The sequence below is a fragment of the Squalius cephalus genome, assembly GCF_949319135.1.
Source record: "Squalius cephalus genome assembly, chromosome: 19".
Lineage (NCBI taxonomy): Eukaryota > Metazoa > Chordata > Actinopteri > Cypriniformes > Leuciscidae > Squalius > Squalius cephalus.
The window spans coordinates 34334250-34454857 of record NC_137140.1 but is presented as its reverse complement, the minus strand read 5'-3'; the positions used below and the strand labels follow the sequence as shown (position 1 = coordinate 34454857).

At 38.5% G+C, this 120608-nt stretch overlaps 4 protein-coding genes and 2 long non-coding RNA genes across 6 annotated transcripts; all 6 read left to right on the top strand.

The window, feature by feature from the left end:
* Positions 1-4602: 4602 nt before the first annotated feature.
* Positions 4603-89555, top strand: LOC307146823 (alpha-tectorin-like). Its single transcript, XM_079851125.1, has 24 exons — positions 4603-4665; positions 74113-74255; positions 74439-74717; positions 74842-74937; positions 75022-75175; positions 75337-75590; positions 75681-75827; positions 75914-76493; positions 76620-77203; positions 77302-77866; positions 77976-78580; positions 78659-79214; positions 79387-79592; positions 79867-80076; positions 82591-82779; positions 82868-83157; positions 83948-84219; positions 84682-84801; positions 84963-85147; positions 85681-85841; positions 86066-86311; positions 86505-86667; positions 88339-88441; positions 88547-89555. Exons 1-24 carry the CDS (start codon positions 4650-4652, stop codon positions 88648-88650), a joined length of 6228 nt encoding a protein of 2075 aa, XP_079707251.1. The 5' UTR covers positions 4603-4649; the 3' UTR covers positions 88651-89555.
* Positions 5050-9810, top strand: LOC307147408 (pancreatic secretory granule membrane major glycoprotein GP2-like; the record flags this gene model as incomplete). Its single annotated transcript, XM_079852142.1, has 8 exons — positions 5050-5130; positions 5244-5414; positions 7282-7442; positions 7648-7893; positions 8087-8249; positions 8781-8883; positions 8966-8991; positions 9763-9810. 8 exons carry the CDS (start codon positions 5050-5052, stop codon positions 9808-9810), a joined length of 999 nt encoding a protein of 332 aa, XP_079708268.1.
* LOC307146855 lies at positions 14998-15483 on the top strand. Its single transcript, XR_013819174.1, has 3 exons — positions 14998-15076; positions 15312-15375; positions 15460-15483. It is a non-coding gene; the product is annotated as an uncharacterized lncRNA (long non-coding RNA).
* Positions 34892-64849, top strand: LOC307147407 (uncharacterized protein; the record flags this gene model as incomplete). The annotated part of the gene is made up of 4 exons (XM_079852141.1): positions 34892-34944; positions 35026-35052; positions 63456-63875; positions 64431-64849. The coding sequence occupies exons 1-4, from the start codon at positions 34896-34898 to the stop codon at positions 64847-64849; spliced, it is 915 nt and encodes a 304-aa protein (XP_079708267.1). The 5' UTR covers positions 34892-34895.
* Positions 89556-106376: 16821 nt separating the features above from the next.
* On the top strand, positions 106377-113161 carry LOC307146849. The gene is made up of 4 exons (XR_013819168.1): positions 106377-106433; positions 106716-106782; positions 106924-106947; positions 112861-113161. It is a non-coding gene; the product is annotated as an uncharacterized lncRNA (long non-coding RNA).
* A 1551-nt stretch (positions 113162-114712) lies between these two features.
* LOC307146699 (uncharacterized protein) lies at positions 114713-120081 on the top strand (the record flags this gene model as incomplete). The annotated part of the gene is made up of 6 exons (XM_079850909.1): positions 114713-115019; positions 115105-115191; positions 115605-115688; positions 115911-117836; positions 118692-119806; positions 119971-120081. The coding sequence occupies exons 1-6, from the start codon at positions 114722-114724 to the stop codon at positions 120079-120081; spliced, it is 3621 nt and encodes a 1206-aa protein (XP_079707035.1). The 5' UTR covers positions 114713-114721.
* Between the last annotated feature and the right edge of the window lie 527 nt (positions 120082-120608).

Below are 120608 nucleotides of genomic sequence, written 5' to 3'. Positions count from 1 at the left end.
AAAAAGCAATACAGCTCACAAGTGATTATGCAATTCAAACTCTATATATTTTAATGTAAACAGAATGCATTTTTAGATAAAGTGAAGTACTGAAACTTTGTTAATAGTGAAAACTAAACCACCAGTGTTTCTCAAACTCAGTTCAAAACCCCCGTTTGCATACCCCACCATTAGAAAGAGGAAAATTACTGCATGTACAGACAGATATATATAGATATATATATATGAAGAGTTCAGATGCAAAAGCCTCTAAGGGCCCTATTTTAACGATCTGAAACGCAAGTGTCAAGCGCAAAGCGCAAGTAACTTTGTGGGCGGGTCTTGGGCGCTGTTGCTATTTTCCCGGCGGGATAAATGACTCTTGCGCCCGGTGCAAATCTAAAAGGGGTTGGTCTGAAGTAGCTTCATTATTCATAGGTGTGGTTTGGGCGTAACGTGAAATAAACCAATCAGAGAGTCATGTCACATTCCCTTTAAGAGCAGACGTGCTTTTTCCATAGCGGATTGCTATTGTAACGGCGGATTTGCCAGGCGCGTGCCAGGACCGGTTCACAGCCGAGGAGACCGACGTTCTCGTCAGGGCCATAAAAGAGAGAGAAGTTCCATTGAAATGGAGAAACCCACCCAAATTAACTTCGGTTAAACAGGCGTATGATAATTTGGGTAAATGTGTAAGCTTCCGGTTTGCGCCGGAACACGCCTCCTCTTTGCGCTGAACTGCCCCCGGGAGCGCAAGTGTATTTCTTAGTTAACCGACGTGCGTCTGTGGAGGGAAAAGTCCGCTTTGCGCGGGTGCAAAATAGGAATGATACATACGTCGGTGTACAAAGTCAATTGCGCTGGGTGCAAGATAGGGCCCTAAGTGTCACGAAACTGCTCCGAGACTCGAAGGTGAGATCCAGTAGCAGCTTTATTAAGGGGCAATCCAGACACGTAATCCAATAAACAGGCAATGGGTCAAAACACAGGTAGACAGTCCAAACAAACAAAACAACAACAAGACAGGCAGGGGTCAGAGGCAAGAGAGTAATCCAAGGAACAGGCAAGAAATCCGAAAACCAAGAAACAAGAAAACCAGGAAAACGCTCAGAGTTGCAGTGTGACACTAAACAAAACTTCACAATGATTGAATGAACAAGGAATAAATAGGCTGAAACTAACATGGTGATGAGATACAGGTGAATGAGATACAGGTGAATGAGATACAGGTGAATGAGATACAGGTGAATGAGATACAGGTGAATACAATCAGTGATGATGAGTCCGGGCAGTGAGTTATGGGAAATGTAGTCTGAGTGAACAAGATAGTCTGGTGTGGAGTGCCCTCTGGTGGCTCTCATGGGCACTCCAGCTGGTGACCGTTACATAGCCCCCCCTCAAAGGAGCGGCTTCCAGATGCTAAAAAATAGTCTAGGAGGGAGGTGGAGCGGAGGTGGAGCAGAGGCGGACTCGGGGACGGGATGGAGGGCCAGGCCCATGGAGCGGAAGGACTGGAGACTGCAGCAGGATGGGAGGCCAGGGTAGATCAGGGTGTGCAGGCAACCAGGGCGGAACAGGCTGTGCAGGCGACCAAGTTGGAGTAGGCGACCAGGGCGGAGCAGGCTGTGCAGACGACCAGGGCGGAGACGACCCTTCAGGAGGCTATGGCACAGGGAAAAAAAAAACAGGAACAGACACATGCTCAGAAACAGGAAAAGACACATGCTCAGAAACCGACAACGGCTCAGGAATAGGAACAGACACCGGCTCAGACACCGGTTCAGGAACAGGAACAGACACCGGCTCAGGAACAGACACCGGCTCAGGCGTCCATGGCTCAGGAACAGGAACGGACACCGTGGCAGTGGCTATCTCTGCTGAGGGCTCAGGCGACGTGGCGGCGGCCATCTTGTCCGGAGACACTGGCTCGGCGGCGGCCATCTTGTTCGGAGACACTGGCTCGGCGGCGGCCATCTTGTCCGGAGACACTGGCTCGGCGGCGGCCATCTTGTACGGAGACACTGGCTCGGCGGCGGCCATCTTGTACGGAGACACTGGCTCGGCGGCAGCCATCTTGTACGGAGACACTGGCTCCGTGGCAGACGTGGCATGAAGAGACTCAGACTTGGCAGGCATGACGTGGAGAGATGTGACGTGAAGCTCCGGCAGGACTGACGTGAAGCTCTGGCTCGGCAGGACTGACGTGAAGCTCTGGCTCGGCAGGACTGACGTGAAGCTCTGGCTCGGCAGGACTGACGTGAAGCTCTGGCTCGGCAGGACTGACGTGAAGCTCTGGCTCGGCAGGACTGACGTGAAGCTCTGGCTCGGCAGGACTGACGTGAAGCTCTGGCTCGGCAGGACTGACGTGAAGCTCTGGCTCGGCAGACGTGACGTGAACAGTCTCTGGCTCGGCAGAAGTGACAGGACGAGGTTGTGGAATGAGGGCTAATGTGGGAGTACCACGTTTCTCCTCTGTGATCTCCACAGCATAGACAGAACCACTCAGTTGCAGGGCCAAATAAATATAAAATCCTAAAGTCCATTGGGGATTGTGCAGTGGCATAGCTGACCCGAGTGGCTCTGATAGTCCCCCTCTAAAAAAAATCATGAGACACAGAGAGTCCATACAAGTGACATTTGCCAGATTGATAAAGTCTCTTACGTACTCCTCGATAGGTCAATCTCCTTGACGGAGACACATTGTCTGTGCTGCTGGATTCATGGTTGGTCTCGCTACTGGATCTTGATGAGGCGAAGTTTTCTGTCACGAAACTGCTCCAAGACTCGAAGGTGAGATCCAATAGCAGCTTTATTAAGGGGCAATCCAGACACGTAATCCAATAAACAGGCAATGGGTCAAAACACAGGTAGACAGTCCAAACAAACAAAACAAAACAAAACAAAACAAAAACAAGACAGGCAGGGGTCAGAGGCAAGAGAGTAATCCAAGGAACAGGCAAGAAATCTGAAAACCAAGAAACAAGAAAACCAGGAAAACACTCAGTTGTGACACTAAACAAAACTTCGCAATGATTGAATGAATGAACAAGGAATAAATAGGTTGAAACTAACAAGGTGATGAGATACAGGTGAATGAGATACAGGTGAATACAATCAGTGATGATGAGTCCGAGCAGTGAGTTATGGGAAATGTAGTCTGTGAGTGAACAAGATAGTCTGGTGTGGAGTGCCCTCTGGTGGCTCTCATGGGCACTCCAGCTGGTGACCGTTACATAAAGTGCCATCTGAAATTTTCTTCTAGAATGATCATTTTTATAAAGCTTGTATATTTAAGTTTAGTAATTTCACTTACATGACAATTAATAGGTCATTTGCATTGCCATTTAAGTGAAATTATTGAACTTAAATACGAGCTTGATAAAAATGATCATTCTAGAAGAAAATTTCAGATGGCACTTAGAGGCTTTTGCATCTGAACTCTTCATATATATATAAATGTCTAAAATAACCAAAAAACATAGTAAATGATATTGATGCAAAGAACAACAATATACTGTAAAACTGTATCAATGTATAAAAGGCTATCAAATATATATATTATAAATTATATATATATATATATATATATATATATATGTAATAAGCCATGAAATTAAATCAAAAGCAGAGATCTAGGAACAATATATTTTTGCAGATTAGTTAAAAAACAAAACAAAAAAAACAACAACATTTGAAATGGAATTGAGTCAGTTCTAAAGTAAAGACGTTTTAAAGTTGAAAGAACAAAATTCTCCTTTTCAATCAAGATGTCTGTGCAGACCATCACCACGTGAGAATAATGTTTTTGCAATTAAGTGGAAAAGAGTGTTTTGAAAACACTGACTTCTTGAAGACCATTTGCTTGTAATACTTGTGCTCAATTGCAAAGGGACTCAGATTTGGCTGTTTTTATCTCATTTTGTCAGCTGAAAGAAGTTGTTCTGAAAGATCAAGACAAATTGTCTTCAGCTTCAGCTTAAATGCAAATGAAACAGTGAGCTTAAGTAAAGAGAGTAAACTGTTTCATAACATAACCACTACAAAAAATACACATAAAAAAAAAAAAAAACATTAATTTATTCATTCCTCAAAATATATATTTTTAATATTTCCACGACAACAGCTCCCCCTGTTGACCCCTGCTACAACTACAATATCCTGGATGATTCATGGAGAGCCACCAACAATCAATATTCCTCTCAAATAATGTGTGACACTTGGGTCAGCTGGAACGGCTGGTACCGTCTCTTCATTCAGGGTCAGAGTGTTCAGATGCCAGACACATGTGTTGATGAGTTTAGTTGTGGCACTTATGCTCCACTGTGGCTGAACGGAGGACATCCAACAGTTGAGGATGGAGTGGTCACTCGAGATGTCTGCGGTCACTGGAGCAATAACTGCTGCTATTTACAATCCAATCCCATTAAAGTCAAAGCCTGTCCAGGAGATTATTATGTCTATGAGTTTGTGAGCCCAACTACCTGCAATTTGGCTTACTGTGCAGGTAAATATATTTACATGTGCCCTCCGTGCATTTAAGAAGTTTTTTTTTTTTTAATCTAATAATTACTGTATCATTTATTTCAGATTCAAGCATCATAAACACTACCACTACTACTCTCACGCCAGAGACAACCACAACCGAAACTACAACAACAGAAACTACAACCATGGACACTACGACTGGTAATATGATGTATTGTGTTACAATATGGAGGATTATTGATTGGCATCAGCAAATCAGATTAATATTATGGGTTTGTGATGCATGTAAATAATTTAAAATAATTTATAAAGCTATATAGGCTATTATATTATATTATCAGTCATATTAAAGTGATTCAGCCATAGGCAAGAGGCCAAAGGTAATCACAGCCATGCAGATATAGGTCATAATGCTGTATCATATTTTCATATCATTTCTTTATGCAGAGATTGCAAATATTATGATGGGGACATTAAGCTCTGATTCTGATAACATGACTCAGTGTCTTTGTGTTGTATTTCATCTATCTGTGCTTTTCCTCTTAGATGTGAGAGATCGCTGTTCTGAACTCAGCTGCTCTGAGGATGAATGGTGTGGGAAGAAAAATGGTGTTTATGGCTGTTTATGTAACGAAGACCATCCCAGACTACAACCTGACTCTTTTGGTTGGTATCATTCAACAAAAAATAAATAAATAAAAAATTTTTTTTCGGTCATTAGTTGCCCTTTTTTTTTTTTAACAATTCTGACAATCTTTTGTCTTTTTATCCCCTCTCAGATTTCTCAGAAACCTGTGAAGGCAGCTCTGGCTCCATATCTGTGTCTCGCTGTCAGCTCTTTGAGGCTGGTTTTCCAGCTGATGTCTTACACCTCAATGATCCCAGCTGCAAAGGAACGGTCCGGAATGGCAGAGTGGAATTCCATTTTGATAATGATGAACACATCTGTGGTACAAATCTTCTGGTAGGTTTAACTATTGTGGTGAGATCTGGTATTTATCTCATTTTCCTGATTAACCCCATAGTATCACAGTTGCTAGGTTGTCTTGTGCTGTCAGGTCAGAAAAGGATTTATTTCCTCACTAGCTTGTTTTTAATTTATACCAGCCAATCTAGGTGTAGTCCCTACACTCTCGTGAAACAATAATAATCATTGACAACTAGACATATGGATCAAATTCATGCTTACCCTCCAGCAGAATCGGTCCAGGAACCTTTGTTGTCTTTGGTCTTGCAAAGATTATTATAATGCTCTGTCTTTCGCTAATGGAACTGTCTTTGTAAGCTAAAGTAAAACTTTACAGTGTTTGTCTTTATGAAATAAAATTTTATTTAAACAAAAGATAAAATACTGGTTACACAAAGACTAATATTTGTAGCAAATCATCAAAAAGTTACAGGATATAAATTTCAGCTTATTCAATCTCAACAGGGCAGTCCTGTATGAGTGAATATTACAAAAGGCTAATTACCTTGTAAGCAGTTCAAGCGATAGGAGTACAAAATAACTTGCTCTCTTCCGAAGTCTACAAGTTACAATAATACAACAGAGCAATATAAGCAAAAGAGTTTCAGTTAGAAACTGGACTAGAAGAAAACTAAATTCTTCTTAGGGATGCAAACGACATCAAAATCAAAAATGCAACAACTAACAGTCAAAATGCAGTCATATTTATACGGAACTGGGTTACATTGTTCCTATGCAGTTTCTTGGGTTTCTTTCCAGAGGAAACAAATCTTGTGACATTAACCTTCTATTGCTCCAGTCGAGGGGGTTTTCGGTGACATTATTGTTTCCCATATGGGCATTCTTGCATCCTTTCCGTCCTCTGCGCTTTGGACTTCTGTGTAAGTGTGTGCTTGCATATGTATCTGGAAGTGTGTTTGTAGGTCCAAAATACCTGTTAAAATTCACATTTCCTACTACACTATGTACAATCTATTCAGTACACAAAATTTAAATATTTGTAGTGTCTGATAGAACCAATGGAGTTTGATCTGACCACTTGGGGAATCTCTTTGAGACTTTGAGAAGTCTGTAGAGAGGTCTGTAAGGATACTGAATCTGTAGAAAACCTATAGACTTCTCAAAGTCTCAAAGAGATTCAGTGGGGAAGGATACACATCATAATGCCACAAAAGATACTGGAAATTGTGTCCACTTTCTTCAATTCTACATTCTAAAAATTCAATTTGTAGCCCTTGACTGATACATTTTGGGCTTTGTAGTTTTTAATGATATATATAATGTTGAGTTACAAAAAAAAAAAAAAGTTTATATTTACTCCAAGTACATGGTTAGGTGGAGGCTATTTACACTAACTCCACCCAACAGGTCTTTAATAGTAGGAATAAAGTTTTCAACAGGTCTTTAATTGGCCTATAATTTAAATTGGATGTTGTATCCTCACGTTGGTCGGACGGACTGAGACATTGACGCGACACATGCAGCTCTTATTACCACACTCAAAACCATGGCTCCCTTCCTGGACCTTCGAGAACCTTTACTGACCAGCAGGTTCAATATGATCGGGTCAGGACTAGGTGTAGTGTGGGCTTTAGGGACAGAGACAAGTAATGTCCCAGTAAGGCAGCATCCATTTAGTATTATCGCAGACTGTTTTATAATAGTATTACTACAATATAAGGTGCAATTTAGTAAATGCCACTATTTGCACAAAGTATAAATAGCATCTAACTACTTTTTTTTTCTTTGTGCAAAGAAAATACTGCTGTAGTGGAAATGACTGCTGCCTTTTTAAATACCTTGAATTCAATTTAGGCTAAATTACAAAATGTTATAATTGTTGTCCACAGGCTAACGGCACCCACTTCATCTATGGTAACTTTATTCTGGGGACACTGAGGTCAGAAGATCTCATCATCAGCAGAGAGAAAATCCTGAAGCTTTCTTTCAGCTGTGTTTATCCTCAATCACAAACACTTTCCATGAATGTGGAAATCAACCCGCTGGAGAGGTGCGAGTCAAATACAAATGTGTGTGTGTGTGTGTGTGTGTGTGTGTGTGTGTGTGTGTGTGTGTGTGTGTGTGTGTGTGTGTGTGTGTGTGTATAAAAATAAAATATATTCTAATATTCTCTAAACCAAGAACTTAGTCCTAAAGTAGAATTTTACCCATAAAACAAAGCAGTTTTAACAAAGATCTATTCATTATTTCATCAGCATTGTGCACAAGACTCTTCCCGCTGGTGAAGGCAGATATCGGGTCCGGATGATTCCATATGAGGATGATGAGTTTACCCGGCCCTTCACTGGTCGTGTGGATGCAAAGCTCGACCAGGAGATGCATGTGGAAGTTCGTGTTGAGGGGGTCGACAGCCGCCAGTTTGCCCTGGTGATGGACACGTGTTGGGCTACACCTGTGAATGATCCTGATTACAGCCTCCGCTGGGATCTCATCCTTTCAGAGTAAAGCAGGGCTTCTTTCTATTCTTTTAAGCCTATAGCCTTAACTCAATGTAACATTTGAATAAATAATAATCATTTAACTTTTAGCATTACCGTACATGCTTTGTCTTTCAGTATTTCAGAACTAAAGCATGAGATCATTTGAAACAGTTAATACAAAAGTGAAATAATTAGTCATTATTGATATTCTCAGGTGTCCCAATCCAAATGACGACACAGTGGATCTGCTGCAGAACGGCGTCTCGACATCCAGCCGTTTCTCCTTCAGGATGTTTATCTTCACTGCAAACTCCACTAAGCTTTACCTGCACTGTGCTGTTCACCTTTGCCTTCTGTCAAGCAATCGCTGCTCAACGGTGAGATTACAAAACCTCTCATAGTTCATGAAATTATAATGTTACATTTTCAAGAGTAGCTTTAGTACTGTATTGTGAAGTAAATTTTCACTGTATGTGTTGAATATCAACCTAATTCATCAATTATATTAGCCAGTGTGTCTGTCTGTCTGTCTGTGTATACAGTATGTGGAGTATCTACTGTATAGTAAAATGTGGTGGGTAAATGATACATGTAAAGGTTTTCAAATCTGCAGTTACGGTAAGGTTGGTATGTTTCAAGATTTAAGGTCAAATTTACTAAACAGGGCAAATTAGCGTGAGACACATTAAAGATCACAGACAGCCACAAAAATAACAGTATCTTCACGTTTTCATTGCTAATTCTTTTTTTAATGTCAAAAAACCATTCTCTCTCTCTATCTGTTAGTAAATCTGGCCCTTAATGTTCAATGCTGCTCTCTTCTGGAGACTTTCTGCAACTCTTTATTTCATGTTTGTTCAGTGATATTTAACAGGGATTCACACAGATTTTGCTCTTTTCTCTATTAGAACTGTTCATCTGGACACCGGCGGAGAGAGGGCAGGTCTCTGGACTTCCATGACAGTGCTTCCATATCCCTGGGTCCTCTGGTGTTGTCTGCAGGGAACACAGGTGATTTTAATAATTTGTAAATAAAGGTTTCTATGTAAATACATTATATTTCACTGCATTTCATTATATCCCCTGTTCACAGATAAGTGGGTCCCAGAACAAGTGAAGGTATCTGAGGCTTCTTGTCTGTGTGGTTCACTGATGCTGATACTTGTTCCTCTGATGAGTGTCCTGACACACTTTTAGTTTAGCACAACATTTTACATGCATATTGTCTAGAGTAGTTTTAATTAATGTGGAACTGATGCTACACTGGTTGTGGGTTTCTAAACGTTTCTTTACTTAATTAATGATATTTCTTGTGGACTAATAAAGGAATTATTATTTAATCATTTATGTTTATTTCTATATAGTACATTCATTCTGAGGGAATGTTCTGCAACAACAAAGACCATCAGATTCATGTTTATTCAAATAATGCAAAAACATAATTTGGTCATTCCCTTTCTGTGGAAATTTGTAATATTGTGATTGTAGGCAACTAACTAATATAACTTTCTTTTCCTAAAAATTGTGTTGTAATTTTTTTTATTCAGGCATTTTGTATAAGGTGAGAAAAAGATCTGAATAATCTAAACGAGGAAAAAAATAAATACATTTGATGGTTGGCTTCAAAGTCTATTTTTCCTTTTGTAATAATTTTCGTTAAGTAAAAATATGAGAAAGATTAATGATCATAACATTATCTTTTTACTGCTATCTTTGCAATTGTTTTACTTTCCATCGTGATGCTATGATTACATGAGAAGAGTCTTGCTTTACTTTCAGTTCTTTGAAGAATGTTGCAGAACTGGTTGAATTGTTCTCTTTAGAGCAGAAAATGAGGTGAGGTTCAGTCAATGGTCAGATTGCCAAAAAAATGTTCTTGTGTTGTTCTAGTTTTCAGTCATAGAAGGTGAAGAGAAAGAGAAATTGAAGAGCCAGTAGGACATAGAGCAAGTTCACATTTAGGCAGTCCTCTGACACTGTCCTCGACTGATCCTTTCGTGTGAGAGCACATTAATAACATTAATAACTGTTGAACACTAAGACCCACTGCTGCATTTATGCAACATTCCGATAAAACTAATTTTATATGTTTGAAAGTTAATATTATTATTATTATTAAGAATATCATATTGTTGAATATTGTGTGAAAGTGTTTCTATTACTAAACCTGTTTAGACTTTGACAACAAAATATTACAGATCAAATACTTAGATTTCTACATTTGATCATAAACAATCAGCAATACTGTATGTCACTAGTCAAAGGCCATATTGTGTGATTCAGATTGCAAATTTCTGTCAAATGTGTTAAGATACATATTTGAGCTATTAGATAAGTTTGATAAAGTAGAAAGTAATATAAAGAATGAACTGATTCTGTGTAACCTGTAAAATGTACTGATTGTGTTCCAGCTGGTCTCTAAGGGTTAAAATGCTGAACATGTGAAAGACTCTTTGGCCTGGTATGTCATGACGTAGTTTAGCCAGTATATTCAGTATAACAGGTTTTAAATGTGTCAGATGTACAATAGCTTATTATTTACCCTGACACACAAAAGCTTATGATGAACATTTGGGTCAGAGTTGTCTCCATTTCAATTCAATGAGATGCTAATCAGAGTTTGTTTTGGAAATAATTGATAATCAATATTCATCCTCTTCAGTGTGTTTCTTTTGTACATGAGGTTTGAGCTTCACTGAGAGCCAATAGATATGATCAGCTCATAATGTTCAGGTTTCATCCTGTACATTCATAGAGGAGTGTCTGATTGTCTTTATCGAATGTTAGATTATCTTATGATTATTTTCAACACTTTTGCTTTTTAATCACGTAATCATTATCTACTGTATTCTTTATAATTAGTTTTAACATGATTATTTTGCCCATATGTAAAAATGCAGAAATTGCAATCATCATATTTGAAAAGATAAAAAATATATAAACTATTGTTAATGCAGTGGTGACAGTCATGTAATGTAAGTAGATTTGGGGAATCCTGATCAACTGCATTTGCAAAAATGAAAGGAAAAATCCACTGACAACTGCACTTTGGTGACCTGATATCATTTATCATCTGGAATCCATTCTGCTGATTTTCTAAAACCTCTAAAATGTGATAAAATGACAGTGAACCTGACTATCAGGTTTGACTACACGAACAAGGAAATACACAGTACTTCTCATGAGGTGTTCATACTTTAATGTAGTTCAGACGATGAAAAGTTCTTTATATCAGTGCCAAGTTAGTGTCAGATTCACTGTGTGTGAATTAAAACTTCTTAACTTTATTCCTAATGCAATAAATACATTAACAATAAACAAATAATTGATTTAATAATATTTAAAATACACTCCTGTTCATTAATTCATGCTTCATAATACATTAACTAATGTTCATTTATTCAGCTTGTTAAAAAATGTAGGCCTATTAGTGGACCTGGATTTGCTGTAAATGCTGTTCACATAATGCATTAAACTCTTCCCATTTTGACAAGGGAGAATGTATAATACATATTAAAAAAAAAAATCAGATTGCTAACACACTATAACTGATACATTCATTATAGCAATTATTTCAGTTCATAAGACAACAACACATTTCTCAAAACTATAAACACATTTCACCTGTTATCAAACACATTCCAATTTTCTCAACGTTTTCTGCAAAACTTTTAGTTTTTCTGCATAATTTTTCACCATGGTTTAACCATGTTCACATTCAGAAGACAAAAGTACAGATTATAATTAACTCAAGCATTCACAATGTGAACTCAAACAACAATGTATCCATGCATTATAGAAAAACTGATGATACACTGATCAGAATCTCTCTCAGGATGATATAGATACGGCCACAGATGATTATGTGATCTGAAAAATGCATCCTAACACTGGTGGGAGTGACACTGAACTGTGAAACTATTTTCTTTTTAGAGCTGCTTTACAGTAGAATTGAACTTTGTCTGCATCATCATTATCATTATTGCAATCATTATTTTCCTGTTTATCCATTTAAAGCTGCTTTGAAACAATCTGTATTGTATAAAGTGCTAAGCTATATAAATAAAGGTGAGAGAGAGCTGATAAAAGTAGGGGATGGGGAGATTGATCTATCTATCTATCTATCTATCTATCTATCTATCTATCTATCTATCTATCTATCTATCTATCTATCTATCTATCTATCTTGTCTGTCTGTCTGTCTGTCTTCTGCAATGTTCAGATGAGGAATGTGGAACATTCCTAAAGAGTCAAATAGTTTCTTCTCTGGTAAACCTGTGAATATAGTGTTCACTTCCTTAAACTTTCCAAGGCCAGAGGCCAGAGCTGAATCTTTACTTTAAATGAAATGATCATGTGACGTGCATGTCTTATGAATGATGTTGTGTCAATTCAAACAACATATTAAATATATATAGTCGTGCTCAGAATTAATCATACCCCTGGTAAATATGATCAAAAATGGCTGTAAAAAATAAATCTGCATTGTTTATCCTTTTGATCTTTCATTCAAAAAATTGGCAAAAATCTAACCTTTCATTGAAGTAAAAGAATTGAAAGTAGGGAGGAAATCACATTATGAAATAAATGTTTTTCTCCAAAACACATTGGCCACAATTATTGGTAGAATTTTTTAAGAATAAAATATCTCTGAAGTATATTCCCATTAATATTTACCTTTTTTTTTAGCACACCAGGGTGACTAGGAACATGATATTGTCCAGCTATAACTTCTTGTTTCACAGGAGTTTAAATATAAGGAAACACAAAGGCCAAATTCCCTGAATCATCCATCACAATGAGTAAAACCAATGAATATAGTTCTGATGCGCAGCAAAAGATTGTTGAGCATCACAAAATAGAAAGTGGCTGTAAGAAAATAGCTAAAGAATTGAAAATCCCCATTTTGACCATCAGGGCAATAATTAAGAAGTTATAATCAACTAAAGATGTTACGAATCTGCCAGGAAGAGGACGTGTGTCTATATTGTATTAATGGACGGTGAGGAGGAAAGTTTGAGTGGCCAAAGACTCTTCAAGGATCACAGATGGAGAATTGCAGAGATTAGTTGAGTCTTAGGGTCAGAAAGCCTATACAAAAAAAAATCAAACAACTCCTACATCCCCACATGTTGTTTGGGAGGGTTTCAAGAAAAATGCTCCTCGCTCATCCAAAAACAAACTCCAGCATATTCAGCTGTCAGACACGACTGGAATTTCAAACAGGACTGGGATCTGTGGTCAGATGAAACAAAAAAAGGGGCTTTTTGGCAGCAAACACGTAGATGGGTTTGGTGCACACAAGGATAAAAAGTACATGTGTACAATTTAATATACCGTTGGATCTTTAATGTTGTGGGCATATTTTTCTGCTGGAGGTCCTGGACTTCTTGTTCAGATACATGGTATTATGGATTCTATCAAATATCAACAGATAAAAAAATCAAAACTTGACGCCTTCTGCTAGAAATCTTATAATGGGCCGTGTTTGGATCTTCCATCAGGACAATGATCCAAAAAAAAACATCAAAATCAACACAAAAATTTGTTGCAGCGCACGAAATGAAGCTTCTGCCATGACCGTCCCAGTCCCCTGACCTGATGATTGGAGTGAACTGAAGAGAAGAAGCACCAACATGGATCTGGGAATCTGAAGGATCTGGAGAGATTCTGTATGAAGGAATGATCGCTGATCTCTTGTTGTCATAATTCATGAAGCGGAAGCAAATGCAAGTACTCTTTTATTGAGGGTCAGAAGACACAAGGCAAAATTCACGGGTGGGCTGGTGGCGCAGGGACTTGATGGTCAGCGTGATGGTGAAGACAGGTGACGGTGAATTCAGTGAAGTGAACATCCAACGCGACGAACACCACGAGAACACCGAACAGGAACAAGATCAGGAACAGGAACAGGACTGGAATGGCACACGACGACACACACTGAAGACACCAAAACAACGATCTGACAAAGAAAGGAGAGTGCGATGAGTCTATATAGATGAATGAATTGGCAGCAGCTGGTGAGGGGAATGAGATCAGCTGGCGCGCTGATCAGCTGAAATGAGCAGCCACGCCCACTCACACACACCCACACACACAGAACAACAAATGCACGAGACACGAAGAAAACAGTGAATTCATGAACCGTGACACTTGTCAGGTGTTCTCCAAACTCATCAGGCATTATAGGAGAAGACTCAGAGCAGTTCTCTTGGCAAAAGGAGGTTGCAACAAGATATTTATTTAATAAAAGGGTACCAATAATTGTGGCCAATGTGTTTTGGAGAAAAACATTTATTTCATAATGTGATTTCCCCCCCCCACTTTCAATTCTTTTACTTAAATGAAAGGTTAGATTTGTGCCCATTTTTTTAATGAAAGATCAAAAGTTTTGAAAAATCCATTTATGATCATATTTACCAGGGGTATGATTAATTCTGAGCACGACTGAACATATTTGACAATGATGACATGTTCTCACCATAGGAAAGTACCAGCATTTGTCTGTTTGGCCTAATTTTATGTATTCTCTGCGGTCTTTGTAAATTAGTTTCCATGATTAGGATTTGTTGCTGTTTGTCATTGTCTTTTTCCTTCACTGTCGAGAGTGTTAGTTGCTTTCAAAAAAACATTTGATATGTATTTTTTGCATTTCTGTTATGATCTTGTTAGTTTGCACAACTTACATACCTTGCCTTACTTGACCACTGCCTGCATCCTTCCAGATGTCTTAGGGATGAACTCTAAAGCTTTTAATGTGATCATTATTTAAACTAATAATTAATTACCATCATTAAATTAACATGAATCTTTCCAGTGATCTTTGGATCACTCACTGTGTGTTTTAAGGTACTATATTTGTACATTTGCTTTTGGAAAATCTGTTAAACAAATCAAACTGGCCCGTCATCATTCCATCTAGATTCACATCTATTCGAGCACAGAGATGTTTGTCTGAATGCAGGTGTACACACGGACACTGTCAGTTCAAATAACAAATATCTCAATGTCACATGAAAAAACTGGTTTAAGCTATTGTTGAGGAATTACATCTAGTTCCAGTAAAGGTCCACCAACAGTTATTAAAGGCACTGATAAGATTGTGAGCGCTGCAGTTCAGCATCACTGTGTTGAACTACTGAAGAGAGCATCTCATAGACCAGTCATCAATCTGAGTTTGCTCTGCAGCAGCATCTCACCTCAGGTAAAGTCACTTCTGTTTTATCCCATTTGGTCACCAACTTTGAATGGATCTAAATTATTTTGTAAAGTTTGAATGTTTTCTATATTTTGTAAAATTAGCCTTTAAGTATCTGTGAATGTTATGGTTGTTTTACAAAAGTGCACAACAAATAAATAATAAAATATAACAAGATATAAGAAACATATTTCATGTGTGTGTATGTTTTATATGTGTGTGTGTGTGTGTTTGTGTGCAGGTGCCATTCGTCACAATGAGGTTTCTGATCTCACTGTGTGTGTCACTGCTGCTGCTGATTAATGGTGAGTGTTTTATAATCTGTCATATAAAATGACTTAATATTATCACAATAATATATAATTATGATTATATTGTGTATTTAACAGGTGAAATAACCAATGGACAAACAACAAGTACAATAATTCTTTCACTTCATTTAATCTTCAATTCATCCTGTTTAATAAACATAGAAATAAAAGTAGTAGAAATAATTAATATGGCAAAAGTTTTCCTATTGATATAAAAACTTGTAAAAACTTTTACTAAAACTAAAGAACTAAAACCTGCCGACTCTTGTACAGTCTCACACACTTCAAACATTAAGAGAGGCAGGCCGTCCACCAAATCTTTCTCGGTTTCCACACAATACGTTCTGAGGAAATTTTTTAGTAGGGCTGGGAGAAAAAAAAAATCGATTCACCTAACTATCGCAGTTTTTTTGTTTACAAGATTTTTTTTTTTTTTTTTTTATCGATATTGATTCAAATTAAATTAGTTCTCTTTCCCTTCAAACTCACCCTACTGTGACTTATGCAGCTGAATACAAAATAAAAATTCAAAACCCGCAAAGAATATTTGTGGAACAGTTCCTAAAGGAAGGACCAAACTTAAATGATCACATTCATCTAATCTTTCCTAACGATCCACTAGCTGCCCACCCCATAAGCAGGCCGTCAAAAAAACGCGTCTCTGTAGGCAGCCTATAGGCTCTGAGATCTGCACACAAAAACAGTTGGTTTCACCAACCACTCAACCAAAATAAATAGTGTTCCAACCAATCACCGACAGGGGTGGGAGTTGTGAGGTTTTCGCGTGCAGCCGTGCATGAGCGCAAAACCTCACAACAACACCCACCCCTGTCGGTTGGGTTACCCACCAATTGTTTTTGTGTGCAGATCTCAGAGCCTAGGCTGCCTACGAGTTTTTTTGACGGCCTGCTTATGGGGCGGGCAGCTAGCGGATCGTTAGGAAAGATTAGATGAATGTGATCATTTATGTTTGGGCCTGAAATCACTGATACAACCTTTAACTGGGCTGAATACTCGTTGTATTAGTAGCCTACAGTAGGTAGTCAACCAGAATGCCTATTACCACCTATTACTGCCTATTACAAACGGAGTATGTGTGAAACGGGCGTGACCTGTTAACATGGGTGCGAAAAAATACGCTCTGCAAACGGAGTAACCTATATGTGAAACGGGCGTGACACTGACGCTTTTTCTGTCAGAGGTAGAATACCGGCTAAATACAAGAAGTAGCAGTACGCAAGAAAAAGTTCAGGTACGCTTAAGAGTAAAATGTAGAAGTGCTGGTACTGCGTAACGGTGAGTACCGCCCCACTTTTCGAGCACTGTGCACACTTGTAAGCAACGTGAGACTGAATGCACTGAAAAGCCCTCGCCCTCTGCTGAGAGAGAGATAAGACAGTAGAACTGCACGATTCATCTTTAAAATACTGTGATCTCCATCAAACAAACACGCAATCTTCTTCCAAATTGTCTGTCTATTAAACCTTTGACAAAATCATATCGCAACATTCAAATCTGTGCCGCAGACCCAGAGAGAGTTCTCATGAAATGGCTTCACAAAAGGGCTTTTTAACCTCATAATAGTTTCATTATTTCTGTGATACAATAGTTCAAATTATCATAGAAGTTCTGGGATAAAAGTTTAAAGTTCTAATATAAACACTGATGTCTACGGTAGCGATCAAAATAGAGTAAATCAGCTTTTGATAGAAACTTGGCGCAAAACAGAAAAAAAAGATAGTCACAGAATTGTACATAGAGATGCACCAATTACAATTTTCTAGGCCGATTCCAATTTCCGATTTTTCGTTGAGTTTGACCTGCCGATACCGATTTTAGCCGATTCCGATTTCATTTTTTCTAACCACTTTACAGCACACACACACACATATTTATTTTCTATCTTTTCTTTAATAGAACATTTTACATTTAGCATAGAAGAACATTTTTTGAACAGTTAATCGCTATAAAATAGAACTATACTATACCCCAGGTGTGGGAAATTCACACACATCTAAAGTGCAGTGTTATGGAAGAACCATTTCCTTCTTTTCATATCCAATATTCAACAACAAAAAAAAAAACTTAGTTAGCAAACTAAAGTTCTGTATGAAAACAGGGAAACCGGGTAATGGCAATACAATTATATATATACAGTCTCTCTCTCTCTCTCTCTCTCTCTCTCTCTCTCTCTCTATATATATATATATATATATATATATAGACTGTACATATATAATATATATATCCTTGCAGTATAAAGATATTTCTATATTTTCTGGCTAGTTTACTTTATTTATTTGTTATAATCATAACCATACTTGCAACCAAAACTTACTAATGAAAACAAGTTTAAATGGGTAATTCTTCTACAAATCTTCGTTTTCTTTTCTGACATACTCCAGTTCTTGTTAAAACACACTAGACATGCTTATTCTGTGCATTTTGAGCACTTTTTGTGTGAAATAATTTTTATTCATTTAAAATCATTTAAAACATTGTCCATCAAAAGTGTGCTTCACTTTAATTGAGCGTGAGCAGCACTGCAAAAATAGACTTGGCGCCGAAACCCCCGCTTCACTACTGCTCCCGCAACGCTCCTGCTTGACGCTCACGCGCTGCTCCTGCTCCCGGTGTGAATCTCATTGATTAACATGCACGCCGGAAAAAATACGCGCTGCTGACGTTTGCGATTTGCGTTCCGTGTGCACGTGTGATGCTGATTTTAAGCGATGTCAATAATGCGATGCCCGAGTGCATTTGACCGGCATAAAATCATAAAATCTTGGCCGATCACATGAAAATCGGCCAATTCCGGTCAGTCTAAGCAGAGACGCCCAGACTTCCCTCTCCCTAGACACTTCCTCCAGCGCTTCCAGGGGAATACAGAGGCGTTCCCAGGGCAGCCGGGAGACATAGTCCCTCCAGCTTCCCGGGAAGGCGTCGAGGAGGCATCAGGAACAGATGCCCGGGCCACCTCAGCTGGCCCATCTCGATGTGGAGGAGCAGCGGCTCTACTATGAGCTCCTCCTGAGTGACTGAGCTCCTCACCCTATCTCTAAGGGATCGCCCAGCCACCCTGCGGATAATAGTCAGGGGGCCAAAACTGATATTAAAACTTTGTTGGACACTTTTTGGTACAAGTATACAACCTATCCAGTATTAATATTTAACCCCTCAACATGTGTTCTAGCCAGGTTGTCAGCTTAGAAAATGTTTTTTTTTTGTCCATTTTAACACTATATTCTTAAAAGTGGTAAAAGCGGATTTTTTTCCCAAAGTGCTTCCATTTTCTTCCATGTTACCTATTGTAATTTTGGGCAAATGTGCAATATAATCCAACTTATGTGCAAGCATGATCATTAAAAAATAATAATCAATAAATACCACAAGAGTATCACACCACAAGGGGCACTGTTGTGTGATTTGGCAGCAGACTGAGGCAGCAGATCCAGAGAAGATGATCACAGCAGGTGTCAACAGTACAGTCTGAACAAAACTTTATAAAGGAGTGAATCACACAATCACACAACAGGTTAACTTGATCTATTTGTCTACACAAACATTTACCTCAAGATTCTACCATTCTACCATCAAATGTTGCCAGAAACAGGTCATATGAACATTGCCATACGACTATTACATAGTTATTACTACTAACTAGTTACTAACCCCTAACCCTAAAGAAGTGAGAGAGCAGTTTTGTTAGGATGGAATTAATAACTATAGTGATATGTGAATTAAATATAATTTGTGTTACAACCTGGTACACTAATTAAGTCAAATAGCACCATAGACCATCATCTACAGTTCTAAATTTCCACCTTGACATTAAAGTATTATAACTTGTGCAGCATTGCACTGTCTCTCCCTACAAGCTTTAAACTTGGCTTGACTCATTCCCATAGATATGGGCACTGATTGATAGAGGTTTTGGGATACTAGGTTATGTTTCCAAGCTGATATTCACTTTGAAAACTGGTTCTCCTTAGGCGGAGATTGTTTTTTTCATGTTCTAGTTCTGTTGTCTCTTACACCATACAATAAATGTTCATTCTGACACTTCAGCAGACATCCCATGAGTGTTGGCTTTCATTTGATACCATTTTTATGAATATGGTCCTTGTGGTTGTGGAGATCTGTCAATCTCCCATTCCATCCTTCCCTCACTCGTGAACAAGACCCCAAGATACTTGAACTCCTCCACTTGAGGCAGGAACTCTCCACCAACCTGAAGCAGGCAGGTGGAGAGGGTGGCTTGCTCGCTTCAGGTAAAACAAAAAACTATTTCCCACAACCTCTAACATAATAAAAGAAAATGTGGAAAATAAACCGAATTCTTCTATTCGCGTTTCCGACACCCTTCTCTAAGAGATCCTTCTCTAACTAAGAAATCAAAAATGCAAAGGCTGGTGCACACTTCTTTTGTGCATTCTTATGGACATTTTTGTCCTTTTCAGTTTTTTTGTTTATCACTTTGCCTGTGTTAATGTTAACAAAAATGTCCCCATTGAAACCCATTAAAAGTGCAAATACTCGCTTTATTCCTGTTTAATATGCTTCGGCATATTAACCCTCTGGGGTCTAAGGTGTTTTTGGGGTCCTGGAGATGTTCTGACATGCCCTGACATTTGTGCTTTTTTCAGTTGCTTATAAACATATTAATGGCCAAGGTGTAATTACACTCTATTTAGCACAAACAGGGCTACCATAATATGTGATCAACATGTATGTACATATTTGTATTTTTGAGAGAATAATGTTTATGCATGGTTATTGAAAAAACTAAAAATGAAAGTTTCTGAAATAAGGCCACAAAACACATACTAAATATGTGTCAATAAGACTTTTGACTAATGGATGTTGTCGCCTAGTGTTTTTTCTTCAAAATGATGTGAAAATCATTCTGTCTGATCAGTCACATAAAACAATACATTGATTTAAATTTTGCAAGACACTTTCTGATTGGAAAGGCAATATGCGGAGTGGGCGTCAACGATCCAACACCATCATGCATATTTAGTGGTTCACACCTGAGGAGACAATGCATACTTGCATACTTAATGAGCCATTCATTCAGGCCACAAGAAAGAATGCAAGAGCATCAGTTGGAAGCATCTCAAATTTTTTTTTTTTTTCACAAATTGTGCTTGCAAATTGGCCTATAATATCCAAGGAAAACATGTCTTGTAATTGTGCAGTTAATTCTCATACTGTATTTTCAGTTTTGGAATATTTATCCTCTCCCCAAATTTGTCACTAATAAAACACAATAAAAAATATTTAAAGAAAAGGCTTACATTTACCTTTTAATAGTTTGTTTACATCTACCTTGTAAATACATATATTTTTATTAAAAAGGTTACAATTACAACAACAATTCAAGTGTAATCTTTCTTTGTAAAAACTAAAGTATACATTTTATCATACATATTTCAAAGTTAAGGATTCATTACTTGAATATAGCCTAGGCTACATTGGAATAAACACTATAACTTATTATTTGATTATTTTTGACAAAACATACTATATTTAACAAATGAGCAAAAATTGGCAAACAAAAGCTTATTTGAGGTGGCAGATATTTTACAGTAAAAATGTATAATCTATCCAAAACTAATCAATGAAATGTTGTCTTTCATATGTCTGTAACATAGTAACTTTCGTTTTTTATTATAAGAAATATAAATGTTAATTTGCAGTTTAATACGTTGCTTATACAAATACATTTTATTTCAACATATTTCACTCGATTTTTACTCAGTAGCCTATAGCAAAACAGTTTGCTAAAAGCGAAACATTCACAGACAGAAACGATTCAAATTTAAACCGTCTTTTGCCAGTTGTGGTAAACAGCGGCATCTCTGCCGTTCATTCATTCATTCATGCACAGAAACGCGCCGCACTTGAGAATGAAAAAAAAACTTACTACATTATTCCATAGCCTCGGATCTGTTGCTCCTCGTACTTCTGAGGTAAATTTTCCATTATAGTATTATTCCTCACAGCGCTGCGAGACTGTGTAAACAAGTACAATGATCTGATGTGTTTTCTCGAGCTGATATGGGGGCGTTCACAGTTTGCGTGGATTGCCTCAGACATTTGCGTTTGAATAGCGCGCGCTCTCCGTGGGCGGGGTCACATTACATCGGAATGAGCTCTAATTAGCTCGACTGGAATCGCTCTCTTTTAATACAGATTTCACAAGCTGAGAATATTTGTTTTTTATAAAAATTACTTCATTTAAAAGAGGAGAATTCAAGCTTCATGCCTGTGTGTCTGTATGCCTGTTTGACTGAGTATTCGCTCAGAAAGAGAAAGCAGAACTCGCATCATGTTTATTTTTCTTTATTTGGCGAAAAGCACAACACTTTGTTTTTATTGTGAGTATACACAAAAATAATACACACTTAACAGGATCGATTGATGTACAACACAAGCATATAAGATAAAAAGTAATTTTTTTTTTTTTTTTTTTTCACTGATAAGGAAAAAAACGAGCCTATCGCGCCGGCGCGATGGCCGACCTCAGGGGGTTAAGCAATTAGGCTTTCGTTTAATCAGGACATTTAAGTAGCTTTCATTAACATGCCTATTGATGTATTATTTTAATTTAATACTCTGAAGCTGCTTTGATACAATCTGTATTGTGAAAAGTGCTATATAAATAAACTTGACTTGACTTGACTTGACCTTAGAAAAAAAAACATTAGTGTGTGTATCTTGAGACAAAACAATGACACTGATATATCAGTGCAAGTTGCTTTCAGTTAAAACAGCTCAAACATGCATTTAGTCTGGGACTAGGCTTAAGCTTTGTCTGTGAAACCGGAGGTAAGTGTATTGTGTTAATCTTACCAGGGCACGTGTTCGTATGAGATTGCCCAGACCTGTGGTAATGTTACGGACAGTGATCTGCAGTTCCGTGTGGTGGCCACCAACAGGCACCGGGGGAACATGGTGGTGTCATTTGTGTCTGCAGTGGATGTTTGGTTGTCTCAGCATGAACAACATATGCACATCAGTATTGGGCAGAACAGGAGAGTTAAAGTAAGTTACACTTTAACTGATGCCAATATAAATACATATATCACTTTATTTCTCTTATCTTATGTTTAAATTTTCTGATTCTCCTCCAGGTTGATGGAAATGCTATTGACACACCGGCTTATCAAATCAATGATCTTGTAGAGGTACATGAGGATCAGGGATTTGTAATTCTACAGTAAATGCATTCAATGAATTCATTGTCCATTTTGATGGACATAGCAGCCTTCTAGGCAGAGTGGGTGAAAGATTCTATGGATCTCTATGTGGAATGTGTGGAAATTTCAATGGTAATCCTGTGGATGACAAAGTGCTGCCCAGTGGAGAACTCGTGTCACGAGGTGACAAAGTTGAAGCGGAACTAAGTCCCGTTGAAGTTGTATTCCACCCGGGACTGTGCCACTGTAACACCGGGCCGGTATCAGCTGCATCTGTCACCATAGCAACAGCGGTTAATGACAGATCAACATCAGGTGCGGGGGATTACGCTGGGATCTGTGATGAGGCTGTGTAGGCAAATGAAGCACATAAAAAGGAAAGTGAAGAGACAGTTGGGTGGTTCTCCCCCGAGAGGAGGGCATGAGGAGATGTGAGGCACTCAGCACGTGAGCGGCCGCGGCCGCTGATGCGGAGGGAGGCCGCGAGAGAGAGAGCAAGAGAGAGACAGAGAAAACTTCGGCTGGATTGCGGGTGTAAGCTTTTGTTTGCACCACGAGTCTGTTGAATTGCAGTTTTATTATGGAAATGAGCACGAGTGAAACCTTGTAGTGTGTGGTGAATACACGAGTGTGGGAATTGTGCTTCTGCTGTTCACTCGCAGTCACAGCTGTCCATTCCTCTCTCTGCCTGGGTCCAGTGAAGAACCGGCTAATGTTGTGAGTTACACGTATCCATTCCTCTCTTTGCTCTAAGTCCAGTGAAGAACCTGCTAATGCTGTGAGTTACACGTATCCATTCCTCTCTCTGCCTGAGTCCAGTGAAGAACCGGCTAATGCTGTGAGTTACACGTATCCATTCCTCTCTCTGCTCTAAGTCCAGTGAAGAACCTGCTAATGCTGTGAGTTACACGTATCCATTCCTCTCTCTGCTCTAAGTCCAGTGAAGAACCGGCTAATGCTGTGAGTTACACGTATCCTCCACTCTCTGCCTGGGTCCAGCGAAGAACCTGCTAACGCTTGAAGAACCTGTTAATGCTGTGAGTTACCCGTATCCATTCCTCTCTCTGCCTGAGTTCAATGAAGAACCTGCTAATGCTGGAAGAGCCTGCTAATGCTGAAAGAGCCTGCTAATGCTGGAAGGGCCTGCTAATGCTAGTGAAGAGCCTGCTAATGCTGTGAGTTACATGTATCCTCCACTCTCTGCCTGAGGCTAGTGAAGAGCCTACTAATGCTGGAAGAGCCGGCTAATGCTGGAAGGGCCTGCTAATGCTAGTGAAGAGCCTGTTAATGCTGTGAGTTATACGTATTCTCCCCTCTCTGTCTGAGGCTAGTGAAGCACCTGCTAATGCTGTGAGTTACACGTATCCTCCACTCTCTGCCTGAGTCCAATGAAGAGCCTGCTAATGCTGGAAGGGCCTGCTAATGCTAGTGAAGAGCCTGCTAATGCTGTGAGTTATACGTATTCTCCACTCTCTGCCTGAGGCTAGTGAAGAGCCTGCTAATGCTGGAAGAGCCTGTTAATGCTGGAAGAGCCTGCTAATGCTGGAAGGGCCTGCTAATGCTAGTGAAGAGCCTGCTAATGCTGTGAGTTATACGTATTCTCCACTCTCTGTCTGGGGCTAGTGAAGAGCCTGCTAATGCTGTGAGTTATACGTTTCCTCCACTCTCTGAGTCCAGTGAAGAGCCTGCTCTCCAAAAGAAGAGAATGCTGAAGAGACTTTTAAGAAACTTATTTATTTAATAAAGAACATTTATTTTTAATTCTGTGTCCGTCTCCTTCGTGTCCACGGTCAGCTCCTCAGGGGCGGCACGCAAGCGGAGGGGTGGGCGGCCCGCTGGCGCCCCACCCCGACCTGTGACACTCGCTTCTGATGACATTTCCTTTGGCCACAGCTGGAAATCAGACACCAGCATTCCAGGGTAAGAACCGCAAGACTTTAGGACAGTCATTTTTACCTGCTTGGTTGTGATCCAAAAATGTGTCTCAGGTTTGTTTTGATAGAGTGGTGGACAGGGAAAATGGTTAATGTAAATGTAAAGCAATGTAAATCATTTGCTATTAAAGCCTCCATTGAATCGGAGTGAAATGGAGTGTTGGAATTATTTGCTGCTGACAGAATTAAACTCTGCATTAATTTAACATATTTGCATTTACAAATTGCCATTGCATTGGTTTATTTTTGACCGGATCATGTCCTGGCTGAGCCAAGAGGCCTTTTTGTACTGTATATGGTTTGCATGTTCTCCTTGTGTCAGGATGGGTTTTCTTCAGGTGCTCTGGTTTTACCCAAAATCCAAATAATTGGATGCACTAGATTACCAATAGAGAAAGTGTGAGTGTCCCAACCACTAAGGTTGCACAAGCTCCTGCTGTCACGGGGACACACAGGAAAGTACGTAGATCCAAATGCAGTATGGCAGTAGTTGTTTAATAAAGTGTAATCCATCTCGTAGTCATCCAGGCAAGGTTCAAAATCCATGATAGCAATCCAAAATACAAATACTAATACAAATAAACAAAACAAGAAACAGGCAAGAACGCAGACCAGAAGTGTACTGACGATTAACAATGACTCCGTGACAAGGACTAAAACAGACAGGGTATTTATACACAGAAACTAAACAATGTAATGGGAAACAGCTGCGTGCAATGAGTGATGAGAACAGACAAAGGATTATGGGAATTGCGGTTCCAGAGTGAATGGTGACAGGAAGGGAAAGAGACCTCTAGTGGACACCCGGGGAAACACAAACCAGACACTGTGACATAACCCCCCCTCTACGGAGCGGCTACCAGACGCTCCACGACACGAAACAAAAAAAAACAACAAAAGTCCAGGAGGGAGGTGAACCGGTGGAGGATCAGGGGGAGGGATGGAGAGCCAGGACCATGGAGGGGAACGGAAACAGGGGGTGACGGTTTAGCCGATGGCCAGAGCGAAGCAGATTGTCCGTCGGGTGGCCAGGGCGAAACAGACGACCCATCGGGCGGAGCAGACAGTTCACCAGACAGCCAGGGCGGCTCAGACAGTCCATCGGGCGGCCAGGGCGGATACGACCCTTCGGGCGGCCGCGGCGGAGACGACCCCTCGGGCGGCCAGGGAGGAGACGACCCTTCAGGCGGCCATGGCACAGGAACAGACACCGGCTCAGGAACAGGAACAGACACCGGCTCAGGAACTGGAACAGACACCACCGGCTCAGGAACTGGAACAGACACCACCGGCTCAGGAACTGGAACAGACACCACCGGCTCAGGAACTGGAGCAGACACCACCGGCTCAGGAGCAGACACCACCGGCTCAGGAGCAGACACCACCGGCTCAGGAGCAGACACCACCGGCTCCGGAACAGACACCACCGGCTCCGGAACAGACACCACCGGCTCGGAGGCGGCCATCTTGTCTGAAGACACAGGTTCGGCGGCGGTCATCCTCTCCAAAGACACAGGCTCGGCAGACGTGGCGTGAACAGGCTTGGCGGCAGCCATCTTGTCCGAACACACAGGCTCGGCAGGCGTGACGTGAACAGGCTCGGCGGCGGCCATCTTGTCGGAAGACACAGGCTCGGCAGACGTGACGTGAACACTCTCGGCGGCGGCCATCTTGTCCGAAGACCCAGGCTCGGCAGGCGTGACGTGAACAGGCTCGGTGGTGGCCATCTTGTCCGAAGACACAGGCTCGGCAGGCGTGACGTGAACAGGCTCGGTGGCGGCCATCTTGTCCGAAGACACAGGCTCGGCAGGCATGACGTGAACAGGCTCGGCGGCGGCCATCTTGTCCGAAGACCCAGGCTCGGCAGGCGTGACGTGAACAGGCTCGGTGGCGGCCATCTTGTCCGAAGACACAGGCTCGGCAGGCGTGACGTGAACAGGCTCGGCGGCGGCCATCTTGTCCGAAGACCCAGGCTCGGCAGGCGTGACGTGAACAGGCTCGGTGGTGGCCATCTTGTCCGAAGACACAGGCTCGGCAGGCGTGACGTGAACAGGCTCGGCGGCGGCCATCTTGTCCGAAGACACAGGCTCAGGAACAGTCTCTGGATCGGCAGACGTCCTGTGCTTCCTCCACGGCTGCAGTACCGCCACTGCATAAAAAAGGAAGACCACTCTCTTGGCCGTGGCAGGACTGATGGTGGGCGGCTCCGAGACGATCTCAGGGATGACAGCGGGCTGCTCGGAGGGGACGGCATCCGGGACGACAGCGGGCTGCTCGGAGGGAACGGCCTCTGGGACGACAGCGGGCTGCTCGGAGAGAACGGCCTCTGGGACGACAGCGGGCTGCTCGGAGGGAACGGCCTCTGGGACGACAGCGGGCTGCTCGGAGGGATAGGCCTCTGGGACGACAGCGGGCTGCTCGGAGGGAACGGCCTCCGGAACGACAGCGGGCTGCTCGGAGGGGACAGCCTCCGGGCCATTAGGGAGACGGGAAGTCTTCCTCTTCCTTGTCCGCGAGCGACTGGGTGCTGTTCTCTCCCCGGAATTAACTGGGAGCGCAGCACTCTCCTCCCTGATATGAGCACACAAAGCATAACACTCATTTAACGTCATGCGTGGCTCCTCCTCTTCAGCTTGATGATTCCCATTCCACTGTTTCCTCTCCCTCTTTGTGATTGAGGAAAAATCACGAAAACTCATACCGCTGGATCTATATGGTGACGGAGTCATTCTGTCACGGGGACACACAGGAAAGTACGTAGATCCAAATGCAGTATGGCAGTAGTTGTTTAATAAAGTGTAATCCATCTCGTAGTCATCCAGGCAAGGTTCAAAATCCATGATAGCAATCCAAAATAAATACTAATACAAATAAACAAAACAAGAAACAGGCAAGAACGCAGACCAGAAGTGTAGTGACGATTAACAATGACTCCATGACAAGGACTAAAACAGACAGGGTATTTATACACAGAAACTAAACAATGTAATGGGAAACAGCTGCGTGCAATGATGAGTGATGAGAACAGACAAAGGATTATGGGAATTGCGGTTCCAGAGTGAATGGTGACAGGAAGGGAAAGAGACCTCTAGTGGACACCCGGGGAAACACAAACCAGACACTGTGACAACTGCACTCTCAGTGCTGCTCAGGGTTACATCAGTTAAGGGCTTTTAAAGGATTATGTATCCGGTGTAAAAGCTGTGCCGAATAACTCTGTGGATGACTCCGCTCTGCCAACCCCAAGTGGGAGAAATCAAAAAAAGAGATAGAGAGAACGGCTTCCAAATATTGATTTCATGCTATTTTTTTTTTATTTTTTATTTTTTTTTAAATAGATTTCATGCTATTGGTCAATTTTACTATTTTACTGTTAGTATTGTGTTGAGCACTCAGTGTTCAAATTAGAATCTCTCTGATGAAATAGTATAAGCATATAATTGACCTGAAGTTTCCTTGTATTCTTCAGCTGTGGTGCCAGAGACCAGACCTGTAATGTTGATGAGTGTCCACACAGGCAGAGGTATTCTGATCTCTGTAGTATTATCACCAACACCACTGGCCCCTTCCAGAACTGCCATCTTCATGTTGACCCGGCATCTTACTTCTACTCTTGTGTGTATGATCTGTGTCTCTACACACGTGCAAATGGCATGCTATGTTCAGCTGTTGAGGCCTATGAGACAGCTTGTGCCATCTTGGAGACACAGATCCCAGAATGGCACTCAGGTCTCCGGTGCGGTAAGTCAAAATCACATTTCAGCACATTCAGCATTATTTTGTGATTTTTGTCACCAGCGTTATTAAAAATGTAGGTAGCTGAACTAACCTGAAAGCTAACCTTTAGAGAAAGTAGGGGGGGGGGGGGGTACTTCAGTTAAACATTAACTGATCTTTCTAAACTAATAGAAAAGAATGACAATTTAAAAACATAATTAATTCACAAATTGAAGCCCCCCCCCCCCCCCCCCCCCCCTTAAATATTATTATAGATTAAATGACCTATTGAATTCACTAGAAAGAATAATTTATTAACTTGAGTAAAAATTTTAAGTTTTAATATAAAATGTATGCGATTTTAATATAAGTGCATGGTTAAATATTTTACCACTTGCTTGAGCAACTTAATATATAATTATATAGAAGTAATGCATTGAATAATAGTTTGTTTAAATTGTGTTTAAACGTTAACACGTCTATTAAAGAGTATGTATACAAAGAGAATCACAATTCTGACAAAAAACTTTTTTTTAAAATAAAATTTGCTGATAACTTCTGGATTTGAAATACAATGTGTTTGTGGTACAGCCGGATCAGTTACGCACTGCAAACGCAGCATATGTGAAAGCACTTTAGCGTGTGCTGCTCCTGCACCGCATACGCACTGCACACGGAGTATGTGTGAAACGGGTGTTACAAATGCATATGCAATAAAGTCAGCAGCAAAAATAACAGTGTCCACATCCTTTCATCACTAATTCTTCACTGCAAGTCTTTAGTAAATCCTGACAGTATTTTTTTTTTATACCGAGCCATAGAGCCACAGAGGCTGGAGCATCACTTAAAGAAACATTGTCAAAATGACAATACATTACATCTTCCCTCCTAAAGTATGAAACAAGAATGCAGACATAATCGCTTTACATACATATGCAGATATTGCACACATTAAACACTGCTGTTTACTTTAACTCTGGAATTTGCATAAAACTTGCACATTCAAATAATAATAAAGAAACATTAGCACATATTATATGCAACTTAGTCAATGATACAGTCTATCACAACAATGAACTGGTGTAACTAGGAAGGAGAGGTTACCAGCACATCACTTCCATGAGGCGTCTTTACTACACCTTTCCTTGACTACAAGCAGAGCCTACCAGGAGGCTTCACAACTCTGGCTCATCTAGTAGTGCACTGCCCAGTTATTAAAGTCTGCTTAGCATTCCTGAGTTCTGTATAGGTGATGTTTGGGAAGAACTAGGATGATCCCAGCGATCTTGGGGTGATTGAACCATTCTTAACTTTTTATCTGTTCTTGACAGACTTCTGACACCATGATGACACAGAGCTTCAGTACCGAGCCATGCTCATACTTTTTACTTAATAGATACTGCCGTGCACATACAAAGTAGGAGGGGACATAGGTACAACTACAGAGGCCAGAGCGTCACTTAAAGAAACGTCAAAATGACAATAAATGACAAATGTCAAGGCAGAGGTTTTGTGCTGGCTCTATCTGTTAGTAAATCTGGCCCTTAATGTTCAAGGCTGCCCTCTTCTGGAGACATTGTGCTCTCTTTTATCTTGTTGTTCAGTGATATTTAACAGGGATTCACACAGATTTTGCTCTTTTCTCTATTACTGTGCCTCTGGACACCACCGGAGAGAGGGCAGGTCTCTGGACTTCCATGACAGTGCTTCCATATCCATGGGCCCTCTGGTGTTGTCTGCAGGGAACACAGGTGAACATTTCATTTATTTTAATCATTTGTAAATAAAGGTTTCTGTTGGTTTATATTGTGAATACATTACATTTCACTGCATTTCATTATATCCCCTGTTCACAGATAAGTGGGTCCCAGAACAAGTGAAGGTATCTGAGGCTTCTTGTCTGTGTGGTTCTCTGATGCTGATACTTGTTCCTCTGATGAGTGTCCTGACACACTTTTAGTTTAGTACCACAACTTTTTACATGCATATTGTCTAGAGTAGTTTTAATTAATGTGGAACTGATGCTACACTGGTTGTGGGTTTCTAAACGTTTCTTTATTTAATTAATGATATTTCTTGTGGCCTAATAAAGGAATTATTATTTAATAATTGATGTTTATTTCTATATAGTAAGCCTACATTCATTCTGGATTACTTGAGGGAATGTGCTGCAACAACAAAGACCATCAGATTCATGTTTATTCAAATAATGCAAAAACATAATTTGGTCATTCGCTTTCTGTGGAAATTTGTGATACTGTAATTTGTAGACAACTAACTAATATGACTTTCTTTTCCTAAAAATTGTGTTGTAATTTTTTTATTTTTGTATAAGGCGAGAAAAAGGTCTGTAATATCTAAACAAGTAAAAAAAAAAAAAATACATTTGATGTTTGGCTTCAAAGTCTATTTTTTCCTTTTGTGATTTTCGTTAAGTAAAAGTATGAGAAAGATTAATGATAATAACATTATCTTTTTACTGCTATCTTTGCAGTTGTTTTACTTATTTTCCATCGTGATGCTATGATTACATGAGAAGAGTCTTGCTATACTTTCAGTTCTTTGAAGAATGTTGCAGAACTGTTGAATTGTTCTCTTTAGAGCAGAAAATGAGGTGAGGTTCAGTCAGTGGTCAGTTTGCAAAAAAAATGTTCTTGTGTTGTTCTAGTTTTCAGTCATAGAATGTAAAGAGAAAGAGAAATTGAAGAGCTTGTAGGACAGAGAGCAAGTTCACATTCAGGCAGTCCTCTGACACTGTCCTCGATTGATCCTTTCGTGTGAGCGCACATTAATAACATTAATAACTGTTGAACACTAAGACCCACTGCTGCATTTACGCAACATTCCGATAAAACTAATTTTATATGTTTGAAAGTTAATATTATTATTATTTTTAATAATATCATATTGTTGAATGTTGTGTGAAAGTGTTTCTATTACTAAACATGTTTAGACTTTGACAACAAAATATTACAAATCAAATACTTCTACATTTGATCATAAACAATCAGTAATACTGTATGTCACTAGTCAAAGGCCATATTGTGTGATTCAGATTGCAAATTCCTGTCAAATGTGTTAAGATACATATTTGAGCTATTAGATAAGTTTGATAAAGTAGAAAGTAATATAAAGTATTAACGGCTTCTATGTGTAACCTGTAAAATGTATTGATCGTGTTCCAGTTGGTCTCTAAGGGTTAACATGCTGAACATGTGAAAGACTCTTTGGCCTGGTGTGTCATGTTGGAGTTTAGCCAGTATATTCAGTATAGCAGGTTTTAAATGGGTCAGATGTACAATAGCTTATTATTTACCCTGACACACAAAAGCTTATGATGAACATTTGGGTCAGAGTTGTCTCCATTTCAATTCAATGAGATGCTAATCAGAGTTTGTTTAGGGAATAATGAATAATCAATATTCATCCTCTTCAGTGTGTTTCTTTTGTACATGAGGTTTGAGCTTCACTGAGAGCCAATAGATACGATCAGCTCATAATGTTCAGGTTTCATGTTGTACATTCATAGAGGACTGTCTGATTGTCTTTATTGATTGTTAGATTATCTTATGATTATTTTCAACCCGTTTTTTTTTTTTAATCACATAATCATTATCTACTGTATTCTTTATAATTGGTTTTAAAATGATTATTTTGCCCATTTGTAAAAATGTGCAGAAACTGCAATCATCATATTTGCTATTGTGTGATAATGCAAAGTAAAATAAAAAAGATTGTTAATGCAGTGGTGACAGTCATGTACTGTAAGTAGATTTGGGGAAACCTGATCAACTGCATTTGCAAAAGTGAATGGAAAAATCCACTGACAACTGCACTTTGGTGACTTGATAAGTATCAATTATCGTCTGGAATCTATTCTGCTGATTTTCTAAAACCTCTAAAATGTGAAAAAATGACAGGGAACCTGACTATCAGGTTTGACTACACGAACAAGGAAATACACAGTACTTCTCATGAGATGTTCATACTTTACTGTTGTTCAGACGATGAAATGTTCTTTATATCACTGCCAAGTATATTTACTGTGTGTTAATTAAAACTTCTTAACTTTATACATAATGCAATAAATAAATACATTTATTTAATAATATTTAAAATGCATCCTGTTCATTAATTCATGCTTCATAATACATTAACTAATGTTAATTTATTCAGCTTGTTAAAAAAAATATTAGTATGCACAATTTCATACTAACCTGGATTTGCTGTAAATGCTGTTCACATAATGCATTAAACTTCCCATTTTGACAAAGGAGAACGTAAAATACATATTACAGTTTTTTTTTCCTGATTGCTAACAAACTATAACTGATACATTCACTATAACAATTAATTCAGTTCTTAAGACAACACATTTCTCAAAACTATAAACACATTTTACTTGTTATCAAACACATTCCAATTTTCTCAACGTTTTCTGCAAAAATTCACACAAAAAAGCCCTAATTTTTCACCATGGTTTAACCATGTTCACATTCAGAAGACAAAAGTACAGATTATAATTAACTCAAGCATTCACAATGTGAACTCAAACAACATAAATGTATCCATGCATAAACATTATAGAAAAACTGATGATACACTTATCAGAATGATATTGTCACAGTGTGGTGTAGACTGGAGAAGACACTGACACTCACACTCACACTCACTGACTGAAGGAACTTAAATACTAACATTGATGAACATTAATGACAGAAACACAGGTGGAACAGATGATAATTAACTAGACGCAGGTGATACAACTGAACTAATAATGACGTGAAGATGACACGTGACACGACAGGCAGACAAGTCCAATGAAAACAAACTAAACAGAACACACCAGTGACAGACATAGATACGGCCACAGATGATTATGTGATTTGAAAAATGCATCCTAACACCGGTGGGAGTGACACTGAACAGTGAAACTATTTTGTTTTTAGAATTGAAGTAGAATTGAACTTTGTTTGCATCATCATCATTATTGCAATCATTATTTTCCTGTTTATCCATTTAAAGCTGCTTTGAAACAATCTGTATTGTATAAAGTGCTATTTAAATAAAGGTGAGAGCGAGCTGAAGAAAGTAGGGGGAGGGGAGTAGAGGAAAATAAAGGGTAGGGGACTCAAAGAACATTTGTCATTACAGTACTGTAGATGAGAGAACTTTGACTGTAGCACATGTTCTGCACCCTTCTACATTTGTAGTCAACTACTGTATTTTTGAAGCACTGAGAGACGACTACCTTGGACAAGAGTACAGTCTTTTGTTAGAACATAGTCCTGTAAATATGGTCATCTATCCGTCCATCCGTCCGTCTGTCTGTCTGTCTGTCTGTCTGTCTGTAATGAAATGTTCAGGTGAAGAACGTGGAACAAATAGTCCTAAATAGTCAAATAGTTTCTTCTCCGGTAAACCTGTGAATATAGTGTTCACTTCCTTAAACTTTCCAAGGCCAGAGGCCAGAGCTGATTCTTTACTTTAAATGAAATGATCAACCATGGGACGTGCATGTCTTATGAATGATGTTGTGTCAATTCAAACAACATATTAAATATATACATGACAATTATGACATGTTATCACTTTAGGAAAGTACCAGCATTCGTCTGTTTGGCCTATTTTTATGTATTCTCTGCGGTCTTTGTAAATTAGTTTCCATGATTAGGATTTGTTGCTGTTTGTCATTGTCTTTTTCCTTCACTGTCGATACCCAAATATTGAACACCCATTTGTCTAATGCTGATCTGCAAACGAGCATGCCGTTTCCCAGCTCTTTTAAAAGGCATTGCAGTTTACTTTATGGTTTAGCTTTGAGGTGTTAGTTTCTTTCAAAATACATTTCATATGCATTTTTTTGCATTTCTGTTATGATCTTGCTATTTTGCAACTAACAAACCTTGCCTTACTTGACCACTGCCTGCATCCTTCCAGATGTCTTAGGGATGAACTCTAAAGCTTTTAATGAGACCATTATTTAAACTAATAATTAATTACCATTATTAAATTAACATGAATCTTTCCAGTGACTTTTGGGTCACTCACTGTGTGTTTTAAGGTACTATATTTGTACATTTGCTTTTGGAAAAACTGCTAAACCAATCAAACTGGCCCGTCATCATTCCATCTATATTCACATCTATTCAAGCACAGAGTGAAAGAATGTCTTTCTGAATGCAGGCGTACACAAGGAAACTATCAGTTCAAATAACAAATATCTCAATGTCACATGAAAAAACTGGTTTAAGCTATTGTTGAGGAATTAAATCTAGTTCCAGTAAAGGTCCACCTACAGTTATTAAAGGCACTGATAAGATTGTGAGCGCTGCAGTTCAGCATCACTGTATTGAACTACTGAAGAGAGAATCTCATAGACCAGTCATCAATCTGAGTTTGCTCTGCAGCAGCATCTCACCTCAGGTAAAGTCACTTCTGTTTTATCCCTTTTGGTCACCAACTTTGGATGGATCAAAATTATTTTGTAAAGTTTAAATGTTTTCTATATTTTGCAAAATTTGACTTTAAGTATCTGTGAATTTTATAGTTGTTTTACAAATGTGCACAACAAAGAAAGAATAAAATACAACAAAATATAAGAAACATATTTCATGTGTCTGTATGTGTGAGTGTGTGCAGGTGCCCGTTCGTCACAATGAGGTTTCTGATCTCACTGTGTGTGTCACTGCTGCTGCTGATTAATGGTGAGTGTTTTAATCTGTCTGTAAAATGACTCAATATTTTCCCAATAATAAATAATAATGCTTATATTGTGTATTTAACAGGTGAAATAATCAATGGACAAACAACAGGTACAATAATTCTTTCACTTCATCTAATCTTCAAATTCACCCTTTATTTTCCATTAAAAATGTAGAAATAAAAGTGGTAGAAATAATTAGTGTGGTTAAAGTTTTCCTATTGATATAAAAACTTATAATATTTTAGCACAAATTGATATTCACATACTGTAAAAATTTATTTTAATTTTAACAATTAAAGACTGCAAAAATGTGAAATTAAAAACGTGTTAATTGGTTAACACTAAGTTCCTGTATTATATGGAAAAACTGTATTAGATCTAACTTTACATTTTAATAAATATTGTTAAATGTACCATTTTTAGAAATAAAAAGACCAATCTTCTTATAATTTACAGTGAAAAACTGTACACTAACATTCCCTAATTCCCTGCATGCCACTTCATATTTGATGGTTTTAATTTTAATATTATGTTTCTTCTTAGTTTTTTTTCTGATCAGTTATGTACATTAGGGTTTTATTTTACATGCTATGTTGTTAAATGCATGTTTATTGCATTTTAGTGTCGTGTGAGTGTTACCATGATGGTGTTTTGAGTGTGTGTGTGTGTGTGTGTGTGTGTGTGTGTGTAAGACACTGCGTGCGCCTTCTTAATTTTAGTAATTACCTCAGCTTGTGGAAAAGCTACTTGTGATGTTCTTTGATGCATCTTGTTTTTCTCTTTACCACCAGTACAACACGATCTCATGAAAGTGCGTATCTATAGCACGAATGATATTTCTCGTATCATTTATACGCCAAAAAGAGTTTTTGCGTGCAAATTATGTGTGGAGTGCGTGCGTATTACATGCCATAAAGTGCGTATCATATGCACGCGAAAACTGCGTATCATATGTATGCAAAAAAATATTTTTTGGCGTATAAATGATACGAGAAATATCATTCGTGATATAGATACGCACTTTCCAGTATTATGGTGGATGTCAGTATATGCCATTTTTTTCTCTTAAATTGTACAATTTACAGGTTTGTTATGGCCTCCCCTGTCTAGGGAAGCAAAAAATAAAGAATTTAAATAAACAAAACAAATGAAACATTTCAGAGGCCCTGTCTCCCGTCCAAGCACTATTCAAAAAAAAAAAAAAAAAAAAAAAAATAAACCCCAATCTTGCAAAATAAACCATATAAATGATAGTAACATTTTAGAATAATGGTCTGTCATTAATAAGTAACTATGCAGGAAGTAATGCAGGACTAATGAGTAGTAATACATTAACACTTCAGCTACTAGGCCTACTATTAACTAATTAACAAGCTTAACTAATCAGTAAGTAATATCATAGTATTTAGGAGATAGTTCCTTATTGTGTAATCATTAATAACTTAATGAGACTAGCCTCATTAATAACTATTAACTAACTGACAATTTATAAGGAACATTATTGTGTGTCTGAGATGTAATCAGTCATCATTTGGACCATCTGGACCATTATTTTAAAGTAAAAGCCATCAAAAACATCTTTTCACTTTAAAATAATGGTACAGATCACTAGTAGGTCCTGACTCTCACTAGGTAACACTTGAGTAATTTGTGATGCATTTTATGTCCACGTTGCGAGTAAAAAAAAAAGACAATTGCTCACATCTCAGACTAATTAGTAATTCTTTATAATTTTTTGATTTACTGATTGAGAACTCAGCCAGTGCAGTTTCTCCAGAGCGGCTGCACGAGCCCTGGGCTGCGTTCAGCCCAGAAAAAAAAAAAAACTTTTTTTTGAACGGAAACAGTGGTGCGTTGAACACCCTGTTCTGATGACGCAAGAGTTGAAACTATGGCAGTTGAGAAGAATATTCTTTGTGTTCTTTTTGAATAATTTTCGGAGCTGGATGAAAGGGGTATAAATACGTGTTTAATACTGCAAAATATGCTCAATGTTACAGTCAGTGCCCTTGCCGTCCAGAATAAAAGAGAAAATCCCAATCGAGGGAAGTGATTTGTGGAACCTGTAGTTCCCTTTCGAGAACGTCCACTTCGTATTTCGTAGCTATACGCAGTGGGAAAACTCCTTTTCTCGAGAATATTGAAGCCATTAATTTAAAACGCAGTGCAGCTGCTGCTGCACAGCCAGCACAATGCAGAGCTGTCTAGTGCGCTGATTGGCTGGGCTGCGGTAACTGCACAAACCTATGGCGAAGCGTTGAGGGAGCGCGAACCTGTCAGAACGCTTCTCTTGTTGCGCGCGAAGACTGACTATATGCGCAGCCGCAGGCCTGGCTGCTGACTATAAAGCGGCCCATTTCGCCATAGGAAATCAGATTTATTGCACTGATCTTCTCCATACAAAGCCTTCACCCTCGCCTTTGACGAGCCCAGCAGCGTTACGCAGCTCAGCGGACAGCGCCTTCCTGCTTACAGCAACTCGGCGCCGCTCTCCTGATTCACCATTTCCCTGTGGTCATCCTGTGAAACACGCTATATCCTTTAAAGCTTAGAATCTCAGCTTTTTAAAGAATCTAACCACTTCAATCAACTCTGAACGAGTGCTGACTAGTCTCTCTAAACCGGAGTGTACCGCCCGCGGGCGCCACCTAGCTGCGAAAATATTCATTATCATATTTTTCAAAAGTATTGCCTTGATTCAAACAAAATTGGTGTCATTTGAAAGCTTAGAGTCATTTGAAAGCTTAGAGAACTTTACAGTGAATGTAGCCAATTTGAAAAACTCCTAAGTATTGCTGAGTTTATTTGCTGATAAATAGAATTTTTTTTTTCATAATCTATAAAATACTTTTTATGTACTATGTACTGCAATGTGTCAAAAACATCATACATCTCATGAAACATTAAAAAATCGTTGAAAATGGCACTTCATTTTTTACAGCATATTAAAACAATTCAAATGAGCCCAAAATTAACTTTATCTATTGCTTTTATGACAAGATATTCTTCATGGTGAAACAATATAAAAAATGCCCATGAGGGGGCGTCAAGGTCTCAACAAAAAGGCTATCTTGGTTCCAAATGCTGTAACTTGATTACTTTATCAAATCACCACAACATTTTATCCAGATGTAGCTCATATGTAGAGGGACTTCCCCCAAAAAGAATTTTCCTCCTACCTTATTTCCTTCCTGAGTTATTCCATGTCAAATAAGAAAGATATGCATTATCATTATAAAAATTATATATATTTTTTGTCTTTTATCAGCAGTTTCTCGGCAGGAGAATGTCCAAATGTAATGTAATTTATATTTTCTTAAAGCCTCTCTCACTTAAGACTGCACTTTTGCTAGCACTAGCATCGGTCAAGCGAGTGGGCTACTTGCAAGCACTCTCAATGAGTTCTTCCTGTCTCGAATTTGGACCTGACGACTCCAAGGTCCTCCTCAGGCCAAGACATGGAATGTACCTAAGGTGCTCTCAACTCCGTTTAGGGCCCATGTCATTGTGCTATCGGTGCTTCCCTCGGTGGAAGACGATAGAGAATTGAGTCTACTCTGCCCTGTTAGGGTCACGAAACAGAGAATATCAAGATGGATAGTGGATGCTATCTCTTTAGCCTACGCCTCATTGGGCCTGCAATGTCCCATAGGCGTCAGGGCTCATTCCACTAGGGGCATGGCCTCTTCACGGGCTTGGTCTAGTGGTGTACCAATTAAAGACATTTGGGCGGCGGCCGGCTGGTCTTCACCGTCCACATTTGTGAAATTTTAGAAGTGCCAGCTCTTGGATATCCAATCCTCTAGATATCCCTTCGCGGGCACCGACTTGGTCTGGGCCCCATTGGATTATGACTTTAGTTTTACTATGTGCCTCAGGCAGAGAAAGTTCAGAGAAAGGTCGTCAGCCAAAAGCATAGTGTTTTAAACTGGGTTCCCACTGTGTAGCTACGCAATACGAAGTAGACGTTCTCGAAAGGGAACGTACTCGGTTACTAATGCAACCCCCGTTCCTGAGAGTAGGGAACGAGTATTGCGTAGCCAGCCATGCTATTAAGCTGCACTTCAGGTCTGTCGCTTCAGTCGATTTAACCTGATTTCCTATGGCGAAATGGGCCACTTTATAGTGAGCAGCCACACCCATTCTGGCGCGCTTCGGCACGCGCGATGCAGGAAGTGTCCTGATAGGTTCGTGCTTCCTCAACGCTTCGCCATAGGTTTGTGCACCCTTACGAAAAAGAAGTATACTTAAAGTTCATTTTATGAAGTATACTTAAGTAATGTTCAAGTATATTTTTAAGTATACATTATGTAGTAGGTATACTAATGTCAATATGTACTATTAGTAAACTTGTAAGTGTACTATTTTAATACCGCTTGGGACTAAATTGGCCCACTTTTAGTATATAAAAGTATATGTTTAAGTGTACCATAAGTAAACTTTAAGTGCACAACTAGTTCATAATTGCGTTTCTCATTTGTACTGCAAGTGAACTTATGGGTATACTAGTAGTTTACTATTTTAATACTTGTAGCAACTTTGAAGTATACTCTCAGTAAACTACTAGTTTAGTAGTTTTATACTGCAAGTATACTAGCAAATTTTATTTTAGTGTACTCTCAGTAAACTACTAGTTTAGTAGTTTTATACTACAAGTTTTCTTTAAGTGAACTTAACATTATACTTATAGTTTACTATTTATATATAATTTTTGCACTTGCAGTAGGCCTATACTACTATGTTCAAATGTTATTTTTTATACTTGGAAAAATACCTGTAACTGTACTTTAATTTTAAAAACATTTTATAAGCTTCATGCATCCTTTTTTATCATTTGAATGTTGGTAAGTTTCATAAAGAAAGGCAACATTTTTAACAAAAAAGATGAGAATTTTTTGTCAAAGACTACAAAAAATTTTGTAGTCTTTGCTAATCTGATTGTCACTTCCTGTTCGAATGCGCATGCGTCGCGTCTGAACGCGTTGTTGTCTTTGGAGCTCCATCGATTGATTTATAATTCTTGATTTCTCTTTAAACTCACTTACAACGAACATTTTCTACTTTTCCTCACCTCATAGTTACAACGCGGACTGTTGAGCAGACGCGTCTCAAGCCTAGTGATCCAACGCTGGATACTCTTATAGGTTACGTCCGTGGATCACGGCTGAACGCGTCTTCTCCGCATTCATTTACAAACAAACATCTTTTTTTCGCCTATCGTGCGTCTACTCTACACCCGTACCACTAAAAAGACGGATTATTTCCAAGACTTAAGCCATAAATTAGTATTAATATTGATAGCATCACTGGTAGCGTCGTTGCTAACTTAACGTACTGTCCATCTGTTAAAATGGCAAATATATCAGATGTAAGTAGCCTACCTTTTGGTGCAGGTGAGGACACATTTGAGCTGCACGCTGTGCAGTCTGAGCTGGAAGCTGTTGAGAAACAGATCCACGACCTTTTAGTGAGACAAGCCGAGCTGATAGACCGGCGTTTGGCTCTTGAAACATCACGCGCCGATGCACACAAATCAGAGATTAACGTTACTAACCCGCTGACTCCGACCTCGTCTACTCCGTGCGTTTCTCAACATCGGTCCCGAGCGTCGAGGTCGAGGTCGCGATCAGCCATGGTCTCGTTCACTCCGGCTCCAACATGCCACCACGAAGCCTGGATAGTTCCGCAGCGGAAGACGCGAGTCAGGTCTAGACCAAGAAAACTCTCTCCGACACTCCCGGTTTTCGAGATATCAACACAAAATCGCTTCTCCCCTCTTCGCGAAACAGAACGCGATGCTGTGATCATCGGCGATTCCATCGTTCGACACGTACACGCTACGTTAAATAAAAGTAAGGTGCATAGTCACTGCTTTCCTGGTGCTCGTGTCTCTGAAATCGCCGCTCGCGTTCCCGAGATTCTGAACGAGCGCGTCGGAACTGTTGTCCTGCACGCGGGGGTCAACGACATCAGGCTGCGCCAGACGGAAGTTCTGAAGAAAGACTTCAGGAATCTGATCGATACGGTACGCAGCACATCGCCTGATATAACGATCATTGTGTCAGGACCGCTTCCCACGTACCGACTAGGTCATGACAAGTTTAGTAGATTATTCGCGCTAAATGAATGGTTAATGTCATGGTGCACTGAGCAGAAACTGCTCTTTGTAAATAATTGGAATCTGTTTTGGGAGCGTCCTAGGCTTTACCGTGCTGATGGCTTACACAGATTCGGATCGGATCTTCTGTCAGATAACATCTCCAAAACGTTAAATACCTTTTGACTAGTAACCAAAAGTCCAAATCATAGTCTCTGCTGCACCAATTTAACTGATATAAATAGTGTTGAACATTGCATAAAATCTGTGTCTATTCCTCGTTTAGTGAGATCAAATAATAAATCTACTGCAGGATCTAGAAAAAATCTAATTGTTATTAAAACAGAAAATGTTGCTATTAGTAATCAAAAACAATTTCTAAAGCTAGGTCTTCTAAACATTAGATCACTCACACCTAAGGCAGTTATTGTAAATGAAATAGTCACAGATAATAGCTTCGATGTACTTTGCCTTACTGAAACCTGGCTTAAACCAAATGATTATTTCGGTCTAAATGAGTCTACTCCATCAGGATACTCCTATAAGCACGAACCCCGTCTGATTGGTCGTGGCGGCGGTGTTGCAACAATCTATAGAGATATTCTCAATGTTACTCAGAAAACGGGCTATAAGTTTATTTCGTTTGAAGTACTTGTACTAAATGTTACGCTCTTAGATGTTAGAAAAACATCCCTATTATCTCTAGCCTTGGCTACCGTATATAGACCGCCTGGGCCTTACGCTGATTTCCTAAAAGAGTTTGCAGATTTTCTCTCAGACCTATTAGTTAATTTCGATAAAGCATTAATTGTTGGAGACTTTAATATCCACGTAGATAATTCAAATGATGCGTTAGGGGCTGCGTTTACAGATTTATTAAATTCCTTTGGGATTAAGCAAAACGTTACCGGACCAACTCATCGTTTTAATCATACACTCGATTTAATTATATCACATGGAACCGATCCAACCGATATAGATATCATTCCACAAAGTGAAGATGTCACTGACCATTACATGGTAACTTGCATATTACGTACCCCTGTAATATATCATGCTGCGCCGCGTTATCGATTAGGCAATACAATCCTTCCATCCACCATAGATCATTTTTCAAATAGCTTATCTGATCTGTCTCAGCTGCTGCCTGAACCCAAACAAACAGATGAACTTGAGGAATTAACTAGCGCTATGAGCACCATTCTCTCTGGTACATTGGATATTGTTGCACCCATTAGACTAAAAAAGGTCAGAGAGAAAAGTAAAGCACCATGGTACAACAATACTACGCATGTTCTAAAGAGAGAAACCCGTAATTTAGAGCGTAAATGGAAAAAAAAACTAACTTAGAGGTCTTTAGAATCGCATGGAAAGACAGTATGTCACGTTATAAAAAGGCCCTAAAAGAGGCCAGGGTTGAGCATCTCCGCAATCTAATAGAAAACAACCATAACAATCCTAGGTTCTTATTTAACACCGTCGCTAGATTAACAAATAAACAGATGTCTCCTGAACAAAATATTCTGTTACAGTTTAGTAGTAATGATTTCATGAAGTTCTTCACTGAGAAAATAGAAAACATCAGAACCACAATTGTAAACGTTCAATCCTCAATCGCGCCTTATAATTCGGCCTCAATTATCACCCCGCAAGAACAATTACAGTGCTTTACAACTATAGAACAAAAAGAGTTAAATAAACTTATCATTTCATCTAAAACAACAACATGTTTATTAGATCCTATACCAACTAAACTATTGAAAGAAGTGTTACCTGTAGTGGAAGAGCCTCTCCTCAATATTATTAACTCATCTTTATCATTAGGTTATGTTCCAAGAACATTTAAACTGGCAGTTATAAAACCTCTCATTAAGAAACCACAATTAGATCCACATAATCTAGCAAATTATAGACCCATTTCAAATCTACCTTTTATGTCTAAAATACTAGAAAAAGTTGTGTCCTCTCAACTGGGCTCTTTCTTGCAAGAAAATGACATCTATGAAAAGTTTCAGTCTGGGTTCAGGCCGCATCATAGCACAGAAACTGCGCTCGTTAAAATCACAAATGATTTACTTTTAGCTTCTGACCAAGGCTGTATCTCAATACTAGTTTTACTTGATCTTAGTGCTGCGTTCGATACTATAGATCATACAATACTCTTAGATCGACTACAAAATTATACTGGTGTTCAAGGACAAGCATTAAGCTGGTTTAGATCATATTTATCTGACCGCTACCATTTTGTTTATTTAAATGGAGAAAAATCGATCATAACTCCAGTAAACTATGGAGTGCCGCAGGGATCTGTGTTGGCCCCTCTATTATTCTCAATATATATGCTGCCACTTGGAAATATTATAAGGAAACATGGAATTAGTTTCCATTGTTATGCTGATGACACTCAAATATATATTTCATCACGGCCGGATGAAAACGCTAAATTATCCAAATTGACAGAGTGTGTTAAAGATATAAAAGATTGGATGACGCGCAATTTCCTTTTATTGAATCCAGACAAGACAGAGGTAATACTTATCGGTTCAAAAAACCACCCACAAAACCTCTCACAATACAACTTTAACATAGTAGGATGTCCTGTTACTTCATCCTCTACAGTAAAAGACCTGGGTGTTATACTAGACTGCAACCTGTCTTTTGAAAATCATATTTCATATGTTACAAAAACAGCCTTTTTCCACCTTAGAAACATTGCTAAGCTACGTAATATGCTATCTGTTTCTGATGCAGAAAAGTTAGTTCATGCATTCATGACCTCGAGACTAGATTACTGTAATGCTTTATTAGCTGGTTGTCCTGCATCCTCAATAAACAAGCTACAGTTAGTCCAAAATGCCGCCGCTAGAGTTCTTACTAGATCAAGAAAATATGATCATATAACACCAATTTTATCATCTCTACATTGGTTACCTATAAAGTCATGTATTAATTACAAGGTATTGCTACTGACTTATAAAGCCCTAAACGGCTTAGCTCCAGTCTATTTAACCGATCTTCTATCGCCCTATAATCCATCGCGCTCTTTAAGATCACTAAATTCGAGGCTTTTGGTCATACCTAGGATATCCAGATCCACCAAAGGAGGGAGAGCATTTTCACATTTAGCTCCAAAACTCTGGAATAGTCTTCCGGATACTGTTCGTTGCTCAGACTCGCTCTCCCAGTTTAAAACTAGATTAAAGACGCATCTCTTCAGCCAGGCATTTATATAATACTTTTAATCTTACAGTTAAATCCGGTCTCTAGTTCATAAACGCCAGAGGAGAACTGGCCCCCGACTGAGCCCGGGTTCTCCCAAGGTTTTTTTTTTCTCCATTAGGTCACCTGATGGAGTTTTTCGGTTCCTTGCCACTGTTGCCTTTGGCTTGCTCAGTTGGGGATATTTGGGGATATTTAATTGAATTAATCAATCAACGATACCATTGATCAGCATTACCAAACGTGGACGTTCCACTAGAAACAAACATTGATGTATTGTTTTAATTTATTACTGTGAAGCTGCTTTGATACAACCTATGTTGTGAAAAGCGCTATATAAATAAACTTGACTTGACTTGACTTGACTACGCCTTGATCAGATTCAGAAACGTGATCAAACACAGATGGAGTAGATCGAGTCCAACACCCCCAAAGCTTCACAGTCGTTTTCTCTTCATGGGTTACGCTTCATTTCATTTGGAAACATTAAGCAGTTTTAATTTACAAGCTGTTTAATGTTTGATAATCACATTATTTTACATTTGAGTGAGCAATCTTCTATCACTTGTTTCAGCTTCTTCTTCTCCTGTGTTTTGATCCAGAGATTCTGCACTAAAAGATGTGTCATAGCGCCCCCTACCGTATAACAGTGAAAACATGGATAGCTGGAAAATTCAGTCAATGATGGGGAAAGAGTAAAGTAGAATTAAAGTAAATTCATTTGTGCACTACCAGTGGACTAGCCTACCCCAAAATTCAGATACGCAGAATTAGAAACATATCTGTTTTATATCAATATTTTAATCAATATTTTCAAACAATGTAAGTTTCATAAGACTGTATATGAAAAACTATGTAAAAAAGTATATTTAATAGGCTACTCAATCAAAAGAGTTAACACAACTACAAGCCAAGTATACTTTGAATAATTAAACTTTTAAGTATATCTCGATCAAAAGATTGAGTACAAGTACAGGCCAAATATACTTGGACTTTTTTCTCAGTAAGTCAAGTACACTTAAGTGTAATTAGCCTAAGTATATTTCTGAGAAGTACATAAAGTATATTTTTGAGAAGTATATAAAATGTAGACTGAAAGTATGCTTTCTTCTTTTTAGTTGAAAAGAAGTATAGTAATAGAACACTTGAATAAACTTATTTTTCGTAAGGGAATTATTATCGCTGTGTACAAGATCGGGTTCAGTTCCATGCTTATTTTATTTACTCTATAAAATATTCCACCTGAAAGCTTGTTGTTACTATATAAACTTGAACATGTTAGTTTATAAGACAGTGTGTAATATTATGTTTTTTTTTTAAAAAGTATTTAATAAGCTACTCAATCAAAATAGTAAACACAAGTACAAGCCAAGAATACTTAGTATACTTAATTATACCTTTAAGTATATCTCAATCAACAAGTATAGGCCAAATATACTTAGACTTTTCTGTCAGTATAGGTCAAGTATACTTAAGTGGAATTTGAAGTATATTTCTGAGAAGTACATAAAGTATATTTCTGAGAAGTACATACAAAGTAGACTGAAAGTATTCTTTCTTATTTTTTAGTTGAAAAGAAGTATACTAATAGCACACTTGAACACTGTAAAAAATTTCTAACCCTCCCAAATCAAAAATTTCAAGTGACCGATAACATCTAAATTTTTCAATTGGCCCAAGTGAAATTCTGTAAATTATAAAATTAAATTTACAGATTTTCACTTGGGCCAATTGAAATTTACAGAATTTCACTTGGGCCAATTGAAAAATTTAGATGTTATCGGTCACTTGAAATTTTTGATTTGGGAGGGTTACAAATTTTTTACAGTGAATAAACTTATTTTTCGTAAGGGCAGTTACCGCAGCCCAGCTAATCAACACGCTAGACAGCTCTGTATTGTGCTGGCTGTGCAGCTGCTCTGCGTTTTAAATTAATGGCTTCAGTATTCTCGAGAAAAGGAGTTTTCCCACTGCATAAAGCTACGCAATACTCGTTCCCTACTTTCAGGAAACCCTATGGAGCTAGAATTGTGTCTTTATTACATGCGAGAAAATAAATGATCTGAGAGAGAAAAAAAAGTTGAGAGAAAAAGTTATCACACTGATAGCAAAAAAGCATTTCATTAGAGAAAAAAAGAATGTTTGAGAGAAAAAGTTTTCATACCAATAGCAAAAAATAATAATATTTGAGACTAAAAAAAGTTTTGAGAGAAAGTATTTTCTCATAGAACATAAAAAAATATAAATTTTAAATTTTAAAATTATTTCCACACTGTAAAAAATTTCTAGCCTCTCCAAGTCAAAATTTTCTAGTGACTGATCACATCTAAATTTTTAAATTGGCCCAAGTGCAATTCTTGTTGCAATAGTCTGTTAACATTGGCTAAATGAGAAATAATACGTCAGACTAATTGAAAAATTTAGATGTGACCAGTCACTAGAAAATTTTGACTTGGGGATGTAATTTTTTTTTTTTTTTACAGTGTGAGAAAAAAATCTCTCTCAAAATACTTTGAAAAAAAACCTCTCAAATATATATTTTTTGCTATCAGTGTGAAAACATTCTCTAAAAAGAAAAAAAAAGTTTGTCTCAAAAAGGTTTTCTTTGCTCTGTCAGGATTTTGCTTTTGCTGTGAAAATTGTGTCATGGGCAGGGCCACGTTCCTATTGGCCAGTCGGGTGAGCATAGTCTTGTCTTGCGAGACGAACTGAATCATTACACCATTGTTCGGTTCACAGGCATAGATACAGCCTCTGCCTTAGTTGAGCACGGACACTCCAATGTTTGGGTAAGATGATGACACACACAACTCGATGGGTAGCTGGCTGAGCAAGTTCAGCATCACTGAAGATTAAACTGTTATAATGAGAGATAGAGGACCAAAAAGCGAGATTCACAAAAGTTCAGTCTTTAATGGAAATGAGAAGCGAATCACTGAATTAATAAGGAACAAAAATCTTCTTAGGACATAAATCTTCTCAGGATTCTTAAGTAACAGTCAAACAGATAAGTTTGCTCGTAGAAAATAACATAAACAGCTGGTAGCAGATATTACTGGAACCCTTGATGCGCATGAACGCGCAGGGCGAGGTTGAGATCCCAGTGGAGACTGTAGTGAAAGGCGAAGCCCACCGAGAGAGATGATACCGTAGGCTGGAAGTCGCGTCTGACCAGGAACTCAGCGTCTGAATTGGCAGGGCAGAGTTCAGTAAGCGTGTAAGAGAAAGGATGAGTATACTGACTCGGAGAGAGGCTTCCACACGAATCACACAGGACAGGACACGCAGAGGCGAACCAACACTGTGTGGGGGCCCCAGGCAAAATTAATCAATGAGGCCCTTTTTTTTAATATATATGTATTTTATATATGTTTTATACACTCCGTGCGTGCGTGTGCGGTAGGCTAGTCGAGATGGCCATGCCTAAAGGACAGTGAGATGTATCATCAGGCTACTGTGGTAATATATACACTTTAAAATAGATTTGTTTTGTTAATACATCTTAATACATCTACACAAAACATCTAAAAGAGCATTTGTTTAATTTTTACAACGTGTTTATTTTTTTAATTAACGAAAGGTCCATCTTCATCTTTATAACAGAAGATGCAATTCAACAATCTTCAAGATACAGTAAATCTTCTAACATGTAACAGATTGTCACCTTAAAACAGTAATTTAAATTACGTGGTGGAACAATGCTAAATAGAAATATATAGTTAACATCTTAATTTAATCTTATTTATTTTTTTAGTTAATAATTAAATTGTTTTTTAAAGCTATTAGTATTTTTTTCTACTAATACTAATAGCACGTTTATATTAATTTCTGCTAAATACTGGGTGAATGGAGGAATACATGCTGCGCCCAAGCGCATGCATAAATCTCGCCGCAAAAGCAGGCTAAATATGTCTTACATAACGAGGCATTTTAATTTATTATAAATTAGTGATTTCGACCTCCTCGAGCTTTTATTTTGGCACTTCCAGTTACCGGCATTTTAAATTTGCATATTAGTTAAATATTTAGTTTCACTCGTAACATTTAGATTCAACATTTAGATTTAACATTTAGATTTAGATTCAGCATTTAAATTTAACATTTAGGTGTAACATTTCATATTTAGATTTAACTATTTAAAATATCTCTAAGTTGACAAATATTGTTGTAAATGTGCTAAAAAGTGACATACCAAAAATTCATACCAGTTTTTTAAACATTGTTTGAAGCTAAATGTGACAAAATGTTGCTGTTATTTTCAGCGTGCTGCAAACATATCTTCATTCATTTCTGCTGTAAAGTGCATGTGCCTTTAGAAAGAAATTATCTTTCATACCATACGGATTACATAATCAGATGATAATTGCTTTCCATTCAAATTTTTTCGTTTAAAAGTGGACATATCAAGCATAGGCTATATCATGTATGTGAGGCTAGTATACCCTACGCCGTGTTTCTGTTTATTTTTGAGACACGCTCCAGTTCACGGAGACCACGAAAGCGCGCCCTGATTGTTTATTTTATTTTACAAAAGCACAACGTTTACTTGTTATTGTGAGTTTACACAAGTAAAAGTAGTTGCGACTGATGCATCATTCTTTTCTGTATGGACAAAAATATAGTATTTTTTTAGTCATTTCCACTGTTTATAGCAAAATGCAAGTAATCGCGTTGCCGCCTCATGCAGTGCCCTGCCAGACGGATAAGTCCTCTTCGTGTTTAACAAATCGAATCATGGATTTTCTACATACCCGCGAATCGCTGCTCCGGTTTGAAAAAGGCGGCTGAGGCAAGACGGTAAAAGCATAACCAGCGTAACGAGAAAGGGGCCCCATTAAGGGGGATGCAGAGCTGTCGCTGCGGCTTTATATTAACATTCCTGATTATTTTAATGATCAGCCCTCGGGGGGCCCCCTTAAAATGTGGGGCCCCAGGCAAATGCCTGGCTTGCCTGCCCTATTGCGGCGCCTCTGAGGACACGACACGACAGGACAGGACAAGACTTGACTTCGACGAGAGCGGTAAGAGAAGCGTCATCTGCATTGATAGCTTGGAATAAACTGACAAAGAGGCAGAGAAAGAGAGGGTTAGAAATAGCAGGAAACATCAGGGGGAAAGGGGAAACAGGTGAGATGAATGAGCGGAGATTAAGGATAAAAGGGAACAGCTGGAACTGATGAGACCAGGGGCTCGTTCTTCGTACGTTGCTTATTACATCCGAGATCAAATGACACATCCAAGATGATATAATCGTGCTAATCATGATCCGGCTAATTGGGTTCTTCGAACTCACCTGTTGTTTATGATTAGTATAGCTGGATTGAGTTATCTGAGATAACTGCGCGTTCATGCGCTGGTTTAAAAGGGGATATGTATCGATCGTAGAAACATTGATCAGAAACGCTGCTATTGGCTGTTCAGCGTGGCCAAAGAGCGCGCACAGTTTTTCTCCTCAACAGAGCAAGAACTAATAGTCAAAGTTTATTCGGAATTTTAATGTTTAATCAAAACGACAGGGAACACAAAGTCTGCAAAAGCCAGGAGAGAGGGCTGACAAAAAGTAGCAGACAATTTAAATCCGTTAGAAGTGGCCATGTTAGATGTTTTTATCACTTATTAGCCTTATTTGTATTTTAATAATTGCATAATTAGGCTACTTTGTTCATTGTAATGTCAGAGTCACCACAGACCACACTAGAACATGGGAACAAATAAAAGTGAAGTACAAAAATATTCTACATAGCCTAATGGTATAATTTTTAGTTATATTATCTTCTCTTCTATAAAAGGCACTGTTAAATAAATTGTTGTCTGTTTATAAAAGCAACCAAGAAAAAGGCTGAAAAAAGAAAAGATCTTAGTAGCCTACACTGTAAAATAATTGTACAAATATTGCTGCATTAAATGAAGGCCGCATTAAAAGTAATGATGAATTGCTTTGACTTGTGAAAGTGAAAACTGATAAGCTTATGTTAATGTAAAAATATTTTGCCATGAGTTATTGATCACATTTTCCCGAGTGTAGTTCATTGTAATGACATTGTGTTTTCCTCTTTTGTGCACTTTTACATAATACACCAACACTTGTGTCTGTTCCCAAGAAAGTGGTGGCTGAAATATGTAATTTTTGAAGTACTGAAATATGCAGTAAGTGGACATTTTCTAACTTTACAAAGGAAAGAAAGTAAGTATAAGACTTTGTAATGTCCATTTGTTTTCATTGCACTGGACAGTGAATAAACCCTCTCAGATAACTGTCATATGGAGGAACTAGCCTACCTGCAAGTGCATAAAGAACTTTACTTCATTTATACTTGTATGCTTTATGGCTGCAATATAAGTTGCAGGATTCCACATCTACAGAAAGGCCTACAGAAGAGTCTGCACAGACAGAGGAGACATAGGCCTACAGCTGGGCAGTGGATAGCCAACTTTTCCTTTTTATTTGTTGCATGAGGCATGTGTCTAATATCTCTTGTTGCAGGCACTTGACCACTGGCTTTTCTTTACAAAGAACAATTGAAATAAAACTCAAGGAACTAAGCATATTTGTCTTTTATTAAACATTTAATGATTTTTTTTTTTTTTTTGTGGCAATGTTGTGTAATATGGCACATGCAGCAATGTCACAGGCCCTGTCAGTGTGCAACCCTCAGACTTTTCAGACACTGAAATCTTCCCTTTAGTTAGCCAAAGTTCATTTAATTGTGTGCCCTTGTCCTGGCTAGAGCTGCATTGTAACTGGTTTGGGTCAGGGAATGGGTCATAAAACACCTGTCTGCAGGAACATGTCATAATCACCTATGAAAAAATGCAGTTCTGTTAGGATCAGCATAAGTGTATGTAATACAGTGAGCTTGATATTTAATTGTGGAACTTTCCTTAACACTTTCAAATAATGTGCATAAATGTGAATCTCTAAAAATGCTTAAGTCATGCACAGATCCTGGCCTTTTTGCTTTCACATTTGTGATTATGGAAGATTTTAGTCAACTGCCTTTTTTTTTAGTTGATATAATATTACTAATCTGGAATATTAAGAATCCCAATTGTAACTGGGCTGCACATTTACATTGTGAACCCCCTTTCTGTTCACATAATCCCCTTCATTGAGGCCTTGATGGCAGTCTATAGTCTATGGTACCAATCACGTTAGTGAAGCCTGAGTGACATACTGTAATCGGCATGGTCATGATTGTATGATCTTCATAATAAATTATGATAGCCTAAAAAAAAAATTGCTTTAAAAAAAAACTGCTTTACAATATTGGGTCTTAAGTGGCTTGGAAATGCCAAAAAAAAAAAAAAAAAAAAAATTTAAACCTAAAAGCGCCAGGTAAACTCCAAATGACACGACAGACAGCACTTTCCATTAAGTTCTCCGCATCTCCAATAGTGTAAAGGAAAGAGCCACTCGCAAATAATCTTAGTGCAATGCAAACAGTTTGTGCTGTATTTAAAGCCAGACTCCGACAAGTCGAAAATAAATGTGCGTTTCCAACAATTTAATAATGTAAACGACAATCTCACGAGTCACGAGAAAAAAAAAAAAAAAAAAAAAAACATCTCAGAAAGAGCGCTGCGCTGGACTTCCCGTATCAGCTCCGCTTATAAAGCCGGGATCTAATCCTGTTTACATGAAATAAGCCTGCTCCCGAGCAGGTTTAAGCTTTCGCACCTGTTGCTATGACAGCAAGTCCAGGATGAGCTTCGAAGAACCAAACGATCCAAGATCATGCCAAATCGTCAACAATCAAATCCAGCTAACGTAAGTTATGAATATAACTATGGATCTGTGAGACCGAAGGATGACCGTCACTACGGTCTAATAGGATGATAACCTTCGTTCCGCCTTCTCTCGAGACCTTATGTAAACAAAGTCATGCCCATGACCCGGAAGCGGAACGTCACACGCTATAAAAGGCGAGTTAAACTTCCGACTCGTTCTCTTACCTTGAACGCCCTAGAATTCCGAGCGACAAGAATAGTGACGGTCATCCTTCGGTCTCACAGATCCATAGTTATATTCATAACTTACGATCTGTTTCGACCTCACTCTGACCGTCACTACGGTCTAATAGGATGACTCATGTCAACAGGGTCGCGAGGAACTACAGACTCCGAACTATTCAAACCTCGCTGGGCAACAGACATCAAAACTGCCGTGCTGACAGGCGTTGTGCTAGTTACGTCAACTCTATAAAAATTAGCAAATGTACATGGTGTAGACCATGATGCTGCAGCACAAATCTCCCCCACCGGAACTCCTTTTAGTGCGGCCCATGAAGTAGCTACACCTCTGGTTGAGTGGGCCCGTATTCCCATAGGAACTGGAAACCCTCTTTCTGTATAAGCCTGGGAAATAACCTCAACCAACCAATGTGACAACCGTTGCTTAGAAAGTGGCAACCCTAGTCTGGCCTTTCCATAGCAAACAAAAAGCTGAGAATGAGACTTCCTCAAGGCCTGAGTAAAGTTTACATAGGTACGTAATGCTCTTACTGGACAAAGGGTAAGCAAATTCTGCTGATCTGCCTGTGAAGGGGGTTGAAATTGAATTAACTCCAGAACTTGATTTCTGAACTGAGGATTAATTACTTTAGGTAAAAAGGCAGGGTTGGGCCAGAGTGTCACTCCTGTGCCATCCGGCCTCCAACGTAAACAATCCTCACTGATAGATAGCGCACACAATTCTCCTACCCTTTTAGCAGAGCATATAGCCAAGAGAAAAGCTGTCTTGAGACACAAAGCTTTAAAATCTGCATCTGCCATAGGCTCGTACGGGGGCTTAGTGAGAGAGTCTAGTACTAAAGGCAAATCCCAATTGGGTACCCGCAGAGTGCGATTTGGACATAAGCGACGAGCTCCCTTCAGGAACTGACCTACCAAGGGATGTCGGCCTAATGGCTGGCCATCCACTCCCCTATGAGATGCTGAAATAGATGAAGCATAAACCCTGATTGTGCTGGCTGCTTTGCCCTGATCCAGTTGAGCCTGCAGGAATCTAAGGACAAGTGGCACCGGGCAGGTTATTGGATCAACATTCAAGCCTAAACACCATTCTGAAAAAATTCTCCACTTTATCGAGTAATTAGCCCGAGTAGATGGAGCTCTGGCGTTATTCAGTGTCTCACGTACAGTTTCATCTAGCTGTTGAGGGACGGACTCTGTAGAGGCCATACCCACAATCGCAGTGCCATCGGGTTTGGATGCCAAATCTGCCCGTCTATTTGGGATAGGAGATCCACCCGTGATGGAAGTTGCCACGGAGGACCCTGAATCAGCTGAACTAGGTCCGAGAACCATGGTCTTCCTGGCCAGCGTGGAGCAACTAGTAGAACTGTGCAATGACCCTCTCTGATCCTCTGGAGGACTTGGGAAATCAGAGGAAAGGGGGGAAAAGCATATAATAAGCCTGTCGGCCACTCTTGCGACAGAGCATCCAGGCCTAAACTGCCCTCCTGTACCGTGAGGGAGTACCATCCCAGGCAATGGGTCGTTTCCCTGGAAGCAAAGAGATCTACATGAGCTGTCCCGTATCGGGTCCACATTTGGGCTATTACCTCCGTGTGCAACCGCCATTCCCCTGGGAGAGGCCCTGTTCTGGACAAAATGTCGGCTGCTCTGTTTGTCACACCCGGGATGTGGATTGCTCTCAGTGAGGACAGCCGTGGCCCGGTCCACGTCAGCAGGTTCGTTGCCACCTGGAGACAGCGTAGTGATTTTGTCCCTCCTTGGTGATTTATGTGGTAAACTGCTGAGGTACTGTCCGTTCTCACTAGCACATGCTTGTGGCGAAAAAATGGTAACAGACCCTTGAGAGCAAGATGAACAGCCCTCAGTTCGAGCACATTTATGTGTTCTGATGACCAATGGGGATCCCATTTGCCCCTTACTGACCTGCCCTCCCAAACGGCTCCCCAGCCTGTCAGTGATGCGTCTGTTGTTATCACTGATCTTCTGTGAGGAAGATTGCCCAGTGGGGTTCCCCTGCGGAGAAAGTCCTTGTCCCTCCAATGGAGTAAGGCCCGCATGCAGGCCTTTGTCACCAACAGCTTCGTTCTTCTGTCCTTTTTTGGATGAAGACGAAAAGAATTGAACCATCTCTGTATCGGGCGTGTCCTCAGTAGGCCTAAGGGAATCACTATTGATGCTGCCGCCATCAGTCCTACCAGCTTCTGAACCCTGTGGGCTGTCACCAGCTTTCCCTTCTGGAAGTGACCTAACGCCTTCTCCAGGCTGTCTATTCTCTGTGGAGTGAGACATGCTTCCATTGTTATGGAGTTGAAATATAGCCCCAGGAATTTCACCTGCTGTTGAGGCTGGAGACTGCTCTTCTTCCAGTTCACCATGAACCCCAGGGACTGAATGTGAGCTAGTACCTCCTCTGTGTTCCTGATCACCTGTTCTCGAGAAGGAGCACAAATTAACCAATCGTCCAGGTATGGCAGGATTTTGATACCTCGCAGCTGAAGGGGAGCTAGGGCAGCTGAGATCACCCGAGTAAAAATTCTCGGTGCCAAAGACAGGCCGAACGGTAGAACCTGGAACTGGAAGGCCTGGCCTTGAAATGCAAAGCGGAGAAAAGGCCTGTGCTCTAGACAAATTGGAATGTGGAAATATGCGTCCTTTAAATCCAGGGACGTGAACCATTCTCCTGCATGTATGGACTGCATTACCATCTTTGTATGAATCATCTTGAATGGAAGAATTTTTAAGTACTGGTTGAGGTGCCTGAGATCTAGAATGGGACGATGACCACCATCTTTTTTTGGAATTATGAAATAGGTTGAATAAAACCCAGTCTGCTGTGCGTTGAAGGGCACCTTTGCAATTGCTCCTTTTCATAAAAGAGCTTGCACCTCTTCTCTCAATACGGGCTCCAATAGTGGGTCCTTGACCATAGTCATTCTGACCCTTGAAAACGGGGGGGGGCGCCGTCGAAACTGTAGCCGATACCCGTGAGTTATTGTAGATAAAACCCACTGGTCTGAGACCACTCTCTCCCAACTGGCCCGTGAAAGTTGGGAGGAACAGTCGACGGTCAGCCCCTGACCCCTATGCAGGGCCACCATCACGTCCTGCACCCCTTCGTGAACCTCTCTGTTGGGTTCCCCCACGGGACTGAAATCTCCTCTGGGGATAAGTGGCAGAATTTTGCCTTTGGCCACGAAAGCTCTGCCCCTGAACACTAACAGGATTGCCACTCATTTGTCTAGACCAAGCAGGTTGCTGTGGTCTTTGTGTCTCTCGAAACCTTGGTCTGAAGACTGGAGCTGGTCTATGACAAGCCCGCTGGACAGCTTCTCTCATTGTAATGGAGCGCTCAGCCTTATCCAGCACCTCCTGAGAATTTGAATTAAAAACGTGACCGGGAATTACTGGCAAATTCATTAGTTCGCTTCTTATGGTCTCTGGCAAAGAGGTTTGTGCCAGCCATATCTGTCTACGACATAAAACAGCCGAAGACATAGCGTCCCCCACATCACGTGTCAATTGTGAGTGGGCTGCCAGAGCAGAATCAACAAGGTTCCTAGAATCCTGGTCATCCGAACTTACGGTTTTCCGTAAGGCTGCTAAGAGGATAGCCAAAGCATTGCCTGTACGAGCTGCACGTGCAGTGGCATTAAAGGATCGTGAGATCAAACGGTCAGTTTTCGCACACTCCTTCTTGGGACAGCGAGGGTTAGCTGATGCATAGGCTGGTCCCAGAGTTGTCCATGATGCTATTTCTTGTTCTACCGGTGGCATGTCCCCCAGTCCAGTTTCTTTTGGGTAACGGGCATTGGCCAACCGTCTGCAGCCTGCATTGAATTGAGGCTTCTGAGATGGTTTCTTCCATGCTGTCCTCAACATTGAGGTATAATCATCTGCCACTGGAATGCAAGATGGAGAATTAGTCTGAGGTATGCCTTCCCAGACACCCCCAACAGGAGCAGGGTCAGACACAGAAGGCTGCAAACAAAGAATTTTTGCTGCACTAAATACTCTAGCCACCAGAGAATTTGCTGGAAAATCATCCTTCCCAGTTGATTCGCCATCCACTTCAGCAGAATCTGAATGGGGTCCTTCTCCTTGGCTCCCTCCTTCTGCCTGCAGTGCATTATCAACCAACGAGTGGGGAGCAATAAGAGATAATACATCAGCATCTTCTGCGTCAGTGTCAGGATTACCCTGCTGCGCAGGTGGAGGAACACATTCCTGACCAGAAGGTAGTGATGGTGAAAATGAGTGGCGAGCTTCAACTCTGTCCATCCTCTGTGCTAAACTCTGAATAGCAGCCAGGATCTGTAGTTGAGTGTCTGTGTTGCCACCCTCCGCTGGTGGAGCAGGAGTTGGGTGTTTAGCCACTTCCACCACTTTCTCATGGCCTGATCTGTGTGATTCATGGCGATCATGTGAGTGCCTGCGAGAACGCTTATGACTATGCCTGTCCGATGAGCGTTCCCTCTTCCTACCACGCTCAGGTACAGAACTGCATACTCTATTAGCGCGGTGAAGTCGTTCCCCTCTGGGCAGGTCACAAGCCGCACTGCAGGGATTATCCACATCCTCTCTTAAATGAGCCATCCCCAGGCATGAAGAGCATTCCCTATGTCCATCACGAGGGTCCATTGCTGTTTGGCAATATCGGCAGCAATGAGATGCCATAATACCCCCACAGCAGGTAAGGCCACACACAATCCCACTGACTGCGCACAGTAGTAAAGGGTATATCAAGCCCACACAAAGCAAAGAAGGCCTGCACTTAGTACGCGAACGTATTTAGCAGGCCTATATCAACCCCCAACAGCTGCGAACAGTGATATAGGGCTCCAAAAGGAGAAAATACTCACCAAAATTTTGTAATGAAGTATATTCACTATGTTACTGATGGATACTCTGAAAGAAAACAGAAATAACCCAAATATTGAATGGCTAGTATAAAAAACTAGCCTCAGAATATCTGAATAATACAATAACTAATCCCAATTCATAAGCACATATAGCATAAATTGAGTGTTTATATTTAAATATTGAATGACTAGTATGAACACTAGCCTCAAATATCAATCAAACTTATCACAATTCAAGCATTTGAATTAAGTGATTGCACAGATAAACAAACATAATACAACAAAATAAAACACCACAATTCACAGGGGCACAAGGCACCTGCACCACTTGGGTGATGAATTGAATGGTAAATAACAATATAATTAGGTTCCTACCTGTACCAGGTCTCTAAGGCGAGAAAGGTAAAGAGAACGAGTCGGAAGTTTAACTCGCCTTTTATAGCGTGTGACGTTCCGCTTCCGGGTCATGGGCATGACTTTGTTTACATAAGGTCTCGAGAGAAGGCGGAACGAAGGTTATCATCCTATTAGACCGTAGTGACGGTCAGAGTGAGGTCGAAACAGATCTGAGTTAGCGACGTACGAAGAACGAGCCCCAGGGTGATGGTGTAGTGAGATGTGGCCACAAGAGGGAGACAGAGAAGGAAGGAACCTGGATCATGACATAAACATTAAACAATAAAAACTCAGTGAGTGTTTTAGCGCAATTTTCTGACGTCATGGGATCACAACACTAAGAGATAGTAAATCTTTTTATGTTTTTTTTTTTTTGTGTGCGTTCCCGAGATTAGACCTTCCTTAACATAATGCCGAAAACCCGAAGTCTCTAGGTGGTCTGGTTGAGGAGGAGATAGAAGTGCAAGATTGGTGCGCACAGACAGAACATAAATCATGAGTTAACAATCGCAATTTTGTCCGTAGGAAAATTGCGCTAAAAATAGCACTCATATTCATGAATGAATGTGTATTATATTATTAGCTTCTACCTATAGTGAGAGATACAGATGCTAAACACATTAATAAAAATCATTTTAGGTTATAGTTCAGTTATAGGTTCAAACAGGAAATGTATCATATTGACCTTAAAACAAAATAGTTTATTCTGAGTCCATGGAGTAAAACTGTACTGGAGGTTGTATATGATGAACTAGGGATGGGCTATATATCGGATGAGGTTGTTATGCACATCTCGTCAGAAAAGCCGGTTCCTTGATTAGTAGTAAATCGCCATCACCTGCTTTCAGATGGAGCGGCATTTACGACACAGAGCCGTAGTTCACTGACAAGCTGAGCCATATCGCATTAATTATCGCAGGCGATACGTCCGTGATAATGAGGGGGAAATTGCCCCGGTTGTCAGTGAACTACGAAACTAGTGAAAACTTCACTTACAGTGAAACTATCTAAATCAAAACATTCATTTGGCATTTGATTTAAAAATAGTATAAACCTATAACTGAACTATAACCTAAATTGATTGTTATTAATGTGTTTAGCATCTGTATCTCTCACTATAGGTAGAAGCTAATAATATAATACACATTCATTCATGAATATGAGTGCTATTTTTTAATGTTTAATCTTCAGTGATGCTGAACTTGCTCAGCCAGCTACCCATCGAGTGTGTGTCATCATCTTACCCAAACATTGGAGTGTCCGTGCTCAACTAAGGCAGAGGCTGCATCTATGCCGGTGAACCGAACAATGGTGTAATGATTCAGTTCACTCCCCAGACAAGACGATGATCACCCGACTGGCCAATAGGAACGTGGCCCCGCCCATGACACAATTTTTACAGTGAAAGCAAAATCCTGGCATGAGAGCAAGAAATTGCATCGAGAGCAAAGACAAGCGTTTTGAGAGAAACACTTTTTTTTTTTAGAGAAAATGTTTTCACACTGATTGAAAAAAACTCTCAAATATATATTTTTTGCTAAGTACTTTGAGAGAGATTTTTTTTCTCAGAAATAATAATAAAAAAAAATATTTATAATTTTTTATGTTCTTCTCTCATGAAATGCTTTTTTGCTATCAGTGTGATAACTTTTTCTCTCAAACTTTTTTTTTCTCACAGATCATTTATTTTCTCGCATGTAATAAAAGACACAATTCTAGCTCCATAGGAACCGAGGTTACGTTAGTAACCGAGTACGTTCCTATTTATTGTGATCCAACATTTGCCTCGCATTTCAGGATGAAAAGATAAACATTTCAGGTGAAGGATGATCACATTCTTACCTCCGAGACTGTGTTATGATCTATATGACCTTATTGTTTTTATTGTGAGTATTAGGCTTATCATTATTCCTGATCACTGTTGATATGCTATATTTTTACTATAAAACTCAACATACATGTCTTCTAATTATGTTCAATTGTTGCGTATACCGAGCTGCAGCGGACACATTTGTAAACGACTTTACTTGGACCCATTGTGCAAGCTGTCTCTTTAATACCGCGTGGTTTATATACATGTTGCTGCTGATTGGGCTGACATTTTTGATACACCAAGAGAAAACTTATCTCAAACCCCGTTGCACACCGTTTCGAGGAAACATGTCTTTCAATGGTAGCAAAAAGTTGTGCACTGTTTTTTTCTTTTCTTCAAAATGACAGAATTCAATATCAAGTTTTTGTCAAATTTCTTTTACACATTTTCACATTTTGTATCACTTGAAACACAACTATAATATAAATAAAAAGAAACAACAAAAAAAAGAAACTTAAAAATAAAGGGAATCACAAACATATGTTAAATTCATTTAGCAGAGATACAGATCTTTGGGCTTTTCAATTTTTAAAAAAAAAATGTACAGACTCTAAATACATTTTCAAAGGCTGCTTTAAATTGAGCAAACTTGGGTTTTGAGTTACTCCATTAAAAACGAAAATGAAAACTGTAAAATAAAAGAGGAATTAAAATGAAAACAAAAATTTACATTTGAATTTGAAATACAAATACAGTTTTTACAAAGCTCTTTATTAATGCTCACACAATAGTGACATTGCGTGAGCATTAATAAAGAGCTTTGTAAAAACTGTATTTGTAGGTTTTTTTTCACGTTTGGCTTTTCATTTTAATATTGGCAGTCTTGCCTCGAGACTGTAGTGAAAATGAAATGTGAAATCACCAATTGCATTTTATTTTTCAGGGATGATGCACTGTCACCGTGAAAATGAAATCATTTAATTTCATTCTCAATTTTGTCACAAATTTTGCGTACAGTTTTCTGTAATGAAATTGTTAATCTGGTTTTAATTTAAATTTTAATCATTTAATTTATTTATTTAAATTTGGCAGAAAATGCCTTCCACATCTCCCTATGGCTTTCTTAAATTAAGATGTAAATCATTAAATAAAGAATGAAACTCAAGCAAATGCAACTTGCCCTACACTAGGAATAAAAACGTGGAACAATCCATTAACAATCAGTGCAAAAGGTCTTCCCCTGCAATAAAATCACAGAGCTAATATAGCCTACCTTAACTTACACGCAGTGCTGGGTTAGTTACTAATTACATCACTGTACTAATCACTCTCTCTAAAAAGTATTGCATTACTTACTTATTATTACTATTTACTTATATTTATTAGGCTACTATCACAATCTAAACCAGTCGAACAATATAAAAATAGACATGAAGAAATTTAAATTCTTTCAAATAAATAAAATTGCATAAATTATTCTTGAACTGACCAAAGTATCATAAGAATCATAAGAGTGAGACACTCAAGAGCGCTGAATAACATCAGGTGCCACTACTCATCCTAGCAGAGCGGAAAACAAAGTAGACAAACAAACAGGCAAACACAAAACAACATTATGATTAAGCATATTTTTAACGGAATAGAATTAGGAATTATACGCAGATTATGGTACATTGTGGAAAATAGAAAATGAAATACAGAATATATAACAAAACTCCTTCAAAAAGCAATAACAGAGGTAGAAAGATGGTCCATTACATCGTTTTTTAAGTTGTTAGTAAATCAAACTGTATGGTTTTCTCAAAGAAAAATATTCCTGAATCCATTAGAAAAAGTGTCAGTATTTAAGCACTTAGGATTATGGTTTGATAGCAAATACACATGGAGAACACATATGATAAAAGGAAATAAGTTATAAATTTGATGAGGGCTGTATAAGGATGTGGATGGGGTGCAGATAAAACAATGATTAATATATACAGAGGTATGCTAAGACACATTTTTGATTATGGTTGTACATTATATAGAGCAGCAGCTAAATCAAACCTGAAAAATTGGATATAATACAGGCTAAAGCTTTAAGAGTATGTACCAGAGCACTTCGATACTCCAAATAATGCCTTAATGACAGCAACAGAAGAACAATCAACACAAGATATAAGAAGAAACAAGATATCCCTGGCATATTGGAGTAGATTGGAAAGCAAGAAACAAGAACATCAAACTAAGAGAGTACTAGAAGACTGTTGGGAATATAAAATACATACAGGAAGGGATTTTGGATGGATAATAAAAGGTGAAGTAGATACATATAAATTATGTGTTAGGACCAGTAACAAGAAAAATCCCACCATGGTTGTTTCCTATGGCAAAGGTAGATGGGTCTCACTTTATATTAAGTGGCCCTAATAACTGTGAACTTACATGGTAACTGTGTACATAGTATGTAACTACAGTGTAAGTACACATTGGTACATAGTATCTACAGCTGTAATATTTGTGTAACTACACATATGTAACAACCCACAGAATGGTATGTGTAAGTAAAAATATATAACAGGAATTATGTAACTACAATTTTGTAACAAAAATTTGTATTTACAGAAGTTGTTCCACTTCCACATGCAATCTTAAATACTGCAGTTACCAGTTTGGATATGCATTTATTTAATTTCAAACCATGTCAGTATGTTAAAAGCAGATTTAGTTTCACAGTGGCAGAGTTTTTCTATTTTCTTATTTTTTTTAGGCAGTCTAAAGGACCCAGCTGCATGTACACTAAAGGTTTACTAAAGAATCTGTTACACTGTTGAGTGTAATTTGTATCAATAAACATTGTTTAGCTTTACAATTTTTTTTTTTTTCTCTTTTTGCAGTCCTCTATACTTTATTTACTGAGAAGTGATCAATGTTTAATTCTTGGTAATTTCACCCATGCAATTGTTAAATTACTTTTTAGTGGGAAGTTCCTATGAAATTATCATGTAATGACACTGATGGTACACTGTAATTACCTTAACAATCACACTTTATATTAAGTGGACAGTTCCTGCAGAGCTACCATGTAAGTACACTGTTATTATAGTGTTACACAGATGTTTAGGTTTTGCATATTACACAGTAAGTTGTGACCATTTTACACTTTATATTGAGAAGACAGTTTCTGCAGAGTTGCCATGTAAGTACACTGGTATCACAAGGGGAAACTTTAGTTGCAATTCAACATTAGTCCTGCCAGTCATAAATACATGTTATACACATAGAAATCATCATGGTTTCCATAAAGTTTCAGTGTATTCCAAACTGGTATCTGCAGAATTTAAGACCGCTTGTGGAAGTGGAATAACTTATGTAAATACATATTGTTGTAAATACATACAATTGTATCTACACAATTGTAGTTACATAATTCATGTTACACATGTGTACTTACTGAAGTGAAAAAAAGTGTTGTTACTTACACATACCATTCTGTTGGTTGTTACATATGTGTAGTTACACAAATATTACAGCTGTAGATACTATGTACCAATGTGTACTTACACGGTAGTTACACACATGTAGTTACCATGTAAGTTCACAGGTATTAGGGCTACTTAATATAAAGTGGGACCAGTATGGGTAAATCTAAATAAGAATAAAGAAATACATGAAAACAATAGTAAATTATATATAGAGAAATACGTACAAGACAAATATTTTTCATATTTACAGACGGATCAAAGATACCAGAATCTGGGGTGACTGGTAGGAATATATATTCCAGAATTTGAAATAAGCATATTCAAAAGATTATCAAATAATTTAGCAATATATACAGTAAAATCAGTCGCAATAATGGTTGCATTACAGTGGACAGAAGATGTTAGACCAGATAGAGTAAAATATGTTCAGACTATGTCAGCACTTAATAGTTTAGTATCAAATAAATCCATTAGAGAAGACATGTTAAACGATATAACAGTACATTTGTGAGAGAAGGGTATAAAGGATACACTTGTTGAAGGTTTAATCAGTTTATCTAATGCATACCAGTTTTACCACCCCAATATCTTCTCTTTCAGACAGACAGATGTTAGATGTTTAACTGTACTCTTGTTTTTGACACCTCAGTGAATGAGTGAATGAGTCTTTTTTATTTATTCTCTCAGAACCTACAACTTCCATCTCTGATCCATGCTATGATTATAACACTCTTGATGAATATTGGAGAGACATACGGCAAAACTCATATCAGTACTCTGGATATGATGACACTCTTGTTGAATGGAGTGGCTGGTATCGGCTGTATCTGAATGGAGAAAGTGCCCAGATGTCTGAGTGGTGTGTGAGTGATGCTGGATGTGGTGGTGAAACTGGACTGTCTCTCAACGGTTCTCATCCAACACTTGAGGATGGAGTGGAGACCCGTGAAGTCGTGGGAACTCATGCATGGTGGTGGTGGGGGTATTCCCATGAGTGCGGCGCCTACAATTCCACATCCATCCGAGTCAAAGCCTGTCCAGGAGATTATTACGTCTATGAATTTGTCAAACCCATCATATCATCCCCTCGGCCTATGTACTGTGCAGGTACAATATTAACTTTTTTCTTTGGGATATTTGTTATGATTATTTAATTCATTATAATGAGCTCTATCTGTTAGTTGATTTAACATTCATCTTTTGTTTTATAAAAATAAGCATGTTTTAACTAGTTATAATCAGTGGTGTGCAGTTCATTATCTATTCTGTATAGTAGGTTAAGTTACAGATCAATAGCACCTAGATATCTTTGTTACACAATTCCTCAAATTACACTTTAGGCCATTTGCTTGATAATTAATATGTATACTGTTTATGAACACATTATAATATTACTCAGTCTCTTATTGCAGTCAAGTCTTTATCAGAAAAGTCTTATTTGCATAGTTTTTAGCAAATGTTTGCCAATGTTGCTCTGCCTCTACAGGCTGCTGTCAGCTACTGTAGACTTGCCCCATTTTGAGCCTGAAAGTACACAGCTGGTTAGAATATAATTGTTCAAAATTATGTAATTAACTGTCATAATAGGTTTTAGGATATAATACTCTTGTATATACAGTATAGGCAATATATTTAATAATACTTTTGCAAACTCCATGACAGTTGCTTTCCAAAGCATCAGCAGTGATCCCTGCTACAACTATGAGTCTCTGGATCGTCCCTGGAGAGCCAACAATGAAAGTGGAGATTACATTTGTGATAACATGTTCTCCTGGAATGGCTGGTACCGGCTTTTCTACTATGGAATGGACATCCGGATGTCAGAGACCTGTGTTAGTTCATACAGCTGTAACACAGACATCAATCTGTGGCTCAGTGATCCTCACCCTCAGATAGAGGATGGAGTGGTGATCAGGGAGGTCTGTGGTGATGGTTATTGGGGAAGCTGCTGTGATTATAAGTCTAGACCCATCAGAGTGAAAGCGTGTCCAGGCAATTACTATGTCTATGAACTTGTGAATCCACTATTCTGGTGGTGTGCAGGATACTGTACAGGTACTGTGCTTTTCTCATTTATTTAAGTATTTCAAAACTTTTTGTAAATGATTTCTGAATGACATGAATTTCATTCTTTTTAGATGTCAACTCTATTTCACTGCCAGTTTCCACTATAAGTCCAGATATATTCACTGGATCCAGCATCACCTTGAGTAAGTTGTAAATAATATGAATGAATATGTAAGTGTTATTAAAATTTAAAAAAAAATGTTTATGTATATACATTTTCACTCTTATACAGTCATAGTGTTTAAAAAGGTTTATGAATCTCATGATTATCAAGTGTTTCACTGGTTCAGATTTGCACATGTGAAGTTCATCATTGAAATATAACTAGTTTGTTTTGGTCTCATCATCTCTCAGTAACAGATTATGACCCGTGTAATAACTACAACATACTCGACAACTACTGGAGAAGCACACTCAATTACTGGTCTAGTTATGGATACATATCTGATCATGATGACACTCGTGTAGAATGGGATGGCTGGTATCAACTCTTCATTAATGGCTTGAGTGCTCAGATGCCTGAGTGGTGTATGACTTACATGTCATGTGGAGGTTTTAGTTCTCTGTGGCTTAATGGCTCTCATCCTCGGCTAGAAGATGGAGTTGTTACTCGTGAAGTTTACGGCTCCCGTAATGAACAGTGCAGTCGCTACAGATCCAACCCGATCCAAGTCAAAGCTTGTCCGGGAAATTATTATGTCTACAAATTTACCAGACCAACTCTTTCAATCCCAGCTCCTGTATATTGTGCAGGTACATTCATTCATCTTTATATCTGACATGCTTGTCATGAATTGTATTGATATATATTTATATTATTCATTTGAATATATTTAATCTTCAATATATAATGCTCTCTTTCTATTTTTTCCTTAAAAGTACCTTTCTCCACCCCAAGTGTCGATCCCTGCTATGACTATACCAGTCTGGATGAGCCTTGGAGATCCACAGACAACTATTACTATAATAACTATAACTACTATAGTATGTGTGATTATAATGTGGAGTGGAATGGCTGGTACAGGATGTTCTACAATGGTGAAAATACTCAGATGCCAGATTCATGTGTAAATCAGTACACGTGTGGCACTAGTGAACCACTGTGGCTCAACGGCCCTCACCCACAGCTGGAAGATGGAGTGGTCACCCGTCAGGTCTGTCTCTCCTCATGGAGCGGCTGCTGTACTTACACATCCCATCCTATAAGAGTCAAAGCCTGTCCAGGAAATTACTATGTGTATGAGTTTGTCAAGCCAATATTTTGTGGAGCTTACTGTGTTGGTGAGCACTTACTCGTATGATCTTCAGCCATTTACTTTTCTGAATTCTGTTTGAATTGAATTGAAATGAAATGATTGTTGTTAATTTAAAATGTTCCTAATACCAGATGCCTCAAACCAGACCATCTCATCAACAACAGAGACGATCCCATCCATAGAATCCATTACTCCACCAATCACAACCACTGGTAAAGTCTTGCTTCCTTCATAAACTCTCTTGAGCATCTTCTTGGACATGTATTTTTATTAAACATGATCTCTTGAAATATTCCTGTTAATCAATCACATTAAGTAAATTCATAGCAAAATTAATTTCTGCAGAAAATATTTACAATAATCACATTAGTAAAAAGCAATACAGCTCACAAATGATTATGCAATTCAAACTCTATATATTTTAATGTAAACAGAATGCATTTTTAGATAGAGTGAAGTACTGAAACTTTGTTAATAGTGAAAACTAAACCACCAGTGTTTCTCAAACTCAGTTCAAAATCCCCTGTTTGCATACCCCACCATTAGAAAGAGGGAAATTACTGCATGTACAGACAGATACATAGAGTATATATCATTTACATACAGTTTTATGTCTAAAATAACCAAAAAACATAGTAAATGATATTGATGCAAAGAACAACAATATACTAAAACACTATATCAATGTATAAAAGGCTATCAAATATATATATACACATACATAGTGCGTTCATAATTATTATGCAAGTTGACATGCTGATAATTTTTTTCTCCAAGCACATTTTACCATTTCCAAACCACTCCAAACCAATTCCAAACCATTTTCCAGAATGGCAACCTATCTGGAGTCTCCAGAAGTACAAAGGTGTCAGGATCTCAGAGATTTTGTTATGGAAAAGAACTAGGGCTGAACAATACATCGAATTTTCATCGTCATCGCGATATGAACTCGCGCGATGAACACATAGCAACAGACAGCCTGACACGATGAATAACACCTGGTTCAGATCATAGGTGTCATTTACACTGGTGACGCTGGCGACATGTCCCCACCACTTTTTGAAATGGCTGATTTTGTCCCCACCACTTTTTGAAAGCATTTGGTTAAAATGTTCTGAAAAATCAAGCGAACCAAGAAATGTTAAAGGTTTATTTATCAATTATCACTTAAAATACTACTTAAATCCATATTACTATCACACGAGCCAATGGCAATTAAATGCACGGATGCATGCATAGTCAGATTAATGAATGAAATACAACTGTTCACGAACAGAAGATTGTATTTGACTCATGCTGCATATGCATACGCAATGACAATTATGCCTACAGTAAATATAGAGTTATAACTACTATTAGAGTTGTTTGCATAAAATGCATCATGAACATTCACGTTTACCCTGTGATAGGCTACAATTTATCTCCATAAATACTATTTTCTCAATTCTGTGTATATATTTTTACTTACATCAATTGCTCGATCAAAATTATCGTCACATATTTTACATTTATATTTTTTACTGTAGGTACCTGTAAACAATTTAATATAGGCTAGTTTGTGTATATTTTACACGTAGTACAATACTGTATACTGCTAATAAACACCAGACAAATAAGGATTTATGAAACAGATCTATACTCATCTCACTTGCACAAAATAAATGCAGTAATAGAAAGCATAGAAACGCACAGGTGAAATGCACTGAAAATTATATGCATTTAAAAATTTGGTCGGGTTGAAGTGATCCCTCCGGATCTTCTGTATCAGCCCGTACCGCAGCGTCAACGGGGAATGCATGAAAGCTGACTTCTCTGTTGTAACGTGACAAAACGGTACATAACAGCACACAACGATGAAGTGCTGAGGCTGTCACCCTCTGAAAGTCAAGTCGCCTCTCTTGAATCCTAAAAACACTCATTTTGAAAAAATATCTCTGTGGTAATGCAGCAACTCGGTCGCTGTTGTCTCTCGCTCTCGCTGTCAGACTCAGATCACCGGAAGTTTTCACTGGAAGTACTGGCCCACACACTCAAGTTGGAACGTCAACGGTCACCGTGCACAGAGCGAATTGACCCTTCGCACACACACACATATTAGTTAAAGTATGCAACACATTTTTTCCAGTTTAACGCGTTAAAATGTTTAACACAATTAACACAGCATCCATTTTTTTCTGTTATTCTTTGGCAAACGTTACATTATATGATCACACTCTTCTTTATGCAAATGCTTTTAAACCATTCAAGCGTGAAAGCGCGACAAGACAGAAGAGGACACCATTGTCCTGTGAGCACAGAAAGACACGAGCCAGTATCGAGTTCTCTTTCGCGCTTGAACGAGCAATAACACACACAATTGTGCCAAAAGGTCAGTTTTGTCAAGTATCCTCATAAGAGCAGTCTTAAATGAGTTAAAAAAAAGTCGGAATGAACGTAAAGAGTTGTGAGAGAATGAGACACGTGTGAAATCCGCGTCTCGGTCAGTAGCGGCAGATCTTAGTGATAGCAGCCACTAATTCTATCTGTCATTAAAGGGTTAGTTCACCCAATAATAAAAATTCTGTCAGTAATTACTCTCCCTCATGTTGTTCCAACCCCGTAAAACTTTTGTTCATCTTCAGAACACACATTAAGATATTTTTTATTAAATCTGAGAGCTGTCTCACTGCTCCATAGGCTTCTCTGTAATTGAAACTTGCCGGCCCAGAAAGTCAGAGGTGGACAGTAACAAAGTACATTTACTTGAGTACTGTACTTAAGTATACTTTTTGAGTATCTGTACTTTACTTGAGTATTATTTTCTCTGGAAACTTTTTACTTTAACTTCACTACATTTGAAAGACAAATATCATACTTTTTACTTCACTACATTTGTGTCAAGGTCCTTGAGTAGAAAGTAGTAACATTAGTCAGGGGTTGCATATTTGGTTGGAAATGAAAGTCAGGTTGACGTCAGAAACCCGACGTCATATTGACGTCAGCATCCGACGTTGGATTTTGGTTGGAACGTCTGTCCAACATTGGAGATTAACGTCAATCTGATGTTGGATTCTGACATCAACCTGATTTTCATTTTCAACGTTGGGGTTGGTCCTCTAAATTCAAATTTTGTCATTGTTTTGGAGCACACTAGCTTATAGATAACAGTAAAGCTAACACATTCATACTAAAAGCCAAAAAAACTTTAAATAGGGCACTCTTTGAGGGAACAGCCATTTGGGTGTCCAAAACCATTGTGGACGTTATTGAGTGACTTATTCAATCTCACATTCAATCCCACTACTGGAACTGTGTTCTAGAAATAAATGTGATATTGATATGAGGGTAGGCAGGCATAGATTAATAGGCATAAGGTACTGTAAGTATTACACACAACAATGCAACAATAATAAAACAATGCATTGACATTTACTTTTTACTTTTGATACTTAAGTACTTTTAAAAACAAGTACTTCTGTACTTTTACATAAGTAAAAATCAGTCTTTAAAACTTTTACTTGTAACGGAGTAATATTTGACCAGTAGTATCTGTACTTTCACTCAAGTAAGGAAGTTGTGTACTTTGTCCACCTCTGCAGAAAGTTAGTAAAGACAATGTTTAAAATAGTCCAAGTGACTACAGTGGCTCAACCTTAAGTTTATCAAGTGACGAGAATACTTCACTTATACAATACAAAAAACAAACAAAAATAACAACTTTATTCAACTATTCATTTTCCTCTGAGTGAGTTCACATTGTGTAACAGTGCAGCGCTTCTGGGTTGTACAACGGAGGCTCACTATTGGCCAGCATCACACACATGACCAGCGTCGAGCCTACATTCTGAGACATACAACCCAGAAGCGCTGCGCTGTTACACTATGTGAACTCACTCAGGCCCACACAGAAGAAAATGAAGAGTTGAATAGTTGAACAACATGAGGGAGAGTAATTACTGACAGAATTTTTGGGTGAACTAACCCTTTAAAGTTAATCAAAGAACAAAGATCATTGCTCACTGCTCTTGACTAAATAACTGTTGTCGCTTTAATAAGGATTAGTCTATATTTAATTTATAATTTATGCATTGCAGACTGTTTGATACCTTTATTCAATTTCTGTAAATGTCCTCTCTGTTAGACAGGTAGGAAGGGCAGAGGTAAATAAGACATTTATTATTGGTTTATGTGAGGATTGTTTTAAGTTCACTTAAATTAAAAGTTATTTTTTTAAGCCTAAAAAATGTAAAACAAAATTGGTAGCTTTCAACTACACTGTAATGTTGAATGGCTATAATGTTTAGAATTGTAGTAAAAAATCATTTCCATCCAGATATAAGTAGCTGTATTAGTATCTGTTACGATCTGCTCCGAGACATGAAAGTTTAGATCCAAACGCAGCTTTATCTGAGGGCAATCCAGAGGTGTAATCAGGCAAGGGTCATACACAGATGCAGTCCAAACAAAGAAACAAACAAAACAGTAAGGATGGCTGACGCGAAACAGTCGTTCCGAAGCTTTGCGAGATCCCGAAGCGCAGATGTTTCGAAACACTGATCCGAAGCGTGATTCGAAACACCCATGTCACGTGACTATGACCAAACGAAGCCTCGAAGTGTTTCACTAAGTGTTTCATCAGGTGTGGTCCGCCGAATCAGCGTTTGATTGACACGGTCGGGAACAGACCACACAATCGCACATCTGTATAAAAGTGAAATCAACGCATATTGACCTCGTGGGTTTTTGTTTGGGAGTTTGATTTTGAGATAGCGGATTTTATTATATAGTGACATAGTGAGATTTGATTAGTTAGGCTATTTAGGCTTACATTTAAATTTACACAACACATTGACTGATAGGCTAGAGACTGACAGAGTATATAGTGACACATTAATACATAAATATAAATATAGACAGCTAGATTAATAGATAGATACAGATAGATTATAGATAGGCTACATATATAAATATCTAGATAGATTATAGGTAGATACATATAGATACATAGATTATATCTAGGTACATATCTAGATACATAGATAGATTATAGATACATATCTAGATACATAGATAGATTCATATAGATAGATACAGATAGATAGATTTGGTTAGATAGATAAAATGGAGGCTCCGCAGTATAGAGATGCCGTACATCTGTGGTGTGGGAGCATTTCCGTTTAGAAACCCCAAATAAAGTGAGATGTGTGTATTGTGATCGGCAGCTAGCCTACTGCAACAATACATCATCCATGATGCGCCATTTGAGGAGCACTCATCCTGCCATTGTGCAGGGTGCAGAGGATGGTATCATTACCCAAGGCCTGCAACTGACACTGCTGGGCCATCTAAGCAATGCACTGTTTGAAATATAATTATAATTGAAATATAATTACAAACTTTTGGGACACTGTTTAGAAAGTCCATAGCCCTATGCCCTACAATCTAATGTCCCAATCACAACTGCCAATCATGTTAAAAATAGCTTCAATGTGAATATAATATAATATAATATAATATAATATAATATAATATAATATAATATAATATAATATAATATTGTGTGAATATACATTTTATAGGTCTACATATGAGACACACAATGCTACAGCTGATGCCACAGTGGAAGTGAAAAAATACGTCAGCAATGCATATTTGCCCAGAACTCATGATCCACTAACTTACTGGAAAGAGAGAGCAGTAATCTTTCCTCATTTGTATGTCCTAGCTAAAAAATATCTTTGCATGCCAGCAACAAGTGTCCCTTGTGAGAGAATTTTTTCAAAGGGTGGAGAAATTATCTGTAAAAAAAGAAGTAGGCTAAGTCCTTCCACAGCAGAGAAATAATATTTTTGAAAAAAAATCTCTAAAAAAAGTGAGACATTGTGGCTTGATTTCTTTTATTAATATTCATATTGCAGGACCAAAATAACATTATGCACAGTGAGGAGCCTATAGGTTACAAGCTTCACATATTAGAAAAATACAATAATAAAAAAACAACACATTTTTTTAATGGCTTGTCAAGGTTGTTTTAGATCAACACCTGCAAGTGACCACTAGGTGTCACCGTTGAGACGGTTGTCGGATTGATTCGAAGCCTCGAAACAATATGGCACATTTGGTTCAACTGTTTCATTGCTTCACGAGGCCTCGATCTGGCCATCACTACAAAACAGGCAGGGACCAGAGGCAAAAGAGTAATCCAGGGAACAGGGCAAGAAATCCAAAAACCAAAATACATGAAACCAGGGAAACCGCTCAGCGATGCAGTGTAACACTTAAACAAGACTTCGCAGTAAGTGAATGAATGAAAATGGTATAAATAGACTGAGACTAACAGGATGATGAGACACAGGTGAATGCAATCAGTAAATGAGGTACAGGTGAATGTGATCAGTGATAAGTGATGATGAGTCCGGGCAGTGAGTTATGGGAAATGTAGTTTGTGAGTGATAATAGTCTTATGTGGAGTGCCCTCTGGTGGCTCTCAAGGGCACTCCAGCTGGTGACCGTTACAGTATCATTGATACTGGCCTTTAAACAAGTATTTAAAATATACTGTCTTTATGTTGTCTACATTAATTTGGAGATTAACTGGAATTATTACATTATAAAATATGTAAAAAAAAAAGTGTTTTTAATCGTGATTAATCACAGAAAAAAATGTGTGATTAATCTAGTTTTTTTTTTAATTGATTAACAGCACTTATGGCTGAAATATATATGTATATATAATAAATTATATAGCACTATATAAGTGCTGTCAATCGATTAAAAAAAAAAAAAACATTTTAAAGTTGAAAGAACAAACAAAATTCTCATTTTCAATCAAGAGTGAGAATAATGTTTTATAAGTGGAAATAAGTGGAAAAGTGTTTTGAAAACACTGACTTCTTGAAGTCCATTTGCTTGTAATACTTGTTCTCCATTGCAAAGGGACTCAGATTTGGCTGTTTTTATCTTTTTGTCAGCTAGATAAAAGAAGTTGTTCTGAAAGCTCACGACAAATTGTCTTCAGCTCCAGCTTAAAAATGCAAATGAAACAGTGAGCTTAAGTAAAGAGAGTAAACTGTTTCATAACATAACCACTACAAAAAAATACACATAAAAAAAACCCATTAATGTATTAATTCTGCAAAATATATATTTGTAATGTTTCCATAACAACAGCTCCCCCTGTTGACCCCTGCTACAACTACAATGATCTGGATGATTCATGGAGAGCCACCAACAATCAACATTCCTCTCAAATAATGTGTGACACTTCAGTCAGCTGGAACGGCTGGTACCGTCTCTTCATTCAGGGTCAGAGCGTTCAGATGCCAGACACATGTGTTGATGAGTATAGTTGTGGCACTCATGCTCCACTGTGGCTGAACGGAGGACATCCAACAGTTGAGGATGGAGTGGTCACTCGAGATGTCTGTGGTCACTGGAGCAATCACTGCTGCGCTTTTCAGTCCAATCCCATTAAAGTCAAAGCCTGTCCAGGAGATTATTATGTCTATGAGTTTGTGAGCCCAACTGCCTGCCATTTGGCATATTGTGCAGGTAAATATATTCACATGAGCCCTTTGTTTATGTAAGAGATAATTGCTTTTTGTTTAATATTAATAATTTATTTCAGATTCAAGCAACATAAACACTACCACTACTACTGTCACGCCAGAGACAACCACATCCGAAACTACAACAACAGAAACTACAACCATGGACACTACAAGTGGTAATATGATGTATTGTGTTACAATATGGAAATCAGAATAATATTATGGGTTTGTGATGCATGTAAATGATTTAAAATAATTTATAAAGCTTTATAGGCTATTATTTTATGTTATCATATTAAAGTGATTTAGCCATAGGCAAGAGGCCAAAGGTAATCACAACCATGCAGATATAGGTCATAATGCTGTATCATATGTATTTCATTATGCAGAGATCGCAAATATTATGATGGGGACATTAAAGTAAATTAAATTTAAAAATGATGACTATGGCATTACTAATAAATATTCAATACTGTTTTGTGTTTCTCTCAGACAATGGCATCAATATTACGAGCCGATTTTATCCATTTGGAACTGGAGACTCAGTAAATGGACGCATTGATGATGGAAGTTCATCAGTTATATACCTCCAGCAGCCATTTATATTTTTTGGGCAAACATACAACCAAATTTATGTAAGTCAATCTGATTTGAAAGGATATTGGAATATGAGTGTCTAATACATATGTCTATAAACTCTCTTTGAGAAAAGGTAAATGGGAAAATGACCATTTACTGCTGTTTAAAATACTGTTGCAAATAATTTAGCATATTTTATAAGTATCCTCCACATGATAATAAGACCTCTTCTATTTCAGGTTAACAACAATGGACACTTGACTTTTGACGGGGCATGGTCCAGCTTCTCTCCATACCAGTTCCCAGCTTATGGAGGGAAAGACCTCATTGCTCCATTCTGGACAGATATTGACAACCGTTTGAATGGTGTTATCTCATATCAACAGTACACCTCTGGCAGTGTCCTTACACAGGCGACCCAAGACATAAACCAATACTTCCCTGACTTGAGTTTCTCTGCTTCATGGGTCTTTGTTGCAACATGGGATAGAGTTGCATACTACTCCAGTTCAGGAACAGTAAGTAGAACAATTTGGTACCATGGAGACCGTCATGTGCCCATTTAAAAATAAAAATCAGTATACCACATGTTTTTTTGCTTCACTAAAAAAAATATATTATTATTATTTGTATTTTTTTAAGGAAACATCTTTCCAAGTGGTTTTGATTTCAAACGGCCATCTCTCATTTGTTGTAATGAACTACGGTGCAATCGCTCCAACGCAACGATATATACAGGTAGGCACAAGATGACATTGATATGATGTATTGAACTGTTTATGACTAAATAATCAGACATCTGAATGTCTTCCTTATCATTAGGCTGGTTATGACACCATCGACTCAAGTCACCATTTCTCAATTACTGGATCACTCCAGAATGACATCACAAGCCTACCATACAGCAGCAATGTCAATGTGCCAGGCAGATGGGCCTTCAGAACAGATCATGGAACACGTGGTTGTCAGTTTAATGGTAAAACTTATTTTCTGATTGCATGAAATATTTGCTATTTTCTGGAAGACTATGAATGACTTATTCCAATGTAATTATATCATGCTAGTGAGCCATAGGTGAAGCTTTCCAGTATTTACACATTACTTTTGGTGTTTATATCCATAAACTCTTTGTTATAGGTTTTCCAGTGCAGCTGGGAGACTCCTTCTGGAGTGATTCCACCTGTCAGCAGAGATGCACATGTACCAGAAGAGGACTCCAGTGCAGCTTTGAGCCCTGTACTTATTCCCAAGCTTGTCGTCCAGCTGCTTTCCAATACTCTTGTCAGAACATTCAGAGACAAACATGCACCATCTCGGGTGATCCTCACTACTACACCTTTGACAATCAGATATTTCACTTTCAAGGAACCTGCACATATGTTCTGTCTGAGGTTAGTAATGCTGCTATGGGTTTCCATTTAGTGTAGAACAGATTAAAAACTTTTTTTTTTTACTTATTCTGAATTTTTGGCATTGTTTAGGCTTGTGGAAATGGTTTGCCGTACTATCGCATTGAGGGGAAAAACGAGCATCGGGGTAGTACTCATGTGTCATGGACTCGGATGGTCAGAGTATTTGTCTATAATGAAGAAATTGAATTGGTCAAAGATCACTATTATGAGGCAAAGGTAATTATCACTGTATTGCTGTAGTGTTGAGTTGAGTTCAGCTATCCATCCATCTTCCTAATTTCTTTTTTGTCAACATTGTCAAGGTTAATGGGACCTTTCTAGCAACACCATTCAGCCTCCACAATGGATCCATCCAAGTCTATCAGTCAGGGTTTTCCTTGGCCATCAGCACAGATTTTGGTCTCCTAGTGACCTATGATGCATATAGCTATGTCACCATCTCTGTTCCTTATGACTACCAGAATGCCACATGTGGTCTTTGTGGGAACTATAACCTACATCCTGAAGATGACTTCCGTTCAGTCTCTGGGGAGATCTTGAGCTCAGATGTTGATTTTGCCAACTCTTGGAAGGTAGAGGGGGACACCGATCCTGAATGCCATGATGTCAGGTGCACAGGTCTCGCTTGTGCAGTTTGTACCAGCAGTGAAATGAGCCTTTACAGTGACACAAATCACTGTGGAATCCTGGGAGATGTTTCGGGGCCTTTTGCATCTTGCCATTCTGTGTTTTCACCACAGACCTACATAGAGAACTGTGTCTATGATCTTTGCTTAGGAGGAGGTTACCAGCCTATTCTTTGCCAGGCTCTCAATGTGTATTCTGCTCAATGCCAACAGCAGGGTGTACAACTTGGACAGTGGAGACAACCAGGCTTTTGTGGTAAGTACATTGTTATGTTTTTATTGAAAGTAAGTTTGGCAATCAGATGAATGTAACTGAAATATTTGTGCAAGGTGAAAGATCCAGAGTTTGATGCATATTTGAATTTCTGCCCTACATTTACAGAAATCTTATGCCCTGAGCACAGTCATTTTGAGTCTCATGGAACAAGCTGCCCTGCAACTTGCACTAACCCAGCTGCCCCAATAAACTGTCCCTTGCCCAATCAGGAGAGCTGTATTTGTGATGATGGGTACATCCTCAGTGCTGGACAATGTGTGCCTGAAGTGAACTGTGGCTGCACATTTGAGGGCTTCTATTACTCTGAGGGACAGTCAGTAGTGCTGGACGAGGACTGTGGGAGACAATGTGTTTGCAGTAGAAGGTCAATGGTCTGCCATCACCACCAGTGTGGTCCAGCAGAGGTGTGTGGACTCCATAATGGTGTGAGGGGCTGCCGACCCATCAGTTATGCTACCTGTTCGGTTGAAGGCCTGGGTTCATACCACACATTTGATGGACAAACTTTCAGATACCCAGGAGCTTGTGGACTGACCCTTGCAAGAGTGATGGGGCCATCCCAACTGCCATACTTTGTTTTGACAGTGGAGAAAGTTCCCAGAGGCCTTCAAGACTTTTCCAGGTTCCTAAATTTTGAGGCAGGAGGAACTCATGTTTCCATTGAATTGGGAGAAGGTAGCAATGTACAGGTTAGCTAAAGAATCTTAGTTTGTTATTCATTTGGAGCAGTTTTACTATATTATTTAAAACTAATATGCTAGATCAATTAACTTTATACTGTCCTCAGGTGGATGGACAGATGGTTGGCCTTCCCATCAGTGTTGGTTCCAGTCAGATCCACATCTATCACAGTAGTGTGAGGGGTTTCGTGTTGGAGACAAACTTTGGAGTGACCATTAGAGCTGACTGGCCGCATATTGTCCGAATCACGGCTCCAACCACTTACAATGGTACACTTGGAGGTCTGTGTGGGAACTTGAATGGAAATACTGATGATGAATTCTACAGCCCGGATGGTGTCCTGCTGGATGACTCCCAGCTATTTGCAGATAGCTGGCGTGACGGATCCCTGTCAGCCCACTGTGAGGACCCAGCTGACATTTGGGAACCAGGACTTTATCAGAACAGAAGCGAGTTCAGTGAGCTCTGCAACATCATGGCAATGAATGATGGACCATTTGCTGAGTGCAGTAGAACACTAGACCCTTGGCAGAGGATTGAAGACTGCATTCAGATGCTGGAGCGGACGGAGGGTGCCAGGGAGGCTCTATGTGAAGCCCTGCGAGGGTACACACTACACTGCCAACAGAATGGCATTGCAGTTGGAGAGTGGAGGACCATCACTCACTGTGGTTAGTATCTTGTGATGTGATAAGATTTTCAGAATTAAAAGTATATATCTTCTTCAAAATTCTGATCATTCATTGCTTTTTCCATCCCATTTTGCCTTTATTATCCCAGATCCCAACTGTCCAGCAAATACCCATTTTGAACTGTGTGGCACATCCTGTCCTGCGTCCTGCCCTAGCCTCTCGTTTCCCTTCCAGTGCGCTCTGCCATGCCAGGGGGGATGCCAGTGCAATGATGGACTAGTGCTGGATGGAGATCGCTGTGTTCCCCCCACTGGTTGCGGCTGCCACTATCATGGCCGCTATCGGCAGCCTGGAGAGCAGTTCTGGCATGGTGAAGAGTGCCAGTTCCTGTGTGTCTGTGATGGAATCACTGGAAATGTCCGTTGCACACCATCATCTTGCAGTGACCAAGAAATCTGCAGTGTGGTGGAGGGGGAGTATGCCTGCCATCCTCAACCACATGGTAGCTGTTATGCTGCTGGAGATCCACATTATATCTCCTTTGATAGAACCTACTTTGACTTTCAAGGCACATGCCGATATGTGCTGGCCACTGTGTGTAATGATACTCGTGGACTACCACACTTCCAAGTTGAAGCAAGAAATGAAGCATGGAATGGATGGCCTGTGTCAATAACCGTTGAAGTTTTTGTTAATGTCTCTGGGCATCTTGTGCACATGTCAAAGGATATGAATGGCTATTCTGCTGTTAAGGTAAGCAAGTCCACTGTAAACAATGTAATTATTGATAAGAATGGTTGAATAAACAAGCTCAACTTTTTCTTCAATTAGGTTGATGAAGAGATCAGAAACCTCCCTGTCTATCTTGACTCTGGTCGAGTATCTGTCTACTCCACAGGACAGTTTGTCTATGTCTCAACTGACTTTGGTTTCAGTGTCATTTATGGTGGTTCCTGGGAGGTAAACATTGTTGTGCCAGCAGACTACAGTGGAATTATGTGTGGCATCTGTGGTAACTTTAATGGCCATCCAGAGGATGACTTCCTCACTCCTTCAGGTGCTCTGGCACCTTCAGTAGACCAGTTTGGGGCAGAATGGATGGTTGAAGATGACATATCATGCAATCATGGCTGTGGAGACCATTGTCCTTTGTGCCAAGATGAGAGTACAACTCAAGCCTTGTGTGGAATCATCAGAGACAGCCAGGGTCCCTTTAGCTTCTGTCATGGTTCTGTAGATCCACAAGCCTACTTTGATAACTGTGTGTTTGATGTGTGCATCTCTGGGAACCATAACGATGTCTTGTGTCGCTCTGTCCAATCCTATGTGAGTGCTTGTCAGTCTGTCAATGCCATGGTCTACCCCTGGAGAGAACTTGCATCGTGTGGTAAGTGACTGGAGATGTGAATGAGATATTAAAAAGACCAGTGCAATTAAACTAAATGTTTATTTATGTCCCTTACTCATTGTGTTTTCATTTAATCTCAAATATTTAATATTGTACATATTATTAATAACATTTAGTTTTCATGTACATATATTTTCTGTTACATTGCCAGTCATGGACTGCTCATCAAACATCCCAAACAGTCATTATGAGGTGTGTGGAACTGACTGTGGCCACACGTGCGCCAGCAGCATCGATGCTAGTTGTGAACACACATGCTCAGAAGGTTGTTTCTGTGATGAGGGATTTGTGAGGAGTGGAGGACTCTGTGTACCAGTGGAACAATGTGGCTGCTTGTATGATGGATTCTACTATCATGTGAGGATTAAAACATCATGTTTTTATGTTAAGACTTATACAGGGCAGTGGACGAGGGGAAGCACAGCCATAGCATATTATGCAACATACATCATCTCAAACACTTATCAGAAAACTGTGGTATTGCCATTATACAAAGATGGCATCATCATAATACTTGCATTTACATCACTCATAAAAACTACATGGTGATACCATGTTTTTTTAATGTAAAAATACTCACTGATGTTGTGTTATGGAAATGTAAAGTTTGTGGTCATTGTTGATTTTGTAGATTGGTGAACAGTTCTGGGATTCAACATGCTCTCAACGCTGTCAGTGTTTTGCTCCAAATGATCTACGCTGCACTGCATCTTTCTGCCCAGCGGCCATGGAGTGTACGGTCAGAAATGGACGTCGTGACTGCTTCAGTCCAATGTCCACATGCACGGTCTGGGGCGACCCCCACTACATCACCTTTGATGGGGCTGTGGCCCACTTTCAGGTATAAACTGGTAAACTGCTGTTTTTAGGCAGTCAATTACCTTAACTGTTGTTTTGTGTTCCAGTAGACAAATTAACCAAAAAAAAAAAAAAAGTTTATTCTAAGGATGGTTATTGGTTTGAGAATATCTAATCAGGGTTGGATTTTAAATGTATTTCATAAATCGAAGAATATTCATATATTTATGAATGTATGCAATGTCTTGACTTGTTCAATGAAGACTATGGCCTGGTTTCACAGACAAGGCTTAGATTAAGCAATTAGGCTTTAGTTTACCCTTACGAAAAAAAAAGTATACTTCAAGTTCATTTTATGAAGTATACTTGAGTAATGTTCAAGTATATTTTTAAGTATACTTTATGTAGTAAGTATACTAATGTCAATATGTACTAGTAGTAAACTTGTAAGTGTACTATTTTAATACCGCTTGGGACTAAATTGGCCCACTTGAAGTATATAAAAGTATATGTTTAAGTGTACTATAAGTGTAACAGTAGTAAACTTTAAGTGCACAACTAGTTCATAATTGCGTTTCTCATTTGTACTGCAAGTGAACTTATGGGTATACTAGTAGTTTACTATTTTAATACTTGTAGCAACTTTGAAGTATACTCTCAGTAAACTACTAGAAAACTTTCTAGTATACTTGCGGTATAAAACTACTAAAACTAGTAGTTTACTGAGAGTACACTAAAAGAGCAAAAATAATATATAAATGGTAAACTATTAGTATGATGTTAAGTTCACTTAAAGAAAACTTGTAGTATAAAACTACTAAACTAGTAGTTTTCTTTTAATGTACTCTCAGTAAACTACTAGTTTAGTAGTTTTATACTACAAGTTTTCTTTAAGTGAACTTAACATCATACTTATAGTTTACCATTTATATATTATTTTTGCTTTTAGTGTACCCTCAGTAAACTACTAGTTTAGTAGTTTTATACTACAAGTTTTCTTTAAATGAACTTAACATTATACTTATAGTTTACTATTTATATACAATTTTTGCAGTTGCAGTAGGCCTATATTTTTTATACTTGAAAAATACCTTTAACTCTACTTTAATTTTAAAAACATTTTATTAGCTTGCATCCTTTTTATCAACAATTGAATGTCGGTAAGTTTCATAAAGAAAGGCAACATTTTAAACAAAATAGTTGAGAAAATCACATTTTTGTCAAAGACTACACACCTTGATCAGATTCAGAACGATGATCAAAACACAGATGGAGTAGATCGAGTCAGACCCCCCCACAGCTTCACAGTCGTTTTCTCTTCATGGTTTACGCTTCATTTCATTTGGAAACATTAAGCAGTTTTGATTTACAAGCTGTTTAATGTTTGATGATCACATTATTTTACATTTGAGTGAGCAATCTATCGCTTGTTTCAGCTTCTTCTTCTCCTGTATTTTGATCCGGAGATTCTGTACTAGAAGATGTGTCATAGCGCCCCCTACCGTATACCAGTGAAAACATGGATAGCTGGAAAATTCAGGCAATGGTGGGGAAAAGTTGAATTAAAGTAAATTCCTATGTACACCAGTGGACTAAAATCCAGATACGCAGAATTAGAAACATATCTTTTTTATATAAATATTTTAATCAATATTTTCAAACAAAGTTTCATAAGACTGTATATGAAAAACAATGTAAAAAAAAGTATATTTAATAGGCTACTCGATCAAAAGAGTTAACACAACTACAAGCCAAGTATACTTTGAATAATTAAACTTTTAAGTATATCTCGATCAAAAGATTGAGTACAAGTATAGGCCAAATTTGGACTTTTCTCTCAGTATAAGTCAAGTACACTTAAAGTAAGTGTAATCAAGTATATTTTTGAGAAGTATATAAAATGTAGACTGAAAGTATGCTTTCTTCTTTTTAGTTGAAAAGTATACTAATAGAACAATTGAATAAACTTATTTTCCATGCTTATTTTATTTGCTCTATAAGCTCTTCCACTCGAAAGTTGGTTACTATATAAAGCTGAACATGTTAGGCTAGTTTATAAGACGGTGTGTAATATTATGTTTTTAAAAAAGTATTTAATAAGCTACTCAATCAAAATAGTAAACACAAGCACAAGCCAAGATACTTAGAATACTTAATTATACTTTTAAGTATATCTCGATCAACAAGTATAGGCCAAATATACTTAGACTTTTCTGTCAGTATAAGTCAAGTATACTTAAGTGGAATTTGAAGTATATTTCTGAGAAGTACATAAAGTATATTTCTGAGAAGTATATAAAAAGTAGACTGAAAGTATACTAATAGCACACTTGAATAAACTTCTTTTTCGTAGCTTTTAAGTAGCTTTCATTAACATGCCTTAGAAAAAAACATTAGTGTGTGTATCTTGAGACAAAACAATGGCACTGACATATTTTATGATATATCAGTGCAAGTTGCTTTCAGTTAAAACAGCTCAAACATGCATTTAGTCTGAGACTAGGCTTAAGCCTTGTCTGTGAAACCGGAGGTAAGTGTATTGTGTTAATCTTACCAGGGCACGTGTTCGTATGAGATTGCCCAGACCTGTGGTAATGTTACGGACAGTGATCTGCAGTTCCGTGTGGTGGCCACCAACAGGCACCGGGGGAACATGGTGGTGTCATTTGTGTCTGCAGTGGATGTTTGGTTGTCTCAGCATGGACAGCATATGAACATCAGTATTGGGCAGAACAGGAGAGTTAAAGTAAGTTACACTTAAATTAATGCCAGCATGAATACATATTTCACTTTTTTCTCTTTTTTTATGTTGAAATTTTCTGATTCTCCTCCAGGTTGATGGAAATGCTATTGACACACCGGCTTATCAAATCAATGATCTTGTAGAGGTACATGAGGATCAGGGATTTGTAATTCTAAATGCATTCAATGAATTCATTGTCCATTTTGATGGACATAGCAGCCTTCTAGTCAGAGTGAGTGAAAGATTCTCTGGATCTCTATGTGGAATGTGTGGAAATTTAAATGGTAATCCTGCGGATGACAAAGTGCTGCCCAGTGGAGAACTCGCTTCTGATGACATTTCCTTTGGCCACAGCTGGAAATCAGACACCAGCATTCCAGGGTAAGAAATTTTACCTGGATGGCTGTGATCCAAAAATGTGTCTCAGGTTTGTTTTGATGGAGTGGTGGACAGGGAAAAGGGTTAATGTGATTTGTGGAGTTCTTGCAGCTCAAACAATAGGGCATGGCACTATCAATACAAGGCCATCATTTGATTCCCAGGGAATAGATGAACTGATAAAATGTATGTCTTGAAAGCAATGTAAATCATATGCTATTAAAGCCGAAAATAAATGGAATTATTTGCTGCTGACAGAATGAAACACTGCATAAATTTAACATATATGTATTTACAAATTGCCATTGGATTGGTTTATTATTGACCGGATCATGTCCTGGCTGAGCCAAGAGGCCTTTATGTACTGTGTATGGTTTGAATGTTCAGGATGGGTTTTCCTCAGGTGCTTCAGGTTAGGTGAATTGGATGCACTAAATTGCTAATAGAGTAAGTCTGAGTGTCCCAGCCACTAAGGTTGCACAAGCTACTGCACTCTCTGTGCTGCTCAGGGTTACATCAGTTAAGGACTTTTAAAGGATTATGTATCCGGTGTAAAAGCCTTTGCCGAATAACTCTGTGGATGACTCCGCTCTGCCAACCCCAAGTAGGAGAAACCAAAAAAAGAGAAGGAGAGAATGGCTTCCAAATATTGATTTCACACTAATGTCCAATTTTACTACTTTACTTTTGTTTACTTTTAGTATTGTGTTGAGTGCTCGGTGTCCAAATTAAAATCTTTCTGATGAAATAGTATAAGCATTTAATTGACCCGAAGTTTCCTTGTATTCTTCAGCTGTGGTGCCAGAGACCAGACCGGTAATGTTGATGAGTGTCCATCCAGGCAGAGGTATTCTGATCTCTGTAGTATTATCACCAACACCACTGGCCCCTTCCAGAACTGCCATCTTCATGTTGACCCGGCACCTTACTTCTACTCTTGTGTGTATGATCTGTGTCTCTACACACGTGCAAATGGCATGCTATGTTCAGCTGTTGAGGCCTATGAGACAGCTTGTGCCATCTTGGAGACACAGATCCCAGAATGGCGCTCAGGTCTCCGGTGCGGTAAGTCAAAATCACATTTCAGCACAGATTTTTTTGTGATTTTTGTCACCTGTGTTATTAAAAATGTAGGTAGCTGAACTAACCTGAAAGCTAACGTTTTGAGGGGAGGGGGGTTGATCTAACATTTAACTGATTTTTCTAAACTAATAGAAAAGAATGACAATTTAAAAGCATGATTAATTCACAAATTGGTCATTGCTAGCTCTTAACAGACTATGATTTTAATAGATATGATTTTAAAAAATAGCAGCACTACCATTAGGCTATTTTTTAGTAATGCTACTGCCCAACGCTGCATGACACAATGAGCCAGCAGTACCGATATTGGACTTGACCACCAATCATGGTAAAATGTTACCGTTGCTACACATCAAACATGTAGAGAACTTAGAGGGTATTTATATGGACTTAAGACTCAGTGTCTTTGTGTTGTATTTAATCTATCTGTGCTTTTCCTCTTAGATGTGAGAGATCGCTGTTCTGAACTCAGCTGCTCTGAGGATGAATGGTGTGGGAAGAAAAATGGTGTTTATGGCTGTTTATGTAACGAAGACCATCCCAGACCACAACCTGACTCTTTTGGTTAGTATCATTAAAAAATAATAATAATAAAAAAAAAAAAATATATATATATATATATATAAAAAAAAAATATATATATATACTTTTTTTTTCTTAGCCATTATTTGTCTTTTTCTTTTTTAACATTTCTGACAATCTTTTGTCTTTTTATCCCCTCTCAGATTTCTCAGAAACCTGTGAAAGCAGCTCTGGCTCCATGTCTGTGTCTCGCTGTCAGCTCTTTGAGGCTGGTTTTCCAGCTGATGTCTTACACCTCAATGATCCCAGCTGCAAAGGAACGGTCCGGAATGACAGAGTGGAATTCCATTTTGATAATGATGAACACATCTGTGGTACAAATCTTCTGGTAGGTTTAACTATGGATAATCTATTTAATACACAATCTAAATATTTGTAGTGTCTGATAGAACCAACAGAGTTTGATCTGACCACTTGGTGAATCTCTTTGAGAAGTATGTAGGGAGGTCTGTAAGGATACTGAATCTGTAGAAAACTAAATTAAGGTAGCTTCGCGTTGATCAGACATTGACGCGACACATGCAGCTCTTATTACCACACTCAAAACCATGGCTCTCTTCCTGGACCTTCGAGGACCTTTACTGACCAGCAGGTTCAATATGATCGGGTCAGGGGAAGGTGTAGTGTGGGCTTTAGGGACAGAGACAAGTAATGTCCCAGTAAGGCAGCATCCATTTAGTATTATCGCAGACCGTTTTATAATAGTATTACTACAATAAGCAAAGTATTAATAGCATCTAACAACTTTTTTTTACTTAGTGCAAAGAAAATACTGCTGTTGTTCAAAAAGCTGCTGCCTTTTTTAAATACCTTGAATTCAATTTAGGCTAAATTACAAAATGTTATATTTGTCGTCCACAGGCTAACGGCACCCACTTCATCTATAATAACTTTATTCTGGGGACACCGAGGTCAGAAGGTCTCATCATCAGCAGAGAGAAAATCCTGAAGCTTTCTTTCAGCTGTGTTTATCCTCAATCACAAACACTTTCCATGAATGTGGAAATCAACCCACTGGAGAGGTGCGAGTCAAATACAAATTCTGGTTTCAGCAGCACCAACTTATTAAATGAGTAGTTTACCAAACTACTGTAAAGGAGTAGTTCATCAAAACAGAATATTAAGTGTGTGTGTGTAAAGTCAATATATTCTAAAATTCTCTAAACCAAGAACATATGTGTTTTACGCAGAATTTTACCCATAAAACAAAGTAGTTTTAACACAGATCTATCCATTATTTCAACAGCATTGTGCACAGGACTCTTCCCGCTGGTGAAGGCAGATATCAGGTCCGGATGATTCCATATGAGGATGATGAGTTTACCCGGCCCTTCACTGGTCGTGTGGATGCAGAGCTCGACCAGGAGATGCATGTGGAAGTTCGTGTTGAGGGGGTCGACAGCCGCCAGTTTGCCCTGGTGATGGACACGTGTTGGGCTACACCTGTGAATGATCCTGATTACAGCCTCCGCTGGGATCTCATCCTTTCAGAGTAAAGCAGGGCTTCTTTCTATTCTTTTAAGCCTATAGCCTTTACTCAATGTAACATTTGAATAAATAATACTAATAAAACTTTTAGTATTGCCTTACATGCTTTGCCTTTCAGTATTTCAGAACTAAAGCATGAGATCATTTGAAACAGTTAATACAAAAGTGAAAGAATTTGTCATTATTGATATTCTCAGGTGTCCCAATCCAAATGACGACACAGTGGATCTGCTGCAGAACGGTGTCTCGACATCCAGCCGTTTCTCCTTCAGGATGTTTATCTTCACTGCAAACTCCACTAAGCTTTACCTGCACTGTGCTGTTCACCTTTGCCTTCTGTCAAGCAATCGCTGCTCAATGGTGAGTGTACAAAACCTCTCATAATTCATAAATTTGTGATACATTTTCAAGAGAAGCTTTAGTACTGTAGTTGTGAAATAATTTTTCAATGTGTTGAATATGAATTTAATAGCCAATGTCCCTCTCTGTCTGTTGTAATTATATATATATATATATATATATATATATATATATATATATATATATATATATATATACACACACACACATATATGGAGTATCTATAGTAAAATTTGGTGGGTAAATGCAAAGGTTTATGAATCTGCATAACCCTTATTGATCAGACACTAATATAAATAAGGTTGGTATATTTAAGGTTAAGGGCCAAATTTACTAAACAGGTCAAATAAGTGCGAGACACACTAAAGAACACGGATGCAGTCAGTTCATTAACATAATAAACAATGCAATCTATACAAATTTGTGTGAGAATTTGTGTAGGGCTACAAACAAGCAGTGCCACTGATACCACAGCGATCGTCATTGTGTAAAGCCCGCCTCAACGTTTCTGATTGGTGCCGCGATTTCGACGGCATGGAAATGGACTTGAATGAGCTCTTTGCCAGACTACCGGCAGAGCAAATCTAAATTTGCTGGAAGTTGTCTGGGTTTTCCCAGGTTATAAACCCCTACAAATGCATATGCAAAAAAGTCAGCAGCAAAAATATCAGTGTCCACATCCTTTCATCACTAATTCTTCACTGCGAGTCTGGTAAATCCTGACAGTATTTTTTATGTTGTAAAATAACGCTTCTGACACAGAGCTTCAGTACACAGCCATGCTCATACTTTTTACTAAATACATACTGCCGTGCACATACAAAGTAGGAGAGGACAGAGGTACAACTACAGAGGCCAGAGCGTCGCTGAAAGAAACGTCAAAATGACAATACATTACATCTTCCCTCCTAAAGTATGAAACAAGAATGCAGACATAATCGCTTTACATACATATGCAGATATTGCACACATTAAACACTGCTGTTTACTTTAACTCTGGAATTTGCATGAAACTTTCACATCCAAATAATAATAAAGAAACATTAGCACATATTGTATGCAACTTAGTCAATGATACAGTCTATCACAACAATGAACTGGTGTAACTAGGAAGGAGAGGTTACTAGGACATCACTTCGATGAGGCGTCTTTACTACACCTTTCCTTGACTACAAGCAGAGCCTATCAGGAGGCTTCACAACTCTGGCTCATCTAGTAGTGCACTGCCCAGTTGTTAAAGTCTGCTTAGCATTCCTGAGTTCTGTAGGTGATGTTTGGGATGAACTGGGATAATCCCAGCGATCTTGGGGTGATTGAACCATTCTTAACTTTTTATCTGTTCTTGACAGACTTCTGACACCATGATGACACAGAGCTTCAGTACCGAGCCATGCTCATACTTTTTACTTAATAGATACTGCCGTGCACATACAAAGTAGGAGGGGACATAGGTACAACTACAGAGGCCAGAGCGTCACTTAAAGAAACGTCAAAATGACAATAAATTACAAATGTCAAGGCAGAGGTTTTGTGCTGGCTCTATCTGTTAGTAAATCTGGCCCTTAATGTTCAAGGCTGCTCTCTTCTGGAGACATTGTGCTCTCTTTTATCTTGTTGTTCAGTGATATTTAACAGGGATTCACAGCTGGATTTTGCTCTTTTCTCTATTAGGACTGTGCCTCTGGACACCACCGGAGAGAGGGCAGGTCTCTGGACTTCCATGACAGTGCTTCCATATCCATGGGTCCTCTGGTGTTGTCTGAAGGGAACACAGGTGAACATTTAATTTATTTTAATCAATTGTAAATAAAGGTTTCTGTTTGTTTCTATTATGAATACATTACATTTCACTGCATTTCATTATATCCCCTGTTCACAGATAAGTGGGTCCCAGAACAAGTGAAGGTATCTGAGGCTTCTTGTCTGTGTGGTTCTCTGATGCTGATACTTGTTCCTCTGATGAGTGTCCTGACACACTTTTAGTTTAGTACCACAACATTTTACATGCATATTGTTTAATGACATTTTAATTGGACACACTGGTTTGGGGTTTCTAAATTTGTTTTATTTCATAACTGTTATTTGATGTAGCATAATAGATTTATTGTTTAATAATTTGCATTAATTGTTACTACATAAATACAGAGATCAAAACTGCCATATGCTACTGAATGAAATGTCGACCAGGACGAGATAGAGGACTGTGAAGCTTTGGGAGTGTTGATGGACTCGATCTACTCCATCTACGTTTTGATTCCGATCCAGATTTTGTCTTTGACAAAAACGTGGTTTTCTCAGCTTTTTGTTTAAAATGCAAAGTTTTTTCCTTCTTCTTCTTCTTCTTCTTCTTCTTCTTTTTAAATCAGAGGGTTTGTTCTTTCCTTTGATATATTGCATGTTCAGACATTGACGCAACAACATAATCTTCTTTTGAGTTTATTTGACATAAAAAGTAAAAAGTAAGACATAAAATATTCTTTGTCAAGGATAACACAATAAAGTTGCATTCATTTATTTCCATTGTGGTCCTTGATTTTAGAGAGTAATGTTTAATATTTTATTCAGCCAATTATTATAAGGCATGTGTGAAAAGGGTCTTAATGATCCAAAAGGTAAATGAGAAAAAAGAAAAGAAAAAACATTTATGGTTGGCCTTTTCCTTTTGTAATGTTTTCTTTCAGTAAAAGTATGAGAATGTTTAATGATAATCTTTTTTGCTGCTATCTTTGCAATCGTTTTACAGTTAAATTGTTCTTTCCAGAAAGCAAGATGGAGTGAAGTTCAGTCAGTGGTCAGATTACCAAAAAATATATATTTTATTGTACTAGTTTTTTAGTTATAGAAGGTGAAGAGAAAATGAAGTTAAAGAGCCAGTAGGACAGAGAGCAAGCTCACATTTTGGCAGTCCTCTGACACTGTCCTCGACTGAGAGTGTAATAACTGTTTAAGTTATTATTATTATTAATACCATATTGTGAACGTGTTTCTATTACTAAATATGTTTGGATTTGACAAAAAAATATTAGAGATCAAATACTTAGAAGATATCTACATTTGACATTCATAAACAATAAGCAGTATGTCAGTAGTCAATGACCATTCATGGTGTGATTCAGATTACAAAGTCCTATCAAACATGAGCTATATGTATGATAAAGTAGAAAGTAAGATAAAGTATGAACTGCTTTTATATGTAGTTTTAACCTATAAAGGGTATTGATTGTGTTCCAGTTGGCCTCTAAGGGTTAACATGCTGAACATGTGAAAGACTCCTTGGCCTGTATATCATGTTGTAGTCAGGCCCACATTAAGAACATTAAGAAAAGCCATATCTTTAACACAGATATAGGGTAGACTGTGTACAGTTGAGACACTTTTTGAGTTTTGATTTTTCACACAAAAATACATACTGAAAATAATTGAATTTTCACATGAAATGCAACATGACATTACATTAGCTTGTAGACTAATATATTATCAATCAATAATACCCATAAGTAGTTTATATTTTCCACAATTAGTGAATAAAAATAAGGTGCTTTTTGTGTCAACTCTGTCTCAACTGTACCTATGTACGGGACAGATGAGACAGTACTATGGTACAGTTGAGACACCCATTTTTAATGAGGGAAATGTAACTAAATGTTCATTGCAAATATAATAAATAAAGACAAATGAAGAAAATAACAATTGGGCAACATGTCTGTTTATTCATCCTTTCTAAATTCATTAATGTGATGTAAATTAGCACCGTTAAAATGTATAAAACATGAACAAGATATTTAACAAACAGATATCACAACCGTACAAATGGAAACATTCCAATCACAACACAATGTCAAAGTAACAGTAAGAAACAAAGTATATGAAATATGAAATTGTATTTTTAATTGCGTCCTATGCTGGCCAATTATGACGTTTAACCTGTTATCATAACACTGAACAAATAAACAGCGTGTTTTGTAATATAACTCTATTGGGGTACGGTTGAGACACTTGTGTCTCAACTATCCCCCGCTGGCCACTTCGCACATTTGTCTAGATTTTGCATTGAGCTTGCATGACTCAATACCATGAAATATGTCGTGTTTGTAATGGTACCAGTTACGTTTAACAGTCACATAAGGATAATAAGTTATTCATAGTTGAGAGCGCAAAAAACGATGCAAGCCTTACCTTAGAAAAAACACTTTTGCAGATATCTTCTGGTCGGAGACGCGTCCATTCTTCAGATTTTGCAGGATAAAAGAGGACACTAATACGCATGTGCACAGCAAAAATCACAACTTGTGCATGCTGCGCGCGCAAGTTATTTAAGGTGTCTCAACTGTACACGTCTCAACTGTACACAGTCTACCCTACAATGTATTGTATCTTTACAGTATATAAAATATGAAAATATTCGTGCCGCGAGATGTTTTAAAAAGTGGTGGGGACAATATCGACCCTGGCAAAAAGTGGTGGGGACATGTCCCACCCATCCCACCCTCAAATTACGCCTATGAGTCTGGTGCAGGGATGGCTGCTCTGAGTGGCGCAGGGACGTCGACAGGCAACCCGCTCGGTGATGTCAGAAGTGCAGAGAAAATCCACGAGAATCCAGCATGCAGCAATAAACTCCAGATGAACAGTAATCCCAGGGCAGAATGCAGAACAAAAAGAACGAGAGACCAACACAGGCAAGGTAGCAAAGAGAACTGGAAGCTACTGATGATGTTACATTTGACACTGAAGCTTCAAAGCACATATCGAGTAGGCTACACAGCGCAATTTCTCATGAAGCTCATGAGCGCATATTGTTTTCAGAGAAACACGTGATCAACGAAAAACGAAGCCTCACTTTCTTTCCTCACTTTCTTTCCAGTCACGTGAATGCTTCACTTTGCGTGTCGGAATGCTCAGGGGCGTAGCAAGCTTTTCAAAAGTGCGGGGGATGGATGTGGTTTGTTTATTAGCAATAAAAACGATGAATACAATGACAGGTACAAAAGGTATAACATACAAGATATAAAAAGCTTCCCATTTAAATGAGTGATACTAGAAAAAGTAAGTCAAAACTCTGTTGTGAAAATACACAACAGTAGACTTGCTAAAGAATCAGAATCAGAAATACTTTAATAATCTTTAATATATATATATATATATATATATATATATACAGTATATATATATACTACTGGTCAAAAGTTTTAGATCGGTGAGATTTTTTATGTTTTTAAAAAAAAGTCTCTTCTGCTCACCAAGGCTGCATTTATTTGAAAAAAAAAATAATAATAATAATAAAAAGTAATATTGTGAAATATTATGACAATTTAAAATGACTGTTTTCTATTTTAATATATTTTAAAGTGTAATTTATTCCTGTGATCAAAGCTGAATTTTCAGCATCATTACTCCAGTCTTCAGTGTCACATGATCCTTCAGAAATCATTCTATGATGATTTGATGCTCAAAAAACATTCATTATTATTATCAATGTTGAAAACAGTTGTGTACATTTTTTTTTCAACATTCTTTGATGAATAGAAAGTTCAAAAGAACAGCATTTATTTAAATTAGAATATTTTCTAACATTATAAATGTCTTTACTGTAACTTTTGATCAGTTTAATTCATCCTTGATGAATAAAAGTATTGATTTATTTAATTTCCTTCCCCCAAAAATAAAATTAAAATTCTTACTGACCCCAAACTTTTGAAGAGTAGTGTTTAATGTAACAAAAGCTTTAGTTAAATGCTGTTTTTTGAGCTTTCTATTCATCATACCATCATGAAATAAAAATGTAAAAAACTGTTTTCATCACTGATAATAATCATAAATGTTTCTTGATCATCAAATCATCATATTAGAGAAATTTCTGAAGGATCATGTGACACTGAAGACTGGAGTAATGATGCTGAAAATTCAGCTTTGATCACAGGAATACATTACACTTACTATATATTCACATAGAAAAAGATTATTTAAATTGTAATAATATTTCACAATATTACTGTTTTTGTTTGTATTTTTAATCAAATAAATGCAGTCTTGGTGAGCAGAAGATACTTATTTTAAAAACATTAAAAATCTTACCAATCTAAAACTTTTGACCGGTAGTATATATATATATATATATATATATATATATATAAATGCAACCAACTGACCAACCGAATTTAGCTAGATGCTGAACAATATCCCAATTAGCATTAGTCTAAAAAACTAAATATATTACCGAAAACATAAGGATAGCAAGAATAGGGTTGAAGAATAGCAATTAAGTGTAGGCTACTCGGTACCTCTAGGGGTGTCCGGGGGCATGCTCCCCTGGAAGAAAATTTTGTACATTTTAAAGATAAATTCATTAATCTGGTGCACTTTGAGTCTCTCGTATCCACTGTTAAAAATAAATAATCCACCCGCAAACCACCCATAGGCCTATTCTTTGATTTAGATATTTGCATCTGATCATCACATTACAATTATTCAAAGCATGATAATATGGTAACATATCACACTGAAGTAGGATGATTTAAAATTTATTTAAAATATAAGTTCTTCTTTTGGCAAAATTACATTTCCTTAATAGCCTAAACAGAGTCAATGTTGTCAAAATCAATGTTTCATTACATCATTGTTTGAAAACACTCAGAATAATTTTTTGTACCTTTATAAAAGTCATTTTCCCCCTAATTTTATTAACTGTAGGCTATGCTCCATCTTTCATTTCAAATTCTTAAATTTGATCAATATATTCAATTAAAATAATAGGACACTAGGCTGTTACCAATCAAATTAAATAATTTACATTGAAAAATTATAACTGTATTAAATTAGATTATTTTAAATATTTTTATAACCGCAACAGAACCATCACGGTGGGGAAAGTGTATCTGACTATGTGACTGTCTGTCCGAGTTTTGTCGAGAGCCGGAGGCGGCACGAAATTTGATGGAGGCGGCCGCTTCATAATTCTCTATGCAGGAAAAACTCTGGCAATACCCATAAATGGAAACATAAATTTACAACTGTACTTCGGTTTCTTTGCGGGGACACTGCCTTCACCTGCCATGTCTATCGGCTCGCTTTCGGGGTAAACTTTCCGCGACTGCGCAACTGGGTTATAGTGAGGTGACAAACGGGTTGAAATTGTAATTTGTATATGGTGTGTGTGGATTGTGTGAATATAATGCATTTAATACAATATCTGGCAACAGGTCAACATTAGACAAACATATTGGTCTGATTATTCATAAAGGAGTTTGGGCCATGCAAATTACGGGAGTTTCCCGGGAGGAGGGGTCCGGGAGATAGGGCTAAAAAACGGGAGAAACCCGGGAAAAACTGGAGTGTTGACAGGTATGGTTATAAAGTCAGAATTGCAAGATATAAAGTCAGAACTGCGTGAAATAAAGTCGCAATTGCTTCTTATAAAGTCAGAATTGCGAGATATAGAGTCAGAATTGCCTGAAATAAAGTCGCAATTGCTTCTTATAAAGTCTAAGTAAAGTAATATAAATATTGCACATTTCTGCCCAACCCATGGTAAATTACTACAGTAGCCTACATTCATGGTAAATGTTTGTAAGGGTGATTAGGGGATTTAAAGTCTTCTAATTTCGATCATGGTGCAATGTTTATCCTGCTTTCCTCATCAGTCTTGTTGGGAATGTTGAGGCTGTTTCATCCGATTTAATACTAGTTAAATCATTGAGTGATTTGTAGTTTGTAACAGAGAGGTGTCTGTCGAACTGAAACGCTTCCCACTGGTTGTCACAACGCTATTTAATATAGTGTCCGGGACCGGGAGTAAACGCAACTCCGTGCTGGGCCGTGTTGAAACAACTAGTGAAACAACTGAAAACATCGCTATTTGTTGTTACTGTACTGACCGAGAAACCACTTCAGATGATTCAGTGACGGAGAGGTCCGAATAAATCCGAATAGATTTAGACCGTTATGCATGAAGCGCGTTTAGAACCGAACCAAAAGAATGTTTCATTCACGAATGATTGGTAGCCTATCGATGGTTCAGTCGACATAAATTCGGGACACATATAATAACTGCTGAAATATTTGCACATAAAACGTTTCTCAGGTCAATCGGAGTGAGTATCAAACTGAATTAGCCGCACCACCAGGAAAAGAGGAGGAGGGAGGTTGATGCCATCGGGCCGGATGGAGATGATTGGCCCTTTTTGAATTGAATTGAATTGAATAGCCCTGCTTTAAAGGGTAACTAAACCCTAAACCAACTTTTTTTAGTTAAAAAAAAGTTTGTTTATATATATATATATATATATATAATTTATTTAACAAACAATAATATCTACGTATTACATAATTGCGTAGTTTTGCGTTGCGATTACGTAATGACGTCATAACGCAATGACGTCACAACGTCATTTAGCAACTTTAAGCAACAAATTGATCTGCCCTTAGCAACTTCCCCTGAAAATTAGTTGGCAACACTGGCCTCATTAGGCTTCATTTGCCCATCCCTACTGGAAGCAGGCCAGGACACCGGGAACACTCACAACGATCTGACAACACAAGACACCAAACAATGAACATAGCCTATATAGGCGCGGCTGATAGGCAATAATTACGGTGATTGGCAATCACCCTGACACACACACACACACACACACACACACACTGACATACAGGCAGAAAGAGAGACAGTGAATTCATGAACCGTGACTTTTATGGTTTCTATAGCAACAACAATACTAATAATAAACTATGGTATTTGTAATGAAAAACATCTTAAACACTATAAAACAACCTCTATAAAAATGACTTGTATGCCCTAATATTACCCAATATTTAATGTAAAACTAATAATGTTAATATGAACAATAAATAACAATGTCATATTTCTACACCTTTAGAAGCTGCATGGTAATGTCTGTATGTATTGATTACATGTCTGTATGTATAGCTTAATTATGTTGTGTACAGTTGACCTCAACACTTCAGTTCATATGGAACTGTTTGATCTTGTTTCGACTAGTTTTACCACAGAACAACTTGTAGTTAAGCCGGTATATTCAGTATAACAGGTTTTTAAATGTGTCAGATATACATTTGCTTATCTTTCATTGCACATCCATTTACCTTAGGCATACAAAAACTTATGATGAACATTTGGGTCAAATTAGTATCCATTTTAATTCAATGAGATGCTAATCAGAGATTGTTTAGGGAATAATTAGATAATATTCATCCTCTTCAGTGAGTCTCTATAACACTTTTATACATGAGGCTTGAGCTTCACTGAGAGCCAGTAAACGATCAGCTAATAATGTTCAGGTTTCATGCTGTACATTCATACATTTCATTCTGTTTGTCTTTATCGATGGTTAGATTATCTCGTCATAATTTTGAACCCTTTTACTTTTTATAACATGATCTACTGCATTCTTATGACAGATTTTAACATGATTATTTTGCTCATTTGTAATAATATGCAGAAACTGCAATCATCATATTTGCCATTGTGTGAATGCAAAATAAAATAAAAAAGACTGTTAATGCAGTGGTGACAGTCATGTACTAAAAGCTCTGAAATGTGTAAAAATGAAAGTAACCCTTAATATCAGGTTATGAAATACACAGTCCTTCTCATGAGATTCTCATACTTTACTGTATTCAGAGGATGAAATGTGCTTTATATCAGTGCCAGATTTACTGTGTGAATTTAAACTCATTATACATGAACTAATCTTCATTTATTCTGCTTGTTAAAAAATGATAATTCTCTCAAACTTGTCATGATCCCCATTTTGACAAGGGAGTGTGTAAATGACATAATAATGTCATGACTAATTAATCAAACCTTACTGTTCAATTCTTTAACAAAAACTCTTGACATACATATACAAAGCATTGCACATTTGATAACTGGTAAGAATAGAGAGCCAAATCAACATGGTGACACATCTAGTTTAAATGTTACCTATATGTTTAAATGTATATGTGTGTGTATACAAATACATACGTTTGTACATATGTACATTTACAGAGGGGACACATTAAAGTGTGTCACAGGCTTCTTTGAATGATGATGAAGTGTTTGTGCACGTGAGGAATTTTGAACAATTCTAAAGAGTGTAATTGTTGCTCCTCCGGGTAAACGGTGAAAATAATGTTCACTTCCTTAACACTTGCATGGTGTTCTCATTTGGTGTTTTCATTTTTTTTAAGAAAAATATGATATATAATTATTTTTTCAAACTCAGACTCATTGGCCTTGGCTTATTTTTGTGAAGAATTTATTCACAAAATATATATTCTTTTTATATATATATTCCCCCCCCCCCCCCCCACACATTAATATTACACAGGATGTGCGGGACCCGGGGCTAATAAATCTGTGTCCTCATAAACCAAACGGCTTAAAAAACATACTAAATGGTGTTTTTTGAAATTCAAAAAATGCCAAAAGTTTTCTGTGATTGGTAGGTTTAGGGGTAGGGTTAGTGTAGGGGGATAGATTATACAGTTTGTACATTAGAAAAACCATTACACCTAGTCCCGTAAACCACATATCCAAGTGTGCGTGTGTGTGTGTGTGTGTGTGTGTGCGTGTGTGTGTGCGTGTGTGAGAGAGAGATTGTGTGTAAGTGTGAGAAAGTGTGAGTGCAAGAGTGAGTTTTGTGTTTCTACCCCTGCCATTCCCGCACAGGGTTGCAATTCTTAAATGTGGTCTAACAAAGGTAAAGAGGAAATATTAAGCATATATGCAGTTTATATTGCTTGTAATTGTAAGTATTTTAACATAAAAAATGTTATTGTGTTGAATTAAAAACCCAAACATGCAGGGGTCCACCAGACCCACTGGTGGAAAAATTAAAGTATCTCAAATCTCAAACACTTGCTTGTTTTGCGTTCAGTCATTATAGCGAAACAAAGCCCTCGCAACACACTCATGTCATTTCCGTCCAAATGCATTAAATTAAATAAATGTCTTACAAACTTTATATCTTTGCTTGGTTTGCTTTGATCGATTGCTCCTGTCTGCCCTGCTGCTGTTGCGTTGCATAGAGGGTTTGCACCTACGTCATGATTGGGTCAGTTACCCGGATGCGCGGCCATATTGGAGGTACTCGGGTGTAAACAACGGCATGGATTGCACTGTTTATGTACAACTGAACACAATGTTACACTAATTTATGATGTCTAAACCATGGAAAAAACACACGGAAGCTGCAAAATCATATAGAGAAGGACTTAGTAAGCAGGAAAGAGCGTGAAATTTTGACAAACTTAAGTTAATATGTGGTAAACATCCGAACGAGTTAGCTTCTCTAGCCCTTACTGCAATTCTTCCTTATATTTCTTATCCCGACATTGGCTACAAGCTACATCCATATGTGGTTTGAAATCCTATTCTAATCACATATCAGGAAATCCACTTCAGTCTGAACGCTCTGATCGGATTTCGCATGGTTTGTGTGACTTTCTCACGCGCGCAAAATGTAAACATCAGACGTTGTTATAGGGAACATGCTGAAAGTCGCTGCCGAAACAAGGCTGTGTTGTTGCAAAGTGCCGGACGAGCAGAAAATTATTATTTTTGGAACGTATTTTGAAACCAGCGGGGAAAAAGAGTTGTGCATACCAGCCTCCTATAGTTCTGCAGCCGGCTCAAGACGCAGTAGTCCAGCGCGGCGGCTACACATTTCCATGTAGTAAAATTTAAATAAGACAACATTTCTATTGCAAATGCAAACCCCTCCATCAACGCAACATCATTGCCGTATTGTCAAAGAGCTGCATGGACACACAAATCGGATCTGAACAGTTGCGATTCACAGTGTGGACATAATTTTAGATCATATTCCAATCGGATACAAAGATAATCGGATTTGGTCTGACAGTGTGAATGTAGCCATAGTGAACTACTTTACGTCAACATTTTAGTCAAAGTCAACGCTTTATTTACACATGTGGCTGATGATGTGCCTCTCTCAACCACAAACGCCATCTTTCATCAGTTTTTTGCACTCTTCTCTTTAACTTTCGGCAGTCTATAGAACTCGAAATGTTTTTTCTCGGTGCGACTGATTAGTACAGACCAAAAATCAGCCAAATTTGCAAGTCCGTTCAGTTCAGTGGCATTGTTTACGTTTTGTAGCGACACTAGCTCAAATAAAGGGAATATATTTTAATAACTGATCATGAATATGATCACGTACCGCATACAGGTTAAATACCCAAAAAAAGAATAATTTTGCCAATGTATCTGTATAGAGGGATAATTAAATACAACGGATTATAATCAATTATCGACACAGGTAGGCAAAAATAGATCAGTTGTATATATCAATAATTAATCACAACGAATTATAATTAACCGTTAATATACCAATAGTCTAGAATAGATAAATTCTCAGGATAACCCTTAATGGAATTAATTAATCAACTGTTCGTCCAGCGAACTGATCATTCGATCTTTTATCAACTCTCAAGAAAAGTTATCCTTTTATAGACTCTCACGAAAGGCTATTTTTCTGGCCATGAAAAATAACTTTCCTGTTCTATAAAAATACTAATTAAAGTATCAACAAATGTCAAGCTTGTAGCTTAGATCGAACATTTAAGGGACTTCGCAATGTGAGCAACAGGCAGAGACAATCAAGAATATAATGGGTTTTAATAAATTAAACTATGAATACATGTGACTACAGTTAAACACGGAATATATATATACAACAGAATAATGGCAGTAAACAATGAAAGAGAATGAGAATGAGAGATTGAGAGGAATAGAGAGAGATCACAGAATGATCACAGTATGGCAAAATCACAGACAAAGTAACCTTTGAGAGACAACAAGAAATCAAATCACCCTAAGCAGGGGCAAACAATCTTAATGCATTAAAAGCTCAATAAAGCTGATACTTGCATATGGTTCTTTTTGTGTTGCTGAGGAAAGAAGGCGCGTGTGTCGGTCCTTCGGAGCTGGGCGTGCTCTCTCGTTTCTTCTGGGGCGAGCAGAGTCGCGGGGAATTCAAAGTTCCATTGAAAGTGAAGTTACCAAATAAATAATTCAGGCTAATTTCATTTCACTCGTAGGTGGAAATGAACAAAGGATAATATGAAAAACTAAGACAAAAGACTAAAACTAAAGCTAAAAAGAAAACCGAAGTGAAGAAAACCGAAGAGGATAGCTGAGATGAATAACTGAAGTGGGGAGAACTGAATGTTTCGTCCTCTTAAGGAAATCGTCGTTCACACCTCCTTTTGGGTGAATGACAAATCACCTTCAGAGATTTTCGAGCAGGAAGAGTTTCTGTCCTGTTGGGACGGTTCATCTGCATAGTTTATGACGAGGTCAGAATTCGTCATTTCTACTCCAGAAAGATGGTACACATAGAATAATACATTTTACTGTAATCTCCTGTATATGTTTACCTCAGTCAGACCGAGACGGTTAACGAGATACCAAGAACGGCAGGCAAAGAAGGTGGAAATACAAAGTTACATTCGTATGCATGAATATGAGCGCTTAAGAGTTCACTCCTTCAATTAGAAAATCATAAATTAAGCTAATATGAACTGGGAAACACACAGGAGTATATTGTATACATTTGACAGGCTTATATTCTAAGTTTAATGTTCAAAGTTCGTGTATGTGTGTGCGTAAATGTGCGGAGAGTTCGTAATCTCTCTCCCTGGGTCAGAGGAGTGATTCCGCTCTCTTTGAACTGGCCAACGTGACTCGTGAGGAATGTCTGTTTTTCTGGGGGCCCATAAAAAGTGTCAGAGGGGCAATTTGGCCTTGACTCTCTGGCGTTAGGCCATGATTTGCATCTGACGAGTCAGGAGGTTGAAAGCTTTAGGAATCTTAGCAAAGAATGTGTTCAGAAGGAAAGAATGAAAGAATCATGATTCTTGTCCATCCGCTACAGTTCAGTGCCTCCAAAATGGCTATTGCTAGCACAACACGCTAGTAATTCTCTAGCCTGTTAGCGTGCCATCCGTGCGCTCTTTATTTATTTATTCTCTAGCGCGCTCGCACCTTCCGTGCGCTCTTTATTTAGATATTTATTTTTTCTATCGCGCACTCGCGCCTTTCACAAGTTCATCAAAAAAACTGTGGTGAGTATCAGTCAACAAACACGGTGAGTCATGTCATCTTCTCCTCTTATTGTCACCTGCACTTCATTTAACATGTATAGCATAGCCTTCTCTGCCAGCACAGGATTTATATGCGATAAATGCAGGGAGATAGTCAGGCTGGCGGAGAAGATTTCAGAACTAGAGACATGCATCCAAACCTTAATCGAGGTTAATTGTAAGAGTGCAAGGGCTTTAGATACTGCTTTGTATGTGACTAGCTTAGTGAACTCTGTACATCATTCCGGTTCCAGCTGTAGAGCCCGTGCAGTAGGGCAATTGGGTGACGGTGAGACGCTGTAGTCGCGGGACAAAACACCGCTCTTCCGTTCCAATTACAGCAGACAGATTCTCCCCCCTCAGTGAAACACCCACTGAGAACCCTGTTGAATGTGCCCTAGTTATTGGTGATTCTATTACACGGAACATGAAAATAGAGACACCAGCCACCATAGTCACATGTTTGCCGGGAGCCAGAGCGCCTGACATACAAGCAAATTTAAAAGTGGTGGCTAATGCTATTCGTAAATTCTCTAAGATTAATATTCACTTTGGCACTAATGATGTTAGACTCCGCCAATTGGAGATCACAAAAATTCATGAGATAGTTAGTAGATTGTCCTCACTCAATGGCTGGCTGTCTAAGTGGTGTCCGCAAAATAATATATAATTCATAGACAATTGGAAAAGTTTTTGGGGCAAACCTGACCTGTTGAAAAGAGATGGTATTCATCCCTCCTGGGATGGTGCTGCTCTTCTCTCTAGTAATATGGCACATAGTCTTAGAGCTCAAACATGACAATCTGGGGCTCAGGTCAGGAAGCAGACAGACTGGCTAAACCGACCGTCTGCCAGCTGTCTCACGTCACCAAGGTCAGATAAATCCCATCACATAGAGCCTCTTTCACCTAGATATCACCAGAGACTGTGTCTGTTCCCTGAATTAGAACATACAAAAAACTACTAAACCCATTCAAGGGTAAAAATGTAATTGATGTTAAACAAATAAAAAAACAGATACAGATGAACAAATGATAAAGCTCGAATTGCTGAATATTCGATCCCTTACTTCAAAAGCACTTATTGTTAATGATATGATTACAGATTATAACCTAGATGTGCTGTGTTTGACAGAAACCAGGCTAAAACCAGACAATTGCATTATTTTAAATGAGTCCACCCCGCAAGATTACTGTTATAAACATGAACCTCGTCTGAAAGGCAAAGGGGGAGGAGTTACTTTAATTTATAGTAATATCTTCAGAATTTCTGAGAAGTCTTGTTTTAAATATAATTATTTTGAAGTGTTGCTGCTAAATGTAATAATAATAATAATAATTCATTACATTTATATAGCGCTTTTCTAGGCAGGCCTACTCAAAGCGCTTTTACATGAAAGGGGGGAATCTCCTCAACCACCACCAATGTGCAGCATCCACTTGGATGATGCGACGGCAGCCATATTGCGCCAGAACGCCCACCACACACCAGCTTACTGGTGGAGAGGAGACAGTGATGAAGCCAATCAGTATATGGGGATGATTAGGCGGCCATGATGGACAGAGGCCAAGGGGCAAATTTGGCCAGGATGCCGGGGTTACACCCCTACTCTTTTACGAAGGACATCCTGGGATTTTTAATGACCACAGAGAGTCAGGACCTCGGTTTAACGTCTCATCCGAAGGACGGTGCTCATTGACAGTATAGTGTCCCCGTCACTACACTGGGGCATTAGGACCCACACAGACCACAGGGTGAGCACCCCCTGCTGGCCTCACTAACACCTCTTCCAGCAGCAACCTGGTTTTTCTCAGAAGGTCTCCCATCCAGGTACTAACCAGGCTCAGCCCTGCTTAGCTTCAGTGGGCAACCATTCTTGGGCTACAGGGTGATATGGCTGCTAAATGTAACACTATCTAGTGTAAATGATAAATCACGTTTAACATTTGTGCTGGCTACTGTATACAGGCCACCAGGGCACCATACAGACTTTATCAAAGAATTTGCTAATTTTCTATCAGAGTTAGTAGGCTGCAGATAAAGTACTAATTGTTGGTGATTTTAATATACATGTAGATAACGGAAAAGATGCATTGGGATTGGCATTTAAAGACATTCTGAACTCTGTTAGAGTTAGACAACACTTGTCAGGACCTACTCATTGTCGTAATCATACTCTAGATCTAATATTATCACATGGAATCAATGTTGATGCCATTGAAATTCTGCAGCAGAGCGATGACATCTCAGATCATTATATAGTCTTGTGTAAACCTCATTTAGCCAAGGCTGCAAAGTCGACCTTTCACTTCTGCCACTGAAGATTGCTTTATCAATAATCTTCCTGATCAGTTTCATCATCTCAGCATCCCAGAAAGCTTAGAAGAACTAGATATTGCAACAGAAACTTTTAACTCTCTTTTTCCCAGCACTTTAGACACAGTTGCTCCTTTGCGCTTAAAGAAGATTAAAGAAAATACTCCAACGCCGTGGTACAACGAGCACACTCAGGCACTTAAGAGAGCAGCCAGAAAAATGGAGCGCTACTGGAAGAAAAAAAAACTAGAGGTATTTTGCATTTCATGGAAAGAGAGCACGATTGCGTACAGAGAGGCTTTAAAAGCTGCTAGATCTGCTTATTTTTCAAACCTATTAGAAGAAAATAAACAAAACCCTAGGTATTTATTTGAAACAGTGGCTAAACTAATGAAAAATAAATATTCAACCCCAGAAGTGTCCAAGCAGCAACGCAGTAATGACTTTATGAACTTCTTTACTAACAAGATTGATAATATCAGGGAGAAAATTATAACTATGCAACCGTCTACTACAGTATCGCATCAGGCAGTGCATTGTAGTCTCCTTGAGTAAAAATTAGATTCATCCATTGATAGGAGAGGAAGAATTTACAACGTACTAAACTCATTAAATCATCTAAATCGACAACATGTATGTTAGACCCTATACCGACTAAGCTACTGAAAGAGATGCTTCCAGAGGTCACAGAGCCTCTTCTTAATATCATTAATTAATCTTTGTCACTAGGATATGTACCGGAAACTTTTAAGCTGGCTATGATTAAACCGCTTGTTAAAAAAACACAACTTGATCCTACAGAACTAGTCAATTACAGGCCGATCTCAAATCTACTTTTCTGTCAAAGATATTAGAAAAAGCAGTATCCTCACAACTATGTTCCTTTTTAAAAAGAAATGATATCTGTGAGGATTTTCAGTCAGGATTTAGACCATACCATAGTACTGAGACAGCTCTCGTTAGAGTCACAAATGATTTGCTCCTATCATCCGATCGTGGTTGTATCTCGCTATTAGTGTTACTCGATCTTAGTGCTGCATTTGACACTATCGACCACAACATTCTTTTACATCCACTCGAAAATTATGTTGGCATCTGTGGAATTGCACTAGCATGGTTTAAAACCTGTAAAACCGCATTTTTCCATCTTAAAAATATATCTAAATTACGTCGTATGCTCTCATTGACAAATGCGGAACAATTAGTTAATGCGTTCATGACATCAAGGCTAGATTATTGTAATGCTCTACTGGGTGGTTGCCCTGCACGCTTAATAAACAAACTACAGCTGGTCCAAAACGCAGCAGTTCGAGTTCTTACCAGAACCAGGAAGTATGACCATATTAGCCCGGTTCTGTCAAAACTGCATTGGCTCCCTATTAAACATCGTATAAATTTTTAAATACTGCTGATTACTTACAAAGCACTAAATGGTTTAGCTCCGCAGTACTTGAGCGAGCTCTTAACGCATTATAGTCCTTCATGTCTATTGCGATCTCAAAATTCTGCCCAGTTGATAATACCTAGAATATCAAAATCGACTGCTGGCGGTAGATCCTTCTCCTATTTAGCACTAAAACTTTGGAACAGTCTTCCTACCATTTTCCGGGAAGCAGACACACTCTGTCAGTTCAAATCTAGACTAAAAACACATCTCTTTGACCTAGCATACACATAACACATTATAGACTTCTATAATTCAATGTTAGGCTCCATAGATTAGGCCAGCTGGAACCGGGAACACTTCCCATAAATCCTGATGTACTCGTTACATCATAAGAAGAATGGCGTCTACGCCAATATTAGTCTCTCTGCTTATACCGAGGTTTACCGCAGTCCGCCAGATCCAGGCCATATCCAGATCTGATGAAGGACCTGAGCCTGGACGCGACGACAACGCAGTCCTGAAGTGTCAACTAGTCTCTCCCCTGTGAAGGCCTCCTTCCCTTCCCTTTACCTCTCTACAGATAAAGCGTTGTAGGGATAATTCCGGTTCGCGTGGCTACGCGGAAGCGGTGAAAATTCTGTTTTATAAATTTTAAGGGCAGACAAGTAGTTTGTTGAGGGTTGGTTTGTGGGGAAGGACTACACACTTGCGCACATATATTCAAACACACATACCTATGGACTGAACTCGTAATACGCATGTGCACGCCATCAGTGTTCTCACAGGCTCGCGTTTTTAAAGTTTGCGTAGAGAGAACTTAAGAGTTTTCTGTTAAAACGGTGTTGTGTTAGCGGCCCCTAAGTTAATAACTAATGATCAGTGTGATGAAAGTGAATCAGTCAAAACTAACTTTAGCTGGACAATAACTTTATTCTAGAGCTGCAATCTCTGTTACTTTAATTTCCTATTATCACTGTAAAGCTGCTTTGGAACAATCTACATTGTTAAAAGCACTATATAAATGAAGATGACTTGACTTGACTTGACATAATAATAATAAAAAAATATGAATATTGAAGTGACTCCTTGTTCCAAAATGTATTTTTTTTATCTTTTTTTTTTTTTTTTATGAATGTTATGTGCTCACCTACTAGCATAATATTAGCTATTTCATTTTGATTTTCCCCATTTATAATGTAATAAATTAATCTTTACCCAAGAGACCATGTAAAAAAAGCCATCAGAATCATTATTGTTCAAATATGAAATAAGGGTGGGGGGGTGGGGGGGCTTTATTATCTGTCTATTTTCCCTTTTGTTTTTGATATAACATTAATTAGCTTAATGAGATAAATGTGATATTGCTATTTGTAATGCCATCTGTGAAATTGTTTTAATTTCCATAGTGATGATACTGACACTTATTTGCGTCAAATATGTGTGGCAATGCAATTTTAATTTTTAAAGCACCCGAAAAATGTTGCAGCACTGGTTGCAGTTCTCTTTCAGAAGGTTCAGTTGGGGTGAGGTTCAGTTATTACTCAGAGCACCAGATCATGCTGAATGTTCACACAGGTTTGTCTGCATAAGGGCTGCGGAGGCTTTGATCCGAAAAAAGAGGAAGCATTTTTCACCACTCTCTTTCTCTCTTCTTCTTTTCCTTTTTGTACATCATCTCCTATTTTCTTTCTTCTCATCTTGTTCTGCCAATTGCACTTCTTCCTAATCTTTTTCTTATTATTTTTCTGGTAACTTATATAAAGGGAAATCATAATTGTTTGAATAGTTTAATAAAATGAGGTATTGTTAGAGTTGTCAACCCATCTAGAAAAAGGTCCACCCACACTTAATACAGTCATAAGATTGTGAGGCCTGCAGTTCATTCTTGATTGTATTCTGCAACTGGATTAACTAACTAAGTTTTGGAGTTTGTGAAGCAACATTTTTGTATCAGGTAATGTCACTTAGTTAATTTAATATCTTTGAGCTCTAATTACTCTTTCAGTAATATGCTTTTGGTACATCTGAATTATTTTCAAAAAAATATAAGTTTTGGTAACACTTTACAATTTTTTTTTTACTAGCACAAAGTAACAATAAACAATATAATTTTACATCATAATAATATTTTAAAATAGTTTTTTTATTAAGTTGTTTTCCCAAGTGTTGACAACACTAAATTTAATACAATAGATATAGAAGCACATATTTCACATGTTTATGTTCATGTGTGCAGGTGCTGGACGTGCCGTTTATTACAATGAGTTTTCTATTCTCATTGTGTGTTTCAATATTGCTGTTTGGTGAGTGTTTTTTACATCTTTGAAGTTTTAATACACATGTGGCTGGAATGATGCCACAGTATATACAAATAAGTGAACTGACTGTATCATCTTTCAAAATGAAACCATTGTTCTTATATTTTTTATATGTTTATTTTAAAGGTAAAATAATTGATGGACAATCAGGTAATTCTTTCTATTCATCTTCTTATATTAACACAACATTTATACTTCATCTTCACCAGTTTTAAGACTGCTTTCACTTTCTATCTCTAGTTTTCTATTAGACAAACAAAGCGTGTGGAAAAAATATCTTCATTGTGGAACTTTATGATAAACGTTATTTCAATAGTACAGAGCTTTTAATAACCTTTAGCTTAATATGTACATTTTGCATTAAAAAAAAAAAGTTGGCTAAAGTAAGAGTCAGATTGGATCTCTGTATTAATAGCTTTAAAGAGCAAGAACCTTAGTCTGGAGAAATGTAAAAAAAGATTGAGGAAAAACTATAGATGGAATCAGAAGTTCCCCACTACTTAGTTTATTGAAAAGTGCAATCATTTAAGCCTCAGATAAATGCACGGATCATGAAAAAACGTGTGCTGTGTTGCAATTTGCCCTGAAACTATGGCCTAAAAGTATGTACTCTTTGTCATAATAAAGTACATATTTTTTGAGCATGTCACAATTCGGTGTAGCATGGAATTTAATTTTGAAAACCAATTAGTGTAGGCATGTGCATCACGTAACCACAAACCGACCTGTCAATCATTTTGTCACAGTTGACATTATGAGATACACATTCCATATTTCAATACTTTAAAACATTAGACAACCAACACATTACAATACTTATCAATACTTAAATGTTAGGCTGTTTATATCCCCTTTGTCACAGCTAAAAGAAAAGAGATGCTCATTCTTAATCTAATTTTAAAGTGCCCCTATTATGCTATTTTAAAGTCCGAATGTTGTTTTGGAGTCATGTAGGAGGTTTAATTTCCTCATAATATACATCTGCACATCACCACATTTATGGAGAGAATTATGTGCCATAATAAAACAAACAAATCCAGCATTTTGCAAACAAACTCGATCTACTTTGCAAAGGAAAACTCGACTCGCAAACAAACAGAAAGCAATGTGCAAGTACAAAGGTCAGTTTAAATGAAAATGCAGTGGAGTAACAAATATGTATTGTGCTTTACAAATATAAATAAATGAGCCAAGATAATACTTCACAAATAAATACAAACCATCCTACAAATTGCATGTAACCTTTGAACAAATACCAAATCTAGTGCATACAAATGCATATCTGTCTGTTATGATTGTGTGACACTTGGCTTTTTATGAGATATCTCGGCTCGATTTTCTCACAAATGTGTCCAGGCAGATTTTCTCACAAATGCAGTTGAGCAACTTCCTCTTCTAAAACAGTAGATGGCGCTAAACTATGGGATTCATTTAGCGCTTGTCTCCCAGGAAAAGCACTGATTTGAAGCTTGCCTTTGCCTACAGCTGAGGAAAATGACCGGTGAACAGGTGTGTTTCTGTCTTAATTTATCTATAATTAACCTTTTTGAGGTTTTCTTTTGCAAAATGTTTGTTTACAAGTCGAGTTTTCCTTTGCGAAGTAGATCGAGTTTGTTTGCAAAATGCTGGATTTGTTTGTTTAATTATGGCACATAATTCTCTCCATACACATTTTCAATGATTCTCAAATTAATCAATCTCTCTAAATCCCACCTTTCCGCGAGCTACTCTGCTCTGAAAACGCGTTGAAAACAAAAACGCCCATTGCCATAACAACGGCAGCTGTCCTGAGACTTCCTACACCATAAACTAAAGACAGTAACGAACAATGATGTCGATTTTACCATATCAATGCGAGCGCGAGTCCGATGATGAAACACTGGAAGAAACAGTTATTCATCCCGAACCTCCCTCGACAACTCGAGCAGGACGTTTCTCAGTGATAACTTACACTACTGAGTTTGAGGTAACGTTACATTATGAGATGTTGCAAATGTAATTCCTCACCGGCATCAGCATTAACAAGTGCATGTCCATCAACAAACCGATTATTTTACTTGTACTAATCTATTTACTGAGTATTTTTGTAATATATTGAGGTGAACACGTGGAAACTGTATCAATAACAGTGCATGCATGCAATGTATACATTAGCCGAGCTCTAGCGTGAATAGAGGCTTTTCACTACACGTCATCAATCCGGAAGTCAGCCATTTTGGAGGCACTGAACGTAAACAATGCCACTGAACTGAACGGACTTGCAAATTTGGCTGATTATTGCTGCTGAAAAATGGTCGTGTTTTGGTCTGTACTAATCGGTCGCACCGAGAAAAAACATTTCGAGTTCTATAGACTGCCGAACGTTAAAGAGAAGAGTGCAAAAACTGATGAAAGATGGCATTTGAGAGAGGCACAGCATCAGCCACATGTGTAAATGAAGCTTTGACTATGGCTAAAATGTTGACGTAAAGTAGTTCACTATGGCTACATTCACACTGTCAGACCAAATCCGATTATCTTTGTATCCGATTGGAATATGATCTAAAATGATGTCCACACTGTGTGTCGCAACTGTTCAGATCCGATTTGTGTGTCCATGCAGCTCTTTGACAATACGACAATGATGTTGCGTTGATGGAGGGGTTTGCATTAGCAATAGAAATGTTGTCTTATTTAAATTTTACAACATGGAAATGTGTAGCCGCCGCGCTGGACTACTGCATCTTGAGCCGGTGTTGTGCCAAATTTCGACCCCCTGCCAAATTATTACCCCCCTCGTTGAAGTCAGTACCTGATTGCCTAATCCTACCCCCACCCCTAATCATAACCCCTCCCCCACAACCAATCATAAACCTACCAATACTAGGGGGGTAATAATTTGGTGGGGGTCGAAATTCGGCACAACACCTGCTGCAGAACTGTAGGAGGCTGGTATGCACAACTCTTTTTCTGCGCCGTTTCAAAATGTTTCAAAAATAATAATTTTCTGCTCGTCCGGCACTTTGCAACAACACAGCCTTGTTTCGGCAGAGACTTTCAGCATGTTCTCTATAATAACGTCTGATGTTTACATTTTACGTGGCGTGAGAAAGTCACATAAACCACGCAAAATCCAATCAGAGCGTTCAGACTGAAGTGGATTTCCTGATATGTGATTTGAATAAGCTGAATAGGATTTCAAACCACATATGGATGTAGCTTGAAACGGACTGACAATCTGAACGTAGCCAATGCCGGGATTAGAAATAGAAGGAAGAATTGCAGTAAGGACTATAGAAACTAGCTTGTTCGGATATTTACCACATATTAACTTAAGTTTGTCAAAATTTCGCTCTCTTTGCTGCTTACTAAGTCCTTCTCTATATGATTTTGCAGCTTCCATGTCTTTTTTCTGTGGTTTTGACATCATAAATTAGTGTAACAATGTGTTCAGTAGTACATAAACAGTGCAATCCATGCCGTTGTTTACATCCGAGTACCTCCAATATGGCCGCGCATCCGGGTAACTGACCAAATCGTGACGTAGGTGCAAACCCTCTATGACTGATGTGAATGACAGATGTAACATAAACGTTGGTAAAACAAGTCTTGCTCCATGCTTAATCTTTCCTCAAAGTAGTGAGAATGACAGATAATCTGACACAGTTTTAGGTAATAGTGGCCCACAAACTGATTAACAGAAGTATTTAAGTAAGACAGGGATAACATGAGTTAGCCAGTTAGCAGGAGACCTACACAATATAAAACTCAAAACGAAGTATTTTGAACACCATCTTTCAAGAGCAAGCGGTTTGCAAATCCTGCATTGAACTCCGAGATTTGAGAAGCAGTCACGAGTGGATTCAAAATGTTCAAGTGTCCAACTAGACGCGGTAGACGCGAATTTGACACGTTATTCGTGTTTGGTGTGAACGCACAGTAATAACAGGGAAACTTGCTACTGAACACAGACTGTTTCTGCTGCTCCCTGATGAAAGATACCTGTTGATACCTGTTCAGAAAAAAACCCAAGAAAACAGGACTCTGATGGTAACTTGTTTAACAAGCTGCATAAAAGGTAATGCCCTGGCAGTGGCAAATAGCTTTGGTTTAATATTTGATTTGATTATATTAATGTTTAAGTTGAGATTTACAATAAATATTTTATTAGTACTGTGTAAAGGGAATACTGCTGGTAAAAAGCACATTAGGCTATTTGTTTAAAGTTTTTGCAAACCACGTTATTGCACTTTTGTGTATATAACAGTACATTTAGATCAAAAGTGTGCAATACATTACTTTAGAATTCATTATTAAATTTTGTGCGTAATAATGCGATTAATCGCAATTAATCGCAAGAAAATCATGCGATTAATCATGATTAAAATTTTTTTAACCGTTGCCCAGCACTAATGCTGATGTTTCGTCATGACGTCACAACGAAAAGGCTTATGACTCGATTGAAAAACAATTCATTTAATTGACTCAGAGTAGACTCTTACTTTTGAAAGACAATGGACCCTATTTTAGCGATCTGAAACGCGAGGTAACTTTGTGGGTAACGGCGGATTTGCCAGGCGCACACCAGGAGCGGTTCACAGCCGAGGAGACTGACGTTCTCGTCAGGCGTATAATAATTTGGGTAAATGTGTAAGCTAGATTTATGCCTATTTTTTCACATCTTCATGGACACCACAATGATTTCCCTCATTATGTAATATGTATGGATTGCAAAAATGCGTCTGTGTAGATGAGAGAAGCAAAGTGTATGCGCGTTGTGCACACGCTACATTATGTCCAAGCATGCGCCCTTAAAATAGCATCTGAATAACGCTGCTGACTTTAGATTAGGCTTTTCCTGGCCTGTGGCGGAATTGTTTTCTGAAACTGCAAGATAGCACCAGGAACACGCCTCCTCTTTTCGCTGAACCGCCCCCGGGAGCACAAGTTCATTCCCTAATTTACTGACGTGCGTCTGTGGAGGGAAAAGTCTGCTGTGCGCTGGTGCAAAATAGGAATGATACATGCGTCGGTGTACAAAGTCAATTGCGCTGGGTGCAAGATAGGGCCCAATAACTTTATATACGGTGCACTTTCAGATTTAAAATTTTGCAGGATGTTTTCATTCACTTAGAGCTATGTTACACACTACATGAAAGGTCATTTCCAAAAATCCATAATAGGGGCCCTTTAAATAGTATACAGTGCTATGCATAAGTTTAGACAACCATGCTAAAGTTGACTATTGACTATTGCATTGAATGCAAATCAAACTAGCTTTTAGGCTAACTGAAATAAAACCATGCCAATCTCTAGGTATGGTGAATGCTATGTGATGATGTGGGGCTATTTTAATTCCAAAGGCCAAGGGAACTTTATCAGGATGCATAGTATCCTAAAAAAAAAATTAAAAAAATACTTAAAAATAAAAATCTGCCTGCCTCTATGGGAATTTAACATAGTGGTGCCCAAACTTATGCACCCTGTTTTTTAAGGAAGAACATTTATTTATTTACGATACATTATTCATTCACAAAGAAAATTGGTGTCCTTAAAGGTTGGATTTTTCCAAATTTTTTAAATTAAGGCATTAAGTTCAATTTGCAAAATATGATTTTTTTATTCCTCTTTTTAGTCAACTTTAGCATGGTTGTCTAAACTTATGCATAGCACTGTATGTAATGGTATGTAGTGTTGTACTGAGAAATCACTTCTCAGAGATTTTTGATGCCAGAAATATTAGACTTTATTTCACAAATAGAGCCGAATGCAGAAGACGCGCTCCAGATCAATTGTCCGCGTCACATATATACACACATCCTTGTCCAAAAATGGTCATAAATTCTATAGATATTTTGAGAAATATTTTGTACCATGTAATATTACTGAAATAGAAATCTCTGTATCAGCATTCTGTCCTTCAGGTTTCCAATGTCAAACCCAACACACAGCAAGGAAATAATAGTATACAAATCTTTAGCTAAATTACTTATTTCCTTAATAATAAAATCTTCAACAGTAGCATTGAAAAATGAATTTACGGTACAAATATTAACAAACATTCTTTTTATGTTTCCATTACAGCGGACCCCTGCAACAACTACAAAGTTCTGAATGATTCATGGCGAGCCACCAACAATCACTATCCCTCTCAAATAATGTGTGACTGTGAGGTCAGCTGGAACGGCTGGTACCGACTCTTTTTTGATGGTCAGAGCGTTCAGATGCCAGACACATGTGTTGATGAGTATAGTTGTGGCACTCATGCTCCACTGTGGCTGAACGGAGGACATCCAACAGTTGAGGATGGAGTGGTCACTCGAGATGTCTGCGGTCACTATGACAATGACTGCTGTGCTTTTCAGTCCAATCCCATTAAAGTCAAAGCCTGTCCAGGAGATTATTATCTCTATCAGTTTGTGAAACCATCTTTCTGCTATTTGGCATACTGTGCAGGTAAATATATTTACATTTTATTTTTTATTTTTTTTATTTATTTTTTTTAAGTCATAATTTCATTATTGAACTTTTTTCAGATGTAAGGAACATCAACATCACCTATACCTTCTCAACCTCAGCTATAGAAATGACATCCGTGGCTATTACGACTGGTAATGTGATGTTTTTGAAATGTTTCTGAAGTATTTTTGTTCAGATTAGCAAACCTATGCAGTCAGACCAGATCCAAGTTTTTGACTGCATGTAAAGTATGTGTGTGTAATGTGCAGCTGTGATTTTGATTTAGGTCTGCATAATTACTGTTAGAGAGTTGTTTGCAGAATATAAGTGCAGATGCATTGTTTTCAATCACAAGTAAAAAGGGTCTGGGGAAATGAATTGGAGCAGTGTAGAAATATTCCAAAAATGTGCTTGAGTACATTTAAAATCCTAAAATCACAAATTCAAAATAATTTATTTCTTAAGTATTCACCTTTAATGTGAGAAATAATAAATAGTACGTATTAAAGAACACTTGTGCATGGTCAGGGAATTTCAATTGATTGTAGCTGGTGAGTCAGTAATTTGGCATAATTTACATCATGAAGAAAAAATCAACTTTTAGTAGCTTTGCTATCCAAGGCATGGATACAAGAATGTTTCCAAATCACTGGAATCATTTAGTATAGTTTCATCAATAATTAAGAAACAATAATTAATTTAGTTTCCCATTGAGACAATGACCCTAAATGTCAAGCCAATGGCTGAAAAACAACAATAATAATACCATTGAGTGACCAAGTCAGAGTTCAGATCTCAATCAATTTACAGTATGGGTGGCCTTGGAAAAAGTCTGTCAAATCCCCAATCTCCATGCATGCAATCTGACAGACCTTGAATGGTTCTGCAAAGGGGGGAAATTACAGTTGCCAGATGTGAAAAGCTGATAGAGACTCAAGACTGTAATGTTGTTTACATTTACATTTTTGTAATTTAGCAGACGCTTTTGTTCAAAGCGACTTACAATTTAGGACTAAATTAAGCGAGTCATCGTGGCAAAAACAACGCAAGAAGTGCTAAAAATACGAAGCTCAGGCATTGTTCAGAGTAGCATAAGCCTGATAAGGGAGGATTAAAGAAAAAGGAAAGGTTTTTTAATTTTTTATGTAATTTTTATTGTTATTATTATGTTGTGATTATGTAGTGAAAGGTGCATCTACTAAATACTGACGTAAATGGAATGAGAGGAGGCAATTATTTGTGTTTAATACTTGCCATACATTTTTGTAATTTATACAATTATACTAGTAGTAAAAAGTTCAGTTTTGGAAAATATTTTAAAAAGTAACATTTCGAAGAGGATGAAAAGTTTTGATTCGAGGATTTCAATATTAGGGGTAATTTATTTATTTTTATTTACAAATATAAAACAGCGGATCCCTGCAACAACTACAATGATCTGGATGATTCATGGAGAGCCACCAACAATCAATATCCCTCTGAAATAATGTGTGACTGTGAGGTCAGCTGGAACGGCTGGTACCGACTCTATTTTGATGGTCAGAGTGTTCAGATGCCAGACACATGTGTTGATCAGGACAGCTGTGGCACTCATGCTCCACTGTGGCTGAACGGAGGACATCCAACAGTTGAGGATGGAGTGGTCACTCGAGATGTCTGTGGACACTGGAGCAATAACTGCTGCTATTTCCAATCTAATCCCATTAAAGTCAAAGCCTGCCCTGGCAATTATTATGTTTATGAGTTTGTGAAACCAGATTTCTGCTCTTTGGCATACTGTGCAGGTAAATACATTTACATCTTCCCAATTGTTTACATAAGTTATAATTGTATCTTTGTTAATCTACAGTGCATCAATATTTTTTTCAGATGTAAGGAACACAAACACTACCTATACTACTGTCACTCCAGAGACAATGTTAACCAAAGAAAGCACAACCATGGACATTACACCTGGTAATGAAATGTGCTAATTTTCCATCTGCAGGATTTATTACATGACTAGATCCATCTTAAGCATTTGTGTCTGCATATAAAGAAGTTAAAAAATAAAAAAGTGAAATGTGCAGTTAGAGGTCTCTTCTGTTTATGACTTCTGTTTATGATTTACTATTAGTAAGCAAATAGTATATATATATATATATATATATGTATGTATATATATATGTATATATATATGTATATATATATATATATATATATATATATATATATATATATATATATATATATATATATGTATATGTATATATATATGTATATATATATGTGTGTGTGTGTGTGTGTGTGTATGTGTTAGTGTCTGAGTAATTATTTAATGTTTTATTATTATCAAATTTATCAAATTTGTATTGATTTTGTTTTTCCAGATATTGGGCACAATACCACTTTCTATACTACTACCACTTCAACCATAACAACTACATTTATAGATACTACAACAATGGACACTGGTAATTTAATGTGCTATGTGAAAATTATGTTTTTTGTTTTGAATGACCAGATCAGATCTGTTATGAGTTGCATTTATATAAGTTAAACAGTTTGTGAAACATGGAATTCCCAAATTTGATTTGAATTTGATTTGTGAAATAACAGATCAAATTATGAATAAATAAAAATATATAAAACATTTTTAAGTTTAAATATATAAATATATTTACTGCCTCTTACAGAAAAAGTGGATACAACGAAGATAATGGAAACCACAAAAACAGAAAGTAAGGCTATGGAGAAGACAACTCCAGAAAGTACCACAACCGAGAACACAACAGCAGAAAGCATCTTAACTGAGACCACAACACCGGGCACCACAAAAAAAGAAAGTACGACTACAGGCAAAACAACTCCGGAAAGTACAACAGCCGAGACAACATCAGCAGAAAGCACCACAACTGTGGGTACCACAACACCAGAAAGTACCACAACACCAGAAAGTACCACAACCGAGACCACAACAGCAGAAAGCACCACCCCTGAGGCCACAAATGTGCTTACTACAACAACAGACAGCACCACATCAACAGAAAATATCAAAAAAGAGACAACAACAGCAGAAAGCACCACAAGTGAGGGTACCACAATCGAGATCACAACAGGAGAAAGCACCATACCCGAAACCACAGCCGTGGGTACTACAACAACAGAAAGCACTATAACAACAGAAAGTATGACCAAAGGCACAACAATTCCTGAAGGTGTAATAACTGAGACCACAACAGCAGAAAGCACCACAGCAACAGAAAATACCACAAGTGAGACAACAACAGCAAAAAGCACAACAACTGAAACCACAACACCAGGCACCACAACCATTGGAAGTACGACCACAGGCACAACAACTCCAGAAAATACAACTGCAGAGATAACAACAGCAAAAAGCACCACAACTGTGGGTACTACAACAACAGAAGGGACCAACACTGAGATCACAACACCTGGCACCACAACAGCAGAAAGCACCACACATGAGAAAGAAAGCATAACAACAACAGAAAGTACAACCACAGGCACAACAACTCAAGAAAGTACAACAGCAGAAAGTACCACAACTGTGGGTACCACAGCAACAGAAATTACCACAAGCGAGACCACAACAGCAGAAAGCACTACAACAACAGAAAGCACGACCACAGGCACACCAACTCCTGACAGTATCACAACTGAGACCACAACTCTGGGTACTACAACAACAGAAAGCACCACATCAACAGAAAGTACCACAAGCGAGACAACAACAGCAGAAAGCATCACAACTGAGACCACAACACCAGGCACCACAACAGCAGAAAGTATGACCAGAAGCACAACAACTCCTGGAAGTACAACAACTGAATCCACAACAGTTGAAAGCACCACACCTGGGACCATAACTGTGGGGACTACAACAACAGAAAGCACCACAACAACAGAAAGTACAACAGCCAAGAGCAAAACAGCAGAAACCACCACAATTGAGACCACAACTGTGGTTAGTACAACAACAGAAAGCACTCCAACAAAAAGAACAGTCACAGGCACAACAACTCCAGAAAGTACAACAGCCAAGATCACGAAAGCAGAGAGCACCACAACTGTGGAAAGTGCCAGAAGCGAGATCACAGCAGCAGAAAGCACCACCCCTGAGACCATAAGTTTAGGTACTACAACAACAGAAAGTACGACTACAGGCACAACAACTCCAGACAGTACTACAACTGGGACCACAACAGCAGAAACCACCACAACTGTGGGTACTACATCTGAGACCACAACTTTGGGTACTACAACAACAGAAAGCACCACAGCAACAGAAAGTACCACAAGTGAGACCACAACAGCAGAAAGTACAATCACAGGCACAACAACTCCAGAAAGTACAACAGCCGAGAGCACGACAGCAGAGAGCACCACGACTGTGGCTATCACAACAGCAGAAAGCACCACCCCTGAGACCATAACTTTAGGTACTACAACAACAGAAAGTACAACCACAGGCACAGTATCTCCTGAAAGTACCACAACAGAGACCACAACAGTAGACAGCACTACACCTGGGACCACAACTCTGGGTACTACAACAACAGAAAGCACCAAAGCCACAGAAAGTACCACAGTCGAGAGTACAACAGCTGAGACCACAACAGCGGAAAGCACTACAACTGAGCCCACAACAGCGGAAAGCACTACAACTGAGCCCACAACTGTGGCTACTACAACAACAGAAAGCATTACAACAGAAAGTACGACTACAGGCACAACAACTCCAGACAGAACTACAACTGAGACCACAACAGCAGTAAGTACCACACCCGAGACCACAACTGTGGATACTACAACAACAGAAAGCACCACAGCAACAGAAAGTACCACAAGTGAGACCACAACAGCAGAAAGTACAAACATAGGCACAACAACTCAAGAAAGTACAACCGCCAATACCACAACAGCCGAAAGCACCACAACTGTGGGTATCACGGTAACAGAAAGTTCCACAAGCCAGACCACAACAGCAGAAGGCACTACAACAACAGAAAATATGACCACAGGCACAACAACTCCTGAAAATATCAAAACTAAGACCACAACAGTAGAAAGCACCACACCTGAGACCACAACTGTGGGTACTACAACTACAGAGAGCACCACAGCAACAGAAAGTACAACAGCCGAGATCACTAAAGCAGAGAGCACCACAACTGTGGAAAGTACCACAAGCGAGATCACAACAGCAGAAAGCACCACCCCTGAGACCATAAGTTTAGGTACTACAACAACAGAAAGTACGACTACAGGCACAACAACTCCAGACAGTACTACAACTGGGACCACAACAGCAGAAACCACCACAACTGAGACCACAACTTTGGGTACTACAACAACAGAAAGCACCACAGCAACAGAAAGTACCACAAGTGAGAACACAACAGCAGAAAGCATCTTAACTGAGACCACAACACCGGGCACCACAAAAAAAGAAAGTACGACTACAGGCAAAACAACTCCGGAAAGTAAAACAGCCGAGACCACATCAGCAGAAAGCACCACAACACCAGAAAGTACCACAACCGAGACCACAACAGCAGAAAGCACCACCCCTGAGGCCACAAATGTGCTTACTACAACAACAGACAGCACCACAGCAACAGAAAATATCAAAAAAGAGACAACAACAGCAGAAAGCACCACAAGTGAGGGTACCACAATCGAGATCACAACAGGAGAAAGCACCACACCTGAAACCACAGCCGTGGGTACTACAACAACAGAAAGCACTATAACAACAGAAAGTATGACCAAAGGCACAACAATTCCTGAAGGTGCAATAACTGAGACCACAACAGCAGAAAGCACCACAGCAACAGAAAGTACCACAAGTGAGACAACAACAGCAAAACGCACAACAACTGAAACCACAACACCGGGCACCACAACCACTGGAAGTACGACCACAGGCACAACAACTCCAGAAAATACAACTGCAGAGATAACAACAGCAAAAAGCACCACAACTGTGGGTACTACAACAACAGAAGGGACCAACACTGAGATCACAACACCTGGCACCACAACAGCAGAAAGCACCACACATGAGAAAGAAAGCATAACAACAACAGAAAGTACAACCACAGGCACAACAACTCAAGAAAGTACAACAGCAGAAAGTACCACAACTGTGGGTACCACAGCAACAGAAATTACCACAAGCGAGACCAGAACAGCAGAAAGCACTACAACAACAGAAAGCACGGCCACAGGCACACCAACTCCTGACAGTATCACAACTGAGACCACAACTCTGGGTACTACAACAACAGAAAGCACCACATCAACAGAAAGTACCACAAGCGAGACAACAACAGCAGAAAGCATCACAACTGAGACCACAACACCAGGCACCACAACAGCAGAAAGTATGACCAGAAGCACAACAACTCCTGGAAGTACAACAACTGAATCCACAACAGTTGAAAGCACCACACCTGGGACCATAACTGTGGGGACTACAACAACAGAAAGCACCACAACAACAGAAAGTACAACAGCCAAGAGCAAAACAGCAGAAACCACCACAATTGAGACCACAACTATGGTTAGTACAACAACAGAAAGCACTCCAACAAAAAGAACAGTCACAGGCACAACAACTCCAGAAAGTACAACAGCCGAGATCACGAAAGCAGAGAGCACCACAACTGTGGAAAGTACCAGAAGCGAGATCACAACAGCAGAAAGCACCACACCTGAGACCATAAGTTTAGGTACTACAACAACAGAAAGTACGACTACAGGCACAACAACTCCAGACAGTACTACAACTGGGACCACAACAGCAGAAACCACCACAACTGTGGGTACTACATCTGAGACCACAACTTTGGGTACTACAACAACAGGAAGCACCACAGCAACAGAAAGTACCACAAGTGAGACCACAACAGCAGAAAGTACAATCACAGGCACAACAACTCCAGAAAGTACAACAGCCGAGAGCACGACAGCAGAGAGCACCACGACTGTGGCTATCACAACAGCAGAAAGCACCACCCCTGAGACCATAACTTTAGGTACTACAACAACAGAAAGTACAACCACAGGCACAGTATCTCCTGAAAGTACCACAACAGAGACCACAACAGTAGACAGCACTACACCTGGGACCACAACTGTGGGTACTACAACAACAGAAAGCACCAAAGCTACAGAAAGTACCACAGTCAAGAGTACAACAACTGAGACCACAACAGCGGAAAGCACTACAACTGAGCCCACAACTGTGGCTACTACAACAACAGAAAGCATTACAACAGAAAGTACAACTACAGGCACAACAACTCCAGACAGAACTACAACTGAGACCACAACAGCAGTAAGTACCACACCCGAGACCACAA

Bases quoted from the DNA above. Each gene is read 5' to 3' on its own strand.
- LOC307146823 (XM_079851125.1), top strand. The intron at 79,593-79,866 runs GTGAGGATTAAA...TTGATTTTGTAG, and splicing joins ATGATGGATTCTACTATCAT to ATTGGTGAACAGTTCTGGGA. The intron at 85,148-85,680 runs GTAGGTTTAACT...TGTCGTCCACAG, and splicing joins TCTGTGGTACAAATCTTCTG to GCTAACGGCACCCACTTCAT.